This window comes from Salmo salar, chromosome 11 (assembly GCF_965601325.2).
Source record: "Salmo salar chromosome 11, fSalSal1, whole genome shotgun sequence".
Lineage (NCBI taxonomy): Eukaryota > Metazoa > Chordata > Actinopteri > Salmoniformes > Salmonidae > Salmo > Salmo salar.
This window is the reverse complement of record NC_138301.1, coordinates 25,142,831-25,280,130: the sequence shown is the minus strand read 5'-3', so window position 1 is coordinate 25,280,130 and position 137,300 is coordinate 25,142,831. Positions and strand designations below refer to the sequence as shown.

The 137,300-nt window shown below is 42.8% G+C and overlaps 4 protein-coding genes and 1 long non-coding RNA gene across 8 annotated transcripts in view; 3 read left to right on the top strand and 2 right to left on the bottom strand.

The window, feature by feature from the left end:
* LOC106562310 (AP-2 complex subunit alpha-2) overlaps positions 1-2 on the top strand; it is a 17,940-nt gene extending 17,938 nt beyond the window's left edge. For all 4 annotated transcript variants that reach the window (XM_082957825.1, XM_082957824.1, XM_082957823.1 and 1 more), the window contains one exon: positions 1-2. This exon is cut by the window's left edge and continues 1,218 nt beyond it. The gene's annotated coding sequence lies outside the window, so the exon portion shown is untranslated.
* A 15,697-nt stretch (positions 3-15,699) lies between these two features.
* Positions 15,700-47,244, top strand: LOC106562312 (uncharacterized). Its single transcript, XM_045689219.2, has 48 exons — positions 15,700-15,751; positions 16,061-16,123; positions 17,184-17,445; positions 17,727-17,841; positions 18,101-18,191; positions 18,289-18,395; positions 19,642-19,858; positions 19,954-20,079; positions 20,454-20,571; positions 20,671-20,809; positions 21,057-21,167; positions 21,308-21,377; positions 21,611-21,748; positions 21,852-22,016; positions 22,133-22,227; positions 22,456-22,582; positions 22,691-22,946; positions 23,120-23,172; positions 23,452-23,552; positions 24,367-24,518; positions 24,597-24,735; positions 25,067-25,177; positions 25,636-25,815; positions 25,953-26,192; positions 26,273-26,429; positions 26,523-26,651; positions 27,132-27,282; positions 27,399-27,442; positions 27,530-27,772; positions 28,178-41,020; positions 41,149-41,384; positions 41,527-41,698; positions 41,952-42,199; positions 42,424-42,607; positions 42,695-42,884; positions 43,071-43,249; positions 43,343-43,412; positions 43,505-43,635; positions 43,921-43,955; positions 44,247-44,415; positions 44,565-44,663; positions 44,784-44,824; positions 45,091-45,213; positions 45,461-45,559; positions 45,798-45,926; positions 46,232-46,271; positions 46,422-46,545; positions 46,859-47,244. Exons 1-48 carry the CDS (start codon positions 15,715-15,717, stop codon positions 47,064-47,066), a joined length of 19,257 nt encoding a protein of 6,418 aa, XP_045545175.2. The 5' UTR covers positions 15,700-15,714; the 3' UTR covers positions 47,067-47,244.
* A 13,962-nt stretch (positions 47,245-61,206) lies between these two features.
* On the top strand, positions 61,207-84,768 carry LOC106591145 (mucin-5B). Its single transcript, XM_082957624.1, has 50 exons — positions 61,207-61,266; positions 61,359-61,620; positions 61,761-61,875; positions 62,346-62,436; positions 62,529-62,635; positions 62,767-62,980; positions 63,082-63,207; positions 63,532-63,649; positions 63,759-63,897; positions 64,092-64,202; positions 64,465-64,534; positions 64,658-64,795; positions 64,895-65,059; positions 65,166-65,260; positions 65,359-65,485; positions 65,687-65,939; positions 66,106-66,155; positions 66,252-66,290; positions 66,407-66,507; positions 66,704-66,855; positions 66,957-67,095; positions 67,182-67,292; positions 67,433-67,612; positions 67,732-67,971; positions 68,094-68,250; positions 68,432-68,560; positions 68,766-68,913; positions 69,248-69,291; positions 69,386-69,646; positions 70,370-71,593; positions 74,100-74,775; positions 78,548-78,690; positions 78,802-79,007; positions 79,459-79,630; positions 79,750-79,997; positions 80,199-80,382; positions 80,540-80,723; positions 80,964-81,136; positions 81,265-81,334; positions 81,436-81,557; positions 81,761-81,792; positions 82,123-82,291; positions 82,455-82,559; positions 82,711-82,751; positions 82,960-83,082; positions 83,215-83,313; positions 83,407-83,535; positions 83,744-83,783; positions 83,985-84,108; positions 84,311-84,768. The coding sequence occupies exons 1-50, from the start codon at positions 61,239-61,241 to the stop codon at positions 84,522-84,524; spliced, it is 8,388 nt and encodes a 2,795-aa protein (XP_082813750.1). The 5' UTR covers positions 61,207-61,238; the 3' UTR covers positions 84,525-84,768.
* Positions 77,285-78,289, bottom strand: LOC145859073 (uncharacterized). The gene is made up of 3 exons (XR_014379358.1): positions 78,164-78,289; positions 77,620-77,674; positions 77,285-77,364 (listed from the first exon to the last, which is right to left on the bottom strand). It is a non-coding gene; the product is annotated as an uncharacterized LOC145859073 (long non-coding RNA).
* Positions 84,769-86,112: 1,344 nt separating the features above from the next.
* On the bottom strand, positions 86,113-95,045 carry LOC100169858 (toll-interacting protein-like). The gene is made up of 6 exons (XM_014127093.3): positions 94,846-95,045; positions 89,918-90,067; positions 89,607-89,789; positions 89,277-89,429; positions 89,098-89,185; positions 86,113-88,267 (listed from the first exon to the last, which is right to left on the bottom strand). The coding sequence occupies exons 1-6, from the start codon at positions 94,876-94,878 to the stop codon at positions 88,047-88,049; spliced, it is 828 nt and encodes a 275-aa protein (XP_013982568.1). The 5' UTR covers positions 94,879-95,045; the 3' UTR covers positions 86,113-88,046.
* Positions 95,046-137,300: the final 42,255 nt, after the last annotated feature.

The window sequence follows — 137,300 nt, the reverse complement described above, 5'->3', positions numbered from 1 at the left end:
TACTCTTTTGACCTAAAAATGTCCTATTGTTCAAGTGCTAATTTACGAGGAGCCAGTGTTTGGAGGATATATTGGCACAGGTGTTGTTAGGTCCGAGGCGAAGTCGAGGGCTGGCAAACCATGCCAATATATCCTCCAAACACCGGCTTCGAAGGCATTATCACTTTTATACACGGGTTAACAATATTTTCAAGTAATTGACATATTTTGATTAAAAAGGTTATTTTTATGAATTTATTCATACTATTTCATCCTTCCACAAAATATTGTCCCGTCACAAATCTAGGGTTGCTACCCAAGCCGGCTGGTCGTTAGTTCTATCGGTTTAGTTGCTAGACCCAGTTGTTCAGTCTTTTTGTTCTGTATCTATGGACGCGACCTAGTTGTTCGTTCTAAATGTTCCGTTGCAGTACTGGCTGGCAACGCTCTTCTCCTTTGCTTGCTAGCTAGCCAACTACGGCTAACTTACAGTCACGTCAAAAAGTGCTGCCTGAATAACACCAAAGTAGCTGTATTTGCATTTGTTTTCTAGTGACATTTATTTGGATACATCCATAACAGTGCGCTAATCAGGCACGATTTTGCCTGGCAACGATAATATGCTCACTCGTCAGGACACTTGTTCAGAGGAGCTAGCCGCCAACACAATCACTTCAAACTGAAGCTGGAAAGACTGCAAACTAGCTGCACTTTGTTTCGTTTGACCTTTTTTCAATTGACATTTCTTTGTATATATCCATAAAAATTGATGCCCGCTGATTCATGATTTCGACTGGCAGAGAAACGCTGCCTCTGTCTCGTCCCGACATGTTCATTACTATGGGACAGCTGGAGATAGAATTTGAATATTGAAACAATATCGCAAATGTCGGAGAGACAGACAGCAAGTTTTATACAAATCTCCGCTGTTCAAAACGAAATATTAGTCTAAAATAAATGAGATAATGTCTAGATGCTTTTTATTGTGGAGATCAAGTTTATAAAGTGCCTGGCTAGGCTGATGACAGTGGATTGCATAGTCAGATGGAACAGAGTAAATAGGCATTTTAATGTCATAGATTTAGCCGGTGGGAACTTGTGGAATAGACACTGGCTGGAATGTGGTTTTAACCAATCAGCATTCAGGATTAGACCCACCTGTTGTATAATCATAGATATTACACAACCACACCAGCATCTGTCACCACCACAGAACCCTTCTAGAACAAAGGCTGGAACTCTTCTATTTATTATTTATTTAATAGGTTAATAGGCTATTTACACAGTTGGCAAAGGTTTTAGGTTGTTGATAGTGTACCATCAGAACATTCACCAGATTATTATAATTTTTTTCGATTGAAATGGTAGAATGCAATATAAAGTGTATATATAATACATGCAGCCGTTAGGTTTGCATAACCCAGTTATTCCTATATGCCAGAGAGAGCACCTTTATGCTCATTAAATAGGTGGTCGGTGTGTCTGAATGTAATTTAATGTCTTGTTTAAGTTGAACACAAACTCTGGACATGTTGATGATTTCGATGATTATCAGAATTACGAATGTGTTCTTGGTTTCGGTAAGCGCTGTATAGGACCCTTAACTTATCCGTGATGGAAAAACAGACATATTTCCTGCAGCACATAGTGGTTTATTACTCTCTAGAGGCCAAGAGATACTCTTCACACAGCAGTTTAATGATGTTTCAGGAAAGGAGCTGAGTTTCAGGGTTAGCCCTATGCTTGTACACTTGGAAAATGTTGAATGAAACTTGACTAATAGTGGAATATGTGACGGCCACAAATAGTTCCGTGATGTGTAGGGAGGAGCAGGATATATGCATAGATATTTACCCTGAATAATATAATTCCAATTAAATTACGGGGTAACTGGGCAAAATGTCTTCATTGAGTGTAACTATGTTGTTACCCTACTATTACCATGTTATTAGCACATAATGCCATCCTGGAATGTAAAACGCTACTGAAATGTTATTGTTTAGTATGTTTCACCATTATATTTCACATGGGATCTATAGTACTGGTTATACTGTAGCAAATGCAATGTAATATTGAAGGATATTTTTTTTTTTAAGATTAAGGAATTTTCTAGAATCACCAACACATCTGAGAGTTATTCAACAAAGCAGGCTCAATGAGTTGGCCAGCTAACTTTGATAAAACAACTTAAATTACTATTAAATAACTATTGAAAGCTAAGCTTAAATATGTGTTTTTGGTTTTTGAATCAAATAGACCATGCCCATGTCAAGCTTATCTTTCCAAAAAATAAGTAGGTAGTTCAGAATATTTCGGCAAGTTAGCTGGCTAACTCATTGATCCTGCTTTGTAGTATACCCCTCAGGATATCTTGTCAAGAGTCCATTAAGCCCCAGCCGGACCTAGGCTTAAAGCCACACCCATCTGTGGCTTGTGGTTCTCCCTGGTCCCCATTTACTCAATAGCACCACTCCTGTTTGTTAAACAGTGCTCACCCAATAGCACAATGCCAAAAGTTGGATAGCAATCAGCTACCTCTGATAAACTTTGATAAAAACTGATATACTTTATTAATCTGTCTGTTCTATCACAGCTGTAGAATCAAATAGTAGGGGAAGCCCACATGAACATGCACAATTTCAGACACATCCACTACACGTGTTTCTCATTAGCACATGATACGATCCCCAAGCACATGTGTGGAAATTCAGTATAGGCTTACTTGCACATAAAATACTTGGCCACAATTTTATATTTGCTTCCATAAAAACATACATTAAAGGCCCAGTGCAGTCAAAAACGTGATTTCCTGTGTTTTAAATACACTAAGTTTACAAAACATTGCACCCCCTTTTTGCCCTCAGAACAGTCTCAATTTGTCAGGGCATGGACTCTACAAGGTGTCGAAGGCGGTCCACATGGATGCTGGCCCATGTTGACTCAAATACTTCCCACAGGTGTCAATATGCCTGTGAAAAACCCAGCAGCGTTGCAGTTCTTAACACAAACCGGTGTGTTTGGCACCTATAACCATACCCTGTTTAAAAGGACTTACATCTTTTGTCTTGCCAATTCACTCACTGAATGGCACACATTCACAATCCATGTCTCAATTGTCTCAAGGTGTAAAAATCCTTCTACATTGATTTAAAGAGGATTTTAACAAGTGACTCCAATAAGGGATCAAAGTTTTCTCCTGGATTCACTTGGTCAGTCTGTCATGGAAAGAACAGGTGTCTTTAATATATTTCCACACTATGAGGTTGGAATAACACTGAAATTGTAAAAAATTATAATGCCCTTTAGGTTTAAGAGCGGTTTGAAAAGACAACCTGAAATTTCAGCCTGTTTTGGTGGGATGGAGTTTTGGCCTTCGATGGTGACATCATCATGCGGTAAATTACACTGAACAAAAATATAAATGCAGCATGCAACAATTTCAAAGATTTTACTGAGATACAGTTCATATAAAGAAATCAGGCAATTGAAGTAAATTCATTAGACCCTAATCTATGGATTTCACATGACTGGGAATAGAGATATGCATCTGTTTTTGGTCACTGATACCTTTAAAAAAAAAAGTAGGGCGTGGATCAGAAAACCAGTCAGTATCTGGAGTGAACATCATTTGCCTCTTGCAGCGTGACACATCTCTTTCGCATAGAGATGATCAGGCTGTTGGTTGTGGCCTGTGGAATGTTGTCCCACTCCTCTTCAATGGCTGCGGGATATTGGCGGGAACTGGAACACGCTGTCGTACACGTCGATCCAGAGCCTCCCAAACGTGTTCAATGGGCCGTGCATTATCATGCTGCAACATGAGCTGATGGCGGCGGATGAATGGCAGGACAATGGGCCTCAGGATCTCGTCACGGTATATCTATGCATTCAAATTGCCATTGATAACATGCAATTGTGTTTATTTTCTGTACCTTATGTCTGCCCATACCATAACCCCAACGCCACCATGGGGCACTCTGTTCACAACGTTGACATCAACAAACCACTCCCCCACACAATGTCTGCTATCTGCCCGGTACAGTTGAAACTGGGATTCATCTGTGAAGAGCACACTTCTTCAGTGTACCAGTGGCCATCGAAGGTGAGCATTTGCCCACTGACATCGGTTACGACGCTGAACTGCAGTCAGGTCAAGACCCTGGTGAGGATGACGAGCACGCAGATGAGCTTACCTGAGACGGTTTCTGACAGTTTGTGCAGAACTTCTTTGGTTGTGCAAAACCACAGTTTCATCAGCTGTCCGGGTGGCTGGTCTCAGACGATCCCGCAGGTGAAGGTCCTAGGCTTGCGTGGTTACACAGGGTTTGCGGGTGTGAGGCCGGTTGGACGCATTGCCAAATTCTCTAAAACGATGTTGGATGTGGCTTATTGTAGAGAAATTAACATTTAATTCTCTGGCAACAGCTCTGGTGGACATCCCTGCAGTCAGCATGCCAAATGCACACTCCCTCAACTTGAGACAACAGTGGTGTTGTGTGACAAAACTGCACATTTCCATGTGACTTTTTATTGTCCCTAGCACAAGGTATACTTCTTGATATGCCACACCTGTAAGGTGGATGAATTATCTTGGCAAAGGATAAATGCTCACTAATGGATGTAAACAAATGTGTGCCTACATTTTGAGAGAAGTAAGCTTTTTTTGCCTATGGAAAATTTCTGGAATATTTTATTTCAGCTGATGAAACATGGGACCAAGACTTGTTCCGTTTATGTGTTGCGTTTATATTTTTGTTCAGTATAGGTAATCCACCAAAGTTTAGAACGCTTTTAGAACATGGAAGCCAAATGCTGAAACTATGGATACAACTTTTTTTTGCCAGTGGGGGAGGCTGCCATGCAGATTATATTTGTTTTGCCCACCTACAGACGTCTATATTGGTCTGCTAATACAGGACTAGTAAAGGCCCAGTGCACTACTTTGTGAAAAAATGTAAACTAAATGTATTTGTTTATGAGTGGTTACCAGCATTTGGAGGCATGCAGAGGTCATATTGAGCTTACTGCATTGCTGTGGCAACCCAAATGTTGTTACAATGCGGAGGGCTCCGTATAGACATGATTGGTTGATGGTAGGTGGAGGCGGGAGGTCCAGTATAAATACAAACTCACTTCCTTGACAACAGCTCTGACTTCTGTAGAGGCCGTATCCCAGTAAATGCTGTACGGCCACTGCAGATATCGGATTGACCACCTTTTACTCAGAGAAACTTACATATCCGACTATTGAATCCTGCAATCTACTGTTCTTAATTGTACAAATGCCTTTTTACCAAAGCGGAGATGCTGATTTTTAAAATGTTTTTCTATGCTACAGACGTGTATATCACTCAGCTAATACAGGACTAGTATGCTAATATTAGTGTGAGAGATTGAAAGTTTTTTTTGGCTCACCAAGTGTAATTCATGTGTAACTTGGAGGGCACCAATGAGCTACAAATATTTGCAGAAGAAAAGGGCTGACAAAAAATTGAAGTATGGACACCCAGCAGAGACTGTAATTTCATTCGCAAACAGACGTATATGTTAAGTGTTACACCACATAAGGTCTAATGTCCAGAACTGTTGCAACAAATCTGAGTCACTGCTTCCTGACGCTACCTGCGGGCAGCCGCCCCACCTGTGTATCTAGAGGTGGGTAAGGCTTTTGAACCAGTACCTTGTCATTGGTATAGAACCCAAAGTATGAACTTATGCTCGAACATTCCACAATTCATAGAACAATTTGAGGTTTCTAAATTCTTTATAGCTACAAGTACGTACAGGAAAAACTCTAAAAAAAATACATTTGAAGAATATTGTTACTTCTTGGGAGATTAACAAAGCCTTGCATAGTATTACAAATTAATTTTCTACATACTAATTTAGGTAACAGCATTAACATCTAAAGTGGGAATGAAAAGCTCTCACTTGTAAAGTTAAGATATGCAATAAAAAAAATGTTGTGCTTTTTTCAGTTGTCAACATCATAACATCACACCAAATGTAGCATATGTAGCTACCACATTTTGTTTAGTTATGGCAACATATTGTTTTTTCTGCTTGGTTACAATAAAGACATAGACTAACACCCAGGTTTGTCTGGCTCTCAGTGACACGCAATGTACTCTGACAATCTCCTCCCAGAAAGAAATCCCCACTCCACCCATAGAGTTCTAACCACAGACCTTTGGGTTCTAACTGTAAAATGAAAAGCCCTGCGTGCAAAATATCGGAGAGAGGGACACATTGCTGATCATTTCTAAACTGTAAAACAAATATGTATGAAAAATATATGTACCCTCAAATAAAAGGTGACATTCTGTACTATTGCCTCATGTAAAACATTTGATCTCAAATCCAGAATGCTGGAGTATAGAGCCAAATTAAACATTTTAGTTTCACTGTACAAATAAATACGAAGGGGAGTGTATATACACTACCAGTCAAAAGTTTTAGAACACCTACTCATTCAAGGGATTATCTTTTTTGGTTACTAAATGATTCCATATGTGTTATTTCATAGTTTTGATGTCTTCACTATTATTCTACAATGTAGAAAATAATAAAAAGAAAAAACGTTAAATGAGTAGGTGTTCTTAAACATTTGACTGGTAGTGTATATATTTTTCGTTTTACAGCAGGATTGATGAAATAATTCTCCTTTGCACTGCCCTTGAGAAATTGTTGTTCTGATAACTCATGGCTAAAAATAAGGCCTACTGACCTACATATCAGGGAGGTCTCCCATCAAATGATTAGTTTCAAATTATAATTATATCACATAAATGACATTAACTACAGCTTTATTACTTATTAAATGGACATGTATTCATGAGGGCCAGGATCCAGATTCTGTTCTTGGAAACGTAATGCTTACAAATTTTGGCACCGCAACCATTGCTATGACCAGCGTAAATATTTACCCTGGTGATTCTAAGGAGTGTCAGTGAATGAAGTGGAAATGACCATTTAATGGCCATGTTTTCAAGTGATTAATGAACTATGGTATGATTAGATTGCTACATCATTCAATTAAGAGGTTAGGGCGTCAGTGCAGAGTCCAATTTTTCTGGTTAGATGGGCTGACATGTCTTCCTGTTGATGAAATTAAAATGTTGATATAATTTCAAGATGAATTGAAAGCTGCAGTACAGTACATACAGCAAGACATAAAGCAAGAAAGGCTTTATTAAAGGGGAAGTTCAGGATATTACAACATGTTGTTAGATGGTTCCTCATCCTAATAGTAGTCTGTGGGCCAGGAGAAACTGTAATCCATTCTCTAAACAGCCACTGTAAATGTCAGTTAACTTTAGCCATCGCTTGCAAAAAATTGATGGAACTGATGGGGGCATGTGTGCAATTGTCAACATGTCTCAGTCAAATAAACGTCATATTTGGTTTGATGTTACCAAAAGGGGATTTGACTCACATCGAGGTTCAAACCCAGGACCTCTGCCCTGCCGGCCCTCCTGAAGTGCATTTCCGGTCGGTACCATGCGAAAAGCTGTCTATTTGCTAGTGCAAGTGTGGACACTTCTAGCTGAGGAGTAAGTTTCACACAACCCCATGTGCCTTACACATATCCTTCCATTAATTGTTAGCTAGTAGTGGCTGAAGTTAGCTGAAGTTTGTAGTGGCTGTTTAAAGAAAACTGAAGTATGAATTACATTTTCTCCTGGCCCACTGACTACTTTCAGGGTGAGGAACCATCTAACATCAAGTTGTAAAATACCGAATATCCAATGTGAGGTTTAGCCAAGCCTAGGTTGCACAATTGGGACTATTCCATTAGTTCCATTATAACAGGCACGTTAATCTAGTGCATCTCAAATATTTGACAAATGTATTTGACCCAGGTCTGATATTTTTCTTGCTTCAACTTTGACCCAACTAACTTTGATCTATGGTACACCACTGTTCAAAAGTTTGGGGTCACTTAGAAATGTCCTTGTTTTCCATGAAAACATACATGAAATGAGTTGCAAAATGAATAAGAAATATAGTCAAGATGTTGACAAGGTTATAAATAATTATTTAAATTTAAATAATAATTGTGTTCTTCAAACTTTGCTTTTGTCAAAGAATCCTCAATTGCAGCAATTACAGCCTTACAGACCTTTGGCATTCTAGTTGTCAATTTGTTGAGGTAATCTGAAGAGATTTCACCCCATGCTTCATGAAGCACCTCCCACAAGTTGGATTGGCTTGATGGGCAGTTCTTACGTACCATACGGTCAAGCTGCTCCCACAACAGCTCAATAGGGTTGAGATCCAGTGACTGTGCTGACCACTTCATTATAGACAGAATACCAGCTGACTGCTTCTTCCCTAAGTAGTTCTTGCATAGTTTGGAGCTGTCCTTTGGGTCAATGTCCTGTTGTAGAAGGAAATTGGCTCAAATTAAGCGCCGTCCATAAGGTATGGCATGGCGTTGCAAAATGGTGAATTTCCTTCCTTCTTCAAGATCCCTTTTACCCTGTACTAATCTCCCACTTTACCACCACCAAAGCACCCCCAGACCCTCACATTGCCTCCACCATGCTTGACAGATGGCGTCAAGCACTCATCCAGCATCTTTTCATTTTTTCTGCATCGCACGAATGTTCTTCTTGTGATTCGAACACCTAAAACTTAGATTTGTCTGTTCATAACACTTTTTTTCCCAATTTTCCTCTGTCCAGTGTTCTTTTTAATGAAGCTGCCAGTTGAGGAGTTGTGAGCCGTCTGTTTTTCAAACTAGACACTGTAATGTACTTGTGCTCTTGCTCAGTTGTGCACCGGGGCCTCCCACTCCTTTTTCTATTCTGGTTAGAGCCAGTTTGCGCTGTTCTGTGAAGGGAGTAGTACACAGCGTTGTACGAGATCTTCAGATTCTTGGCAATTTCTCGCATGGAATAGCCTTCATTTCTCAGAACAAGAATAGACTGATGAGTTTCAGAAGAAAGGTCTTTGTTTCTGGCCATTTTGAGCCTGTAATCAAACCCACAACTGCTGGTGCACCAGATACTCAACTAGTCTAAAGAAGGCCAGTTTTATTGCTTCTTTAATCAGAACAACAGTTTTCAGCTGTGCTAACGTAATTGAAAAAGCGTTTTCTAATGGTTGCTGATAATGGGCCTCTGTACGCCTATGTAGATATTCCATTAAAAAATCTGCCGTTTCCAGCTACAATAGTCATTTACAACATTAACAATGTCTACACTGTATTTCTGATCAATTTGATGTTATTTTAATGGACAAACAAACAAGAACATTTCTAAGTGACCCCAAACTTTTGAAAGGTAGTGTATATGTTAGGGATGCAATGGTACAGTGGGCCCACGGTTCGGTATGTATCATGGTTTGTGGGCCACGTTATGGTTTTGGTGTCTTTATATTTAAGAAAAGTGTGCACTTGTATGAATCTCATACAGGGGACGAGTTTGCAACACGTAGCTCTTCATCTCCCAATCCAGTACATGGTGAACCGTCACAGTGAGGTAGCTTCCAGTACATATTGAACCATCATAGTGAGGTAGCTTCCAGTACATGGTGAACCGTCACAGTGAGGTAGCTTTGAGTTGCTCTGGAGGTCCAACTATCAATGCTGAGAGCTAGATAGGGTGTCTGTGTCAATTCGTTTTCAATTTCTCTTCGTGATGTTTCATAGAGTTTGGGAATTACTTTGCTGCTGAAATGTGTACGGGAGGGGACATTGTAACACGGTTAATTTTTTTTCATCCGTTGACGAAATCCCGAGTCAGTAACCCACGAATAGGGTTGCAAATCTTTGGCTATGAATACTCCCACTGCTTTTGTTATTTCTTTATGTTTTTCTGAATTTGTCGCAAATTGTTGTTGGAAGGCAGCAGCGAGAAATTGTTGTGTTTTCACTAATGAGTGGACTCTCCTTGCTCCAGCTCCACCCGCAAGGGATATGGCCGGGTTATGGTGACGTAAATGACACATTATGTTAGAAGTGTTTCCACTTGAGTAGAGGACAGTGGCAAAGCAATGCTTGCAGACTGTACTTTGTTTGTTTACGGTCTTCTTACCCTCGTCATCGTATTGAACGCTGAATCCAAAATGTTCACACACAGCGGATTTGAAAGACGGCGGTGCATCTTCAAATGTGCTTCTCTCTGTCTCGCTAGAACTCGCCATTGTCACGTTGGAGCTGAGAGAATATTTGGTTTTAGTTTCCCATATCTTCATGGGGCCCCTTTAGGGAGGTTTCCTACTGAGATGTCATTGCAAATTGCCCATTGGTTGTTTAATGGGGAAGGGGTTGCGGTCACTGCGGTTGCCACATTTTGAGACATTGCTGTGGAGTAAAGTTTGTCAGCCCTCAGGAGACCCCTAACGGCCTGTGGCCCCACGCAGTTGCCTGCCAAGCCTGTTCACAAACTGCGCGTCTGGTTCTGTGGATCTGAATGAACAACGTGTGTGTAGTCTGCAACGCAATAAGCAAGTTTTGGAAATTATAGGAAAATGACAGGCATATCGTAATTCCGTAGTTCACGTGTGCGTATTGAACCGTAGGGGGCGTACCGAACGGTCCGACAACATACTGTGTACCGTTGCATCCATAGTATAAGTACAGTCCTGGATATCTGTACCGATGACCCAAAATAATTATTAAGTTCATTATTGGCCATAGGGATATACAGCACAGCTCTCTGGCTGTTGTGTCCAGGTGTGTATAGCCCTTGCACTGTGCGCTAATGACTAAAACCAATTATTTTGCAACATGTTATGGGGTAATTACGCATTATTCTTCTTGTGGCGTTAAACATGAATACTAGTATAATATACAAACTGATTATTTGGTAACACTTTACTTTAAAGTAGGCCACACATACAGTGTAAACCACTTATTTGCAGTTTATAAGTGTGTATATAAGTAGCTAAAATGCCTTCATTGTGTCTTATTAGTGATATATTAGGCTTTGGTTAAGTGTTTTCTAATTCAAGTATTATAAGTCATGTGTTAGCCATAATAAAGGCAATATTATTTAATAAAGAGAATGTTACACAATAAACATACTTTTTGTAGACCTTCTCCCATTCCTCTCTTCCCTCATCAATTCATCCCACCCCTCTAACTTCAAAATGGCCCGAGTTGCTTTCCTCCTCAAGAAACCAACACTCATCTTACGTCAAAAACTATAGACGTGTATCCCTACTTTCTTTTCTTTCCAAAACACATGAGTGTGCTGTCTTTGATCAACTTTCTCGTTATTTCTCTCTGAACGACCTTCTTGACCCTAACCAGTAAGGCGTCAAGACGGGTCACTCAACCGAGACTGCTCTTCTCTGTTTCACGGAGGCTCTCCGCACTTCCAAAGCTGACTCTCTCTCCTCTGTTCTCATCCTCCTAGATCTATCTGCTGCCTTCGACACCGTGAACCATCAAATCCTTCTCTCCACCCTCTCAGGGCTGTGGGTGTCAGGATCTGCACACTCTTGGATTGCATCCTACCTGGCAGGCCGCTTCTACCAGGTGACATTGAGAGGATCTGTGTCTGCACCACGTACTCTCACTACTGGTGTCCCCCAGGGCTTGGTTCTAGGCCCTCTCCTCTTCTCTCTATACGCCAAGTCACTCGGCTCCGTAATATCCTCACATGGTCTGGTCTCTCCTATCATTGCTATGCTATGACACTCAACTACTTTTCTCCTTCCCCCTTCTGACACCCAGGTGGGGGCACGGATCTCTGCATGCCTGGCAGATATCTCAACGTGGATATCAGCCCACCACCTCAAGCTCAACTCAATAAGACGGAACTGCTCCTTCTCCAGGGGAAGGCCTGCCCGCTCAAACCCCTCTCCATTACGGTTGACAACTCCGAAGTGTCACCCTCTCAGAGTGAAAAGAACCTTGGCATGACCCTGGACAACACCCTGTCATTCTCTGCAAACATTTTACATTTACATTTAAGTCATTTAGCAGACGCTCTTATCCAGAGCGACTTACAAAATGGTGCATTCACCTTATGATATCCAGTGGAACAACCACTTTACAATAGTGCATCTAAATATTTTAAGGGGGGGGGTTAGAAGGATTACTTTATCCTATCCTAGGTATTCCTTAAAGAGGTGGGGTTTCAGGTGTCTCCGGAAGGTGGTGATTGACTCCGCTGTCCTGGCGTCGTGAGGGTGCTTGTTCCACCATTGGGGTGCCAGAGCAGCGAACAGTTTTGACTGGGCTGAGCGGGAACTGTGCTTCCTCAGAGGTAGGGGGGCCAGCAGGCCAGTGGTGGATGAACGCAGTGCCCTTGTTTGGGTGTAGGGCCTGATCAGAGCCTGAAGGTATGGAGGTGCCGTTCCCTTCACAGCTCCGTAGGCAATCACCATGGTCTTGTAGCGGATGCGAGCTTCAACTGGAAGCCAGTGGAGAGAGCGGAGGAGCGGGGTGACGTGAGAGAACTTGGGAAGGTTGAAGTTTGAAACATCAAAGCAGTGACCCACTCCTGCATGCTCTACAACATCTGTAGAGTATGACCCTACTTCACAAAGGAAGCGGCGCAGGTCCTAATCCAGGCACTTGTCCTCGCCCATCTGGACTACTGCAACTCGCTCCTGGCTGGGCTCCCCGCTTGTGCCATCAAACCCCTGCAACTTACCCAGAACACTGCAGCACGCCTGGTTTTCAACCTTCCCAAGTTCTCTCATGTCACCCCGCTCCTCCGCACACTCCACTGGCTTCCAGTCAAAGCTTGCATCCACTACAAAACCATGGTGCTTACCTACGGAACAGCAATAGGAACTGCCCCTCCCTAACTTCTGGCTATGTTCAAACCCTACACTCCAACCCAAGCACTCCGTTCCGCCACATCAGGTCTCTTGGCCCTCCCACCCCTACGGGAGGGCAGCTCCTGCTCAGCCCAGTCCAAGCTCTTCTCCCCACTGATAGCTACGTTATTGAGGAACATTTTACTTTCTATGCCTGGGATTTGTGGTTGTCCCACTGAGCTATCTTAAGATGAATGCAGTAACTGTAAGTTGATCTGGATAAGAGCGTCTGCTAAATGACAAAAATGTAAACAATATGCAAATGTAGAAACTGTCTCAATGTGGAAATAATAATGACATAGTGTGCTTCTTGCAAGAATTATTGTCCAGAAATGACCTCATTGGGCAGATCAAATACATATGGAGAGCATCACTATCCAAATTCACATGGAGATCACTGTACACTAGCAGCAAATGCTAATACATAGAGGTCATTTTAATTTAAAGATACTATCAAATTTGTTTGCTAATTGTTATTAGATTCTTATGTACATGCTTATGAGTACCTAAAAATAAGTTGTTACCATTTACTTTCAAGGATATGTGTCACGCCCTGACCTGAGAGAGCCTTTTTATGTCTCTATTTAGGTTTGGTCAGGGTGTGATTTGGGTGGGCATTCTATGTTCTATTTTCTATGATTTGTATTTCTTTGTTTTGGCCTGGTAATGGCTCTCAATCAGGGACAGCTGTACTTCGTTGTCGCTGATTGGGAGCCATACTTAGGTAGCCCTTTTTCCCACCTGTCCATGTGGGTAGTTAACTTTGTTTGTGGCACTTTGCCCTGTAAAGCTTCACGGTCGTTTTGTATTGTTTATTGGTTTTGCTGGCGACATTCAATAAAAAGGAAAATGTACGCTCACCACGCTGCACCTTGGTCTACTTCATCCGACGGTCGTGACAATATGACTGTATGTTTAAATTACAAGATGGTATCAATATCCTTAATAATCTTGTCAAAGGTCTAGTTGGGGATACAGTTTATGTAGAATCTATCTAACCCTTGTGTGAATAGCTCAGTGACAATTTAATTTTCAAATCATGAATCACGTGATGCTTTGCAACAAGAACACAGCTTTCAACAATACATTCCATTCATTCACAGTTTTAATGGCCGTATTTTTAATCCTAAAGGGGGTTTTCATGCCAAAACATTCTCATTTTGAACCTCAGTTCTGGGTCGTTACATTTGATTTCATTCACTTTTTGTCCGCACCCCTTTTGATTTGAACAAAACTTTCCATAAATATTTGCCCATGGTAGAAGTGGTCAGAAAGTGGAGCTAGAATTGCTCAAAGTTGACCCATTTTGCATACCCCATCTTACCATGAGACATGCATGTCTTCAGCACTGTAAAAGGTAAATGGTTGAGTATGTCATCATTTAAAACCTTGCAAACAGTGTTGTAAAACTATTTCAACTTAAATAGGAATGGCTGTTCTATTATCTATATTTCTATGATTTCAATAGGTTTGTATGGAAGATTGACAAAACAATTTAAAACAACTGATGTTCCCATTCAAGTCAACATTCTCTGATGTGTGGACCTCCAACCATCTTTGTGCTACCATTTGAAAGTAGAAATTTCGATTTTTATCTGTCAAAACATGACACACACCCTGTATTCAAGAGCATGCTGTGTCTAAACCAATGTCAGTCACAACACAAACACCTCAGATGTTCTAAAATTGTGTCTAAGCTACAACAGATGCGAAGATTGGAGTACATGCATTTTTAGATAATTGATGTTAGAGGTAAAAAATGTATTAAAATATTTGTTTTAATTATTATTATAAAATAGTTTGACTACCCTCTTTGCAAGCTTTTATGGATGTCTTAGGGTAGGCTGGGGTATGAAAAATGGGTAAACTTTGAGCACCTCTATCTCCTAAATGTTTTGGCATTCAGGTCCAAAAAGTTATTTTCTGACTACTTCTACGATGGGCAAATATGTATAGAAAGTTTGGTTCAAATTTAAAGGGGTGCAGTCAAAAAGTGATTGAAATCAAATGGAATGGCGCTTCTACAAGAATATTGATATAAGGACATGAGATGGTGGAGCTACTTTCCACAGCACCACATAATCACATTGTGCATTACAACAATACTAATGGCATTTTGAAAACTTTTCGTGTTTATAAAACAATTAATTAGTAATGTAACCAAGGGTTTTCCTTCATATTAAGTCATGAGCAATATTGCCATTGTGTGTAAAAACTCTTTGTGATAAGAGAAACAATAAGAAATTGCAGCCTCAGTGTAAGGACATTTGAGCGAATCAGTAATCTATCTTGTGATAGGAACACACCTGCAGCGTGTTATATTGGTCTGTTGAATGAGTCATCAAAAGATAAACAAAACATATTAACACAAAGACTTTATGACGTGTTTTGGTGTTTATTCAGTCCACATATATATATATATATATATATATATATATATATATATATATATATATATATATATATATATATATATATATATATATATATATATATATATACAATCAATCTAATGGATAACTAATGCAATAATAATGGTTATGGACATTGTCTATGACAGTGTCTCCTGAATGATGGGTCAGGGATATATCCTCCTGGCTTGTGGCTCAACTCAAGACTAGGTTGACACATGTGTTTGGTTTATTTGGTTGGTCACGATAAATATTGGAACTTGGTCACAAGGTAAACAAATCTAGGAACCACTTGTTGATGACAGCTTTTTCTGTGCAATGATAAAATGGGGTTTAAACCTCTTATACTGAATTGAGAGGGCCATGAAATCCTTTGGATGGAGCCAACCCTTCTGCCACACCTTCACGTCTATTAGAACTTAAGACCTTCCTTTCACTCAGGTGGTATAAAACCAAGCTAAGTACCTTTCTCATACCACCTGTTTTCCCTACCCAGAGGATGATCATGGGGACAACACAGACACCCACATGGGTGTTAATATGGATGGCACTGGTGATTGGTTTAACTGCCTCTCAAAGTGGTGGGTAGAATCCATGATTTTGATTTACATGAAACCTTGTACTTTAGTGTTGACAGGGCTAAACTGTATGTTACTGTATGTCATAGCGCTCTCACAATAGCTCCAATGTTTATCTCATTGGACAGCCTAACAATGAGTGAATATGCTCAGTCTTGCCTTTGTGTGCCTTTTAAGCATGGGTTATGATTGATGAATAGGTAAATGTAGGATTGGCAAGAGAACTACATAACAGAACCTGAAATATACAGGATTCCACAATGATTTACAGTAAAAATTCCTGTAACTTATTAACATACACTTTGATTTCAGAGGATACACCAAAGACCACAGTTAACATCATCCCCTCAATGTCAAGGATACCTGAGATTGCAGGTAAGCTTCATAATACCTGTGCTATACAGATGCATGAGCCCTGAGGATGATGACAATGATTAACACTGCAGCCTTACATATCCACAGACAGTGGTGATAGGACAATAACCATGATGGAGACAGTCATAACACTGCAGCCTTACATATCCACAACATATCCACATGTGCAACAGGTTTTGTGTATTAGCTGCGGTTTGAAAAGCAAAAAGTAGGCTTACTTATTAATTTATGTTTCAAGTTCATAAACATAATAGACATTGGATGTACTTTGAAAAGTCTTGGTATTTTAGTTGATTAAATATTGAATTTGGCGTTTACTACTATAGCCCATAGAAACGCATTGAATAACACATTCATAAATGCCAAAAAACTGTCTGGAGATATAAGAAAGCTCAGGAAATATTTGTGTTTTTTTTGTCACATATTTAACCCCTTTTATTTTCTTGGCACAAAACTACCTCCATACTTCCATTAATTTGTATGGGTTAACTTCAGACGAGTCCCATGACACTTGTGGGGGTTGTAGACCAAATGGACGCAAAAGACAGAAGTTGGCACATCGGCGGTACCGACATCAGATGAGTTATGTGACACCTCAGTGGTCATATTAGCTAGTAGGCCAAATCGTTTGGACGCTAAAGACGTTTTCGTCAGAATACCGATTTTCAGGATGTCCCCTGGTGTGACAAACAGCTCCGTAGCTCTGCCACTTTCAACCTCAGATGCGGAAGGTCGACATAGGTGGATGCGGTGGATTGAGATGCAGCCCATGCAAAAAAACCAGATATCCTTAGCTTAAAGTGACAGATTTTGGTGGGGATTTATTTATTATGTTAATTAGATTGACACACGGGTGTGTCAGTAGACTCTTATGATGAGTGAGTAAAGCCAATCTAGCAGTCAACCATTGGACTCCTAGTTAAATGCAAGGTTTTACGAGGGGCAAAAATGGGAAATAATATCTGCTCCCCGTTATCTATTCATTTCTTTCTAAATATCTGAAGATAAAAGCTGCTGAGTTGTATGCTATCATAGCTGAATTGGTTGTCCTTTCCTCCAGGAGTGAGTCCTATACATAATGGCCAAGTCTGCAGTACGTGGGGTAACTACCACTTCAAGACCTTTGACGGAGACATCTTTCAGCTCCCCTCCACCTGCAACTATGTTGTGACCTCACTGTGCCATAGCAGTTATGAGGATTTCAACATCCAGATGAGGCGGCAGGTGGTGGACAACCAGCCCACCATTAGCAAGATAACCATGAAGCTGGATGGCACAGTGGTGGAGCTATCCAAGGGTTCCGTTGTTGTTAATGGGAATAAGTAAGTTCCTCAAGAATTTCTCATGTAGCTGTATTTTTTAATCAGTGCTCAAGTAGTTGGATGTCATATTGTTGTCCCAGTCGCTTTGATTTAACAGATTAGACTCAACCTTATACTTGGTAATTATGCTCAAGCACATATTTACAGTGACAGAGATGAGAATGTTGTTTTTAAAGTACAAATGAAAATGTCATAAAATGAAGTCAATTGAGCTAATGTAAAATTGGTTGGTCTGACTAAGTTCTAGTTGAATCTAGTGCTTTGTCTTCCTCTTCCTCCAGTGCCACCTTACCATTCAGCCAGTCTGGTATTCTCATTGAAGAGACTCCCTCCTACATCAAGATCAAAGCAAAACTGGGATTGGTAGCCATATGGAACCAGGACGATTCCTTCTTGGTAGTACAACAATTATGCATTTATGAATATTTCTAGGTGGAGTTAGATTTTTGCGGTGTGGTCAATGTCTACATTTGAAGGCCTGTGCTGTGGTGGGCACTGTGTTAACAACAGTTAATTAAGGTAGTCCTAATCTATAGTTATTAAGGAATAGGTTGTCACTCCTGTTAAATCTTTGTTTTGTTACAGTTATTTCCCGTTTTTGTCGAGTGTTATGCGGTTATGGAGGTAAAATGTCACCCTAAAATGTCTATTTCAGGTGGAGATGGACATCAAATTCAGAAATAAGACCTGTGGTCTATGTGGAGATTTTAATGGAATTCAGCAATTTGATGAGTTCTATAGCCATGGTACATTTTCATTGACACTATCAACACATCAACCATTGCCTATTATTTGGAATACAGTTGACATTTAACAATAATTTGATTTATTTTTATGCCAAAGGTATGAAATTGTCCCCTGTCGACTTCGGAAACTTCTGGAAATTGGATGGACCCACTGAAAGCTGTACTGAAAACACACTGCCTTCAAATCAGAAATGCCCCAATCTGGTAGGTTACACTTCATCGCTTATGATAAGAATAGGGATATTGGCTAGGCTGCTGTGTACTTAACAACTTGTGGGGTCCGAAATGACTTACTCCCTTGATAAAGATTTGCAAAAATGACTGTAGTGCTACAGTATATTGTGTGCTCCATTTCTTTGAAAATTATATTATTTTATACTAATACAATTGCTCTGAGAAAGACATTTTGTTAAAAAGTCATATTTTCTTTCTCTCCAGTCTGGGGTCAAAATTATTGACACCCCTGTGTTCAATACCTTTCAATACCACACCTTGCAAATAATGGCACTGAGCCTTTTTCTAGAATGTTTTATGAGTTGGAGAACAAATTCTGAGGGATTTTAGACCATTCCTCCATACAGAATCCTTCAAAATCCTTGATATCCTTTGTCTGTGCTTATGGACTGCCCTCTTCAATTCAAACCACAGATTTTCAATGGGTGTAAAGTTCGGAGACTGAGTTGATTTTGAAGACAAATATATATTTATTGGGGGATTTTGATGTGTGCATGGGGTTATTGTATTGCTGGAAGATCCACTGAAGACCAAGTCTCAGCAATCTGGCAGTGGCAACAAGGTTTTGGCAAAAATGTCCAGGTACTGGGTAAAGTTCATGATTGATCTTTACAAGAGCCCCAGGACCAGTGGAAGCAAAATAGCCCCTTTTTGCAATGGCCATCTCAGTCTCTCTTTGAAACCCATTGAAAATCTGTGGTTTGAATTAAAGAGGGCAGTCCATAACAACAGACAAAGGACATCAAAGATCCTAAACAGTGAAGGCTGCTGAGGGAAAGACGGCTCGTAAAAATGGCTGGAACGGAGTAAATGGAATACCGTTCCACGAATTCTGATCCAGCCATTACCACGAGCCCGTCCTCCCCAATTAAGTTGCCACCAATCTCCTGTGGTCCTAATTTGTTCTCCAAATCATAAAACATTTTAGAAAAAGGCTTATTGCAGTTAGCCTCACAAGGTGAAGTACTGAAAGATAGTGAAAACAGGGATGTCAATAATTTTCACCTCTACCTTTCTGAGATGTTTTTTGTATTACTTTTTAAACAAAATCTATTTCTAGAAGCAATCGTATTAATATAAAATAATATATTTTACCAAATTTGTTTTGCATTTATTTTATACAGTAATTTCTGCTCGTCTTTATCAAGGGTGTCAATTATTTCAGACTCCACTGTATATGTCCTAATTATAACATCTGTCTGTTTTTGTTTGATAGAAACCAGTTTGTGAGCAGTTGCTCTCCGGTCCTGCCTTCAGCAGCTGTAAGGACTTATTGGCCATTGACTCATTTGTTGAGGCCTGTGTATCTGACCTGTGCCACTGTGATAACAGCACCAAGTCCTTCTGCCTGTGCAACACTATCTCAGAGTACTCCCGCCAGTGTGTTCATGCAGGGGGGAAGCCCAAGCAATGGAGGAGTGAACAGTTCTGCTGTAAGCATGCCCTTACTCCCCGTATCAACATTCAAATCGCACATTGGTTAGTTGCAACAGTGTACTCATATTTTGACATAACCTTATCTTTGCAGATAAGACATGCCCCTTCAACATGGAGTACAAGGAGTGTGGAAACCCCTGTGTTGACACCTGCTCCAACCCTGAGAGAGGCCAGCTGTGTGAGGAACACTGCTCAGATGGCTGCTTTTGTCCTCCAGGTAGGCAGACATATTTAAACATTCTCTGAACATCCTCTTCTTCAAAGAGATGTAATAAAAATCCATTGGAATGGAGCAGACTGTATACTGATAGAATGCAAAGTAATTGATTCCATATTGTGGACTGGACTATGTTGCGTTACAAAGGCAATTACAAGTTTGGTGTTTTGTAATGGCCAGGTATATTATCTGATTCATGTGGTATTTAGTTCCTGACACAAGAATAAGCCAGTTGAGTTTCAGAAATTGTCTGTCGAGACAGAAAAATACTTTGAATTCAGATTTTGGAGTAAAACAAAAGACATAGTGTTGCCTTTGTAGGGCAGTATGTTGGGATGGAGACATAATAACCACATGTATGCGCTCACCCAAAGGAACCGTTTTTGATGACGTCAACAAGAATGGTTGTATCGCCTTGAGTCAATGCTCCTGCCGCCACAATGGAAAAACCTACGCACCCGGAGAGTCTTATTCAAGCACTTGTAAAGATTGGTAAGAAAACCAGGCTAAGAATTCTGACTTGAGACAAAAAGTTATTCCAGGGGTGACAATTTGTAAGTTCCATTGAATAATTTATATTTTGCCCTTAAGCTCCTGTGCTGGTGGTCAGTGGAAGTGTGTGGACAAGGACTGTCCTGGCACCTGTGCTGTGGAGGGTGGATCCCACATCAACACCTATGATGGAAAAACCTACACCTTCCATGGGGACTGCTCTTATGTTCTGACTAAGGTGATTATACAGTTTCCTCATCAAAGCTCTGTGTGCATGAATCTCATTCACATAAAATACATTTTGAAACGTGCAACCTTCTTTGTAGTTATTATGTCTGTATTACAGCTTTGCCTCCATCTTCTTTACTTTTCTTCTGATATATCCAGTTTTTATGATGAAAATTGTAATATAGAAAAGGGCTCTCCAACCATGTTCCCGGAGTGCTACCGCCCTGTATGTTTTGACTTAATTATGTTTTTTTCAGGACTGTGATGGGATGCAATTCACTGTACTGGGGGATCTGGTGCAGTGTGGGCTTTCTGACAGTGAGACTTGTCTAAAGGCTGTTACCCTGTCCCTCTCAGAAGGAGCCACTGTAAGTATTCTTTGACTGACATGCTATCAGCCTTTGACTGCAGTAAATGTTTTTTCCCTAGTGTTGTTAGGTTTTAGACTTGAATGTATTATTTGAATAACATGAATAAGCATATGGTCAAACAATGCCCCTCTACGCAGGTGATCAACATACAACCCAATGGAAAAGCCTTTGTAAATGGAATCTATTCTCAGCTGCCCTTTTCTGCTGGTAAGTTACAGTTGTACAATAAACATACAGTACAATCAATGTAGTCATGACTAGGCATACATGAAACGTGTGTCCTACAGTTAAAGCACATCATGGTATGGGGAATACATCATGATAAAGGGGAATGTTGTGATGGTGATGCAGCTTTATCATTCAACACTGACACATATTTTACTTAATAACATCATAATGCTGAATCTTACTCCTTCCTCTTCCCACTTTGTTCCTTATAGCTGGAGTAACTATTTTCAGAGCCTCCTCATTTTTCATCATCATCCAGACCACCTTTGGCCTCCAGTTGGAAATCCAACTCTCACCAATAATGCAGGTCTATATTGCTGCAAGCACCGTTTGGCAGCAGAGAACTTGCGGTATGTCTCATCATCCGTTGACCAACCACCACAGTCCACTGAGGTGTTCATGTTCTGGGAATTATTTATTTTCCCTGTATATAAATACATGTTCACCCTACAGGTCTTTGTGGAAACTTCAACAACAACCAAGGAGATGATTTCAAGGTCCTGAGTGGAGTGACTGAGGGCACAGCCATTGGTTTTGCAAACACCTGGAAAACACGAGCCAGCTGCCCAGACATCAAGAGTAGCTTTGAAAGCCCCTGCAGTTTAAGTCTTGACAATGGTATCTGCATGGTTTATCACCTTTCCATGTCTGTTTTAATTGTTATGGAGAATGGTGCAAGTGTTTCTTAAAGTTGGCCTAACTAATTCCTGTGGTTTATTTTTTCACTATTTCAGAGAAGTATGCCCAGCACTGGTGCTCTCAGCTGGCTGATCCTAAAGGGTTGTTTGCTCCATGCCACACAGCAATAAGCCCAGACATGTACAAAGAAGTGAGACCATTTCACCATACTATTCATTTCAGACAGTTTCCTGAGCATAACTAATATACAAATGTATGTAACGTGATGCCAGCTGTTATGGGGAAATTGAGAATTACGTTGCTTGCTGTTAGGTATTGTTTATCTGCACAGAATTTGTGCATATTATGCACACACAATTAATTAAAACTATTGTACAGTATAATATGGATGCTGTTGTGACTGTGGTTTTCTATTCAGAACTGCATGTATGACAGCTGTAACTGTGAGAAGAGTGAGGACTGCATGTGTGCTGCCGTCTCCTCTTATGTCCACGCTTGTGCTGCCGAGGGTATCCAGCTCAGCGGCTGGAGAGACACTATCTGCAGTGAGTGACAATCACACCATAATACCTAAGAAGATGTGTCAATTGTGGGAGAATAAGATACAAATATTGAAAATATTTACATCAAACACTAATTGTTGCCATCCCCAGACAAATACTCCACCTCGTGCCCTAGCACCATGGTCTACAGCTACAGCATAAAAAGCAGTGATCGCTCCTGCCGCTGCTACAGCGACTCTGACTTTACCTGTTCAATCACCTTCGAGTCTGTGGATGGGTGTGTCTGTTCTGAGGGAACCTACCTGGATGATGAGGGAAAGTGTGTTCCACCAGCCAGCTGCCCTTGTTATTACAAGGGCTCAGTGGTGTCCCCTGGAGAGGTCATGAGCAAGGATGGAACCATGTGGTATGGACCGAGTTATTTACTTACCTATACTCAAGCTGTATATCAATGTAATTCACTACACATTTTATTTCAAAGGCATATTTTTGGGACTTTATGAACCAAGAGCCTTGGGCCTTGCTTTCCTGTAGTGAGCATAGGGACATTCAAGTACCATTAACACCATTTTATTTCAGCACCTGCAAGGAGGGAAAACTCCGTTGCATTGGAGATTCACCCGATCAGCCAAGTAAGTTTATGTATATAAATTGTCAAAACAACTCACAATTTTGAGCTATTGTACTGTGCCAGACAACACTGAATTTGAAATAAGTACAAAAATTTAATGGCACTCTTCCAAATCCTATATACAGATATAGTGTGTGGTAATAGTATGCTATTGGCAACAGAACCAGGCTATGTGCATGTTGAAATATTATCTCTCCATCCTAGTACACACTTTACAGAGCATTTTGATTTTGTGAAAGACACAACAGTCATGATACATGAATTCCCTTTATTTTCACAGCATGTGTTGCACCAATGGTTTTCTTCAACTGCTCCAATGCAAGCCCAGGAGTGAGAGGGTTAGAGTGTCAGAAGAGCTGCAACATTCTGGATATGGCCTGTGTAAGTCCCCTATTCACCTCGCCTCCAGTCCATTCCGCACAGCGGATATACGCCTGCGTACAAAACATTAAGAACACCTTCCTAATATTGATATTAATACACAATCCGTCTCAATTGTCTCAAGGCTTGAAAATCCTTCTTTAACCTGTCTCCCCCTCTTCATCTAAACTGATTGAAGTGGATTTAACAAGTGACATCAATAAGGGATCAATGCTTTCACCTGGATTCCCCTGGTCAGTCTATGTCATGGAGAGAGCAGGTGTTCTTAATGTTTTCTACACTCAGTGTATAGTCATATAATGCCCATAGGATAATGAATTAAAATCGAGAGTAAAATATAAACTTTCATTTTTTTTGATATTGGTATAGTTAACCTCATCTCTAAGCTATTGCGCACAGCGCATTTAAGCCTCATGCATCAAAGATTAAATGTTGTCCTTAGTGGGAGTGACCATATAATTCTATGGGAGTTTCCTTATTGAGTAAAGTATTGGTCGTAATTTAATTTGAGCGAATCACACGACTGCGAGGCGTGGCTCCGTGCTTGTGGTGCGCTAGTGTATGGGGGTGAGCTAGGGGGAAGGTGTTGTGGGAGATGACTGGTTGGTAGATTAAGCTGAATAAGCCAATGCCTATGCCCTGGGAGTTTCTCCTAGTCTTTCTGTATTGGCTAATGGCTAATGAAGGCCAAGTTTGACCTTTTGGTCCACCAGACTTCACGCATTTGTGCGGAACTTTCCGTGAACCAGATTAACGTTTAGTAAACACAATTTTTACACAGTATATTTTCAAATCAATCATTTTCAATTTACAGATCAGCACAGAATGCATATCAGGCTGTATGTGTCCCTCTGGACTGGTATCCGATGGAAAAGGAGGCTGCATCAAGCCAGACCTTTGTCCTTGTTCTCACAATGGAGCTACTTACCAACCAGGAGACAGCATCAAGGTCGACTGCAATACCTGGTAAGGTTATCTTGCCTCAATTGGGGTTTTAAACCAATTAAGACTTCAGTCTGATATATCTGTTTTTGCCACTTTCAGCACTTGTAAAGACAGAAAATGGCAGTGCACAACTAACCTGTGCCATGGAACCTGTGCCATTTATGGAGATGGACACTACATTACTTTTGATGGGAAACGATTCACTTTTGATGGAGACTGTGAATACACACTTACAAAGGTATGCTTGCAGGGTTTCTTGATAGTCTAAGTGATCAACACCAGTATTATTTGATTTATTGGTCAAGTATTAATACATGCTGAACAATAAGGGTTTGTGTTAATTGTTTTAAGGTATATACTGTAGGTGTTTCTGGGGAGTCTGAAAAGCAAATTTGAAACTGTTTGGACATGATCTGCTGTTGCTTTGTGGATGCTGCTGTAGCATTCCCAACAAGCTGAACCTTTTCACTATTTCAATGATTGACTTACATGTTTGGTTGGAGATAATGTGCCAACCACCAAAATACTATGTTCGCTGTTGTTAAATTTATGACTGAAACCTTAAACAGGACTACTGTGGTAGCAACAATGCCAATGGCAGCTTCAGAGTCATCACTGAGAACATCCCTTGTGGAACAACAGGCACCACCTGCTCCAAGGCCATTAAGCTCTTCCTGGGGGTAACTAGATTCCTGCTTTCTGCCTGGCACATACCATTACTGAAGCCAAGACTACTAATATAACATGCATACATACATACATACATACATACATACATACATACATACATACATACATACATACATACATACATACATACATACATACATACATACATACATACATACATACATACATACATACATACATACACACACACACACACACACACACACACACACACACACACACACACACACACACACACACACACACACACACACACACACACACACACACACACATACATACATACATGCATACTATAAAGCACACTATATACACATAAATCAAAGCTTCATGAGGCTTGGCAAAAAAATGAACATTATGGCATACATTATAACATAATGAGTAATTAGATACATTAATACCTTAACTGTATACTCAAACTATATAAAAAAAAAAAAATCTCTTTCAGAACAGTGAATTAATTCTGACAGAAGGGAACTACCAAGTCATTGAGAGAAATACAGGGGAGGCGGTTCCTTACCAGATTCGCACAATGGGCATCTACCTTGTGATTGAAGCCAATAATGGTTTGATTCTCATGTGGGACAGGAAAACAAGCATGTTCATCAAACTGAACCCACAGTTCAAGGTACATTTCAACTTTGATTGGATGACAAATTAGATATTAAAATATTGTTATAGTATTCCATCAACTGATAAGTTGATGGAAGTCTGTTATGACTCCTTTTTATCATTCAACTGAATCTTTTGCTATGTCCTCTTCAGGGACATGTCTGTGGTCTGTGTGGAAACTATGATGGCAATGCAAACAATGACTTCACTACCAGGAGCCAGGCAGTTGTTGTCAATTCTCTAGACTTTGGAAACAGCTGGAAAGTCTCTGCAAGCTGCCCCGATGCAAAGAGCAAAAGGAGCCCCTGTACTGCCAACCCTTACAGGCAGTCTTGGTCACAGAAGCAGTGCAGCATCATACAGAGCAAAGTTTTCACAGACTGCCATTCTAAAGTAGGTTTAGACTTTAGTCGTTCACTGAATGTTTTGGAATTTGATATGATCATGTTGACCTAATCATGTTCTCCAATTAGGTGGACCCCTCTCCTTTCTACGATGCTTGTGTGACAGACTCATGTGCTTGTGACAGTGGTGGAGACTGTGAGTGTTTCTGTACTGCTGTGGCAGCTTATGCAGAGGCCTGTAATGAGGCTGGAGCCTGCATAGCCTGGAGAAGCCCACAAATCTGCCGTGAGTTTCTAAATGTTCAATTCATTTAAGTGCTGACAGTTTAAACCGAATTGAAGATAATACTTACAGAGAGCTTTTGTCCACCACATACAGCACTGTTCTGTGATTACTATAACCCCACTGGAGAATGTGAGTGGCACTACAAGGCATGTGGAGCTCAGTGTATGAAGACCTGCAGGAATCCCTCTGGGAGCTGCTCAACTCAGATACCACCCCTTGAAGGTACAGTAAACATTCATTTAGGATATATTTTGGGTAACAGCAATTTTCTATAACAGATACTTAGTATTTCTTTAATGTTAAAGCTAGAGTCCTTAATTGAAACAATAACAAAGTGGCCACCCCGGAAAATTGTAACCACTCTCAAATCCATAGACAGAGCTATGGATGCAAGGGCTGACCATTCATGATATACAAATTATTGGTTTAACCATGTTTTGCAGCTATACAGTGCTGGATTTCATTTTTTTTGTTTACAAACATTGGGGTAAAACAAGTGTATATTTTAGGTTCTTATGGGGTACGACAGTTGAACAATGCTCAGGAGGCATTTATAAATTATATTCTTCAATAAGTAATGGAAATATATTATTCATTTATATGTCAGAAAATTGCTATAGCTACAAAATATTCTAGCTTTAAATTACCTCAATCAATCAATTGCTTTTTGATCATTAATATTTGAATATTCTTCTTCTTTAGGTTGCTATCCAAAATGTCCTCCTGCTCAACCCTTCTTTGATGAAGATATAATGAAGTGTGTGGAGAAGGAGCAGTGTGGCTGCTATGGCAGAGATGGAAAACACTACAATAATGGAGAAAAAGTACCAACCACAGAAAACTGCCAGACATGGTATGCCTTTAGTAATACAGAGAATCTTGGTCTTGGCCAGAATTGTGAACACCGTAACTATGTTTGGATGTCATAAATGAAACTAAGTAGAATTGTAAATGTTTATTTTTCCAAAGCTATTGTAATTCCGTGACAGTGGACTGCAAATACGATGAACAAGGTATGAATGCATCCCTCAACAAAAACAAAAACAGATTAATAATGTTTTCAACATTCCAGTACGCTAAAATATATCTTATCCTTTCAGCTTGCACTTGCACCTACAATGGGAACAAATACCCCTATGGGCATATCATATATGATACAACAGATGGACATAGGAGCTGTATAACAGCAGTTTGTGGGAAGAATGGAACCATTCACAGGGACATGTACCTATGTTCAACTACAACTCCAATTCCTTCTACTCTATCTTCGATTGTCCCTACCTCTACATCATCCTCTACAGTGACAACAAATGTTTTCACTTTCTCAACACCAACACCAACTGGTGGGTACCTGAGACTAAGTCTTGAGTGACTAGTGACTAGTATGACTTGGTTAAATATCAGAGTAGGCTGAGGATGGGAGGATGGCTCATAATAATGAGTCAGAAAGAGTAAATGGAATGGTCTCAAACACAAATCAGTTGTTTGTGTTTGAGACCATTCCATTGATTCCGTTCCAGTTATTACTATGAGCCCATTCACTCTGTTTAAAGTTCCACCAGCCACCATTGTTGCATATGAAGTGTAAAAACTACAGCAAGTATCTCTTGCAATCAAAATGGCTGAAGACATTGCTAATTCGGCACCTTCATTAGATTGTGTTACATTATCACCACTTTAAAATAAGAAAAGGTATTTTTATTTTTGTATTTAACTGACTAACTGTAATGTAATCCATGATTCTATAGCGCCAACCACAACTTCAACAGAGACAACAGTGTCTCCAACAACCTTTACTACTACATGTGGATATCCATGTGTGTGGTCACAATGGTTTGATACCACATTCCCTACACTTGGAACTCCAGGAGGAGACTCTGAAACCTACAACAACATAAGAGCAGAGGGACACGATATATGTGAGAAGCCAAGCAAGATTCAATGCAGAGCCGAGAAGTACCCAAATGTTAGCATAAGCCAAGTGGGCCAAGTGGTGCAGTGTGATGTAGCAGAAGGGTTGACTTGCAGAAATGAAGACCAGTCAGGCAAATTCCCACTGTGCTTTAACTACCAAGTTCGAGTCCTCTGCTGTGATGAAAATCTTTGCACATCTAAGTCTACAACCATTGCACCAACAACTACAATGCCACCTGTTACAACAACAAACAAAAACGCAACCACCTCCACTATATCAACAACCACGTTGAATACAAATCCCCCAAACTGCACAGTTTGTGAGTGGTCACCTTGGTATAATGTGGACTATCCTCAATTTGGTCCTGGGGGTGGCGACAATGAATCAATTAAAAAGATTCTAGAATCTGGAAAACATATTTGTGAAAAACCAGTGGATGTCATGTGCCAAGCAGTGCGATATCCAGGGGTCCCATTGTCTGAATTAGGACAAGATGTAGAATGTAATACGAAGGTTGGACTAATATGCCAGAACAAAGATCAAGGCATTCCTCCAATATGCCTTGACTATGAAATTAAGGTGAAGTGTTGTAAGACTGTGAAATGTCAAACTACAACACCAGAAACTACAACAAGATCTACTGTCACAGCTGCAACATTGTCAACATCCACATTAACTACATTAACAAGTAAACCAACGACAATCACTACTCCTCCAACCTCAACTCAAACTCTAACCACAACTACAACTCCTACCACTACTCCAACACCCAATACCACAATCTTAACATCGACTGCTCCACCTATCACATCAACAACAGCTCCTCCCACCACTACTCCAACACCGACTACAAAGACCTCAACATCGACAGCTCCACCTACAACAAGTACAACTCCAACCACTACTCCTGCATCAACCTCAAAAGGAGAATCAACTGCCCAGTGCAGTGGTGAAGAAAGTTGTGTGTGGTCAGACTGGATCAACCTTGGTCAGCCAACGTCTGGCTCTGAAGGTGGAGATAATGAATCCATTAAGAACATCATTGCTGCTGGTTATCACATTTGCTCAGCTCCAGAGGCAGTTGAATGTAGAGCAAATCAATACCCTGGACTTCAGATCTCTCAGCTTGGCCAAGACGTGACTTGCAATCCATCCGTTGGACTGATTTGTGACAACAATAAGCAAGGTCTTCAGCAAAAGTGCTTTGATTACGAGATCCGAGTGAAATGTTGTCAATGTGGACCCACAACACCCATCCCAACCACAACTACAACAACAACAACAGTTCCTCCCACCACTACTCCTACACCCTCTACTACAATCTTAACATCAACAGCTCCATCTACAACAAAAACAACAACTCTGCCTTCCACCACAACTCCAACCTCTACTCCTGCATCAACCTCAAAAGGAGAATCAACTGCCCAGTGCAGTGGTGAAGAAAGTTGTGTGTGGTCAGACTGGATCAACCTTGGTCAGCCAACGTCTGGCTCTGAAGGTGGAGATAATGAATCCATTAAGAACATCATTGCTGCTGGTTATCACATTTGCTCAGCTCCAGAGGCAGTTGAATGTAGAGCAAATCAATACCCTGGACTTCAGATCTCTCAGCTTGGCCAAGACGTGACTTGCAATCCATCCGTTGGACTGATTTGTGACAACAATAAGCAAGGTCTTCAGCAAAAGTGCTTTGATTACGAGATCCGAGTGAAATGTTGTCAATGTGGACCCACAAAACCCATCCCAACCACAACTACACCAACAACAACAGTTCCTCCCACCACTACTCCTACACCCTCTACTACAATCTTGACATCAACAGCTCCATCTACAACAAAAACAACAATTCTACCTTCCACCACAACTCCAACCTCTACTCCTGCATCAACCTCAAAAGGAGAATCAACTGCCCAGTGCAGTGGTGAAGAAAGTTGTGTGTGGTCAGACTGGATCAACCTTGGTCAGCCAACGTCTGGCTCTGAAGGTGGAGATAATGAATCCATTAAGAACATCATTGCTGCTGGTTATCACATTTGCTCAGCTCCAGAGGCAGTTGAATGTAGAGCAAATCAATACCCTGGACTTCAGATCTCTCAGCTTGGCCAAGACGTGACTTGCAATCCATCCGTTGGACTGATTTGTGACAACAATAAGCAAGGTCTTCAGCAAAAGTGCTTTGATTACGAGATCCGAGTGAAATGTTGTCAATGTGGACCCACAACACCCATCCCAACCACAACTACAACAACAACAACAGTTCCTCCAACCACTACTCCTACACCCTCTACTACAATCTTAACATCAACAGCTCCATCTACAACAAAAACAACAACTCTGCCTTCCACCACAACTCCAACCTCTACTCCTGCATCAACCTCAAAAGGAGAATCAACTGCCCAGTGCAGTGGTGAAGAAAGTTGTGTGTGGTCAGACTGGATCAACCTTGGTCAGCCAACGTCTGGCTCTGAAGGTGGAGATAATGAATCCATTAAGAACATCATTGCTGCTGGTTATCACATTTGCTCAGCTCCAGAGGCAGTTGAATGTAGAGCAAATCAATACCCTGGACTTCAGATCTCTCAGCTTGGCCAAGACGTGACTTGCAATCCATCCGTTGGACTGATTTGTGACAACAATAAGCAAGGTCTTCAGCAAAAGTGCTTTGATTACGAGATCCGAGTGAAATGTTGTCAATGTGGACCCACAACACCCATCCCAACCACAACTACAACAACAACAACAGTTCCTCCCACCACTACTCCTACACCCTCTACTACAATCTTGACATCAACAGCTCCATCTACAACAAAAACAACAACTCTGCCTTCCACCACAACTCCAACCTCTACTCCTGCATCAACCTCAAAAGGAGAATCAACTGCCCAGTGCAGTGGTGAAGAAAGTTGTGTGTGGTCAGACTGGATCAACCTTGGTCAGCCAACGTCTGGCTCTGAAGGTGGAGATAATGAATCCATTAAGAACATCATTGCTGCTGGTTATCACATTTGCTCAGCTCCAGAGGCAGTTGAATGTAGAGCAAATCAATACCCTGGACTTCAGATCTCTCAGCTTGGCCAAGACGTGACTTGCAATCCATCCGTTGGACTGATTTGTGACAACAATAAGCAAGGTCTTCAGCAAAAGTGCTTTGATTACGAGATCCGAGTGAAATGTTGTCAATGTGGACCCACAACACCCATCCCAACCACCACTACAACAACAACAACAGTTCCTCCCACCACTACTCCTACACCCTCTACTACAATCTTGACATCAACAGCTCCATCTACAACAAAAACAACAACTCTGCCTTCCACCACAACTCCAACCTCTACTCCTGCATCAACCTCAAAAGGAGAATCAACTGCCCAGTGCAGTGGTGAAGAAAGTTGTGTGTGGTCAGACTGGATCAACCTTGGTCAGCCAACGTCTGGCTCTGAAGGTGGAGATAATGAATCCATTAAGAACATCATTGCTGCTGGTTATCACATTTGCTCAGCTCCAGAGGCAGTTGAATGTAGAGCAAATCAATACCCTGGACTTCAGATCTCTCAGCTTGGCCAAGACGTGACTTGCAATCCATCCGTTGGACTGATTTGTGACAACAATAAGCAAGGTCTTCAGCAAAAGTGCTTTGATTACGAGATCCGAGTGAAATGTTGTCAATGTGGACCCACAACACCCATCCCAACCACAACTACAACAACAACAACAGTTCCTCCCACCACTACTCCTACACCCTCTACTACAATCTTGACATCAACAGCTCCATCTACAACAAAAACAACAACTCTGCCTTCCACCACAACTCCAACCTCTACTCCTGCATCAACCTCAAAAGGAGAATCAACTGCCCAGTGCAGTGGTGAAGAAAGTTGTGTGTGGTCAGACTGGATCAACCTTGGTCAGCCAACGTCTGGCTCTGAAGGTGGAGATAATGAATCCATTAAGAACATCATTGCTGCTGGTTATCACATTTGCTCAGCTCCAGAGGCAGTTGAATGTAGAGCAAATCAATACCCTGGACTTCAGATCTCTCAGCTTGGCCAAGACGTGACTTGCAATCCATCCGTTGGACTGATTTGTGACAACAATAAGCAAGGTCTTCAGCAAAAGTGCTTTGATTACGAGATCCGAGTGAAATGTTGTCAATGTGGACCCACAACACCCATCCCAACCACAACTACAACAACAACAACAGTTCCTCCCACCACTACTCCTACACCCTCTACTACAATCTTGACATCAACAGCTCCATCTACAACAAAAACAACAACTCTGCCTTCCACCACAACTCCAACCTCTACTCCTGCATCAACCTCAAAAGGAGAATCAACTGCCCAGTGCAGTGGTGAAGAAAGTTGTGTGTGGTCAGACTGGATCAACCTTGGTCAGCCAACGTCTGGCTCTGAAGGTGGAGATAATGAATCCATTAAGAACATCATTGCTGCTGGTTATCACATTTGCTCAGCTCCAGAGGCAGTTGAATGTAGAGCAAATCAATACCCTGGACTTCAGATCTCTCAGCTTGGCCAAGACGTGACTTGCAATCCATCCGTTGGACTGATTTGTGACAACAATAAGCAAGGTCTTCAGCAAAAGTGCTTTGATTACAAGATCCGAGTGAAATGTTGTCAATGTGGACCCACAACACCCATCCCAACCACAACTACAACAACAACAACAGTTCCTCCCACCACTACTCCTACACCCTCTACTACAATCTTGACATCAACAGCTCCATCTACAACAAAAACAACAACTCTGCCTTCCACCACAACTCCAACCTCTACTCCTGCATCAACCTCAAAAGGAGAATCAACTGCCCAGTGCAGTGGTGAAGAAAGTTGTGTGTGGTCAGACTGGATCAACCTTGGTCAGCCAACGTCTGGCTCTGAAGGTGGAGATAATGAATCCATTAAGAACATCATTGCTGCTGGTTATCACATTTGCTCAGCTCCAGAGGCAGTTGAATGTAGAGCAAATCAATACCCTGGACTTCAGATCTCTCAGCTTGGCCAAGACGTGACTTGCAATCCATCCGTTGGACTGATTTGTGACAACAATAAGCAAGGTCTTCAGCAAAAGTGCTTTGATTACGAGATCCGAGTGAAATGTTGTCAATGTGGACCCACAACACCCATCCCAACCACAACTACAACAACAACAACAGTTCCTCCCACCACTACTCCTACACCCTCTACTACAATCTTGACATCAACAGCTCCATCTACAACAAAAACAACAACTCTGCCTTCCACCACAACTCCAACCTCTACTCCTGCATCAACCTCAAAAGGAGAATCAACTGCCCAGTGCAGTGGTGAAGAAAGTTGTGTGTGGTCAGACTGGATCAACCTTGGTCAGCCAACGTCTGGCTCTGAAGGTGGAGATAATGAATCCATTAAGAACATCATTGCTGCTGGTTATCACATTTGCTCAGCTCCAGAGGCAGTTGAATGTAGAGCAAATCAATACCCTGGACTTCAGATCTCTCAGCTTGGCCAAGACGTGACTTGCAATCCATCCGTTGGACTGATTTGTGACAACAATAAGCAAGGTCTTCAGCAAAAGTGCTTTGATTACGAGATCCGAGTGAAATGTTGTCAATGTGGACCCACAACACCCATCCCAACCACAACTACAACAACAACAACAGTTCCTCCCACCACTACTCCTACACCCTCTACTACAATCTTGACATCAACAGCTCCATCTACAACAAAAACAACAACTCTGCCTTCCACCACAACTCCAACCTCTACTCCTGCATCAACCTCAAAAGGAGAATCAACTGCCCAGTGCAGTGGTGAAGAAAGTTGTGTGTGGTCAGACTGGATCAACCTTGGTCAGCCAACGTCTGGCTCTGAAGGTGGAGATAATGAATCCATTAAGAACATCATTGCTGCTGGTTATCACATTTGCTCAGCTCCAGAGGCAGTTGAATGTAGAGCAAATCAATACCCTGGACTTCAGATCTCTCAGCTTGGCCAAGACGTGACTTGCAATCCATCCGTTGGACTGATTTGTGACAACAATAAGCAAGGTCTTCAGCAAAAGTGCTTTGATTACGAGATCCGAGTGAAATGTTGTCAATGTGGACCCACAACACCCATCCCAACCACAACTACAACAACAACAACAGTTCCTCCCACCACTACTCCTACACCCTCTACTACAATCTTGACATCAACAGCTCCATCTACAACAAAAACAACAACTCTGCCTTCCACCACAACTCCAACCTCTACTCCTGCATCAACCTCAAAAGGAGAATCAACTGCCCAGTGCAGTGGTGAAGAAAGTTGTGTGTGGTCAGACTGGATCAACCTTGGTCAGCCAACGTCTGGCTCTGAAGGTGGAGATAATGAATCCATTAAGAACATCATTGCTGCTGGTTATCACATTTGCTCAGCTCCAGAGGCAGTTGAATGTAGAGCAAATCAATACCCTGGACTTCAGATCTCTCAGCTTGGCCAAGACGTGACTTGCAATCCATCCGTTGGACTGATTTGTGACAACAATAAGCAAGGTCTTCAGCAAAAGTGCTTTGATTACGAGATCCGAGTGAAATGTTGTCAATGTGGACCCACAACACCCATCCCAACCACAACTACAACAACAACAACAGTTCCTCCCACCACTACTCCTACACCCTCTACTACAATCTTGACATCAACAGCTCCATCTACAACAAAAACAACAACTCTGCCTTCCACCACAACTCCAACCTCTACTCCTGCATCAACCTCAAAAGGAGAATCAACTGCCCAGTGCAGTGGTGAAGAAAGTTGTGTGTGGTCAGACTGGATCAACCTTGGTCAGCCAACGTCTGGCTCTGAAGGTGGAGATAATGAATCCATTAAGAACATCATTGCTGCTGGTTATCACATTTGCTCAGCTCCAGAGGCAGTTGAATGTAGAGCAAATCAATACCCTGGACTTCAGATCTCTCAGCTTGGCCAAGACGTGACTTGCAATCCATCCGTTGGACTGATTTGTGACAACAATAAGCAAGGTCTTCAGCAAAAGTGCTTTGATTACGAGATCCGAGTGAAATGTTGTCAATGTGGACCCACAACACCCATCCCAACCACAACTACAACAACAACAACAGTTCCTCCCACCACTACTCCTACACCCTCTACTACAATCTTGACATCAACAGCTCCATCTACAACAAAAACAACAACTCTGCCTTCCACCACAACTCCAACCTCTACTCCTGCATCAACCTCAAAAGGAGAATCAACTGCCCAGTGCAGTGGTGAAGAAAGTTGTGTGTGGTCAGACTGGATCAACCTTGGTCAGCCAACGTCTGGCTCTGAAGGTGGAGATAATGAATCCATTAAGAACATCATTGCTGCTGGTTATCACATTTGCTCAGCTCCAGAGGCAGTTGAATGTAGAGCAAATCAATACCCTGGACTTCAGATCTCTCAGCTTGGCCAAGACGTGACTTGCAATCCATCCGTTGGACTGATTTGTGACAACAATAAGCAAGGTCTTCAGCAAAAGTGCTTTGATTACGAGATCCGAGTGAAATGTTGTCAATGTGGACCCACAACACCCATCCCAACCACAACTACAACAACAACAACAGTTCCTCCCACCACTACTCCTACACCCTCTACTACAATCTTGACATCAACAGCTCCATCTACAACAAAAACAACAACTCTGCCTTCCACCACAACTCCAACCTCTACTCCTGCATCAACCTCAAAAGGAGAATCAACTGCCCAGTGCAGTGGTGAAGAAAGTTGTGTGTGGTCAGACTGGATCAACCTTGGTCAGCCAACGTCTGGCTCTGAAGGTGGAGATAATGAATCCATTAAGAACATCATTGCTGCTGGTTATCACATTTGCTCAGCTCCAGAGGCAGTTGAATGTAGAGCAAATCAATACCCTGGACTTCAGATCTCTCAGCTTGGCCAAGACGTGACTTGCAATCCATCCGTTGGACTGATTTGTGACAACAATAAGCAAGGTCTTCAGCAAAAGTGCTTTGATTACGAGATCCGAGTGAAATGTTGTCAATGTGGACCCACAACACCCATCCCAACCACAACTACAACAACAACAACAGTTCCTCCCACCACTACTCCTACACCCTCTACTACAATCTTGACATCAACAGCTCCATCTACAACAAAAACAACAACTCTGCCTTCCACCACAACTCCAACCTCTACTCCTGCATCAACCTCAAAAGGAGAATCAACTGCCCAGTGCAGTGGTGAAGAAAGTTGTGTGTGGTCAGACTGGATCAACCTTGGTCAGCCAACGTCTGGCTCTGAAGGTGGAGATAATGAATCCATTAAGAACATCATTGCTGCTGGTTATCACATTTGCTCAGCTCCAGAGGCAGTTGAATGTAGAGCAAATCAATACCCTGGACTTCAGATCTCTCAGCTTGGCCAAGACGTGACTTGCAATCCATCCGTTGGACTGATTTGTGACAACAATAAGCAAGGTCTTCAGCAAAAGTGCTTTGATTACGAGATCCGAGTGAAATGTTGTCAATGTGGACCCACAACACCCATCCCAACCACAACTACAACAACAACAACAGTTCCTCCCACCACTACTCCTACACCCTCTACTACAATCTTGACATCAACAGCTCCATCTACAACAAAAACAACAACTCTGCCTTCCACCACAACTCCAACCTCTACTCCTGCATCAACCTCAAAAGGAGAATCAACTGCCCAGTGCAGTGGTGAAGAAAGTTGTGTGTGGTCAGACTGGATCAACCTTGGTCAGCCAACGTCTGGCTCTGAAGGTGGAGATAATGAATCCATTAAGAACATCATTGCTGCTGGTTATCACATTTGCTCAGCTCCAGAGGCAGTTGAATGTAGAGCAAATCAATACCCTGGACTTCAGATCTCTCAGCTTGGCCAAGACGTGACTTGCAATCCATCCGTTGGACTGATTTGTGACAACAATAAGCAAGGTCTTCAGCAAAAGTGCTTTGATTACGAGATCCGAGTGAAATGTTGTCAATGTGGACCCACAACACCCATCCCAACCACAACTACAACAACAACAACAGTTCCTCCCACCACTACTCCTACACCCTCTACTACAATCTTGACATCAACAGCTCCATCTACAACAAAAACAACAACTCTACCTTCCACCACAACTCCAACCTCTACTCCTGCATCAACCTCAAAAGGAGAATCAACTGCCCAGTGCAGTGGTGAAGAAAGTTGTGTGTGGTCAGACTGGATCAACCTTGGTCAGCCAACGTCTGGCTCTGAAGGTGGAGATAATGAATCCATTAAGAACATCATTGCTGCTGGTTATCACATTTGCTCAGCTCCAGAGGCAGTTGAATGTAGAGCAAATCAATACCCTGGACTTCAGATCTCTCAGCTTGGCCAAGACGTGACTTGCAATCCATCCGTTGGACTGATTTGTGACAACAATAAGCAAGGTCTTCAGCAAAAGTGCTTTGATTACGAGATCCGAGTGAAATGTTGTCAATGTGGACCCACAACACCCATCCCAACCACAACTACAACAACAACAACAGTTCCTCCCACCACTACTCCTACACCCTCTACTACAATCTTGACATCAACAGCTCCATCTACAACAAAAACAACAACTCTGCCTTCCACCACAACTCCAACCTCTACTCCTGCATCAACCTCAAAAGGAGAATCAACTGCCCAGTGCAGTGGTGAAGAAAGTTGTGTGTGGTCAGACTGGATCAACCTTGGTCAGCCAACGTCTGGCTCTGAAGGTGGAGATAATGAATCCATTAAGAACATCATTGCTGCTGGTTATCACATTTGCTCAGCTCCAGAGGCAGTTGAATGTAGAGCAAATCAATACCCTGGACTTCAGATCTCTCAGCTTGGCCAAGACGTGACTTGCAATCCATCCGTTGGACTGATTTGTGACAACAATAAGCAAGGTCTTCAGCAAAAGTGCTTTGATTACGAGATCCGAGTGAAATGTTGTCAATGTGGACCCACAAAACCCATCCCAACCACAACTACAACAACAACAACAGTTCCTCCCACCACTACTCCTACACCCTCTACTACAATCTTGACATCAACAGCTCCATCTACAACAAAAACAACAACTCTACCTTCCACCACAACTCCAACCTCTACTCCTGCATCAACCTCAAAAGGAGAATCAACTGCCCAGTGCAGTGGTGAAGAAAGTTGTGTGTGGTCAGACTGGATCAACCTTGGTCAGCCAACGTCTGGCTCTGAAGGTGGAGATAATGAATCCATTAAGAACATCATTGCTGCTGGTTATCACATTTGCTCAGCTCCAGAGGCAGTTGAATGTAGAGCAAATCAATACCCTGGACTTCAGATCTCTCAGCTTGGCCAAGACGTGACTTGCAATCCATCCGTTGGACTGATTTGTGACAACAATAAGCAAGGTCTTCAGCAAAAGTGCTTTGATTACGAGATCCGAGTGAAATGTTGTCAATGTGGACCCACAACACCCATCCCAACCACAACTACAACAACAACAACAGTTCCTCCCACCACTACTCCTACACCCTCTACTACAATCTTGACATCAACAGCTCCATCTACAACAAAAACAACAACTCTGCCTTCCACCACAACTCCAACCTCTACTCCTGCATCAACCTCAAAAGGAGAATCAACTGCCCAGTGCAGTGGTGAAGAAAGTTGTGTGTGGTCAGACTGGATCAACCTTGGTCAGCCAACGTCTGGCTCTGAAGGTGGAGATAATGAATCCATTAAGAACATCATTGCTGCTGGTTATCACATTTGCTCAGCTCCAGAGGCAGTTGAATGTAGAGCAAATCAATACCCTGGACTTCAGATCTCTCAGCTTGGCCAAGACGTGACTTGCAATCCATCCGTTGGACTGATTTGTGACAACAATAAGCAAGGTCTTCAGCAAAAGTGCTTTGATTACGAGATCCGAGTGAAATGTTGTCAATGTGGACCCACAACACCCATCCCAACCACAACTACAACAACAACAACAGTTCCTCCCACCACTACTCCTACACCCTCTACTACAATCTTGACATCAACAGCTCCATCTACAACAAAAACAACAACTCTGCCTTCCACCACAACTCCAACCTCTACTCCTGCATCAACCTCAAAAGGAGAATCAACTGCCCAGTGCAGTGGTGAAGAAAGTTGTGTGTGGTCAGACTGGATCAACCTTGGTCAGCCAACGTCTGGCTCTGAAGGTGGAGATAATGAATCCATTAAGAACATCATTGCTGCTGGTTATCACATTTGCTCAGCTCCAGAGGCAGTTGAATGTAGAGCAAATCAATACCCTGGACTTCAGATCTCTCAGCTTGGCCAAGACGTGACTTGCAATCCATCCGTTGGACTGATTTGTGACAACAATAAGCAAGGTCTTCAGCAAAAGTGCTTTGATTACGAGATCCGAGTGAAATGTTGTCAATGTGGACCCACAAAACCCATCCCAACCACAACTACAACAACAACAACAGTTCCTCCCACCACTACTCCTACACCCTCTACTACAATCTTGACATCAACAGCTCCATCTACAACAAAAACAACAACTCTACCTTCCACCACAACTCCAACCTCTACTCCTGCATCAACCTCAAAAGGAGAATCAACTGCCCAGTGCAGTGGTGAAGAAAGTTGTGTGTGGTCAGACTGGATCAACCTTGGTCAGCCAACGTCTGGCTCTGAAGGTGGAGATAATGAAACCATTAAGAACATCATTGCTGCTGGTTATCACATTTGCTCAGCTCCAGAGGCAGTTGAATGTAGAGCAAATCAATACCCTGGACTTCAGATCTCTCAGCTTGGCCAAGACGTGACTTGCAATCCATCCGTTGGACTGATTTGTGACAACAATAAGCAAGGTCTTCAGCAAAAGTGCTTTGATTACGAGATCCGAGTGAAATGTTGTCAATGTGGACCCACAACACCCATCCCAACCACAACTACAACAACAACAACAGTTCCTCCCACCACTACTCCTACACCCTCTACTACAATCTTGACATCAACAGCTCCATCTACAACAAATACAACAACTCTGCCTTCCACCACAACTCCAACCTCTACTCCTGCATCAACCTCAAAAGGAGAATCAACTGCCCAGTGCAGTGGTGAAGAAAGTTGTGTGTGGTCAGACTGGATCAACCTTGGTCAGCCAACGTCTGGCTCTGAAGGTGGAGATAATGAATCCATTAAGAACATCATTGCTGCTGGTTATCACATTTGCTCAGCTCCAGAGGCAGTTGAATGTAGAGCAAATCAATACCCTGGACTTCAGATCTCTCAGCTTGGCCAAGACGTGACTTGCAATCCATCCGTTGGACTGATTTGTGACAACAATAAGCAAGGTCTTCAGCAAAAGTGCTTTGATTACGAGATCCGAGTGAAATGTTGTCAATGTGGACCCACAACACCCATCCCAACCACAACTACAACAACAACAACAGTTCCTCCCACCACTACTCCTACACCCTCTACTACAATCTTGACATCAACAGCTCCATCTACAACAAAAACAACAACTCTGCCACCCACCACTACTATTATTCCTACAACTCCTTCTGCTGTAACAACTGGTGGATCAACAAAACCAAGGATTATACCCACATTACCCCTTAATTGTTCTTCTTGCCATTACAATCATACTGACTTCCCCATTGGTAAGTTTTTATTTTCTACCGTTTCACATTTGAAACATTTTGTATACTGCCATTAGTAATGTTCAATTTGTATTGAATTATACTCGTTAAATTGGTGCAAAATGTACATCTCCTCAATATATTTTCAGGTTCAATTATTTATAATATCTCTGACCATGATGGATGGTGCTTCATTGCTATCTGCAACAAGAATTGCCAAGTAGAAACCCATCCTGATTGTAATCCAAATACCCCAGTTACTACTACTACACCAACCACTACACTGCTCCCAACAACAACAATACCACATACAACAGGAAGAACAACCACCACCCCAAAATATCCATCTGAGAAAAACTGTGACCATGAACTTCCTCCAAGACAGGTATTTGCTCTTCTATAGATAATAACCTTTTTGGAAACATTCCATAGGAATTATTATTTACAAAAGGGTGATTATATATAAAAATAAATTGTATGATTTTATAGATATTTCCTGTAAGACTAATACTTTTCTGTGTTTGTAGAATGGTGACAGCTGGAAACATAACCAGTGCACCAACGGAACATGCGCCAACGGGAAAGTTATTTATGAGCATGTACATTGTGAGACTCCGAAGCCTATTGCATGTGAAAATAACTATCCTCCAATCAAAGTGTATGACGAATCTGGATGCTGTTTCCACTATGAGTGTCAATGTAAGTTTACCCCCCCCCCCCCCAAGAAAAAAATATATGTTTATTCTTTGTGTCATAAAATCCACTTTAGCTATTGATTTTAGTTCAAAATTATTCTTACTCTTTGACTTGTTTAGGTTTATCTAATAGTTACCAGCAGTAATTGTATATGAATGTCTAACATTGGAAACATTTCAGCACCACACTATTCATTTAGCATAAAACATTCCACATCCGTGTCCTTTTAAATGATAATCATTCTCTTCTTACAAAGGTATCTGCTATGGTTGGGGAGACCCTCACTATGTCACCTTTGATGGAACATACTATGGCTTCCAAGGAAATTGTTCTTACGTCTTGGTCAAAGAAATCCTGCCAAAGTACAACTTCAGTGTTGTAATCGACAATTACTATTGTGATGCCCCAGATGGACTTTCCTGTCCTCAGTCTCTGACAATTTATTATCAATCTTATGAGATATTCATGACCAAGAAGGACGTTGATGGAGTTTTCACAAGTCTGGTAATTAAAATATCTTAAATACTGTGTGTTCAAGACATTTTCATTCCTTTTTCATTTAAGAGGGATTTGCTTTTTGATTAGCTTAGATATTGATTAGCTTCCATTTAAGATTGATATAATTCCTTTATGTATTAGATATAGGATACAGTTCTAGAATACTATTGGGTATGCAAATATTGAATTATTGTAACCATTTTGTCCATCTCTTAATATTTCTGTCTTAGATTTATGTAAACCAGCAACGCATCATCCCAGCATATGAGACCAAGAACTTCCGCATCACAGACAACGGAATTGAGACCCTTTTAGTCATACCAGCAATTAATGCCAAGGTGTCTTTCACTGGTCTTATGTTTAGCATATACCTGCCCTGGGACAAGTTCAATGGCAACACTGAGGGACAGTGTGGTGAGTACAGGTGTTTTATGGTCACTCTGTTACGATGATTACCCCATGATGTCTCATTGTCTAACGATGGTTTTCAATCTTATTCAGGTACATGTGACAACAACCGGACAGATGACTGCCGCTTGCCAAATGGGGCTATTGATTCATCTTGTCCTGACATGGCACACCAATGGCATGTTGCTGACCACAATAACAGTCAGTGCACACCACCACCAGAGCCGACACCAACACAACCACCAGGCTGCGATCCACCCATTTGTTATCTCATTCAAAGCAAGTAAGTAGCAATTAGTATTCACAATAAATCTCCTCTGTAGTATCGATAACCTCTCAATCAGAATAATCTCAGTGCGAACAATAACTTGACATACTAAAACACGGCAATCATTTGACAAAGCCTGATGACAAAACAAAGTGAATTAACATATTTAAGTATCTAACTGAAGTGTGGTATATTTTTAAGGGTCTTTGAGAGTTGCCATAAGATAATCCCCTACGAGCCATTCATTGTGGCATGTATCTTTGATGCGTGTTATATGGATGATGTTACCATTGGCTGCACCAGCTTGCAGACCTATGCTGATGCATGTGCACAAGCAGGAGTCTGTATTGAGTGGAGAAATTATACAAATGGACAATGTGGTAAGTAGGTCACTCCTCAAGACCATAAAGCTCAGATAGCCTCTCTATGATGTAGCTTATTGGTTATTAACCTTTTTATCTCACCCGCTACAGACTTCACATGTGAGAAACCCAAGGTTTATAATGCCTGCGGTCCACAAGTTGAACCAACCTGTAATGCCTGGTATGTATAATGCTGTTGTTGTTCAGTGGATGGGTATAATGATGGAGAAATATTCTCTCAGCTATTGAAACTTTTTTTGAATATCTCTGCAGGTACAATTTCAAATTCATCCAGACTCAAAATGAGTTCAGTGTCATGGGAGATATACAATTGGAGGGATGTTATTGTCCCCCTGGTACCACTCTTATGAGTTCCAGCTCAAACTACTGTATCCCCAGCTGTGGTAAGAATGGTCAAATAACAGCATTGTATAATGAGTGTGTGGTGATTTACAGTATGGTGTTGTGATAGCTGGTTTGAAAGCTGGTTTAGCTTTTTGTAAAACAAACAAAAAATATCCACAGCATTTTTCACAGATACTTCAATGGTGTGGATTTTGATTTATATTGATTTTATATAGATTTTATCAAGTGCTTCCGGTACATACAGTACATTATCAAAACGACCTAGTGGATTGTACTTCAATGACTTCGTTTTTTAATGTATATTCTTCTCTTTGGTTCATCAGATATTTGCCTGTTGCCAAATGGAGAATGGAAAGAGGTAAAATAGTTAGAATTTCACTCACAGGTTTTAGCAGGGAAGAGAAACTATTAATTAATGACATACACATCATGTAGGTAGTCACATGTGGATAGTTCACTTTTGCCAATCCTGTATAATAATGTGTGCAATAGTAATAATATATAATAATTATTTATTACATTTCTATAGCGCTTCTCATAGAACCTCAAAATGCTTCTGTAATTTATGATTCCACACACTGAATGATTGAACTTTGTACTGGTAGTGTCCAAACAAACCTTAGTGTGCTTAAATTGTTCCTCATTGCAGGCTAATGAGACCTGGGTGAGCAACTGCCAGGAGTGTGTTTGTGACCCGTACAGTCTGGAAATCCAATGCCAGCCTGTGGCATGCCAACATCAGCCTCCTCTCACCTGTGATCAGGAGGGCCAAGTTAAGGTCGTAGAAACCGTTGACTGTTGTCAAAAGGACAAATGCGGTGAGTGACTTGTTTGGATAATGTGCGCTATATGTGGGCTTTTTAACATCTCGGTAAAAACATTAACATTTTTGGTGATTACCTAATATATCCAACCACTGTGGCGATTTGCATAGATTTTAAAACAATCGTTTTTTCTTTCCAAACAGAGTGTGATGTCACACGATGCTCTACTTCCAAGATAACTTGTCCAGTCGGATTCGAGACAGAGGCAACTATGGGAGTCTGCTGCCTAACTTATCAATGCGGTGAGTATACATCTGCATGTGCTTGAGTGTGTGTGTACATATGCATGTGTGTGCATATCCTAGAAATCCCAACATGTTAGTTGCAGTATTAAGTGATTATCCATGTTCTTTGCCCCACAGTGCCAAAGGATGTCTGTGTGTTTAACAACACTGAATATCAGGTGAGATGTCGATGTGTCTATGTTCATTTTGGCCAGTCCCACCACTTCTAAATTATCAACTTAATAAAAGAGGACAACGTTATTTTACTTGCATACATTCATTACAAACAAGTTAAACTAAGCAAATACCTCCTTTAAACAATTAGAGGCCTCTATCAGGGTGCCAACAATATTTTTTGGTCAATCCATGTATGAGATTAGATAGGACAAAAAAAGTGTCTCAATTCATAGATTTTCCATAGAAATATTGTATTTTCTCATTCCAGCCTGGTGCCAATGTTCCTGAGGACAAGTGTAAGAATTGTGTGTGTGGTGACAGTGTGGATGCCCAAGCGCATCTACATATCATTGAGTGTCAACCTACTGAATGTGACACTCACTGCCAACAGGTAATTGATCTCCATTGACACATCGACACCCTTTGGCCTCATTAAGTAATTCAACAAACTTAGTGTAATGTGAGTTCTTATCCATGTCAAAATATTATAATAACACTGATTCCTCTGTGTCCACTATTGGGCTACTACTGGATAAGTGTAATTACTAGTGAGTTACCAGGATCACACATTGGTATAAGAGAGATCATGTGCACATCATAAAGGTTTTCTCCTCTCCGGTCTGTCTTCTTCCTTTCAGGGCTATGATTATCAAGCCGTTCCTGGTCAGTGTTGTGGGAAGTGTGTACAGACAAGCTGTGTGGTTATGCTGCCAGATAACACCACACACACTATTCAGGTAAAATAGCATCAAGCCGCATTATTGATCTCTCACAGATACAAAAATTGCATTTTTTTTTTTTACAATTCGTAAAACATATCAGTCCTATTTCACTTGATTATTTAAAAACCCCAACATGTAATTTTACTGTAGTAATAAAGTGTTATGCAAAATAACTATCTTAGCAATGATACAATATATCTTATATAATTTGAAGAATATCCTGTTGATATCATTCATATTCTCACCTCTACAGCCTGGTTCTGTCTGGATACCATCTGGAGACAAGTGTCTCAAGTATGAGTGCGTAAATATTATGGACCAACTCATCCCAATCCAGGCTAAGACTGTGTGCCCTGACTTCTACCCAGAAGACTGCATACCCGTGAGTTACAATAAACATCTGGCAAATTATCTGGGTCTGGGAAACTGGCTCATTTGAAAACAACTGGACAATGTGCAAAATCATATTCGTGAAATACAGTTTAAACATGCCCAGTCACTCAGACCAAGGCCTGTTGCTTAATATAGTATGCCTACTGTGTATTTATGTGACGTTATTGACACCTGTTGCTTAAAGTGAACAATGCAAGAACACTACACATAAAAACATGTGGAGACAGTTTGGTAAACGCTATGTCAGTGACTTAAAAATGTTCTTGTTTTTTCTTCCATTTTCTTGTTTTTAAGGGAACTGAATTTGTTGCTCCAGATGGTTGCTGCCATGTCTGTGAGTGTCTTTTTAACACTATCCTTTTTGATAGACATTTGTAAATCATTCTTGCCTTTTATCATGCATTGGAAAAAGTGTTTTAGCTATTGCCATGGTCCTCAGGATGATTAACATTAATTCATTTGAAAATTTCACTTTTGTGTGCAGGTATTCCAATAACTAAGCAATGCAACGTGACAAAGGGCAAAGTGTACCTGGACAGCAATGGCTGCAAGTCTGCAAACAAGGTGGAAGTGACAACATGCGGTGGATCCTGTGTCACCTATGCCATGTGAGTATTTTGATCATTCCTGAAATGTTTCAGGAACACTAACACATTATTCCTCCCAATAAAACAGAATTGGGCTGCCTGGCTAAATGCAATCTACAAATTATATTTTCAGTAATATGTTATGTTACAATGGCTGTGTTTACAAAGGCAGCCTAATTCTGATATTTTTCCCAATTATTGGCAAATGAGCTCATCTGATTGGTCAAAAGATCAGAATTAGGCAGCTTGTGTAAACACAGCCAATGTTATATAATTACAACTGCTACCATCAGTACTTCCACATAATGACATCGCCTCTCCTTTCTGTTTTCAGGTATTCTCTTGAGGCCAACATGATGGAGCGCTCTTGTACTTGCTGTCGGGAAGAATCCACCACCAAGAAGGAAGTGGAGATGATCTGCCCAGACGGGTCAAAGTTCAACCACTCCTACATCCACATCAATAAATGTGGCTGCCAGAGGACAGAGTGCGTGACCCCGGAGGCGACCCAGGTCACAAGGTCACGACGCAGGAGAAGATGAATGACTCTCCACTGCCATCCCGTTACTGCTTAGATTAGTTTTCTACTTATGTTCAACTTGTTCACTTTCCTGCAAAGTAATCTGCTAAACGTAGGAGAAATAGTTTCAGCTTCTTATTCAATTTTTATTTAATTTTAGCCAAAATAAAGTTGGCAATAGGCTATGCATATGTACCACATTCTTGTTTTCATTCCTTTTTGTAATTCTGTTGAGAAATATTTGATTGCAGACACGCAGTTCAACAATGGCCTATCCTCTTCCAGACAAACAACCACAATTCAAAGTCTCAAACACTTATTTCAATTTGAGATGGTGTTAGGTTAGAGAAACGGATCAGTAATCGGAAGGTTGCTGGTTTCAGATCCCTGGCACCACTTCCTAATGTTGTCCTTCAGCAAAGCACTTAGTTAACCTCTCCATATCTCCAGGGGCAGCACTGAGGCTTACACTGTGCTCCTCCCTATACAGTACTAAAGACACATGTTCCACTTTGATGGACTAATAAAGTAATAAAGTATTTGTCCTAACTTATCTCTCATATTAAATAAAGTATACAAAATAGAAACTATATTGTCCGGGCAATAATAGTCCTTTGGTTTCACCGAAAATAAAAAACAGATCATTTCATTTTAACTGTACCAAGTGTACAAAATGTACAGTACAAAATGCAAAGGGAAATACATGGGGCTATGTCTGATTATATAAAACAAAGGGAAATACATGGGGCTATGTGTGATTATATAAAACAAAGGGAAATACATGGGCCATGTGTGATTATATAAAACAAAGGGAAATACATGGGGCTATGTGTGATTATATAAAACAAAGGGAAATACATGGGGCCATGTGTGATTATATAAAACAAAGGGAAATACATGGGCTATGTGTGATTATATAAAACAAAGGGAAATACATGGGGCTATGTGTGATTATATAAAACAAAGGGAAATACATGGGCCATGTGTGATTATATAAAACAAAGGGAAATACATGGGGCTATGTGTGATTATATAAAACAAAGGGAAATACATGGGCCATGTGTGATTATATAAAACAAAGGGAAATACATGGGCCATGTGTGATTATATAAAACAAAGGGAAATACATGGGGCTATGTGTGATTATATAAAACAAAGGGAAATACATTTTTTATTTCACCTTTATTTAACCAGGTAGGCCAGATGAGAACAAGTTCTCATTTACAACTGGGACCTGGCCAAGATAAAGCAAAGCAGTGCGACACAAACAACAACACAGAGTTACACATGGAATAAACAAATGTACAGTCAATAACAAACACAATAGAAAATCTATATACAGTGTGTGCAAATAAAGTGAGATTAGGTAGGTAAGGCAATAAATAGGCCATAGCAGCGAAATAATTACAATTTAGCAATTAACCACGAGTGATAGATGTGCAGAAGATGAATGTGCAAGTAGAGATACTGAGGTGCAAAGGGGAAGAAAAAAAAACTATATGGGGATGAGGTAGTTGGGAAGGCTATATACGGATGGGCTATGTACAGGTCCAATGATCTTTAAGCTGCTCTGACAACTGATTCTTAAAGTTAGTGAAGGAGGTATGAGTCTCCATCTTCAGTGATTTTTGCTATTCGTTCCAGTCATTGGCAGCAGAGAACTGGAAGGAAAGGTGGACAAAGGAGAATTTGGCTTTGGGGGTGACCAGTGAAATATACCTGCTGGAGCACGTGCTATGGGTGGGTGCCACTATGGTGACCAGTGAGCTGAGATAAGGCGGGGCTTTACCTAGCAGAGACTTGTAAATGTCCTGGAGCCAGTGGGTTTGGCGACGAATTTGAAGGGAGGGCCAGCCAACGAGAGCATACAGGTTGCAGTGGTGGGTAGTATATGGGGCTTTGGTGACAAAACAGATGGCACTGTGATAGACTGCATCCAATTTGCTGAGTAGAGTGTTGAAGGCTATTTTGTAAATGACATCGCCGAAGTCAAGGATCGGTAGGATAGTCAGTTTTACGAGGGTATGTTTGGCAGCATGATTGAAGGATGCTTTTTTTGCGAAATAGGAAGCCGATTCTAGATTTAATTTTGGATTGGAGATGCTTAATGTGAGTCTGGAAGGAGAGTTTACAGTCTAACCAGACACCTAGGTATGTGTAATTGTCCACATATTCTAAGTCAGAACCGTCCAGAGTAGTGATGCTAGACGGGCAGGCAGATGCGGTAAGCTATCGGTTGAAAAGCAAGCATTTAGTTTTACTTGCATTTAATAGTTGTTGGAGGCCACGGAAGGAGTGTTGTATGGCATTAAAGCCTTTTTTGAAGTTTGTTAACAGTGTCCAAAGAAGGGCCAGAAGTATACAGAATGGTGTCATCTGCGTAGAGGTGGATCAGAGAATCATCAGCAACAAGAGCGACATCATTGATGTATACAGAGAAAAGAGTCGGCCCGAGAGTTGAACCCAGTGTTATCTCCATAGAGACTGCCAGTGGTCCGGACAACAGGCCCTCCGATTTGACACACTGAACTCTGTCTGAGAAGTAGTTGGTGAACCAGGCAAGGCAGTCATTTGAGAAACCAAGGCCATTGAGTCTGCCGATAAGAATGCGATGATTGACAGAGTCGATAGCCAGGTCAATAAATACGGCTGCAAAGTATTGTATTTTATCGATGACAGTTATGATATCATTTAGGACCTTGAGCGTGGCTGAGGTGCACCCATGATCAGCTCGGAAACCAGATTACATAGTGGAGAAGGTATGGTGGGATTCGAAATGGTCGGTGATCTGTTTGTTAACTTGGCTTTCGAAGACCTTAGAAAGGCAGCGTAGGATAGATATAGGTCTGTAACAGTTTGGGTCTAGAGTGTCTCCCTCTTTGAAGAGGGGGGTGACCGCGGCAGCTTTCCAATCTTTAGGGATCTCAGACGATACGAATGAGAGGTTGAACAGGCTAGTAATAGGGGTTGCAACAATTGAGGCAGACAATTTTAGAAAGAGAGGGTCCAGATTATCTCGCCCAGCTGATTTGTAGGGGTCCAGATTTTGCAGCTCTTTCAGAACATCAGTTATCTGGATTTGGGTGAAGGAGCAGTGGGGGAGGCATGGGCAAGTTGCTGTGGGGGGTGCAGAGTTGTTGGCCGGGGTAGGGATAGCCAGGTGGAAGCATGGTCAGCTGTAGAAAAATGTTTATTGAAATTCTCGATTATCGTAGATTTATCGGTGGTGACAGTGTTTCCTAGCCTCAGTGCAGTGGGCAGCTAGCTGGGAGGAGGTGCTCTTATTCTCCATGGATTTTACAGTGTCCCATAACTTTTTGGAGTTTCTGCTACAGGATGCAAATTTCTGTATGAAAATTCTAGCCTTTGCTTTCCTAACTGCCTATGTATATTGGTTCCTAACTTCCCTGAAAAGTTGCATATCGCGGGGGCTATTCGATGCTAATGCAGTACGGCACAGGATGTTTTCGTGCTGGTCAAGGGCAGTCAGGTCTGGAGTGAACCAAGGGCTATATCTGTTCCTGGTTAAAAAGAAAAATTGAATGGGGCATGCTTATTTAAGATGGTGAGGAAAGCACTTTTAAAGAATAACCAGGCATCCTCTACTGACGGAATGAGGTCAATATCCTTCCAGGATACCCGGGCCAGGTCGATTAGAAAGGCCTGCTCGCTGAAGTGTTTAAGGGAGCGTTTGACAGGGACCACGTACCCATTGTGGATGCAGGCAATGAGGCAGTGATCGCTGAGATCCTGGTTGAAGGCAACAGAGGTGTATTTAGAGGACAGGTTGGTCAGGATGATATCTATGAGGGTGCCCATGTTTACGGATTTGGGGTTATACCTGATAGGTTCCATGATAATTTGTGTGAGAATGAGGGCATCTAGCTTAGATTGTAGGACTGCCGGGGTGTTAAGCATATCCCAGTTTAGGTCACCTAACAGTACAAACTCAAAACAATTAATTCACATATGGTGTCCAGGGCACAGCTGGGGGCTGAGGGGGTCTCTATGTGGTATGTGTGATTATATAAAACAAACACCGTTTTTTTATGCGCTTAAACGATTTCTTTCAAATTATTTTGATAGTGTTTGTCAACTGCGTGAACAGAAATGGGAAGGTTCCCACCTGAGTTGGAGGGAATTATAAAACTCTTTTGCTATTATAACCAGTCCTCTGTTACAGATTACTTACAGTATCTTACTGATGTTGTAGCTTCACAACAATCAGACAAAAAGGGGATCAATAGACTCATTCAAATCATAACTAATATTGCAGAAAAGAGCACTCATGCCTGCTTTATAGCATGATCATGTTATACTGACTCGTCTACAACTGGCACAACAAGTGTTGGTGTCCAAAGGGACATTTTGCTGACAGCTTTTGGTTAGTTGAGGCTTCAATGGCTCTTTAAAATGAGAAATACTCTCTACAGTTTCTTGAAACCCTTTACCTGAAACAGAATGATGGATAATGGAATAATGGGCCCTTCAATAGACCACCACAGTCAAGGCACTTGACAAACATAAAATCGATTTCAATCAAAGTCAGTGTAGTGCCAATTGCTTTGGACAGGACATGACAGATACTTAGAAGATTATGCCTTGAGGTGCCATAGTGTCACAGTGGATTAGATATGCATTTAAATTGGAATTAGATCAATAATTGTATTGACTTTGAATCAACATTGAAAGTCACACCTAAGAAGGTAAACAACCTTCCTGTGAGATAAAAAGTATGCAGTAGAACAGGTAGGATCAACTTAATAGGGACCCCACTGCCCAAAGGCCATAATACTAGGACTGTTATTAGTTTTACCCAGCTCCAGGCACTGTATACTTGCTGCCAAGTCATCAAAAAAGGAACTCTGAGCTCACAGAAAGTGGGTCATATGTGTGACATAATTAGACCAGGGACAGTAAAATACCCATGCAATAATTTAATGGTCAAATAAATAAGCTAATGTATTTTTTAAATTTTTTATTAAACATACAGTAGTGTTGTTGGGGAACTTCTCTTTACTAGCCTATATAGCCAAAAAAACCTGTAAACATATGTAGCTCAACTGTGTGCTCCACACTGGATAGTTCATTATGATTCATTTCTCCCACTCTATTCAACATGTTTTAATATTACACTTACTTTTACATAAAAGTTCCTGTATCAACCTACCTCAATCTAACCTGTAGTTACAATTAACATTAAGCTGTCACCCATAAATCATCACAGTTTGTTTGAGTTATTCAGAGTGCTCATCAACTTGCTCTGTATGATATTACTTCTGTATGCTGAATTGAGTTTACTCTCAACCTCAATCTATTTACCCAGAGCTTGTGTAATAATGGTTCCATACAAAAACCAAGTATAGCTATGACGATAGATGAGCCAAATACACAACCCGGAGCTGCTAAAATCATCAAAAATCGTTGAAGCCTTTGGGTAAGGTGGAGCCGCACACAGCCTCTGGCAAGACCTAGGTGGGGATGCGTGGGGAAGGATGGATAGGCTATTCAGTGAAGGCTTTGTTAGGAAAGAAACCACCTGGGGTGTAGACACAAGGGCATATGCCATAGCCTAGGCAGTGTGAAAGACATTGAAAGGTTGGGCCAATTATCAGTCATAAATCAGTCAATAGCATTTTGGAAGAGCGCCCGGTAGTGAGGTTTGAGCTCTGTCTGAATTCCAGATTGACCACTATGAATATTCCATTGTGAAATGTAAAGATGGGTCAGATACAAAAAGTACTAACCTACAAACCTGCAACAGATTCTTCCCTTTAGCAGATGAATGTAGACAAGATCATATACAGATATGTTCATTTCACACATAGGTCGGCTCTGTCAGCAATGGATCATAAAATTCCTGTTAGGCAAGTTAGATGATTGACTTAATAAGAAAAAGCAATTCTTCAACAAATGTTAATCAACTGACAGTACAATATTTCATGTCGTGTTACATTTATAGAAGGAAAACCAAGCAGGATTTGGCTTGGTTTGAACACAGAACTGCTGAAATGAAGGAAACACCAACATAAAGTGTCTTAATAGGGCATTGGGCCACCGTGAGCTGCCAGAACTGCTTCAATGCACCTTGGCATAGATTTTACAAGTGTCTGGAACTTTATTGGAGGGATGCAACAACATTTCTATGATACCAAATTCCATAATTTGGTGTTTTGTTGATGGTAGTGTAAAGCACTGTCTCAGGCTCCACTCTAGAATCTCCCACAAATGCTCAATTGGGTTGAGATCTGTTGACTGACACACACACACACACACACACACACACACACACACACACACACACACACACACACACACACACACACACACACACACACACACACACACACACACACACACACACACCCACACACACACACACACACACTACACACATGACCTTAAGCATGGTGGAATGTTAATTGCTTAATTAACTCAGGAACCATTCCTTTTTGGAAGCACCTGATTTCAATATACTTTGTGTCCCTCATTTACTCAAGTGTTTCCCTTATTTTGGCAGTTACCTCCACAATGGTGATAAAATAAATTAGTGTCAATGTAAAGTGAAATATAGAAAGGTATTGTCACGCCTACTCCCGCTCTCCCGCTCCGGTGCTCGATATCGCTGGTTTACCACCACCGGTCCTGGCAACCCATCATTACGCACACCTGGACTTCATCACTACCTTGATTACTTCCCCTTTATCTAGCACTCTGTAGCCTCACTCATCATTCAGTATTGGTTTTGTTTTCTTGTCCAGACGCTGGTCTTGTTTTACATCATGCCATGGTCATTATTATTAAACTCACCAACTGCACCTGCTTCCTGACTCCCTGTATCTCCGTTACAGAATACTGCTTTAGCAAATGGAAGCAGCAAGTAATCAAGACCTCTCCCAGATGGTCGGCAAACAGGGACACCTACTTCGCCAACACCATGACCAGATGGCGCCACTGGGGATGGCTATGGATGAGGTCCTCCATGTTCTTCAACGCCTTGACATTACCCAAGGGGCGTCACCTCCAACTAGCGGAGGATTATCTACCACGAGTCGATTCAGCGAGCCACTACGCCAGCCTATCCATCAGTCCGCCCAGGTCAGCGATGGCCGATTGTCCCTCCCGGACAAATATGACGGGACTCCATCTAAATCCTGTGGCTTACTATTCCAGTGCTTCCTCTATATCGGCCATCAGATGGGAGCCCCCACCACCGAGAGGTCCAAGGTTGCCATGGTTATTTCCCTGTTGACCGGACGGGGGTTGGAGTGGGCTACGACCATCTGGGAGAAGATGAGCTGGGTTCCTATGAGAGGTTCATGGCTCTGTTCAGGGATATCTTCGATCATCCACTGGAGGGTAGAGAGGGGGGTGAGCTCCTACTCCAACTACAGCAGGATGGCCAGATCGCTGTGGAGTACACCCTCGCTGTGGAGTACACCCTGGAATGAGCCACCGCTCCACACCCTATTCGGAACAGGACTGCGCGAAGAGGTCCAGACAGAGTTGGCCTGCCAAGACGACACACTCTCCTTGGATGCATTCATCACGATGGCCAGCCGTCTGGATAACCTCCTTTGGGAGCATTGACACCTCCATTGCCTCTCTCCTTCCTCCATTGACCATTCTGAGTCAGAGCCTGAACCAATGGAGGTAGGGGCATATGCCTCCCCGCGGCTGAGTGACACTGTCGGAGACAGCTTTGGGTCTGTCCCTATTACGGTCAGGAGGGGCACCGGCTTCAACGGTGTCCGGTATGTTCCAACCTGGGGTTCACAAGAGCAGAGGGACAGCCCCGTGATCATCTGTCTCCTGGGTTAGGAGTGAGTATTCCATCACTTTCTGCCAAACCCTTTCTAGTACTGATTTCACTGGCTGCCTGTCCCCCGTGTGTTGTTTCTACAGCTCTAGTGGACTCCGGTGCCGCAGGGAATTTTATGGACCAGGCCCTTGCCTCCTCCCTGAACATCACCTCATATCTGCTTTCCTCTCCTTTTCCGGTTCAAGTGCTGGATCGTGGACCACTGGGATCCGGGACTATCACACACATCACAGCACCACTCACCCTCACCGATGACCTGCTTTCCCTTCCCCTGTGGATCCAAGTCGGTCGAGAGTCCTGTGGTTGCCCTTCAGCCCAACATCCCAGAGGTATACCAAGACCTGCGGGAGGTTTTCTCCAAGACCTGTGCCATCTATCTCCCTCCTCATTGCCCCTGGGACTGTGCCGTTGATCTGCATGCAAGCTCTGCGCCTCCGTGCAGCCGCATCTACCCTCTGTCAGTGGCTGAAACCAAGGCTATGGAGGAGTACATCCATGAGGCTCCAACAGGGTTTCATTCGCAGTCCTTCTTTTTCATGGCCAAGAAGGATGGAGGGTTATGCCCATGCATTGATTATAGAGGTCTGAATTCCATCACCACAAAGTACCGCTACCCTCTCCCGTTAGTGCTGGCCACAATTGAACAACTCTTTACCAAATTGGACCTGCGGAGTGCCTACAATCGTATATGCATTCAGGAGGAGGATGAATGGAAAATGTCTTTCAGCACAATGTCTGGTCACTACGAGTACTTTGTGATGCCTTATGGATTAGCCAATGCTCCATCAGTGTTCCAGGCATTCGTCAACGAGGTGTTCTGGGACATGCTCGGACGCCAGGGGGTCGTGTATATTGATGACATCCTGGTCTACTCGGCTAACTTGGAGGATCACATCGCTCAAGTCCAAGTAGTCCTGGAACACCTCCTGGCCAACCACCTGTATGTCAAAGCGAAGTGCCAATTCCATCAGGAGGGTTTCTCCTTTTTGGGTTGCCAGATCGGCATGCAAGGAGTGGTGGATGGTAAGAAGGTCACCGCTGTCAGGTCATGGCCAGTCCTAACCACCATAAAGGGGTTACAATGGATTTTGGGGTATGCCAACTTCTACCGCCGTTTCATTAAGAACTTTAGCTCTATCACCTCTCCTTAAGGGTGGTCCCTGTAAGTTGGGGTGGAGTAATGCAGCCAATGAAACCTTCCACCTCCAGAAGGTAAGTTTCACCTCGGCCCCGTTCCTCAAAAACCCAGAACGTACGCTGCCCTTCGTGGTGGAGGTGGACGCTTCAGAAGTGGATGTGGGGGCTGTCCTGTCCCAACGACAAGGTAATCCACAGAAATTGTATCCATGTGCATATTACTCAAAGAAACTGTCTCTTGCAAAGAGGAACTATGATGTCGGAGATCGGGACCACCTGGCGGTGAAGTTGGCATTAGAGGAGTGGAGACACTGGCTGGAGGCCGCCAAGGATTTCTCATCCTCACTGACCATCGGACCCTGGAGTGCATACGGACAGCGAGGTGGCTGAACCCGCGACAAGCAAGGTGGGTGCTTTTCTTCACTAGAGTCGACTTCACATATTGCCCAGCTTCACAGAACACCATAGCCAATGCCCTGTCCCTTCTCTACGATTCGGGAGAGGTTCCTGTCCTGAGTGCACCCATAATTCCGCCCTCTTGAGTCGTAGGCCCCATGCTCTGGGACATAGATGTAGACATTCGCCAGGCCTTGGAAATGGAACCCGCACCTGCTACCTATCCTCCTGTGTTCCCACAGGGATAATTGATCGGCTGTGGACCTGGGCGCACACAGCTGTCGTCGTGGACATCCAGGTATCACCCGCACTATTCAATCTCTGGAAAGTACTGGTGGCACACCTTGGTGCAGAACATCACTCGCTATGTCAACTCCTGTTCCATATGTGCCCAAACTAAATCTCCCAGTCACGCCCTGATCGGTTTCACCTGTCCTTGTGATTGTCTCCACCCCCTCTAGGTGTCGCTTATTTTCCCCAGTGTATTTAACCTTGTGTTTCCGCTCACTGTGTAAGTGTGTCTTGTATGTTTCCAAGTCAACCAGCGTTTTCCCCGTTCTCCTGCTTTTTGCATTCTCCTTTTTCTAGTCTCCCAGTTTTGACCCTTGCCTGTTTCTGGACTTTGTACCCACCTACCTGACCATTCTGCCTACCTTGACCACAAGCCTGTCTGCCACTCTGTACCTCCTGGACTCTGATCTGGTTTTGACCTTTTGACTGTCCACGACCATTCTCTTGCCTACCCCTTTGGATTAATAAACATTGTAAGACTCCAACCATCTGCCTCCTGTGACTGCATTTGGGTCTCGCCTTGTGCCTTGATACTCCCTGGCACGCTCCAGCGGGGAAACTCCTTCCTGTGCCTCAGCGTACCTGGTCTCATCTATTGATTTGTCACTGATCTCCCCTCTGCTGGTTTCACCACCATTTTGGTGGTTGTGGACAGATTCTCTAAATCCTGCAGTTTTATCCTTCTTTCTGGTCTCCCTGCCGCTCTCTGGTTTGCTGCGGGACTGTTCCAGCAGGTCTTCCAGCAATGACATTCTGGAGGACATCGTCTCCGACCATGGCCCCCAATTCATGTCACAGGTATGGAAAGCCTTCAGGGAGAAGCTGGGGGTCATGGTCAGCCTCACTTCTGGGTACCGGCCTCTGTCTAATGGGCAGGTGGAGAGGATGAACCAGGAGCTGGGGAGGTTCCTGAGGAGTCACTGCCAGGACGGGCAGGGGGAGTGGGCCCAATTCCTTTCCTGGGCGGAGTACGATTCATTGCGTCACTCCTCCAACGGGCTGACTGCCTTCCAGTGTGTTCTGGGATACCAGCCAGCCCTGGCTCCATGGACCCTGGGCCAGATCAAAGCTCCTGCGGTGAATGAGTGAGTGGTTCAGGCGCACTGAGGAGGTTTTGAACGATGCCCAGGTGAGGCTCCAGCACGCCCTCCGCAGCCATGTTCGCGTCTGGCTCTCCACCAGGAACCTCCCACACTTCCTGCCCTGTATGAAGCTGAGACCCCAGTTTGTGGGGCTGTTCAAGGTTCTCCGGAGGGTCAACAAGGTAACATATAGATTACAGCTCCCCACTAACTACTGGCTCTCACCCTTTTCATGTTTCCTCCCTCAGGCTGGTGGTTCCTGGTCCCCTGGCTGATGCCGTCCTCCACCTCCCCTAGACATCGAGGGGAGCCCCGCCTATGCCATCAGATCCCTCCTGGACTCCCAACGTCATGGGTGTCAACTCCAGTACCTGGTGGACTGGGAGGAGTACGGTCCAGTGGAGCGGTGTTGGGTCCCGGTGGACGATTTCCCCCTTCGCCCACTGGCCTGCCCCTCGCCCTCGGACGTCCTGACCGGCATCCCCCTGGGGCTGGAGCCGCCCGTCAGGGGATTCTGTCATGCCTACTCCCACACCTGGATTTTATCACTACCTTGATTACTACTCCTTTATTTAGCACTCTGTAGCCTCACTCATCAGGCATTATTGGTTCTGTTTTGTTGTCCAGACACTTCTTTTGTTTTGTATATCTCCATGTTCGTTATTAAACTCACCAACTGCACCTGCTTCCAGACTCCCTGCATCTCCTTAACAGGCAAACAGGTAGAGCAAACATCTTTTAATGGGTTTTTAGTAAAATGTCTACTTTTTGGTCATTTAGTAAAAGAAAATGGAGCATATTTCCAGTATGTTGAGACTTTTATTTTTTTTATCTATGCTTAAAGTGAGGGTTTGAAGGTGTCTAAACTTAACAATAACCATAAGCCTTAAAATGACACCCACCAATTGAACAGGGATGGTTTGACAAAAAAATGTATGTTATATTTTAAAACATAAATTTGGAAAATGTAGACAGTTTCCTATGCTGCTGCAAAACGAACTTATGCTGTTAAAGCGATGTGCTACATACCAACTAGTCATTCCTGTTGAATTTAAACCAAAAAGAATAGGTTGATAGACTTAGTGGTCATATATGAAAGCTGAAATGATTAACATAATTGAAGAAATGCACATCAGTGTGTCAAAATTATTTTGAAAAAAATGGCTCATCTTTTTTAATCAGGATGCAGTTCCTGGATCAGCTTGGTGAGTCACACTAGCCTATGAATACTAACTATGAACACAATTAGTATGATCACTCCTTTGAGTAACAGCAGAGAGACAAATGTTTGCATTTGGACAATGTGTGCTCAAGCTACTGAGCCAATAAAGTGTATTAATGTATTATTAATCTGTTATACATTGCCAGAGTTTGGGATGGCCATGGAGATACACCTTTTTGTTCTATCAAACCTCACTACTTATTATGAATGTATCTGTAATTATACATTAATCTACATTACATAAAGAAAAAGCATGTATTGTATTGTGGACCCCAGGAGGAGTATCTGCTGCTTTCGGAATAAGGGGGATCCTAATACAATACCAAATGCTTAAACCACTGGAGTGGAGATGCTGCCTGAGATAGATAGTGAATGAGGAAGGAAAGGAAATCACATAAGACTAAGTAAATTATCTTGAGCAATATAATAAAGGACGTTATGAACCACCTGAGTTTATAATAACAAGAGGTACACAAATAATCCCAATAATAGAATACTTAATGAAAATGTCTAAATCTGTATGTAAATGCTCATGCTTAATGTACTGTTAATGTACTGAAAAACCTCATAAAACAGAACATTGAAGTCTTTAAGTCATTGAGTCATGTTTAACCTGTGGCCCCACCTTTGTGCTAACCTTTAAGGTCCCTCCTCAAATACAGGTGGTTATAAAGACCAGATCCATCCTAAGCACCTCTCTCATATCACCTGTGTAGGACCTGTTCACGACCCACAGGATCACCATGGGGACAACCAAGGATACACTGATATGGAGGCTGATATACCTGGCACTACTGATCAGATCAACACAAACAGGTTGGTAGAATATTCATTCATTTGCCTAAATCAGAAACTTTTATGATTATTATTATAATACAATTATTCTACATTTTTAAAAGTCTGACAAATCTGTAAAATCGACATATTATGTCATAAATCACACTGAATATGAATAACAAATAGTAAGTATTCAGGACCACACCACATTATTATGATTATTGATACTTGGAATGTATGTATGAAAGAATGTCATCGACATAATCTATGTTAATTCAGCAGGTCTATAGGTTTAAAATCTGTAACCACAAGTTTAGTTTACAAATATACCCTATCAATATATGATTAGGTGACTTTCAGATTTGATAATATATCTATATATTTTATGCAAAATCTCATTATCAAAAAAATGTATGTGTTAGCTATTCAGAAATGTACTAACACACAGAACATTGATTACATGTATTATACATGTATTATACATAGCATTTTGAAGAATTCGACAGTAGGTATACAGTAGCAGTTTTTACGCAATCAGTAATAACGGTTTTCCTGTTTTCTGCTTTAGGGCAGCATACACATTTACTACGATCATATGATTACATTATTCATCCAATTTCTGTTCCTTATACACATTTGCTTATGAGATTGTTTCCATCTAAATTTGAAAATGTTACACGTGGTGAAAAATGTGTAAACTTATAGAAATCATTATCATTTGTGATTGTTATCATGAGTGGTTGTAGCATAGTTTAAAGTGTTATAAATACATAAATCACTCCCCACACTGGGTGTGAGTTAATACTTTTGAAAAGAAAACGTTTGATCGGGAACGAAAACAAGAACAGAATACAAACTCAAATGTATATCTTTAAAATAACAGTTATGGTAACTAAGTCTGATGTCTGATATTACTCAAATAACAGGACAGGAAACTGACAGGATACTAACAGGAAACATCTGATGCCTAAATATGTAAAATAGGGACCTGAACAGTCATCGGAGTTCAATATGTTTAGTTTACAAAGCAGATGACATTTGATTATGGAATTTTTAGGTCTGTTTTATTTGTCGGATGACCTGCAGGGCTGAGCTTTCCAAAAGCTTTGACCACACCTATGCGATTCAAAAAACATCAAAGTACTGTAGTTCAGGCACAGAATACTCCCCGAACGCAGGAACATTCCCTTTGAAATTAAATTGCATGATAGCGCTGAACTTCGGCGATACGAATTGATTGGAGCCTTAGGTTCGCTGCAAATATTGAATGGGTCACATCATGCCTCAAATGTCTCTTTGTCTGGACATACTGCTGTGCAAATCAAATACACTTCTAAAAGCTCAGTGCAACAATCTATATCTGCAATTATTGAATTCCATCTGGAATATTCATATAATATTGTAAAATACTCATGAATTGCTTTTATTTCAGTGAGCCCCACCACAAGTGTAACAATCATCCCGACTATGATCACAACGATATCCACACTTTCAGGTAAATCTCTGACAGAATGCACACCAAATAAATGACTGGGTATCCATCAATAATCTAAGAAGGAACTGACATTTGTATTCCTTGTCCCTCAGGAGTGAATGCCTCACACAATGACCAGGTCTGCAGCACATGGGGTAACTACCACTTCAAGACCTTCGACGGGGACTTTTTCCAGCTCCCCTCCACCTGCAACCATGTTGTGACCTCACTGTGTAAGAGCAGCTATGAGGCTTTCAACATCCAGATGAGGCGGCAGGTGGTGGACAACCAGCCCACCATTAGCAAGATCACCATGAAGCTGGATGGTGTAGTGGTGGAGCTATCCAAGGGTGTTGTTGTGGTCAATGGGCAGACGTGAGTTTCCCTGTCATTTGACTTATACGCCATTCTGCAAGCACCTCTCTTGAGGATTTTATGTGCTACATTCTGGAGTTTAATAAACATTACAATCATAATGTATAGGATGACCTTTAAGTATATTTTTCCTCCTGAAGGGTGACCCTGCCATTCAGCTTGTCTGGAGTCAGCATCGTGAAGACTACATCCAATGTGAAGGTCGTAGCCAAACTGGGGCTGGTTGCTGTTTGGAACAAGGATGACTCCCTAATGGTAAAATACCTGCTTTTCTAACTTTCCTCTTCAATGGTTGATTAGTTAATAATGCTACATTTTTCTTTAGATTAAAAGCATAAAATCTTTGTCATCGTTGGCAATGATCAGCAGTTGATCGTGAGTGAGAGACACCTATTTTTGGCTGCACCTTCTCTCACTGTCTACTCCCCTCCTAAAATGTTAACATTGAAAGGCAGAATTACCTGAAGAATGAGGATGAATTTAACAGGATCTGTGAAGATGTATAGGCTATACACACACAGGCTAATGTTCCAATGTTTATTTGAAGAAGTGTTTGCAAATACTTGTAGATTTGAATTAGATTTTCTGTCACTCCCTAATATAAAGACTAACAAAAAGAAAGGTTTTAAACGTGGAGGACAGCCAGGACTTAGAACACGTGAATGGTGCTGAACAGGATGAGATTTTATGTTTTACTAAACACCTTGCATCTGGTCATTCTACAGATTGAAATGAACGATAAGTACAGAAACCAGACCTGCGGACTGTGTGGTGACTTCAATGAAGTCCAAACATACAACGAGTTCATCATCAATGGTAAAATAAAAAATCAGACCAAACTATTGAAATTTAACTACATTACATACCGTAGGTGGAAAGGCTAATTGTCAATGTCTGTGTTGTTGCAGGTGGGAAACTCTCTAGCTCTGACTATGGAAACCTCTGGAAACTGGATGGTCCTCTGGAAGTCTGTGAGGAGCCTACGCTAACTTCTGAGGAGAGTTGTGGAGATGAGGTATTCCAATTCAAACCACAGAAGAAGAATACAAAAACAATATTAATAGAAGTTAGAAATGGTAATTATTCCATGTGATCCATCAAATGTTTTCTATATGGTAACCTTTTGTGGTTTGTCTCTATTTGTAGGAATTTTGTAAGCAGCTGTTCTCCAGTGCAGCTTTCAGTAGCTGCACTAATTATTTGGACAAGGACGCCTTCGTCGAGACCTGCCTGGCTGACCTGTGCCACTGTGATAACAGCACCAACTCCTTCTGCCTGTGCAACACCATCTCAGAGTACTCCCGTCAGTGTGTTCATGCAGGGGGGAAGCCCCAGCAATGGAGGACTAAACAGTTCTGCTGTAAGCATGCAGATACTCTTCAATATGCCCACCAAACACTTAATGATCATGTTCACAATCTATTTTAAGGAAACTGTTCATCACAATGTTTATTTTGTCAGATAAGACATGCCCCTACAACATGGAGTACCAGGAGTGTGGAAGCCCCTGTGTTGACACCTGCTCCAACCCAGAGGCCAGACAGTTGTGTGAAGACCACTGTACAGGCGGCTGCTTCTGTCCTCTAGGTACCACATAGTTTCAACTCTGGTGTACAAGTTAACCTTAAGCACATCATGAAAAAACTTACATTTTACCCATTATGCCTTTTATGTCAATGTGTGCAAAGTATCTGAATAAGGTGACAAAGGAAGGAGTAAATAATGAATGTTTTTCTCAGTTACTTCTTGGAGGCAGTGCAGTTTTCTGTGTAAAGTAAACATTAGAATAACACTCCTTACTGAATGCAGTTACAGCAATCTCTTAAACAGTGAAAAGGAATAATTTTCTGTCTGGAACTAAAATCTTTCTGAATATTGTCTTAAAATTCTGCCTGATCTCTCACCAAATAGGTACTGTTTTCGATGATGTCAACAACAGTGGCTGTATTCCAGTGAGCGAATGCCTCTGTGTCCACAATGGACAATTATACAAATCTGGAGAATCTTACACCAGCAACTGTAAAGAATGGTATGCCAAGTACATCATCTGATTTAAACATGACATATCCCATGCCTCATTTTCATGAATCATACCAAATCATTCCAAACAGATGAGCCTGTATAAATGTTCCCTTTAGCACCTGTGCTGGTGGTCAGTGGGCCTGTACAGACAAGGACTGTCCTGGGACCTGCTCTGTGGAAGGAGGATCCCACATCAACACCTATGATGGGAAAGCCTACACCTTCCATGGGGGCTGCTCTTACATTCTGACCAAGGTCAGCGCAAATGGTGCCGTATAGCAAAGCAATATAAACTAGTAGAAAATATTCATAACTTTTCAGTGCAAAGGTGAGGTAAAATAGCTTTTCCTGCCATATGTTGAAGTAGACATGTCCAAAGGGGTCATTCTTTAAGTGAGTCACTCTCATTTCATGTTTTTGTCTTCAAACTCATACTTGTTTTTTTTCAGCAATGCAATGGAACTGAATTCACCGTGCTGGGAGACATTATGAAGTGTGGGTTGACTGACACTGAGACGTGCATGAGGGCTGTTACCCTTTCCCTCTCCAGCAGATCCACCGTAAGGCAACTCTCCAAATATGTTTCAGAGCAAATGATACAAGGACCTGTCAACTCATTTCCAAACAAAAACACTTATTTAAGATAATCATACTGGTTTGCAAATAAATGTTCCTCAAACATTTTGTCTTAACAAACAATAACCTTATTTAAAATTGCCCTGATTTGGCAAATATTGCTGGGCTGTTTGCAACCTTATAAAATGCTCATGTATGGAAACAAATGAGAATTTAATACAATATATTATCTTATCTAATTCACAGGTGATCCGAGTCCAGTCATGTGGAAGTGTTTTTGTAAATCAGATTCTTTCTCAGCTCCCACTCTATACAGGTGAGATAATCCATTGTAATGCCAAATTAAACTGTAGTGTGGATCAGCGTATAAACTCCATATTATTTATATTCACTAGATGAAACATTAATGGTTTCCCTCTATTTATTTAATGTATTGCAGCTGAAGTGACAGTCTTCAAGCCCTCCTCATTCTACATTGTTATCCAGACAACTCTTGGAGTTCAACTTCAGATCCAGCTTTCACCAATTATGCAGATCTACATAACTACCATCTCATCCTACAAAGGAACAACCTGTGGTATGCTTCAGATTCATCCACCAGTTTCATACCTTTTTCTTCAGTATCTCTATTCATAAAAATATAATACATCATATGGCTTCAATTATTTTTCCACAGGCCTTTGCGGAAACTACAATGATGTTCAGGCAGATGAGTTCAGAGTCATCAGTGGATTGGTGGAGGGCACAGCTGTAGCTTTTGCCAACACATGGAAGACCATGTCTAGCTGCCCTGATGTCAAGACTAGCTTTGAAAACCCCTGCAGTTTGAGCATTGAAAATGGTACATATTTATTAAGCCTACAGATTAATCACTTGTTGAATGATTATAACAAATGCATATAAGATAGTATATGCGTATGTGGAAATGATGATTGTCTTTTTCACAGAAAAATATGCCCAGCACTGGTGTTCCATGTTATCAGATCCTAAAGGAGTGTTCTCCCCTTGCCATTCTGAAATAAGACCTGACACCTACAAAACCGTAAGTTAATTAAGAAGGATACAATCACAAAGTAAAACCATTAAACTCTTATGTGATGAGGTTATAGTCCTGACACACTTTGACTCTTTTTCCAACAGAACTGCATGTATGACAGCTGTAACTGCGAGAAGAGTGAGGACTGCATGTGTGCTGCCGTCTCCTCTTATGTCCACGCTTGTGCTGCCGAGGGTATCCAGCTCAGCGGCTGGAGAGACACTATCTGCAGTGAGTAGACAACACGGCATCAATGTGTCATTTTAATGAGTGCTGAAAATTTATTAGAATAGAATGATTTACTGAAACAACAACTGTAGGGTTGAGTTACTAAATACAAACAACCTGAAGAAATAACTGCACAAATACAAAGATATAAGGAAACCAAAAATGGTCTTGCTAATACTACTCATATCTAATGACTTTTCTCAGATAAATTCGCCACTTGTCCAAGTCAAACAGTTTATACCTACAACATGACCAGCTGTGGACGCACCTGCCGCTCCCTGAGCATGACAGACCAATCTTGCCAGGTGGAGTTTGTTCCGGTGGACGGCTGTGGCTGTGCAGAGGGCACCTACATGGACGAGGCTGGCCAGTGTGTTGCCCCCACCAACTGTCCCTGCTATGACAAGGGCTCAGTGGTCCCTGCAGGAGAGACTATCAGCAGAGACGGTGCCACCTGGTAAGCACCTCCCTCATACGTATAAAGCTAGGAGACCAAAATAAATACAAGTACTAGTGAAACTTGATGGATATATTTAAAAATGTGTATTAAATTATGTCATAATGATATTTGCTGTTCATTTGATTATCTAACTATAACTATTAATACTGTAACTATTTTACAGCACTTGCAGACAAGGGACACTGAGTTGCACTGGGGGAGCAAGACTATTTAGTAAGTTTTATGTTCTTTGCTTGCAATTTAATAGTTATTTATAAAATATATGGCTCGATATGATTTAACCCTTTACATGCATCCTTCACAAAACAGGTACATTTGAAACGACCCAAGAGGATTCAAGGAATTCATGTAAGACAATGTGATTAATGAATGTGGATATTTCTGTACTTATTACAATTATATTCTGCTTGTTTGAGAATTGAAAATCGTTTTTATAACTTGTATTCTTATATCATTATCCCCAGTATGCACACTGCCTATGGTTTTCTTCAACTGCTCAACTGCACCTCCGGGAGCTTCAGGTTCAGAGTGTCAGAAGAGCTGCAAAACTCTGGACATGACCTGTGTGAGTCCCTCATTCACTCTAAATGGGATTGTCAAACACTGTCACTATTATACAGATTCGTGTTAAATGAACATAACCCTTGGAAAATCGAAGTTATGTCAAATAGACCCCCCACCTCTGCGCACAAAAACATAGTCCACATCTCTTTCATTTGCCATGACTTATTTATGTACTTTTTTTTGTTAAATCCCTTTAGATTAGCACAGAGTGCACATCAGGTTGTATGTGCCCCAACGGACTGGTCTCTGATGGAAACGGAGACTGCATCAAGGAGGAACTTTGTCCTTGTTCTCACAATGGAAATACTTACCAATCTGGAAAGACCCTTAAGGTTGACTGCAATACATGGTATGCCTGTTTTGTGTCTTACATCTCATGGGGGAGAAAACATAATGAACACAGACTTACAAATAATGAAAAAACTGACATTATGTGTGTGTTGTTCACAGTACTTGCAACGACAGACAATGGCAGTGTACCACACATCTTTGTGATGGAGTTTGTGCAATCTATGGAGAGGGTCACTATATCACTTTTGATGAGAAAAGGTTCAACTTTAATGGAAACTGTGAATACACTCTCATTCAGGTTTGTGTCTCTTTATTTGGTAGAATTGTATCAGCATTGAAAAGTGTGAAATTTAACCATATTAATAATATTTTCCATTCGCACAGGACTACTGTGGCAATACTAACGGCAGTGGCAGCTTCAGGGTTCTCACAGAGAACGTTCCTTGTGGAACTAAAGGCACCACCTGCTCCAAGACCATCAAGCTCTTCCTGGGGGTAATGAGCAACTTGACTTCACACAATACTGTACATTCCATCCCTCATGTAAAGAACAATCAATAAATCATCAACCAAACATCAGGTTGAGATCCGATTTCAGACCAAGTTATGTACGAAACCATATTTCTCTTCTTCAGACCAGTGAACTCATACTGGCAGATGGAAACGCTCAAGTTGTCAGGAGTACTCCAGAAGAGCAGTTTCCTAAACAGATCAGCCTTCTGGGGAATTATCTGGTCATTGAAGTCAAAAGTGGTCTAATCCTCATGTGGGACAAGAAGACCAGTCTCTTTATCAAACTTAGCCCACAATACCAGGTACATTAAGATACTCTGATAAAGAACTGCATTCAGTATTCAGTCAAAACTGATATTACCAAGACTTTTGTAGAACCCTGCCAAATCAATCATTTTAAATCATGATCTCTTTTCTTCAGGGGCTGGTGTGTGGTCTGTGTGGAAACTATGATGGCAACGCTAACAATGACTTCACCACTAGAGCCCAAGCGACTGTTGTTGATCCGGTGGAATTTGGAAACAGCTGGAAAGTTTCATCAAGCTGCCCAAGTGTATCCGCTGTAGTGCACCCATGTGCCTCCAACCCGTACAGAGCGTCTTGGGCCCAGAAACAGTGCAGCATCATTAACAGTGATGTCTTCGCAGCTTGCCAGAACCAGGTATGGATATATTCAACTAGGATATATTACTAGTAAGATATGTGGTCTTGTCTTTTGTGGACAAAGCAATGTACTTCACCATGCAACTTCTGTATATCTTACTGCATTGCTGTGCTTTTAAGGTGGACCCCTCTCCTTACTACGATGCTTGTGTGAGAGACTCATGTGCTTGTGACAGTGGTGGAGACTGTGAGTGCTTCTGTACAGCAGTGGCAGCTTATGCAAAGGCCTGCAATGAAGCTGGAGCATGCGTAGCCTGGAGAACCCCTCGAATTTGCCGTAAGTTTCTTCACAATCAACAGTGAATGTGATTTTCAACTAAATTAAGGCGCGTGTCAATTCAATACTGGACTAGGTTGACACATTATCATATAGGACAGTTGATCATGGAAAGGCATCATTATTCTAGTTCAAACAATGACAACTTTTTTGTCCACCATATTTTGTCCACCACAAACAGCACTGTTCTGTGATTACTACAACCCTACTGGAGAATGTGAGTGGCACTACAAGGCATGTGGAGCTCAGTGTATGAAGACCTGCAGGAATCCCTCTGGAGACTGTTCTAGTTTAATTCCAGCATTGGAAGGTAAGGATATGACCGTCGAACTCATATTTTGTCTCATTTTGGATATTATTTCTGAATAACAATTGTAACTGAAACTGACCCCAACAATTGTTATACATCTACATGCTGTGTGTCTGAGCAGCCTCAGGCTACATTTACACTGACTACTGTTATCCTTAACAAGACTTGACCTTTTGTAACCTCTTGGCTATTGTGCTTATTACAGGCTGCTATCCTAACTGTCCTGCGGCACAACCTTACTTCAATGAGGAGACAATGAAGTGTGTGGAGAGGGAACAATGTGGTTGCTATGACAATGAAGGAAACCAGTACACCAATGGACAGAATCTTCCGGCACAAAATTGTGAAACATGGTATGTTTGAATAATTCAGTTCACAGTACCTGTACTCTTTCAGAGCATATTCTGAATGTTCCATCTGTGAAAGTACCAGGTACTCTGTGCTATCTTAATTCTAGGGAAGAGGGTAGGAGTTCGGCAAAGATTGGAAGGGTCATGCTAGTTTTTCCATAGTGATGCTAATTATGGTTGTATGACAATATGAAAACGTGCCCTGCTCGCAACTTACTTTATTACCAAGTCCTGACTAGTCTTACCTCTTTACTGGTATTTTGAACAAAACATTTATATCTATATAATTTGAACCTGTGAATAATTTCAATGTTTAAATATTTTTTCTTCTTTAAAGCACCTGCACAATGACTGGAGTGAGTTGTAGTTATGATCTAAATGGTAAGGATGACATCCCCAAATAAAAGTAACATATTTAGCAATGACCAAAGCAACATTGATTAAATTTAATTGTAAAATCCTTTCCCCCCTGTAGATTGTACATGCTTGCATAATGGTAAACAGCACCCATATGGAGAAACCCTCTACAATACAACAGATGGGATTGGTAACTGCATAGTTGCTGTTTGTGCCGCGAACGGAACCATTACCAGGAACATTTCCCCTTGTAAAGTGACCACAACTCCAGTACCAACCACAACATCCCCTCTGACCACAACAACTGTCCATGCAACTACAACACAGGCCTTTACAACAACACTAAAGCCCACAACTGTCTTCCACTTCTCAACACCTGGTAAGCAGAGAAACTCTTGAATGATTAAAGTGCAGACAGATTTTCTCTAAATATCAATCTGGATGGCAATTAATAGAAATTGGTATGTAACGTGTTAGTAAATGCCTTTTCGGGTCCAAAAAGTTGGACCCACACCCGAACGGACCCGAGGACAATCAAACTCGGACAAGAACGGACCCAAAAACAATTATACCCAAACCCGACGATAACTAGATCTAGACCCGACCCATACCCTATCGGGTCTGGGTCTAGACCAAACCCGATTGGACCCAAGTGTAAAAAAAATTACGTTTATCAGCCAAGTTTCTCCACTGGTTAACAAAAAGGACTTTGTATTTTGCCTTCTATAAGTATGTAATTTAACCTTATTAGCGTAATTTAAATATGCTATAAGCTATGCAGAGCTTTGATTGGGTAATTTCGGGCCAACTCAGGTTTATCAGCTGTACTTACAATTGACTCGAGACCTGATGAAAATCAAACAGAAATCGACCCGAACCCGGGAAAAACGTTGCATTTTGGACCCGGAACCGCTCGGGTCCCAGGTGGGGTCTTGAGTATTCGGGTTTGGGTGGACCCGTGAAGACCTCTAGGTGGTAATGATAAGTTAAATTCATATTAACGATATGTTAAAATATTGAATTGTAAAAACGAGCTATTTGGTCAACTAAAATGTCATTTTTCTGGCCGAGTTAACTAAAGATATATATTTTTCAAAAACAGAACCAACATCAACATCAACATGGTCTTCAACAACAATGGAGATGACAACAACTACAGAACCCTCAACAAGTGGAGAAGCTACATCGACCACAGCTGAAATTTCAACAAAGGAAGAAACCACAACTGAGATCATCGCATCCACAAAGCCACCTAAAGGGGTCACCAGCGGCCCGACAACCACTTCCACCACTGTAATTGTTGAAACCTTTACTTCAACATCACAGCCCACAGCAACAGGTGAAGAAACATCAGGACCAATAGTCATAACATCCAATCCCACTACTTTAACAACAACTACAATTGCACCTACAACAACGACACCTACCACAGGTGGAACTACAACAGTTGAAGAAACCACAACTGAGACAATTCCATCTACATCCACAAAGCCACCTAAAGAAGTCACCTCCGGCCCAACAACCACTTCCACCACTGTAATTGTTGAAAGCTCTACATCAACATCACAGCCCACAGCAACAGGTGAAGAAACATCAGGGCCAATAGTCATAACATCCAATCCCACTACTTTAACAACAACTACAATTGCACCAACAACAACGACACCTACCACAGGTGGAACTACAACAGTTGAAGAAACCACAACTGAGACAATTCCATCTACATCCACAAAGCCACCTAAAGAAGTCACCTCCGGCCCAACAACCACTTCCACCACTGTAATTGTTGAAACGTCTACATCAACATCACAGCCCACAGCAACAGGTGAAGAAACCACAGGGCCAGTTGTCATAACTTCCAATCCAGCAACATCAACCACAATTACAAATGCACCCATTACAACTACAGAGGTAACTACACCTACCACAAGTGGAACTACAACAGTTGAAGAAACCACAATTGAGACAATTCCATCTACATCCACAAAGCCACCTAAAGAAGTCACCACCGGCCCAACAACCACTTCCACCACTGTAATTGTTGAAACCTCTACATCAACATCACAGCCCACAGCAACAGGTGAAGAAACAACAGGGCCAGTATTCATAACATCCAATCCCACTACTTTTACAACAACTAATGAGGTAACTACACCCACCACAGGTGGAACTACAACAGCTGAAGAAACCACAACTGAGACAAGTCCATCTACATCCACAAAGCCACCTAAAGAAGTCACCACCGGCCCAACAACCACTTCCACCACTGTAATTGTTGAAACCTCACACACTCACAGCCCACAGCAACAGGTGAAGAAACAACAGGGCCAGTTGTCATAACTTCCAATCCCACAACATTAACCACAATTACAAAGGCACCCATTACAACTACAGAGGTAACGACACCTACCACAGGTGGAACTACAACAGTTGAAGAAACCACAACTGAGACAATTCCATCTACATCCACAAAGCTACCTAAAGAAGTCCCCACCGGCCCAACAACCACTTCCACCACTGTAATTGTTGAAACCTCAACATCAACATCACAGCCCACAGCAACAGGTGAAGAAACATCAGGGCCAATAGTCATAACATCCAATCCCACTACTTTAACAACAACTACAATTGAACCAACAACAACGACACCTACCACAGGTGGAACTACAACAGTTGAAGAAACCACAACTGAGACAATTCCATCTACATCCACAAAGCCACCTAAAGAAGTCACCAGCGGCCCAACAACCACTTCCACCACTGTAATTGTTGAAACCTCAACATCACAGCCCACAGCAACAGGTGAAGAAACATCAGGGCCAATAGTCATAACATCCAATCCCACTACTTTAACAACAACTACAATTACACCTACAACAACGACACCTACCACAGGTGGAACTACAACAGTTGAAGAAACCACAACTGAGACAATTCCATCTACATCCACAAAGCCACCTAAAGAAGTCACGTCCGGCCCAACAACCACTTCCACCACTGTAATTGTTGAAACCTCAACATCACAGCCCACAGCAACAGGTGAAGAAACAACAGGGCCAGTTGTCATAACTTCCAATCCCACAACATTAACCACAATTACAAAGGCACCCATTACAACTACAGAGGTAACTACACCTACCACAGGTGGAACTACAACAGTTGAAGAAACCACAACTGAGACAATTCCATCTACATCCACAAAGCCACCTAAAGAAGTCACCACCGGCCCAACAACCACTTCCACCACTGTAAATGTTGAAACCTCAACATCAACATCACAGCCCACAGCAACAGGTGAAGAAACATCAGGGCCAATAGTCATAACATCCAATCCCACTACTTTAACAACAACTACAATTGCACCTACAACAACGACACCTACCACAGGTGGAACTACAACAGTTGAAGAAACCACAACTGAGACAATTCCATCTACATCCACAAAGCCACCTAAAGAAGTCACCACCGGCCCAACAACCACTTCCACCACTGTAATTGTTGAAACCTCAACATCAACATCACAGCCCACAGCAACAGGTGAAGAAACATCAGGGCCAATAGTCATAACATCCAATCCCACTACTTTAACAACAACTACAATTGCACCAACAACAACGACACCTACCACAGGTGGAACTACAACAGTTGAAGAAACCACAACTGAGACAATTCCATCTACATCCACAAAGCCACCTAAAGAAGTCACCACCGGCCCAACAACCACTTCCACCACTGTAATTGTTGAAACCTCAACATCAACATCACAGCCCACAGCAACAGGTGAAGAAACATCAGGACCAATAGTCATAACATCCAATCCCACTACTTTAACAACAACTACAATTGCACCTACAACAACGACACCTACCACAGGTGGAACTACAACAGTTGAAGAAACCACAACTGAGACAATTCCATCTACATCCACAAAGCCACCTAAAGAAGTCCCCACCGGCCCAACAACCACTTCCACCACTGTAATTGTTGAAACCTCAACATCAACATCACAGCCCACAGCAACAGGTGAAGAAACATCAGGGCCAATAGTCATAACATCCAATCCCACTACTTTAACAACAACTACAATTGCACCAACAACAACGACACCTACCACAGGTGGAACTACAACAGTTGAAGAAACCACAACTGAGACAATTCCATCTACATCCACAAAGCCACCTAAAGAAGTCACCACCGGCCCAACAACCACTTCCACCACTGTAATTGTTGAAACCTCAACATCAACATCACAGCCCACAGCAACAGGTGAAGAAACATCAGGGCCAATAGTCATAACATCCAATCCCACTACTTTAACAACAACTACAATTGCACCTACAACAACGACACCTACCACAGGTGGAACTACAACAGTTGAAGAAACCACAACTGAGACAATTCCATCTACATCCACAAAGCCACCTAAAGAAGTCACCACCGGCCCAACAACCACTTCCACCACTGTAATTGTTGAAACCTCAACATCAACATCACAGCCCACAGCAACAGGTGAAGAAACATCAGGGCCAATAGTCATAACATCCAATCCCACTACTTTAACAACAACTACAATTGCACCAACAACAACGACACCTACCACAGGTGGAACTACAACAGTTGAAGAAACCACAACTGAGACAATTCCATCTACATCCACAAAGCCACCTAAAGAAGTCACCTCCGGCCCAACAACCACTTCCACCACTGTAAATGTTGAAACCTCTACATCAACATCACAGCCCACAGCAACAGGTGAAGAAACATCAGGGCCAATAGTCATAACATCCAATCCCACTACTTTAACAACAACTACAATTGCACCATACAACCAGAGGCGACACCTACCACAGGTGGAACTACAACAGTTGAAGAAACCACAACTGAGACAATTCCATCTACATCCACAAAGCCACCTAAAGAAGTCACCTCCGGCCCAACAACCACTTCCACCACTGTAATTGTTGAAACCTCAACATCAACATCACAGCCCACAGCAACAGGTGAAGAAACATCAGGGCCAATAGTCATAACATCCAATCCCACTACTTTAACAACAACTACAATTGCACCTACAACAACGACACCTACCACAGGTGGAACTACAACAGTTGAAGAAACCACAACTGAGACAATTCCATCTACATCCACAAAGCCACCTAAAGAAGTCACCACCGGCCCAACAACCACTTCCACCACTGTAATTGTTGAAACCTCAACATCAACATCACAGCCCACAGCAACAGGTGAAGAAACAACAGGGCCAGTTGTCATAACTTCCAATCCCACAACATTAACCACAACTACAAAGGCACCCATTACAACTACAGAGGTAACGACACCTACCACAGGTGGAACTACAACAGTTGAAGAAACCACAACTGAGACAATTCCATCTACATCCACAAAGCCACCTAAAGAAGTCACCTCCGGCCCAACAACCACTTCCACCACTGTAATTGTTGAAACCTCAACATCAACATCACAGCCCACAGCAACAGGTGAAGAAACATCAGGACCAATAGTCATAACATCCAATCCCACTACTTTAACAACAACTACAATTGCACCTACAACAACGACACCTACCACAGGTGGAACTACAACAGTTGAAGAAACCACAACTGAGACAATTCCATCTACATCCACAAAGCCACCTAAAGAAGTCACCACCGGCCCAACAACCACTTCCACCACTGTAATTGTTGAAACCTCAACATCAACATCACAGCCCACAGCAACAGGTGAAGAAACATCAGGGCCAATAGTCATAACATCCAATCCCACTACTTTAACAACAACTACAATTGAACCAACAACAACGACACCTACCACAGGTGGAACTACAACAGTTGAAGAAACCACAACTGAGACAATTCCATCTACATCCACAAAGCCACCTAAAGAAGTCACCACCGGCCCAACAACCACTTCCACCACTGTAAATGTTGAAACCTCACATCAACATCACAGCCCACAGCAACAGGTGAAGAAACATCAGGACCAATAGTCATAACATCCAATCCCACTACTTTAACAACAACTACAATTGCACCTACAACAACGACACCTACCACTGGTGGAACTACAACAGTTGAAGAAACCACAACTGAGACAATTCCATCTACATCCACAAAGCCACCTAAAGAAGTCCCCACCGGCCCAACAACCACTTCCACCACTGTAATTGTTGAAACCTCAACATCAACATCACAGCCCACAGCAACAGGTGAAGAAACATCAGGGCCAATAGTCATAACATCCAATCCCACTACTTTAACAACAACTACAATTGAACCAACAACAACGACACCTACCACAGGTGGAACTACAACAGTTGAAGAAACCACAACTGAGACAATTCCATCTACATCCACAAAGCCACCTAAAGAAGTCACCACCGGCCCAACAACCACTTCCACCACTGTAAATGTTGAAACCTCAACATCACAGCCCACAGCAACTGGTGAAGAAACATCAGGGCCAATAGTCATAACATCCAATCCCACTACTTTAACAACAACTACAATTGCACCTACAACAACGACACCTACCACAGGTGGAACTACAACAGTTGAAGAAACCACAACTGAGACAATTCCATCTACATCCACAAAGCCACCTAAAGAAGTCACCTCCGGCCCAACAACCACTTCCACCACTGTAATTGTTGAAACCTCAACATCACAGCCCACAGCAACAGGTGAAGAAACAACAGGGCCAGTTGTCATAACTTCCAATCCCACAACATTAACCACAATTACAAAGGCACCCATTACAACTCCAGAGGTAACTACACCTACCACAGGTGGAACTACAACAGTTGAAGAAACCACAACTGAGACAATTCCATCTACATCCACAAAGCCACCTAAAGAAGTCCCCACCGGCCCAACAACCACTTCCACCACTGTAATTGTTGAAACCTCTACATCAACATCACAGCCCACAGCAACAGGTGAAGAAACATCAGGACCAATAGTCATAACATCCAATCCCACTACTTTAACAACAACTACAATTGCACCTACAACAACGACACCTACCACAGGTGGAACTACAACAGTTGAAGAAACCACAACTGAGACAATTCCATCTACATCCACAAAGCCACCTAAAGAAGTCCCCACCGGCCCAACAACCACTTCCACCACTGTAATTGTTGAAACCTCAACATCAACATCACAGCCCACAGCAACAGGTGAAGAAACATCAGGGCCAATAGTCATAACATCCAATCCCACTACTTTAACAACAACTACAATTGAACCAACAACAACGACACCTACCACAGGTGGAACTACAACAGTTGAAGAAACCACAACTGAGACAATTCCATCTACATCCACAAAGCCACCTAAAGAAGTCCCCACCGGCCCAACAACCACTTCCACCACTGTAATTGTTGAAACCTCAACATCAACATCACAGCCCACAGCAACAGGTGAAGAAACATCAGGGCCAATAGTCATAACATCCAATCCCAGCTACTTCTAACAACAACTACAATTGCACCCATTACAACTCCAGAGGTAACGACACCTACCACAGGTGGAACTACAACAGTTGAAGAAACCACAACTGAGACAATTCCATCTACATCCACAAAGCCACCTAAAGAAGTCCCCACCGGCCCAACAACCACTTCCACCACTGTAATTGTTGAAACCTCAACATCAACATCACAGCCCACAGCAACAGGTGAAGAAACATCAGGGCCAATAGTCATAACATCCAATCCCACTACTTTAACAACAACTACAATTGCACCAACAACAACGACACCTACCACAGGTGGAACTACAACAGTTGAAGAAACCACAACTGAGACAATTCCATCTACATCCACAAAGCCACCTAAAGAAGTCCCCACCGGCCCAACAACCACTTCCACCACTGTAATTGTTGAAACCTCAACATCAACATCACAGCCCACAGCAACAGGTGAAGAAACATCAGGACCAATAGTCATAACATCCAATCCCACTACTTTAACAACAACTACAATTGCACCTACAACAACGACACCTACCACAGGTGGAACTACAACAGTTGAAGAAACCACAACTGAGACAATTCCATCTACATCCACAAAGCCACCTAAAGAAGTCCCCACCGGCCCAACAACCACTTCCACCACTGTAATTGTTGAAACCTCAACATCAACATCACAGCCCACAGCAACAGCTGAAGAAACCACAGGGCCAGTTGTCATAACTTCCAATCCAGCAACATCAACCACAATTACAAAGGCACCCATTACAACTACAGAGGTAACTACACCTACCACAAGTGGAACTACAACAGTTGAAGAAACCACAATTGAGACAATTCCATCTACGTCCACAAAGCCACCTAAAGAAGTCACCTCCGGCCCAACAACCACTTCCACCACTGTAAATGTTGAAACCTCAACATCAACAGCACAGCCCACAGCAACAGGTGAAGAAACAACAGGGCCAGTATTCATAACATCCAATCCCACTACTTTTACAACAACTACAGAGGTAACTACACCCACCACAGGTGGAACTACAAGAACTGAAGAAACCACAACTGAGACAAGTTCATCTACATCCACAAAGCCACCTAAAGAAGTCACCTCCGGCCCAACAACCACTTCCACCACTGTAATTGTTGAAACCTCAACATCACAGCCCACAGCAACAGGTGAAGAAACAACAGGGCCAGTTGTCATAACTTCCAATCCCACAACATTAACCACAATTACAAAGGCACCCATTACAACTCCAGAGGTAACTACACCTACCACAGGTGGAACTACAACAGTTGAAGAAACCACAACTGAGACAATTCCATCTACATCCACAAAGCCACCTAAAGAAGTCCCCACCGGCCCAACAACCACTTCCACCACTGTAATTGTTGAAACCTCTACATCAACATCACAGCCCACAGCAACAGGTGAAGAAACATCAGGACCAATAGTCATAACATCCAATCCCACTACTTTAACAACAACTACAATTGCACCTACAACAACGACACCTACCACAGGTGGAACTACAACAGTTGAAGAAACCACAACTGAGACAATTCCATCTACATCCACAAAGCCACCTAAAGAAGTCCCCACCGGCCCAACAACCACTTCCACCACTGTAATTGTTGAAACCTCAACATCACAGCCCACAGCAACTGGTGAAGAAACATCAGGGCCAATAGTCATAACATCCAATCCCACTACTTTAACAACAACTACAATTGCACCCACAACAACTACACCTACCACAGGTGAAACTACAACAGTTGAAGAAACAACAACTGAGCCAGTTGTCATCACAGGCCCATTAGAAACAACAAGAACTCCTTCAACATCGCATCAAGTGATTATTACACCTACATCACAAGTAGTCACCACCATCCAGTGTATTTGCAATGTTAATGGGACACAATATCTACCAGGTAACATGTTATAAATATCATTCAGACAATCAAAATAAATTACATTTCCCTAATCTTTTAAAGAACTTTGCAAAATGAAATGTTATAACACTTGCCTTTCTCAACAATCAGGGAACCTAGTGTATAATGTGACTGATGGTTCAGGGTGGTGCTTCACCGCTTACTGTAAAACAACGTGTCAAGTTGAAGTGGAATCAAATCCATGTCCTTCCTCTACACCACCCACTGTTTCACCCACAACGTCAGAAGAGACCACGACCACACCACCAACAACTCAATCCTCCTCAGACTGCACTAGTGTTCAGCCACCAAGAAAGGTCATTTTTTCCCTACAAATCTTTTTTTTGGGGGGGGGGTAATAATAAAATGGGTGAATATTTATATATCTCTTTGTGGTGTACTGCTTGAGACATGGATTGTGTATCTGTGCAATTCAGAGGTTGAATGGGCAAGACAAAAGATTGAAGTGCCTTTGAATGGAGTATGGTAGTAGGTGCCAAGCTCACTTGTTTGTGTCAAGAACTGCAACAAGGCTGGGTTTTTCCACGCTAAACAGTTTCCTTTATGTATCAAGAATGGTCCACCACCCAAAGGACATCCAGGCAACTTGACACAACTTTGGGAAGCACTGGAGACAACATTGGCCAGCGTCCCTGTGGAAAGCTTTCGACACCTTGTAGAGTCCATGCCTTGACGTACACTTAGAGTATGTTTAACCCTCCTTGTGAATGATTGAGTAATTGCTTTCCCTTATCAAATCAATGGCAGAATGGAGAATCTTGGCAGCTGAATAGCTGTACCACAGCAATTTGCCAGGATGGCATTGTTGTCCAGCTACCAGTAAAATGCAAGCCAGTGGAGCCACTACAGTGTGAGAATGGCCGTCCACCTGTCAAGGTCTACGATTCAACTGGATGCTGCTTTACATATGAATGTGAATGTAAGTGACAACATACAACCCAACAATCTGAATGAAAATAAGACATTATTGCTCATTCCTTTTTAATGTCCTCTGTCAATAGCTTGATTATTATCAACTCATATTTTAACATGTTGCAGGTGTATGCAGTGGATGGGGTGGATCTCACTACATGACATTTGATGGAGTATATTACAATTTCCAGGAGAACTGCTCATACATCTTAGTGAAAGAAATCAACTTCAAATACAACCTTACCATTATTGTTGATAATCACTACTGTGGAAACGCTGACAATGGATTCTGTCCTCAGTCCCTTATCATTCACTACAATTCCTATGAAGTGATTCTTACCCAGCAGAGATCTGGTGAAACAACAGAAAACATGGTAACTATTTCAAAAATATCATTCTCATTGCTTGTATTTTTTTATGCTCCTGCATTTTATGCTGCTGCGTTATCATGCATTATTAAAATCCCATAACTTTAAATTAAAACCAATAATGGGGTTAACATTGTCATGTTACTACTTTCAAGATAACACATGACTCAACCATCTAAATGTGTATTCATTTTTGCACAAATGCAGGTATATGTCAACAGTAAACGAATCTACCCAGCTTACAGAATGGGTGACATTGCTCTAACAAGTACTGGTGTGGAGGTCGTGCTGGAGATCCCTGATCTTAAGGTTCAGGTGTCTTACAAGGGGTCATCATTTAGCATCAACCTTCCTTACTCCCTCTTCCAAAGCAGCACAGAGGGCCAGTGTGGTGAGTATTATTAAAGAGGGTCAATATACATTTCACAGTTTCAAACTTTCAGTAGATGCTCCTATCTAGACCACCCTATAAAATTGAATACAACTAAAAACTATGACCTGGCCTTGCTAACTAGGTTTTACACTATGCAATATCCCTATTTTTCAAGGTACCTGTGATAATTCCCAGAAGAATGACTGCCAGTCACCTAATGGTCAGATTCAGAGCTGCTCAGTCGCAGCTAGCCAGTGGCTAATTCCAAACCAGGACTGTCCAACTCCTCCAACAGCACCACCCACAAGCACATCCCCTACCCCCTGCAAGACAGCCATTTGTGAAATCATGAACAGCAAGTAAGGAACATATCAAACTAAGTTTGAAAAAGGGAACAAGCACACAATAGGAATGCCTAAATAATCATTCACTTCCTAATGTGTTTTATCAATTGTAATGTACGTTTTCTGTCATGTTAATTTGCTTGTATTTGAAACCAGTTTTTTTTACCATAATACAGGTACCATTCCATTGGCATTTCTGGTTAAAGTTTGCACTCCATGCATCTCTCTAAATCACTATGTTCTTTTCTGTCAAAGGGTCTTTGAGGAATGCCATAAAGCAGTTTCTCCTGATGCCTTCGTTCAGGCCTGTAGATCAGATGTCTGCTACAATGCTAATTCTAGCTGCTCTAGTCTGGAGGCGTATGCATCTGAATGTGCAAATAAAGGGATCTGCATTGAATGGAGGAAGTCCACCGATGGAGAATGTGGTGAGCTATGAATCCAAGCATAGTAGTCATGCCACAAATTCATAGGCAGCGACTTTTGTCATAGGCAACTACTTTAAAAAAATGTTTGCTGGTGTTTAGCATAACTGTGACCTATTTTTGTCCTGCAGAGCATACATGCCCAGCCACTAAGGTGTACATGCCATGTGGTCCAGCAGTTGAACCAACATGTAATACCAGGTAAGCTTAAGTCTGATTGGATGTCATATGAATTTCCTTCATATGAGCCTTCTTTTAAATAAAGGATCTACTGCATAATCCCAAACCTCTTTTGCACTCAGATATAATGAGAAGTATTTGAACAACCAAACCCAAATGATCAATAAGACGAAGGAGGGTTGCTTCTGTCCATCTAAAACCGTCTTGTTCAGCACCTACTCTGATACTTGTGTGGTCTCCTGTGGTAAGAATGGGTTATGGGTCATTTTGCAGGTAGCTATCAATATAAGAATTAGACCTTTCTGTACTTTTAAACCTTTAATCCAGCACGAATCATGGTTTACTGGCTTTATTTGTAATGGAACAGTTAAAATGAGGAGGTGTAAAGAACTTGACCCCAACTATGTGAGACAAACATTTTAAACACACCCTGTATTTATTTTTCAGGCTGCACCGGACCTGATGGCAACCCCCAAATGGTAAGAATTTCCTCCATCTAAATATTCTCCAGATATTCATTCTCACATAGACATATCATGAGATGCATTTCACGTGAGTCACGGAAACTCACATACTTAGGATGGATACTTTTCATTGACATAGCATAGGTCTTGTCCTCTGTATTCCTTCCAAAGACCAGACCAGAAAAAGTTTCATCTCTGAATAACCACTTCCAACCCATTTCTTCTCACCTAATGATGGTTCATATTAACTGCCATGGTTAAATCCAGTTCATTGCAGAACAACAACATTTGAGTTACTCTTTTCTTTTTATGTATTGACCTGACATTACCCTGTTTTTTCTTAAGCCTGGTGATACATGGGAGAGTAGTTGCCAGCAGTGCACCTGTGACATGGACTCCATGATTGTCCAGTGCCAGCCTATCACTTGCCCCACACCAGCCATACCCATCTGCAATGAGACCGGTTACAGACTGGTGAACAAGACAGAAGGCTGCTGCCAGAAATATACATGTGGTGAGTGATGGAACAGACCCTTCAGTAAATCATTAGAATGCCAACTCTTATTCATACAGTACTAGACCAAGATTATCTGAAGTGTTCTGTAGGGTTATATGGGTTATTTGACCCTCTATAGGCTTGTCTTTTAATCACTTCTCATTGGTTACCTCTGTAACAGAGTGCGATGCACTGCTTTGCCCCAAAGTCATGATGGACTGCCAGCCAGGGTGGGAGGCAATTATAAGCACGTCCAACTCAAGCTGCTGTCCAGAGTATACCTGTGGTAGGTCCCTTTGATTTACTTCATCAGTGGTTTAGTTAGTTCATTGACTTTGTAATTCCCAGGTATCACTGGTTTGAATTACGTTTGTGTTAACTATGACATGAATCACTGGTATCACTGACTGATTCCTTCTCAATGTGTGTCTGTTCAGTTCCTAAGGGTGTATGTGTCTACAATAACATTGAGTACCAGGTAAGAATAAATCATTTCAAATAAATTAAATTCAACAAGCTTCTGAAAGATACCCACACACATAGCTTGAGATAAGCTGTATTGTGAATGCTGCCCTCATAATTGGCCACATTCTACTATAGAGCTGCTCCCTTTGCACTCTGACCCTCCTCTATTCAAACAGTCTGTTATAGTGGATTATAACTTGTGTTTCTCTCTTTCTCTCCAGGCTGGTGCTGAAGTTCCCAAAGGAACATGTGAGAATTGTATCTGCAGCTCGACCATGGATCCTAGCACCAAGCTCAACAACATTGTGTGCACAAATATCTCCTGCGACACTACATGTTCACAGGTAGTCATGTCTCTCTTAACAAACATGATAAATGGATTTACATATTTATAAAAAACTTGCAGTAGCCAACTCTGGAGGCTTATGAAGTAGGTTACCAATGATTTACTAATGTACTCTCCATCCTCGTCTTAGGGCTTCCAGTATCAGGCCATACCTGGTCAGTGTTGTGGGAAGTGTGTACAGACAAGCTGTGTGGTTAATATGCCAGATAAGACCAAACACACTATTCAGGTGAGTACCACAAGAGTGTATGAGGATGCAAAATCTGTCTGCATGATCTGAAACTCCATCATAATTCTTCATCAACTTCTCCTTGTGCGACAGGTGAACGAAACATGGTCACCACCTGGTGACAAATGTGTGATGTACACGTGTGACAAAACATATGACCAATATATACCAGTGGAGGTGAAGACTGTGTGCCCTGCATTCAGCCCAGAGAACTGTGTTCCAGTGAGTTTCTATCCTATCTCACCTCCTTCGTGGGGACAATCAACACTGAAGTTACACTGTTTCCCATTCTCACTCAGAATGTTACTATAATTTCTAGTGCTCTTGGGTCATAGCGATAGATGTTTCAGTAACATTTAGAATGGAAGGGAGCTCGCATAATGTATACAATCTGCCGCTTATAAATCATCTCTCCTATTTTTCACCCCAGGGAACAGAAAAGACAGATGCAAATGGATGTTGCAAGACCTGTAAGTAACACATCCAGCCAACAGTCCTAATAACCACGCAACTACTGGTTAATAATAGCATGCTATGTCACCTAAATAAGAACAACAGGAAACATTGTGTGCCTACATACTGGCCAATAATGTACATGTTGGCTGTTTCTGCTTCATCTACTGTGTCATACTGTTTCAAACAATAACTGTTGATGCATCTTTCCTGACCAGGCACAGAACGCAGGAATGTCTGTGAGATGAAGTACACCACCAATAGCATTGTCATCAGTGGCTGTGCGACCGCTGAGCCTGTGGAGATCAATTCCTGCTCAGGAAACTGTGGAACCTCTTCCATGTAAGTACTACAGATGCTGAATGCAGCACTAGTCAATGTCATGCAAGCCCCAGTCAGTGATCACCTATTCGCTGTCTAGTGTGCCCTTTATGAACTAGGAGCCTATTTGACTTACTTATTGTTCCTGTGCTCATCTTGGCAAGACAACCTAGGGAATTCAAGCCCTCTTTTCAACTTGTCTTGTGTTTCTGTGAATGTGCAGGTACTCAGCAGAGGCGAACACCATGATGCACTACTGCTCCTGCTGCCAAGAGGCGACCACTAGCCAGAAAGAGGTGGAGCTGATGTGCCCTGATGGGTCAAAGGTCAAGCACTCCTACATCCACGTTGAGTCGTGCGGATGTCATGTCACAGACTGTGATGCAGGAGCGACTGCGGCCCCGGGGACAACCAGACAGCGCAGGAGGAGGCGCTAAACGTCTAGGGAGACAACATGCACACTGATATAGGAATTATCCTCATGACATTGAATGTCTTAGTTCAAATTTGTTTTCTTGTTACGTTTTATTTAAATCTATCATGTCAGTGTATTTCCACAATCGGCAGCACTTAGTATTATGTTCTTATACCTTCATTGTAGAATGAATGTATTTTCAATGATAAATGTAGAGGGTAATCTTTTTTCTCATTTGTAATGATTAATAAATAACAGCAACATCATCTGCTTCTGCATGTTCCTTTGCTCTTTCAGCAATTCTCACAATCCTTCAAGCTATTCACAGTGACATTATGCTACTTAGAAGTATGTACAGGTAACTGGCAAAATAACAGTAACAATATAAAGTGTCCTAATAGGGCGTTGGGCCAACAGGAGTCATCAGAAGAGCTTCAATGCACCTTGTTATAGATTCTCAAAGTGTCTGAAACTCTACTGGAGAGATGCGACACCATTTTTCCAAGAGAAATTCCATAATGTGGTATTTTGTTGATGGTGGTGGAAAATGCTGTCTCAGGCGCTGCTTCAGAATCTCCCATACATGTTCAATTGGGTTGAGATCTAGTGACTGAGACGGCCATGGCATATGGTTTAAATCGTTTTTATTCCTATCAAACCATTCAGGGACCACTCGTGCCCTGTGGATGGGGGCATTGTCATCCACTCCCATCAGGATAGAAATGATTCACCATAAATTGAAGCTGATCGCTAATCACATGGTTGTGTATGTACAGTACTGGTGTTAATCTTGCCCTCTAGGGCAGTGATATTCAAAGTCAGGGTTGCGACGGAACTGTAGTGGGGTCGCCAAAATGTCAAAAAATAAATAAAAAATAGGGTACCAATTGTTGTATGGGACAATATACAAACGTTTTTCAGAAAGATTATTTGAAAGATAACATTTTTGAGTAAATGTATTTATTGGTTTCTCATTTTGATAAGAGATGAAAATGCAATGAATTGAAGGTTATTTGTTGATGTAAAAATCTGGCTGAAAAAATTGGGGGTTTGCGCTGAAATAATGTGAATACCACTGCTCTATGGGTTGAGTGGTCATAAACCATGTCAGGAAAATGCACCACACACCATAACAGAGCCACCAGAACCCTCATTTACTCAAGTTTTTCTATTATTTTGGCAGTTACTTGTAGCTAGATACTAGTGACTTTTGAAAATATATTGATGCAACAAAACTTGCCAAGCAGTAAGCCACAAGACAGTAGGGGTATAATAAAATATGTAGCTAGAATAGGGTAGTGATGTTCTTGTGACATTGACAACATAGTGGGGTTTAAAGGGGAAATCTGCAGTTCAGACAGTCTCTGTCTCTATTGATGTACCATCCATGAGTTCAAAATTATAGTTTAAGGGCCAGATTCAATCCAATCACGTTTGTCCACTATATGCACATTTTAAAGGCAATGTTCCAGCGATCACAGAGACCACATTAACGGTAAACGCAGCACAAGTGATATTCTTCAAAAGTCTATGGTATATTTCAATCATCAAGTCCAAAAATGGCATAGCAAACAAACCACGATGAGATCTACACTACAAGACCAAACACATGCAGATAAAACATTTATTTCCATAATGTGTCATGAGTAAAAGAAACAAGAGCAAATGTCAAATTGCAAACATAATTTGATGCCAAAAAAGTGTTGTACATTCAAACCAGATAAACTGCTGTAGCACATAGCCTTGCCATTCCATTGCAACAGAATCAGAACAACCTTCCTAACTTCCGCTTGAGTGCCTTTGAACATCCTTGTGCACATTGATCTAAAAGGACTGTAAAAGTGAAAGAAATGTTATGGTCTCTTTAGCTTAGGAAGATACATTTACTTATGGACTACCACCAACAAACAAGTAGAATGGATAAACGTTGGAAGTGTTAGGGGTTATACAGATGTCTGGCTAAACATGACACAATCATGTTCAAAATATGTCTATGAGAATGGGACATGTGGGAAAACAGAGAAGAAAACCCAACATTTAAAATGAAAGTGCTTGTTGTGTCTTCACGAAAGTGAAAGGTAGAGAAATTTGTTAAATCAAGAGGGGATAGAGCGCTAAATCAAACATAAGTGCCCAGAATTGGGTCTTTTAAATTTAAACAAGAAGTATTTTTACATACTGTATGACACTCATGGAGATGGCCTAAGCATAAAGGAAATGTACTATATATTTTCTTTAATGAATCACACCAAAACAGAGGATCTTTCCTTGGAAAAATATATGCACATCTTTGAAGATTAAGCTTATACAAATATCAAATGAAAACCCCATGTTAAAATCAGACCCTTGGGGGCCGGCAACATTCAATACCTCATGTCAATGGATCTTTACAAGTCTCCTCTTTATGTGTGGGCCTATATATGGTAGTGGTAGGACATTACATTTTATCTGTAAGATAGTCATACCAACATTTACAAATGTTCTGAATATCATGGTATTGGGTTGTGCACACAATTTTGTTTATTAATCCAGCAGGGATTTTCACAGCCTATAACGGTTTGCAATAAAGCCTGTGAATTCAGATAGGGTGAAGGAAAAGGATGATATCAGTAATAAGTTTATTTCTTCACTGCATTCAATAATTTGATATTACCATGTCATTATTTGATATTGGATTACCATGATATATTCTTCCACCATAGTTACCCACTGTTACTAAACCACTGACCAGTGATATTGAAACATTCGGGGAGAGGCATTTTTGGTTGGAGAAGTACAAAATCATATGGCGTTATCTAGAGTAGAGTGGAATGGTGGCAAATTAACCTCAACATTTGAGAGGTTGATAGGCATTGGCTGTGTGGGAATTTTCACATGTCCTAAGTCATCGCGGTTTGTTATATTGTGATAAGTTCTCTTTCTGCTCTGAACCGCTGCATACCTAAATCTCTTGTCTTCATAATTTATAATATATAACTATATTTAGACAGATTGATATATATATATCAATCAATCTCAATCAAATACAGATAGGCTCAGGACAGTACTGGTCAATACACATATACAGAGAAGACAGGTTAGGGAGCTCTCAACAATGTCTCACAACAACTGCTTTCACAAAGATCTAAAGCTTCTGCAGGATCAATTCCTTTCATTACCCCATATACAGTAGCACTGCATCAACATCAATTGTACATAACCCATTCTGAATAAAGCGGAATGTAAAATTGAGAAGCCAACCAGCCATCACAGCACTTATCAATAGGTAAACCAATTTGTCCCAATCCCAGATGTGGACTGGGAACAAAGCTATACGTTGTTTCATAATACAGATGGTAATGTATACAGATGTAAAAATGTGTGACACCTCAGATATGGACATCTGCTTATGGTTTAAAAAAAACAAACTGCTATATTTTATTTAGTGTGAGTGACAGTTGAGAGCTCGCAGGCCTGAGTGCATATTTACAAACTGTGCAGGGTGCTGTTGCTGTGAATGGGCAATGTTCTGGCCGCCACAGTGGATTTATTTGTGGCTCCACTGTTACAGCTCTTCTGTCATCTGCAGCAGAGAGTTGATGGCGGCATCCTTGTTACCTTGCTGGGCCTCAATTACAGTGCGGATCACTTCCCTGTCCAGATTGGGGAACATGTCCTGCAGTGCCTTAAGATCCTCCTCGCTACAGGGAGCCTCTTGTGCGGCGACTGTGGGTGCTGCAGGCATACCCATGGGCACCATTCCCTGGTTGTATACAGTGGGCACTCCTGAGAAGAGCAAACCAGAGAGAAATGGGTAAGCAACAATCTCCTATTAATGTATAATTTAAACAGGTCAACACACACTAATAAACATCAGCCGTGCACAGTAAGTAGATCACCTGCTGGGTGCCGATGAGCAGTGGCAATTCAACATGTAGAATAGTCAGGAAAATGAACAGAAAATGACAATGTTCTGTGGTCAGTCAGAGGCGTGGTCTATTTCGTCCTTTAGTTTCACTTACATAAAGGCAAGCTATGCCCACTTCCATTTGGAACGTAGACTAGCAATCAAAATAGAATCGGGCCTTAGATGGCTGCAGTGTCTCTGTCCAAGATTGCCAACTGTTGAAGACTGACTTGAGCCCATTTTAATCTGTTTATAATTGTATAATTAGCCTAGCAGTAGTAATTATTATGTTATGGGTTAGATGGAAAGATCTATGTGCATTGTATTTGGGAAGAGGGAAAGGGGGCCTGTCTCTGAGGGCAAGAATGATTCCATAAGGGTGGAATAGGGCTGATGGAGTTAGAGCTGATAGATCATAATTACTGTTCTATAACACTGTCTTGTATCTTTACTGTTTTATATACTCTGAATATACAGTTTTTATATATTCTTAGAGATCAAAAGTAGTGTTAGATTTAGGCTCTTTGTGTATGAGGAGTGTAATTATCTAGTGGATTGCAGTAGCCTGTAGTCGTGTTATGACCTGTATGTGTGCTTTTGCTGCAACACCCAGTGTGGTGAATTAATCTAGCTCGAGTTTTCTTGGAATCCATTTGGATTATTATTATTCATTCAACCTAACACTACGTCACAGTATGGTTCTACTCACCTGCAATGGGTACGTATCCTACCCCCTGCTGATAGACTGTGGGCATGAGGACAACGGGTGGGGACATATGCATACCTGCTGGCATGTTCTGAAAGCATGAGAGCCAAGAGGAACATCAATCAATAACTTTCAAACTGTCCTACAATGACAATGTGAGCATGTGTGTTTTATGAACTCACAGCATAAGACATGACCAGGTTGATCATGCCCTCCTTGTCGTCGCCTTGTCTGCCACTGAGGCTGTACCACTCATCAACCACACTGCCCTCTCTCAGGCCTTCCGGGATGGTGACGTGTGTCCATGCAATTCTGTCATCCATGGAGAATGCCCTCTGGAAAAGTGACCAGCACAAACACCTAAAATCAATAACTTGTCCCTAAAATCAAGGATGATCTTCAAGAAGAAACACAAAGTAGATTGCTATCAATAACTCCAGACAGGCCTAGTTGCGAGCCGATAAGTTACGAACTTCTCCTCACCCACCGCCCCCTAATTCCTTCTTCCTCACCTCATCAAAGATCTCCAGGTAGAAGGAGTCTACTCCAGGTGGGACAGTGCACTGGATAACTTTGTTCCATCGTGGATTCTTGGCACCATTATGGGCTGTGGGGGTTTCATAAACAGCATACCCTAGTCGGACCCTGCAGTAAGGGTCCATGCGTGTCATACCATAGTTTTTAGCTAGCTTGGCCTGGAGAGAAGAGGGACATAACAGTGATTCACAGGAAAACATTCCCACTGCATTCATAACCTTGTGTCTCACAATAAGTCTTGACTCTAGGGAAAGACCAAGCAGATGCACAGTTAAAAACACCTTACCTGCACAACAGTGATGCTAAGCCGTCCTACAGTGCCCAGGGATCCCCCATACTGCAACTGCTGCGCTGCTTGGGCATCCAACTGAACTTGTTGCTGCTGCTGGGTGGGAGTAATACGCAGGAAGTCTTGAGGCAACTCCCCAATGTATACCTAAAAAAGACGAGCAGAGGAATTGTGAGAGTGAGGACAGGTAAACCACACTAGAGGAAGAAAAAGGTCATAATATGCAGCGATTTCACGGACACACCATTGATAGGGTGTTAACTGACGCGACAAACAATGGACACTATGTGAGAATTCTACAAAGAACAGGAGTAAACAAATCTACTTCCACTAAATGTCAATAACGTGGTCGTCAAAGTACATTAATCATTTGAAAACATTAATGTGGCAGTTGTTAACAATGCCTAAAAATCCCAATACGGTATGTTATGATATTTACGCGACATGAGCCCAAATCTAAAGCAAGTGCAATGCTAAGAATTCTGTGGGACAGCCCTTTTTGTGAAACCCGCAAAATCAACGTGTTCATATTTGCTCTTGGCGTAAGTATTCCTCAACCTACCATAGTAAGATCGGTGTGACATTGTATTGCTAAGAAGTATTGGAAAGTCCTGAGGGTGTTTCATGAGTATTGGACATCCTTGGACTGAAATATAAGGTAAAACTATATTCTTTCGGGTCTATGTTTACATGTTTTCCTCAGATACACGAAAAAAAACATAACAGGTTACAAAGTAGAGCGTCATAGCCAGTGTTGCCAACTATTTTTCAGTGAGACCAACTATTGGCTCCTTGATTTGTTGCTAGTTGACATTTTGCCTTGCGGCACAGCTGCGGTCCCTGACGAAGCATTTTCGCCCCCTCTCCCGGTGCAAACCCCCTCCCCTTGTGCCTCTGATATGACTTCTGTTGCAGACAACTTCTCCCACTCTTATTTTCGGCAGAATTGATTAGGAAAAGTCGCTAATTGCTATCAAAACTATAGAAACCCGGGTGGCAGGTAGCATAGTGGTTAGAGTGTTGGACTTGCAACCGAAGTCGAATCCCCGAGCTGACAAGGTATGCTGTGGATGCTGTGTGTGTGGGATATGCAGAGTGTGTATGCAGGTGGCACAGGGTTGGGCCTAATATTTGGCACTCCAGGCCTCTTCAGTTGGACAACTAAATCCAACATAACTGTGATATAAACTGCCTAACAGTTGCTAATTGGTAAATACTAAATAGTAAGCCAGCTTTCTGTTCATGATAATGTAATTAATCCCAATTATATGTACTCTTGACACCCCTGGTGTGTGTGTGTGTGTGTGTGTGTACACACGCATGGGCTCCACCTTACACGAAACCCAAACCGGCTGCGCGCGTGCGCCATCGTGCACAATCATGAACACATTTATTTTGTCCCCCCACACCAAACGCGATCACGACGCACAGGTTAAAATATCAAAACAAACTCTGAACCAATTACATTAATTTGAGGACAGGTCGAAAAGCATTAAACATTTATGGCAATTTAGCTAGCACTTGCTAGCTAATTTGTCCTGGGATATAAACATTGAGTTGTTATTATACCTGAAATGCACAAGGTCCTCTACTCCGACAATTAATCCACACATAAAACGGTCAACCGAATCATTTCTAGTCATCTCTCCTCCTTCCAGGCCTTTTTTTCTCTGAACTTTATATTGCGATTGGCAACTTTCATAAATTAGGTGCATTACCGCCACCGACCGCGTTTGTCTTTCAGTCACCCACGTGGGTATAACCAATGAGGAGATGGGAGAGGCAGGACTTGCAGCGCGAACTGCGTCACAAATAGAAAAGACTTCTATTTTAGCCCTTGGCAACGCAGACGCTCGTTGACGCACATGAGCAGTGTGGGTGCAATAATTTAATAATATGGATTTCTACATCTATTTTGCAGCGCACGTGACGCGAGTGGTGTAGTCAGGGTATTACTCCTCAGTGTAAACTCCCAGTTCTGCATAAAACATCAATATATGTTAACAATGACCACCTTAGTTTAAATGAATGGTCTTAACTTGTTGTATTTTGTGTACACAGTCAATTAGCATATTAAGTATCACATTTTTATAAATCATAAAAAAAGTTGTTCTAATTTCATAAATTGTTACAAACTCTCAGTTTTGCATAAAACATTAAGATTTGTTAATAATATGACAATCCCTACTTTAAATTGGGATTTATTTACTGTAATTGTGTTTTCCTACTGACTAATTTGCATATTAAGTGCCACATTTGCATAATATGGCATTTTAATTTCATTAATTACATTTTATTTGAAAATGTCATAAAAATATCACTACCCCATCTTTAGTTATTGGACAAAAAGTGTTGGGTGATTTGGTGAGGGTTTAATCAGTCTGGGAAACCAGTTCAACATCATCAGATCTTGCTTGCCTCTCCATCACTGCCCTATAGAGGTGGTTCAGTAAAATGTTGCTTAATACCTCCTGCCTAGGCTTCAGCTCAAATAGCTAACAGACGACACTGGTTTAGCTGTGTCCTGAGAAACTCAAGCAAGTTTAAATCTTGGCGAGTAACGTTAGCTAAACTGGCCATATAGACGCTAGCTACAGCCATTTGCCTCACATGCTGACCCCTCCGCTCGCGTCGCGTGCGTTGCAAAATAAAATGTCCAAATACATGTTATTCAATCATTGGCACACACACACACGCTTAACGCGCTGCAAGTCCCGCCTCTCCCATCTCCTCATTGGGTTTTAGGAGCATATACCACGTGCCATCTCTTAATTGGATTTTAGGAGCATATACCCACGTGGGTGATTCAAAGATGAACTGAGGTCTACACTTAAGTCGGTAGTGGCAATGCACCTTAAAGTTGGTTGCCAACCGCCAATAAAGTCAGAAGAAGAAGCAGCAGCCTGAAGGAGGTGAGATTACTAATAAAACTTGTACCCTTTTATCTGTGGATTAGAGGACCTTGTGCATTTCAGGTAAAATAACCCAATGTTTACATCCCAGGTCAAATTAACTGTTAAATGTAGACCTCAGCCTTAAATGTTTAATGCTTTTCGACCTGTTCCCAAATTAATATAGTTGGTTCAGAGTTTGTTTTGATATTTCAATCTGCGTGTCCTGATCGTGTCTGGGGAGCGGAAAAAAAATATATAAAAAAAATAAATCAACTTCTGTGAATACAGTAGTTAGCTAGACAGAAGATGGCGGAAGGTAAGTTTTTGTTTGAAACTTAGTGAGTCGAGTGAAGCTAATAGTACAGAAAGTGAGAATGAGTGGGTTACAGTGGCGAAGAAAAAGGGAAACAAGAGAAGTAACGCTATGTTGGAAAATAGGAAACCACTAGACTCATTTTTGGTCTGAATCAGGGTTTTGGATCAGTTTTGGATCATTGCCACTTGGGAAATCCATTTAACATCTCCAGGAAAATCTGGAATGTGTTGGAAGAAAGTATGGAGTCGGTGAGTCACAAGAAGTGGTCTTATTTCGATTTCTTTGTGTCTGCGGAGCAGAAGAAGCATGTGTTAGAAGCGTGTGTTAAGAGTCAAAATGATATTGGAGTGGAATGTTTCCTGCATGGATTTCCATAGCAGGACGCCTATCAAGGGGGTTATTTCTGGGGTGGCGCAAGAAATAAGGGCAGAGGATATAACTGAAGACTTTGATGGAGTGGTTGGTGCACGTCGATTGACCTGTATGGCGGACGGAGAAAAGAAGTTCACTTCATCAATGCTACTCTTCTTTGATAAAGAGTCTCTCCCTTGATACCCTGTAAGAACTTTTGTGCTCAAGCCCCTTCAGTGTCATAAATGTAAAAGATTTGGTCTTGTGTCAAGTGTGTGCAGACGGGAAGAATATCGTATGCCAGATGAAGGGAAATGCTGCAACTGTGGAGGTGAACATGCGCCTGAATTCTTGGAGTGCCCTGTTAGGGTGAAGGAGAATGAGGTGGAAAGGGTAAAGAGTGTCCAGTGTGTCTCCTATCTGGAGGTGGTGAGAAAATTGGGAGGAACAAGTGGCGGGGAAGAAGCAATGGTAGAGCCACCATGACCAGTGAAGGTTTCTCATCAACCGAGGGATAGTGAAACACTACATGTTAAAAAGGTGGACTTTGTATTATTTATTGCAATGGTCATAAACTGTACAGCACAAGCTGAGAAGACGTCTAAGTAAAATGGAATCATTGTGAATGCTGCTGAACGTTTGTGTCTTTGTGATTTCACAGCCGTGCAAGACATCCTGTCAGTGAATGTAGCCCCATCACAGGGATGTATTTTTGAGTGGACTGTGATTGGAGAAGTATGATGTTTTATTTATTTTGTTAGTTGACGTGTTTTATTTTGTATGTCGTTTTCCCACCTTTCCCGGAATGTTTTCTTGTTAGTTTCTTATTCAATACCCCGTCCAGCTGGAGGCGGTAATGGACCACTGACATTGGAAACCAATCGCCGTTAAACCCCATCGAAGAAGTAGTTAGCTATATAACTGTCTAGTTGACTTTAGATTTAACCAGTAAGTAGTTCATTTTCATAGCTAGTTAGCCGAATGCTAACTACGCCTTTGTGGTTATTGCTCCTGGCAAGCTCTACCTAAGGAGCGCAAGCTAGCTATATGGCTATATCAAGAGAGACTTGCCAAACTTTAGGCTTCTAAATTAGCTAGCTGTCGTAAAAACGACCCAGCAAGCTAGCTGGAAGTTAGTAAAATCTGTAGCTAGCTAATGTTTGTTAAATTAACTCACGTTACCGTTTTGTTTGCATTAAAACGTTGCAGCTAGCTACAGCTAATCTGGCCAATTTGGGTTAAAATGAAAACGAGTGATTATTGAAGCTAACGTTAGCTAAAATGGTGTTTATCCGTGTTCGTTAGCTAATTTAACATTAGCTAGCTACTATAGCTTGTTATCTAACGTTAGTCGTTATATTTACCTGTCCTCGTTGGGTGCTAATGGTAGTACTCATTCCGTTTTGAAGTGTGTCAGTTTCACAAATAACGAAAACCTACTGCAACCGTATACAGTTAGAAAGAAGAGGGGAAATATCACTCGCAAAAAAAGTAAACAACTCAAGCTCGCCAGTTATCCAATCGTGTCACGCCAAGAATCCAATCGGGGCTGGTTTGATAATCAGCTGACTTAACGTCGTTCCGCTTCTGGTGGGTGCGTTGCAGGACACCGGTAAGCGTGAAGTCGCAATTTCTGTCTGATTTGGGCGAGAGAAACATATAGTGCCTCTCAATCATCCATAATAGTAAATAGCTTTTCTCCTTAATTTTCACAAAAAACAGGACAGCCAGAATTTGCTTTAACCTGTCTTACTTCTTTACCAACATGTGCATAGAGGAAAAGCAGATGAGGACAGGAAGGCATAGGCTATGCACTCATGGTCCCGAGTTCATCCATCAAATCCATTATGTTCCTCCTATTAGATTGAATCGTTGTGAGTTTAAACTCGTTCACACTGCAGGGCTTAATGCTCAAATCAGTTTAGATTTTCAATTCCATTTAGGAATACTGACTGTCCAAACAGCAAGTTACAAGTGACCAAATCGGATTTCAGACAGCAGTCATTAGTTGACATGGCCAAGCTAGTTGTCATAGTAACGATTGGTGTGCGTACTGGCAGTGGTGTAGGCTGATTGGTGGTGGTGCTCTTACTTCTTCCTATCACTCAGAAGTTATGTAGCAAGCTAAGGTGACAACAATGCCTGCCATGTACGTTTCCCAGTTGCTTTGAATGGTCAAAATCATAGTGTAAGAATACTTTTAAAGCCTCAAAGGATAAGATGATCCAACATTAAAAACAAGCCATTTTTGGCCACAGTAGTCAACTAGCTAGCTAGCCCTTTAGCTTTCTAGCACATTCACTAATTTGTTTGTAAACAATTAACAAGCTAGTTAGCTACCACATGTTCTTGGCAAACTGTCAACAAAGCAGCTATCAAGCAACAAGATATGCCAAATAACAGTCTAAAAACCAGCTGAGGGAAAATCAATAAGATTTGACCATTCAGACACAAGGTACATGGACAGATTTGTATCTGACTTCAAACCACCTTCATGTGGTTTGATATCTGGTTCCATGTGCTTTTTGGCTGTTCAGATTCAGTAGCGGTGCATGGGTAAAATCACTGGGGAAGCCATATTACTACCTATGTGTTGGGATAACTGTGAAGTTCTATAACCTGTTAGTTCATATGCCTTGCAACCGTGATATATAGGCCTACAGCCGAAACATTAAGAAGACACGGGTGTGTTCGTAAATTGAACCTGGAGTGTCAGAGTGAGCTGTTTGTAAATTCACAGTGATGTCAGATTGTCCTTTCCTAAATTCAGACCATTTTCTGACTTCACAATAGCAGCCAAGCTAACTGGCTAATGTTGTCTAGCTTGCTAGCTACTTCCAGACACAAATGAGAGTACACATCACTCTGACCATTTTACTCCCCCCTAGTAGAGCTGGTTAGGCTGTTTTCATGTTATCTAGAGCATTGGTGACTGCAACTGTGCTGCTGGCAACAATTTAATTATGCTTTTTTGTCAACGTTTACTGACACTTGCCATATTCAACTGGTGTTGAGCGTTGGTAAATTCATCAGTTATTCTGCGCTCAGAGAGAGTGCTCTGAAATCAGAGTAGATAGCCAGAGCGAATTTATGAACTCACACAATTCAACCACACTTTTGTTTCATCACAAAACCGGAGAGCAACTGTCAGATGGAGTCCACAAAGCATATTGGATGTAACAAACCGTTACATTGCCTTTTATTTTTATTTATTTTATTTAACCTTTATTTAACTAGACAAGTCAGCATTGTCAATCAAGTTAATGTTTTCCACATTTTCAGACTACTAAACAACTATTGATTTAGAACACTGGAGAGTAACTGCAAGTCGCAAAGAAAACATGAGCTGCCTCCGCTATTCCAGCACCATTTCAACTTCAACATTTCAATATCATGAAATCACCTATATTATGCTTAGTCTAACACAGTGACAACTAAAAGATTCCAAAACCAAATTAGTCCAATCAACATAAGCTAAATATAATGTGGCTGTGTGTGTGTGTGTGTGTGTGTGTGTGCGTAAGTAGAAAAATCATGCTGACTCACCCTACTTGTAGAGAAATACCAATGTGATCTTCCTCTGTTTCATGTTGCCGAAATAGTCTATGACTTTGTCATACATTACATGCTTTAAGTTTTTATTGTCCTAGGCTACCTGGCTAAAATGCTGGCTCGCTAGCCTAACTTCCTTTCATGGGCAACGATTAGCCAGCTAGTTAACATTAACCTACTACATCTAGCTACACTGAACAAAAATATAAACGCAACATGTAAAGTGTTGGTCCCTTGTTTCATGAGCTGAAAGATCTCTGATATTTTTCATATGCACAAAAAGCTTATTTCTCTCAAATTTTGGGCACAAATGTGTTTACATCCCTGTTAGTGAGCATATATCCTTTGCCAAGATTATTCATTCACCTGACAGGTGTGGCATAGCAATAATCTGATTAAACAGCATGATCATTACACAGGTGCACCTTGTGCTAGGGACAATAAAAGGCCACTCTAAAATGTGTAGTTTTGTCACACAACACAATGCCATAGGTGTCTCAAGTTTTTAGGGAGCATGTAATTGGCATGCTGACTGCAGGAATGTCCACCAGAGCTGTTGCCAGATAATTGTAAATATTAATTTCTCTACCATACGCCATAATGTTGTTTTAGAGAATTTTGCAGTACGTCCAATCAGTCTCATAACTGCAGAACACGTGTAATCATGCCGTCTCAGGGAAACTCATGTGCGTGCTCGTCGTCCTCACCAGGGTCTTGACCTGACTGCAGTTCGTAGTCGTAACCGACTTCAGTGGGCAAATGCTCACCTTCGATGGCCACTGACACGCTGGAGAAGTGTGCTCTTCACAGATGAATCCCGGTTTCAACTGTACCGGCAGAAGGCGTTGTGTGGGCGAGCAGTTTGCTGATGTCAACATTGTGAACAGAGTTCCCAAGATGGAGGTGGGGTTATGGTATGGGCAGGCATAAGCTACGGACATCGAACACAATTGCATTTTATCAATGGCAATTTGAATGCACAGAGAAACCGTGACGAGATCCTGAGGCCCATTGTCATGCCATTCATCCCTGCCATCACTTCATGTTTCAGCATGGTAATGCATGTCGCAAGGATCTCTACACAATTCCAGGAAGCTGAAAATGTCCCTGTTCTTCCACGGCCTGCATACCCACCAGACATGTCACCCATTGAGCCTGTTTGGGATGCTCTGGATCAAAATGTACAACAGCATGTTCCAGTTCCCGACAATATCCAGCAACTTTGCACAGCCATCAAAGATGAGTGGGACAACATTCTACAGGCCACAATTAACAAACAGCTTGATCAACTCTAAGCGAAGGAGATGTGTTGCGCTGCATGACAAAATGGTGGTCACACTAGATACTGACTGGTTTTCTGATCCACGCCCCTACCTTTTTTTTAAGGTATCTGCGACTAACAGATGCATATCTGTACTCCCAGTCATGTGAAATCCATATATTAAGGCCTAATTTATTTATTTCAATGTCCTTATGAACTGTAAAATCTTTTAAATTGTTGCATGTTGCATTTATATTTTTGTTCAGTGTACATATTGAACTTTCAACCTCTCAGGCCAGAGGCACATTATATTAATTTATGTTTGGATCAGAATCCATTACGGATAATGAAGTAAAACCACAAGTCCAAATCCCATTCCTTCACTAATTTAGCAAAAGGGCAATTTTAGCTAGCTAGCTAGCCACCGGAGGACAACAACAGCAAGATGAAACAATTCCAGATTTTTTTCTGTCAAATGATGTTTGGCTTGATGTGAAGTGATTGGTGTGAAGCCAAATCCAAACTGGCTTCCTTTGCATTCACTGCTATGGCGGCAACAATACCATACTCTTTTTGACCAGACAGCATCAGAAAGATGGGTTACACATACAGAGACAGAGGGGCGCTGTTCCCCCGCTCGGATGCTTTCTCAGGTGAGATACAGTCAGCCTCTTGCGAATTGAAGGAAAAGTATGAAACACAGAGAGACGAAAGATAAATTATTTTAGACAGGTTTTTTTTCTTGGTAATTTTTGGGGCAAAGCCTGGCTTCCCTTGGCATCTATGAATACATGCAGGCCACTGTTCAGACTGCAGGAAAAATAACAGATTTAAACCAGATATGCAAAAACAAATAGATTTGAGTCAGTTCAAACTGCCAAGGCCTAATTGTATTCAAAGTCTGACACATTTGGATAGCAGTGTAAAGTTGTGATCTTATTTATAACAGATTTGTGCAATATTCAAGGAAAAACTTCCAAAGTTAAAGAGGGTGTAAAGCTTTTGTTTCCCACCTTTCTGACCTTTATTTCTCTTTCAAATCTTGAATGTCAAAAATAAAAATACACGAAACGTGCACTGAGCCTATAGTGACATAAAATGGTCAGGGGTCGTTGCTTTTACTCAGTTTGAGCAAAACATGGATTCAGGCAAGTATTGGAGCCATACTCATGTCATGCAGAAAACCACTTCTGACAAGCTACTACACGCCCCCCCTCTTTTCTCCCCGACCCCTTACTGAAGCAAGCCTCTCTTTCACCTGCCCCTTAACACAGGCTTAGGAGATCTTTGTTCTATTAGATAATATCAGTCTGTTAACATGATCTTAATGAATTATAAAGCCTTTACCCACTCTGTACAGACGTCAATTCAAAGTCTAGTTTTGATTTACATTTGGTTGAGTTGTCAACGGGTTGGAAACGGTTCAGGGAACAGAAACAAAAACCTGAAAATAATAACATTTTCTAAGGAACAGAAATGGTACCTGGAACAAAAGTGATCCATAGTGTTCCAGAACAGAACCATTATTTTAAAAGCATGGGAACTGGTTAATAACTTTCTTTTACATTCCAGGCATTTTTTTTCTAGTCCCACAACAAAATGCAACAATGCAAAGCCTCACTCTGTCACTCAGAAACTTATTCTAGTGTCTGCCTGCAAAATGAAAATCTTTGCTTGTGGATGATTAGGCAACCTGTCCCTTTCCCTTTTCAAAGCATAGGCTACTGTACTGAAGTTACAAGCTTGATTCAGAAGATAGGGAGAGAGATTTTTACTTACAGTGGTTCCTCCTTTAAAAGTTGCGAGCTTACACAGCGTGACTTAGAGGTACCCAGCATCACGGCTTCATTGCTCCAGACCACCACAAGGGGGAGTTAGAGCACTCATTTTGCATTTGGGTCCCAAGGTTTTTATATGACCAATCATATCGAGTGGTTCCAATGACGAATTTGACACGAGCCACCCATCCCTGGTGGCTTTCTTCAACAAAGATGGCTGACAAAACATTACGGGGGAAGCAGATGTAAGTAGTTATAACGTCCTAACGAGTCAAGATAAAAAAGTACAATTGAGAGGAATATGTTAGTTAATGTAGAAACAAACGATAGTGCATATTTTTTTGTCATAAAGTTAATTCACCAAAAGCACAACTATGAAATAACACATATAAAATCAGTTAAGAACTCATTCTTATTTACAAGGACAGCCTACTCCGTCCTCCCTGTTGGGGGATTGAACCCCGGTCTCCCGTCTGCAGGACACAGGGATTCTTTAGCTAAATAGCCCAGTACTGTACTGCCGACCGTCACGTTGTACAGCGCTATATTTTCCGTTCCATCCTAACAGAAACCCAGAGGGTTTTTCATTTTTCATGGAATAAAAACACCATAATATCAATCAAATTAATTAAGCAAGTACCATTCAAAAGTTTGGACACACCTACTCATTCCAGGATGTTTCTATATTTTTACTATTTTCTATATTGTGTGTGTGTGTGTTTGTGATGTCGGTAGCCTGTAGTTAATTAATTTATCTTTCCAACAGGGCTCAGCAAAGAGTTTCCCTGGATCTTTTCCCTTTAGTAACAGATAGAGAAGGAACAATCCACCTCTTTGTTTTGAGTAATTTGATAGTCCCGGAACTGATTTGGGAATGATCATCATCATTCACCTATATAAGTTGATACATTGACTGAGCTTGTAAAATGGAGTTGAATATTTTTCCCTTAGTAAGCCCCAAATCATAATGTTATGGTACCCAGTGGAGCCTGAGCCCCCTGCTCTTCTCAGTGTGTGATTGGGTGTGGGCCTGAGGAGTGTGACTCTCTGAGTGCTCTTTAACAGCTTCCCCATGGCCCTTGTAAGCTTTTCAATTAGGGGCGGTGTTGGGTTTAGCGGGCCACGACTCTGGTTCTAGCCTGCCCAAGAGCACTCATGTCACATGGGGAGATACGAAGCCCCCCCACCCCTACTCTCTCTACCATTTACTCAATTAGGATAGATTGCATGGCAGCTTTCACTAACATCTCCAGACATTTCAGAGAGGGCTGAAGATTCTGAGAAATCCTTATTGTTCCACCAATGGGAATTACCATGCAGTGATATTATATATAGAGCATCACAGAGAAATGCAGAGACAAAGAAAGCGTAAGAAGAAAGATAATCCTTTCCATAACACAGCAGGAGGACATGTCTAAGGCGGAGTGGGTGAAGAAATGATTTTCATTGTTATTCAAAGATGTGTGGAGAAAGAGAAACAGAGACTGCTGTCATAACTAAAGAGTACATTGGACCTGTATCTAACACAGCACAATGAGCCATAGAAACAACTATGCTTTGAATCTATGTTGTGCTTATACTGTATAATAGGAACATATAATTCAGTATTTTGTGTATGTTGCACTATTTCACCAGAAGAGGGCACATATTTTATCTACTCATTGGCATCATCAAGTGTGTGTGTGTGTGTGTGTGTGTGTGTGTGTGTGTGTGTGTGTGTGTGTGTGTGTGTGTGTGTGTGTGTGTGTGTGTGTGTGTGTGTGTGTGTGTGTGTGTGTGTGTGTGTGTGTGTGTGTGTGTGTGTGTCTGGGAGAGGAGAGGAGAGGAAGTAACATAGACCCAGACACAGCAGGTGGTGTGGGTCCCAGAGGATTCTGGGCTAGGGAAAGGCTGCATGACCTCTGACCCTGCAGAGGACTTGACCTATAAGAACCCTAAGCCCACGATCACTCCTACACAAAGTGAGCGGGAAAGGAGGAAGAGGGGGAAAGAGCAAAAAGTCAAACAAAGAAGGGCGAGTATGAGTCCCAGCAGAGCCAACACATACTCAAGAAAGTCAGGAAGAAAGAGAGAAGGAACTCTGTCAACCCTGTCAAACATTTAATCTCTCACACTCAGTTTACAGTGCATCTATTACACTCAGCCTACAATGTATTGCTTGACCCTGAACATGACCTTTTCCAAAAATAAATGCTTTCATAAGATATTTTCAGGTCTTGAAGAAAGTACATTTTTGTAATTCTCCATGTTGGCTCTTGGAAATGGTCCGTGAGATGTACTGGGTGGTTAAAAATCCTGCTCTCTTTACAATAAATAAATAAATAATAATAATGTTTTGTTATCTTAGTCACGATGTTGCCCAATGGGAAGATTTTGTGTTTGTCTTGCAGCCATGGTTAAAGACGCAGTTTGGCATTTATTGGGATGACTCATGTACTGGAGGCAGCCACAGCTCTGCAGGGTAGTCACTAGCTGGCACAGCCACAAAGTTATAAAATCTGATTTGAAACCTAACCCTTACTGTAACCCTAACCTTAACAGCACTGCTAACGTGCAAGATGGCACCGACAGAGATGGTCGCCTCGCTTCAGGTCCTTAGAAAACGATGCAGTTATTTGTTTTTTATGTATTATTTCTTACGTTGTTAGCACAGAAAATCTCAAGTGTTATTACATACAGCCGGGAAGAACTATTGGATATAAAAGCGATGTCAACTTGCCATCATTACAACCAGAAATACGTCTTTCCCGAAGCGGATCCTTTGTTCGGACCTCCACCCTGGATATGTGATCTTATCCCAGAAGCCGACCCAAAACAACGTGGTTGCTGCAGGAGTGGCAGACGGAGTGGCCTACTGGTCAGACTCAGAAGGCGAGCACACCATCCACCGTTTCCGAGCATATTACTGTCCAATCTCTAGTTAACAAGGTGGACGAAATTATGGCACGAGTTGCCTTCCAGAGAGACATCAGAGATTGTAACATTCTCTGTTTCACGGAAACATGGCAAATTCTGAATATGTTGTGAGAGTCGGTACAGCCACCCGGTTTCTTCATGCATCACGCCGACAGAAACAAACATCTCTCTGGTAAGAAGAAGAAGGGCGGGGGTGTATGCCTTTATTATTAACGACTCATGGTGTAATCACAACAACATACAGGAACTCAAGTCCTTTTGTTCACCCGACCTAGAATTCCTTACAATCAAATGCTGACCGCATTATCTTCCAGGAGAATTCTCTTCGATTATAGTCACAGCTGTGTATACCCCCCTCCCCTCAAGCAGATCCCTCATCGGCCCTGAAAGAACTTCACTGGACTCTATGTAAACTGGAAACCATACATCCTGAGGCTACATTTATTGTAGCTGGGAATTTTAACAAAGCTAACCTAAGAACCATACTTCCTAAATTCTATCAGCATATCGTATGCGTGACAAGAGCTGGTAGCTTTCTGGATCATTGCTATTCGAACTTCCGCGATGCGTACAAAGCCCTCCCCCGCCCTGCCTTTGGCAAATCTGACCATGACTCCATTTTGTTGCTCCCAGCCTATAGACAGAAACTAAAACAGGAAACGCCAGGGGGTCAGGTCAATACAACGCTGGTCTGACCAATCAGATTGCACGCTTCAAGATTGCTTCGATCATGTGGACTGGGATATGTTCCGGATAGCCTCAGACAATAACATTGATGTATACGCTGACTCTGTGAGCGAGTTTATTAGCAAGTGCATCGGAGATGTCGTACCCTCTGTGACCATTAAAACCTTCCCTAACCAGAAACCATGGATTGATGGCAGCATTTGCGCGAAACTGAAAGCGCGAACCACCGCTTTTAATTATGGCAAGGCGACCGAAAACATGGCCGAATACAAACAGTGCAGCTATTCCCTCTGCAAGGCAATCAAACAAGCAAAGCGTCAGTATAGAGACAAAGTAGAGTCGTAATTCAACGGCTCAAACATGAGACGTATGTGGCAGGGTCTACGTTCAATCACGGATTACCAAAAGAAAACCAGCCCCGTCGCGGACACCGACGTCTTGCTCCCAGACAAATTAAACAACTTCTTTGCTCGCTTTGAGGACAATACAGTGCCACTGACACGGCCCGCTACCAAAGCCTGTGGGATCTCCTTCTCCATGGCCAATGTGAGTAAAACATTTAAACGTGTTAACCCTCGCAAGACTGCCGGCCCAGACAGCATCCCTAGCCGCGTCCTCAGAGCATGCGCGGACCAGCTGGCTGGTGTGTTTACGGACATATTCAACCAATCCCTATCCCAGTTTGTTGTCCCCACATGCTTCAAGATGGCCACCATTACATCCTGTTCCCAAGAAAGCTAAGGTAACTGAACTAAATAACTATCGCCCCATTGCACTCAATTCTGTCATCATGAAGTGCTTTGAGAGACTAGTCAAGGACCATATCACCTCCACCCTACCTGATACCCTAGACCCACTCCAATTTGCTTACCGCCCCAATAGGTCCACTGCTGATGCAATCGCCATCACACTGCACACTGCCCTATCCATGTTGTTCCACCTCCTACATATGCGATGACATCACCTGGTTTAAACGTCTCTAGAAACTATATCGCTCTCATCATTACTCAATGCCTAGGTTTACCTCCAATGTACTCACATCCTACCTTACCTTTGTCTGTACACTATGCCTTGAATCTATGCTATCGTGCCCAGAATCCTGCTCCTTTTACTCTCTGTTCCGAACGTGCTAGACGGCCAGTTCGTATAGCCTTTAGCCGTACCCTTATCCTACTTCTCCTCTTATCCTCTGGTGATGTGGAGGTTAATCCAGGTCCTGCAGTTCCTAGCTCCACTCCCACTCCCCAGGTGCTCTCATGCATGTTAACATTAGAAGCCTCCTCCCTAAGTTTGTTTTACTCACTGCTTTAGCACACTCTTCCAACCCGGATGTCTTAGCCGTGTCTGAATCCTGGCTTAGGAAAACCACCAAAAACCCTGAAATCTCCATCGCTAACTATAACATTTTCCGCCAAGATAGAGCTGCCAAAGGGGGCAGTGTTGCAATCTACTGCAAAGATAGCCTTCAGAGTTCTGTATTACTATCCAAGTCTGTACCCAAACAATTCGAGCTTCTACTTCTAAAAATTCACCTTTCCAGAAACAAGTCTCTCACTGTTGCCGCTTGCTATAGACCTCCCTCTGTCCCCAGCAGTGCCCTCGATACCATATGTGAATTGATTGCCCCCCATCTATCTTCTGAGCTCGTGCTACTAGGTGTCCTAAACTGGGACATGCTTAACACCCCGGCCATCCTACAATCTAAGCTTGATGCCCTCAATCTCACACAAATGATCAATGAACCTACCAGGTACAACCCCACATCCGTAAACACGGGCACCCTCATAGATGTCATCCTAACTAACTCTCCCTCCAAATACACCTCTGCTGTTTTCAATCAAGATCTCAGCGATCACTGCCTCATTGCCTGCATCCGTAATGGGTCTGCGACCAAACGACCACCCCTCATCACTGTCAAACGCTCCCTAAAACTTCTGCTAGCAGGCCTTTCTAATCAACCTGGCCGGGGTATCCTGGAATGACATTGACCTCATCCCGTCAGTAGATGATGCCTGGCTATTCTTTAAAAGTGCCTTCCTCACCATCTTAAATATGCATGCCCCACTCAAAAAATGTAGAACTAGGAATAGATATAGTCCTTGGTTCACTCCAGTCCTGTCTGCCCTTGACCAGCACAAAAACATCCTGTGGCGTTCTATATTAGCATCGATTAGCCCCCGTGATATGCAACTTTTCAGGGAAGTTAGGAACAAATATACACAGGCAGTTAGAAAAGCTAAGGCTAGCTTTTTCAAACAGAAATTTGCATCCTGTAGTACTAACTCAAAAAAGTTCTGGGACACTGTAAAGTCCATGGAGAATAAAAGCACCTCCTCCCAGCTGCCCACTGCTCTGAGGCTAGGAAACACTGTTGCCACCGATAAATCCACCATAATTGAGAATTTCAATAAGCATTTCTCTACGGCTGGCCATGCTTTCCACCTGGCTACCCCTACCCCGGTCAACTGCCTGGCACCCTCCACAGCAACCCGCCAAAGCCCCCACCATTTCTCATTCACCCAAATCCAGATAGCTGATGATCTGAAAGAGCTGCAAAATCTGGACCCCTTCAAATCAGCAGGGCTAGACCCTCTCTTTCTAATATTATCTGCCGAAATTGTTGCAACCCCTATTACTAGCCTGTTCAACCTCTTTTTTTGTATCATCTTAGATTCCCAAAGATTGGAAAGCTGCCGCGGTCATCCCCCTCTTCAAAGGGGGTGACACTCTAGATCCAAAGTGCTACAGACCTATATCTATCCTACCCTGTCTTTCTAAGGTCTTCAAAAGCCAAGTTAACAAACAGATTACCGACCATTTCGAATCCCACCAAACCTTCTCCGCTATGCAATCTGGTTTCAGAGCTGGTCATGCGTGCACCTCAGCCATGCTCAAGGTCCGAAATGACATCATAACCGCCATCGATAAGAGACATTACTGTGCAGCCGTATTCATTGACCTGGCCAAGGCTTTCGACCACATTCTTATTGGCAGACTCGACAGACTTGGTTTCTCAAATGATTGCCTCGCCTGGTTTACCAACTACTTCTCTGATATAGTTCAGTGTGTCAAATCGGAGGGCCTCTTGTCCGGACCTAGGGCAGTCTCTATGGGGGTGCCACAGGGTTCAATTCTTGGGCCAACTCTCTTCTCTGTATACATCAATGATGTTGCTCTTGCTGCTGGTGATTCTCTGATCCACCTCTACGCAGACGACACCATTCTGTATACTTCTGGCCCCTCTTTGGACACTGTGTTAACTAACCTCCAGACGAGCTTCAATGCCATACAACTCTCCTTCCGTGGCCTCCAACTGCTCTTAAACTCAAGTAAAACTAAATGCATGCTATTCAATCGATCACTGCCCTCACCTGCTCGCCCGTCCAGCATCACTACTCTGGACGGCTCTGACTTAGAATACGTGGACAACTACAAATACCTGCGTGTCTGGTTAGACTGTCAACTCTACTTCCAGACTCACATTGAGCATCTCCAATCCAAAATTAAATCTAGAATCGGCTTCCTATATCGCAACAAAGCATTCTTCACTCATGCTGCCAAACATATCCTCGTAAAACTGACCATCCTACCGATCCTCGACTTCGGTGATGTCATCTATAATATAGCCTCCAACACTCTACTTAACAAACTGGATGCAGTCACCAAAGCCCCATAGACTACCCACCATTGCGACCTGTACGCTCTCGTTGGTTGGCCCACGCTTCACACTCATCGCCAAACCCACTGGCTACAGGTTATCTACAAGTCTCTGCTAGGTAAAGCCCCGCCTTATCTCAGCTCACTGGTCACCATAGTAGCACCCACTCGTAGCACACGCTCCAGCAGGTATATCTCACTGGTCACCCCCAAAGCCAATTCCTCCTTTGGTCGTCTTTCCTTCCAGTTCTCTGCTGCCAATGACGGGAACGAACTGCAAAAAACTCTGAAGCCGGAGACTCATATCTCCCTCACTAGCTTTAAGCACCAGCTGTCAGAGCAGCTCACAGATCATTGCACCTGTACATAGCCCATCTGTAAACAACCCATCTATCTACCTACCTCATCCCCATACTGTATTTATTTATTTATTTTTTATTTAATTTATCTTGCTCCTTTGCACCCCAGTATCTCTACTTGCACATTCATCTTCTGCACATCTTCCATTCCTGTGTTTAATTCCTATATTGTAATTACTTCGCCACCATGGCCTATTTATTGCCTTAACTTACCTCATTTGCACTCACTGTTTATAGACTTTTTGTTTTCTTTTGTTCTACTGTATTATTGACTGTATGTTTTGTTTATTCCATGTGTAACTCTGTGTTGTTGTATGTGTCGAATTGCTATGCTTTATCTTGGCCAGGTCGCAGTTGCAAATGAGAACTTGTTCTCAACTAGCCTACCTGGTTAAATAAAGGTGAAATAAAAAATAAAAAAATAAATCCCATCTGGAGAAGAGTAATACCTACAGTATGTAAGAATGATGTTCATTGACTACAGCTCAGCATTTAACACCATAGTACACTCCAAACTCGTCATTAAGTTTGAGACCTTCGGTCTCGACCCCACCCTATGCAACTGGGTCCTGGACTTTCTGATGGGCCACCCCCAGGTGGTGAGGGTAGAAAACAACATCTCCACCCCGCTGATCCTCAACACTGGGGCCCCACAAGGGTGCGTTCTCAGCCCTCTCCTGTACTCCCTGTTCACCCATGACTGCGTGACCATGCACGCTTCCAACTCAATCATCAAGTTTGCAGACGACAGTGGTAGGCCTGATAACAGTGGTAGGCCTGATAACCAACAACGATGAGACAGCCTACAGGGAGGAGGTGAGGGCCCTCGGAGTTTGGTGTCAGGAAAATAACCTCTCAATGTCAACAAAACAAAGGAGATGATCGTGGACTTCAGATAACAGCAGAGGGAGAAACCCCTCCCCATCCACATCGACGGGACAGTAGTGGAGAAGGTGGAAGGTTTTAAGTTCCTCGGCGTACACATCACGGATGAACACGCCTCTTCAACCTCAGGAGGCTGAAGAAATTTGGCTTGTCATCTAAAACACTCACAAACTTTTATAGATGCACAATCGAGAGCATCCTGTCGGGTTGTATCACCGCCTGGTACGGCAATTCCACCCCCCTCAACCGCAGGGCTCTCCAGAGGGTAGTGCGGTCTGCACAACGCATCCCCGGGGGCAAACTACCTGCCCTCCAGGACATCTACAGCACCCAATGTCACAGGAAGGCTAAAAAGATCATCAAGGACTACAACCACCCAAGCCACTGCCTGTTCACCCCTCTATCATCCAGAAGGCGAGGTCAGTACAGATGCATCAAAGCTGGGGCCGAGAGACTGAAACACAGCTTCTATGTCAAGGCCATCAGACTGTTAAACAGCCATCACTAACATAGAGAGGCTGCTGCCAACATACAGACTCAAATCTCTGGCCACTTAAATAAACTGACCTAATAAAGGTTTCACTAGTCACTTTAAATAATGCCACTTTAATAATGTTTACATAGAGGTATCACTAGTCACTTTAAATAACACCACTTTAAAAATGTTTACGTATCCTACATAACTCATCTCATTTGTATATACTGTATTCTACACCATCTACTGCATCTTGCCTATGCCGCACGCCATCGCTCATCCATATATTTATATATTCTTATTCATCCCTTTACATTTGTGTGTATTTGTGTGTATATGGTAGTTGTTGTGAATTTGTTAGATTACTTGTTCGATTTTACTGCATGGTCAGAACTAGAAGCACAAGCATTTCATTACACTCGCATTAACATCTGCTAACCATGTGTATGTGACCAATACAATTTGATTTGATTTGAACCTTAGGCCTAACCCTAACCTTAAATGAATACCAAAAAGCATATTTTATGACTTTTGCAGTTGTCCCATCCAGTGGAAATCATTTGGCTTAGCCTCCAGGACAAGATTCATCCCAATAAATGTTAACCTGCGTTAAAGGTTCTGTTTTGTGTATATAATTGATTTGTTAGCTCATTCTTATGCAAGTCTTGTTCTATGCTGTATGACCCCCCTGGGAATGGCTCTGCAAGGAACGAAAACTCTGGGAATCCACAGAGTATGTATAATCTTGAATCTTTATTCTATATCTCACACACGTGTTTGGTAATTTCCACAATATTGCTTATACCTATACACTCCTATCAGGTGACTATAGACCTGTCTAGTGGGTCAGGGCTAGGGACGCTGAGCTAGAGGTTCGGGACTAGGGGGTCATGGCTAGATGGTCAGGGGTAGGGGGTCTTGGCTAGAGGGTCTGGGATAGATGGTCAGGGCTAGGAGGTTTTGACTAGGGACTCTAGGCTAGAGGGTCAGGGCTAGGGATTCTGGGATAGAGGGTCAGGGATAGGGGCTAGGGTTGAATTTGGGATATATTCATCTCACACACGTGTAAGGTTTGTTTCTCAGTGTGTTCTTTCTCGCAGGTAGGTTGTTCAGGCCTAATCTGGCAGACTTAATGAGATATGATGTGCCTCTGAAGGTCCATTATCTCTTAATAAGGCCTAGTTAAAGTAATTATGGTACAGCGGTCCTGAGCAGTCGACAGGCCTCATCATTACACTGATGAAGGTGGGCAGTCCAAGGACGGGTTGAGGAAAAAAGACACGTGAACATGTGTGAGTGAATAAACTTTTGGTAGGAACTTTATCTGATGCATTCCGATGTACTCTGTTGAGGGAATTAAATGTAGGAGCACTGAGGTTTCAGATACTGTCTGATGATGGTGTTCTGTTGCCTGCGTATTTGTCTCCCCCTGCTGGTGGTTTTCTATAAGAAGTTTCTTCCTATTGTGACCGTGATCTCAGTAAACAGGACGTTTGTTTCTCTAATAGAAGAGGCAAAGATGGTGGATAAATATAGTTCACTCAGGCCGTTTACCATTCAACCAAACATCATAATTTCTGGGGGGTGGCTCTCCCATAGACACCAATGCAATAGCAGCTGAGTCTACCTAGATAATTGACTTCCATTGAAACAGAAAAAAATGAGGCAGTGGGATGTTCTCGCTTCCTCTTCTGTCTCTGGAATAGGGTGGTTGATTCTGCACACAGAATATTTTTAATCGTCATCAAGTGGTGCAGCGTTCTAAGACACTGCATCTCAGTGTAAGAGGTGTCACTACAGTCCCTGGTTCAAATCCAGGCTGTATCACATCCGGCCGTGATTGGGAGTCCCATAGGGTGGCGCACAATTGGCCCAGCGTCGTCCGGGTTTGGCCGGGGTAGGCCGTCATTGTAAATAAGATTTTGTTCTTAACTGACTTGCCTAGTTAAATAAAGGTTAAATAAATACAAATCGGCAATGTGTGTTATGCCTTTGGTAGCATTGTTGGTATGAAACATATTCTTTAAATGTGTATTATGCAGAATTCGCTCCGCGATTTGCTGGTTGCTAAAATTCAAATAGTTGTAGAATAATGTAGAAAATCATTGTACCATCTAAACCGCTGTGAAATGTCTTATATTGTATTTTCAGCTGTTTGAAGCTGGTGGACAAAACTGAAACTAAAAGACGCAAAAACTAAACTTAATAATGGGAAGCATAGAAATAGTGCACATTGAAGAGATCTACTGCTTCTTAGACTTGCTTTCAATGAGAATGACAGATCTATAACTCACATTTATATGTGAATTTGGTTGGGTTTCCCCAAAAGTGACAAGTACCTGATATAGTGGACAGTTATTTTGGTGAACTTTGATATTATATATAATGTGATAACTTTGTAAAAATGTGATGACATGGTGAACCATGCTAGCTATGGATCAAATCAAATCAAATTTATTTATATAGCCCTTCTTACATCAGCTGATATCTCAAAGTGCTGTACAGAAACCCAGCCTAAAACCCCAAACAGCAAGCAATGCAGGTGTAGAAGCACGGTGGCTAGGAAAAACTCCTTAGAAAGGCCAAAACCTAGGAAGAAACCTAGAGAGGAACCAGGCTATGAGGGGTGGCCAGTCCTCTTCTGGCTGTGCCGGGTGGAGATTATAACAGTACATGGCCTAGATGTTCAAATGTTCATAAATGACCAGCATTGACAAATAATAATAATCATAGTAGTTGTCGAGGGTGCAACAAGTCAGTAACACAAGAGTAAGTGTCAGTTGGCTTTTTCATAGCCGATCTTTGAGAGTATCTCTACCGCTCCTGCTGTCTCTAGAGAGTTGAAAACAGCAGGTCTGGGACAGGTAGCACATCCGGTGAATAGGTCGGGGTTCCAGCAGGTCTGGGACAACAGGTCTGGGACAGGTAGCACGTCCGGTGAACAGGTCAGGGTTCCATAGCTGCAGGCAGAACAGTTGGAACTGGAGCAGCAGCACGGCCAGGTGAACTGGAGACAGCAAGGAGTCATCAAGCCAAGTAGTCCTGAGGCATGGTCCTAGGGCTCAGGTCCTCCGAGAGAGAGAAAGAAAGAAAGAGAAAGAGAGAATTAGAGAGAGCATATTTAAATTCACACAGGACACTGGAAAAGACAAGAGAAATACTCCAGATGTGACAGACTGACCCTAGCCCCCCGACACATAAACTACTGCAGCATAAATACTGGAGGCTGAGACAGGAGGGGTCAGGAGACACTGTGGCCCCATCCGATGAAACCCCCGGACAGGGCCAAACAGGTAGGATATAACCCCACCCACTTTGCCAAAGCACAGCCTCCACACCACTGGAGGGATATCTCCAACCACCAACATACCATCCCGGGACAAGGCCGAGTATAGCCCACAAAGATCTCCGCCACGGCACAGCCCAAGGGGGGGCACCAACCCAGACAGGAAGACCACGTCAGTGACTCAACCCACTCAAGTGACGCACCCCTCCCAGGGACGGCATGGAAGAACACCAGTAAGCCAGTGACTCAGCCCCCGTAATAGGGGTAGAGGCAGAGAATCCCAGTGGAAAGAGGGGAAACCGGCCAGGCAGAGACAGCAAGGGCGGTTCGTTGCTCCAGCCTTTCCGTTCACCTTCACACCCCTGGGCCAGACTACACTTAATCATAGGACCTACTGAAGAGATGTGTCTTCAGTAAAGACTTAAAGGTTGAGACTGAGTCTGCGTCTCTCACATGGGTAGGCAGACTATTCCATAAAAATTGAGCTCTATAGGAGAAAGCCCTGCCTCCAGCTGTTTGCTTAGAAATTCTAGGAACAATTAGGAGGCCCGCGTCTTGTGAACGTAGCGTACGTGTAGGTATGTACGGCAGAACCAAATCAGAAAGATAGGTAGGAGCAAGCCCATGTAATGCTTTGTAGGTTAGCAGTAAAACCTTGAAATCAGCCCTTGCCTTAACAGGAAGTCAGTGTAGGGAGGCTAGCACTGGAGTAATATGATCACATTTTTTGGTTCTAGTCAGGATTCTAGCAGCCGTATTTAGCACTAACTGAAGTTTATTTAGTGCTTTATCCGGGTAGCCGGAAAGTAGAGCATTGCAGTAGTCCAACCTAGAAGTAACAAAGGCATGGATACATTTTTCTGCGTCATTTTTGGACTGAAAGTTTCTGATTTTTGCAATGTTACGTAGATGGAAAAAAGCTGTCCTTGAAACAGTCTTGATATGTTCTTCAAAAGAGAGATCAGGGTCCAGAGTAACGCCGAGGTCCATCACAGTTTTATTTGAGACGACTGTACAACCATCCAGATTAATTGTCAGATTCAACAGAAGATCTCTTTGTTTCTTGGGACCTAGAACAAGCATCTCTGTATTGTCCGAGTTTAAGAGTAGAAAGTTTGCAGCCATCCACTTCCTTATGTCTGAGACACAGGCTTCTAGCGAGGGCAATTTTGGGGCTTCACCATGTTTCATTGAAATGAACAGCTGTGTGTCATCCGCATAGCAGTGAAATTTAACATTATGTTTTCGAATGACATCCCCAAGAGGTAAAATATATAGTGAAAACAATAGTGGTCCTAAAACGGAACCTTGAGGAACACCGAAATTTACAGTTGATTTGTCAGAGGACAAACCATTCACAGGGACAAACTGATATCTCTCCGACAGATTAGACCTAAACCAGGCCAGAACTTGGTGTACATGCTAATTCTGTATACTTCCTGTTCTTTTCTCATGCAAGACTATGCTAGCTTTGTATAATCATTCATCTGAGCTAACGAGAATTAAAAACACATATCGATTTGCATTTTTGCGTTGTGGGATAATAAGGAGCACAGCAGCACTTTCCATGCTTGGTTTTCCTATCTTTTTTTAGTCTGGGTCCACGGAGGTGCTCATGTGTTGACCTAGGATCGTTACTAGGAGATGGGAGAACAGGCCTTCTCAACATTATATTAAGGTTAAAGGAGAACAGCCCTTATCATTATATTAAGATTAAAGGAGAACAGCCCTTATCATCATTATATTAACGCTAAAGGAGAACAGAACAGACAGTGATTATGAAAGGCGTGATGATGAGGAGGAGGAGGAGTTCAACCCCTAGAGATACAAAGATACAGGCAGACTCTTATTCACTGCACTGTTTTCTGACAGTCAGCCTCTTCACTCTAGTCCCCCCTCTGAAACTCCAGGAATACTCAACACTTCCATAGTTAGGGGAAGCTGGGGAATCACAGTGTTTGTGTAATGGAGCGCAGCATCAGTCTCTGTAGTATTACACAACGTAGACAGAGTCGGGAGGTCTCACTTAAATGAGATAAATGATGAACCATTAGTCCTTTACATAATCTGACGGCTGTGGTTTCCATTTTTAAATACAGTTTGATTCAACTCATCTCCCTCTTATTTGGGTTTAAGTGGACAGAGGGCCGCTCTTCTTTTTTCTTCTACCACTTTTTACCCCTTAGTTAACTTACCGTGAAATGAGAGCCACCCTCATCTCAGTATAATTGAGTAGACTATCCCCACACTATCAGTGGTTGAAGATGCTATCATGTAAATTTAATCAATTGCAGATAAAGAAACACCACTTATTAATCAACTGGTAGGAGAATATCACCATGCCAGCGCATTATCCATGTATGGTAACGGATGGTCACTTAAGAGTCTGTTTGAGTACCGAAGGTGTACGCACAGCTCCTCCAACTGTCAACATATTCAAATGAATAGTGGATGTGTACCAAAATACTCATTGGTTGGGAATTGTGGTAAGGTGCGTGTTCGGGATGTGCGTCCCACTTGGATGGTGGTCTATCTACAATGCATCCAGAAAGTATTCACACCCCTCCACATGTTCTGTTACAGCCTGAATTTAAAATGTATTACATTGAGATTTTGTGTCACTGGCCTGCACACAATACCCCATAATGTCAAAGTGGATTTTCTTTTTACAAATAAATAAGAAATGTCTTGAGTCAATAAGTATTCAACCCCTTTGTTATGGCAAGCCTAAATAAGTTCTGGTGTAAAAATGTGCTTATCAAGTCACATGATTAATTGCATGGCCTCACTTGGTGTGCAATAATAGTGTTTAACATGACTTTTAAATGACTACCTTATCTCTGTACTCCACATATACATATAATTGTAAGGTCCCTCAGTTGAGCAGTGAATTTCAAACACAGATTCAACCACAAAGAACAGAGCGGTTTTCCATTGCCTCGCAAAGGAGGGCACCTATTGGTAGATGGGTAAAACTGAAACAAAGCAGACATTGAATATCCCTTTGAGTATGGTGAAATTATGAATTACACTTTGGATGGTGTATCAATACACCCAGTCACTACAAAGATACTGGCGTCCTTCCTAACTCCTTTGCCAGAGAGGAAGGAACCGGTCAGGGATTTCACCATGAGGCCAATGGTGACTTTAAAACAGTTACAGTTTAATGGCTGTGATAGGAGACAACTGAGGATGGATCAACAACATTGTAGTTACTCCACAATACTAATTTAAATGACAGTGTGAAAAGAAGGAAGCCTGTACAGAATAAAAATATTCCAAAACATGCATCTTGTTTGCAATAAGACACTAAAGTAAAACTGCTACAAATGTGGCAAAGCAATTAACTTTTTGTCCTGAATACAAAGCCTTACGTTTGGGGCAAACCTAATGCAACACATCACTGAGTACCACTCTTCATATTTTCAAGCATGGTGGTGGCTGCATCATGTTATGGGTATGCTTGTTATCGGCAAGGCCTAAGGAGTGTTTTAGGATGAAAAGAAACAGAATAGAGCTAAACACAGGCAAAATCCTAGAGGAAAACCTGATTTCCAACAGACAGTGGAAGACAAATTCACCTTTCAGCAGGACAATAACCTAAAACACAAGTCCAAATATGCACTTGAGTTGCTTACCAAGAAGACATTGACTGTTCCTGAGTGCCCTAGATACAGTTTTGAATTAAATCTGCTTGAAAATCTATGGCAAGACTTGAAAATGGCTGCCTCGCAATGATCAACAACCAACTTGACAGAAATTAAGAATTTCGGAGGAGACCTGGGACGCCGCCCATGTGCACCTGCAACGGGCCGTGAGGCGGCAGAAGGCGAGCGCCGACTGCCACCGCAGTGAGGCCCCGTTGTTCACATCGGGGGACCGCGTTTGACTCTTGACCCGAAACCTGCCCCTCCACCTGCCCTGCCGGAAGCTGGGTCCGCGGTTTGTAGGGCAATTTAAAGTCCTGAGGAGACTGAACGAGGTAAGCTACAGGTTACAGCTTCCCCCAGATTATCGCATTAATCCCTCGTTCCATGTGTCTCTCCTCAGGCCGGTGGTGGCTGGTCCACTCCAGGAAGCTGAGGTGAGGGAGGTTCCTCCGCCCCCTCTGGACATCAAGGGGGCCCCGGCGTAAGCTGTTCGAGCCATCCTGGACTCGAGGCGTCAGGCGAGGGGCCTTCAGTACCTCGTGGAGTGGGAGGGGTACGGTCCGGAGGAGAGATGCTGGGTGCCGGTGGAGAACGTCCTGGACCCTTCGTTGCTACGGGATTTCCACCGTCTCCGTCTGGATTGCCCTGCGCCTCGTCCTCCGGGTCCCCCCCGAGGTCGGTGTCGTCGCGCGCTGGAGCAGCACGTCAAGGGGGGGTACTGTCACGACTTCCGCCGAAGTCGGTCCCTCTCCTTGTTCGGGCAACGTTCGGCGGTCGACTTCACCGGCCTTCTAGCCATTGCCGATCCACTTTTCATTTTCCATTTGTTTTGTCTTTGTCTTACATACCTGGTTTCAATCCCCCAATTACCTGTTCATTATTTAACCCTCTGTTCCCCCATGTTTGTTTGTGAGTGATTGTTTCTATGGAGGAAGGTCTGTTGTTGTGGGCTCTGTTTTGTATTGTATTTATTATTATGTTGAGTAAAATACGTTTATTTACTCATATCTGCTGTCCTGCGCCTGACTCCTATACACTAGCTACACATAGACCTCCTGACACCATCAAGCCAATCCAAGTTGTGGGAAGTGCTTCAGGATGCATAGTGTGAAATCTCTTCAGATTACCTCAGCAAATTGACAACTGGAATGTCAACGGTCTGCAAGGCTGTCATTGCTGCAAATGGAGTACTCTATTGACTAAAGCAAAGTTTGAAGGACAGTTTTTATTTCAATTAAAAAGCATTATTTATAACCTTGTCATCGTCTTGACTATATTTCCTATTCATTTTGCAGCTCATTTCATGTGTTTTCATGGAAAAAAATGACATTTCGAAGTGACCCCAAACTTTTGAACTGTAGTATATATATATATGTGTGTCTCAGTCAAAAGTCTCAGTAAAAAATCTCAAATATAAAATATTTGTTTAAGGCTCCACCCTTTGCCTTGATGACAGCTTTGCACACTCTTGCCATTCTCTCAACCAGCTTCATGAGTAGTCACCTGGAATGAATTTCAATTACCAGGTGTGCCCTGTTAAAAGTTCATTTGTGGAATTTCTTTCCTTCTTAAAACCTCTTGGGGCTAGGTGGGACGCTAGCGTGCCACCCGTGGTGCACTCCATCAACAGCAGGTGCATTTCAAGAGCGGCAAATTTGAATCCAAATAAATGTCAAAATTCAAATTTTTCAAAAATACAACTATGTTACACCATTTGAAAGATAAACATCTCCTTAATCTAACCACGTTTTACGATTTCAAAAAGGTTTTACGGCGAAAGCATAAATTTAGAGTATGTTAGGACAGTACATTTACAAGAGTTGTGTGTAATGTTTTGTCAAGTCAAAGACAGGGTCACCAAAACCATAAAACCAGCTAAAATGATACACTAACCTTTTACAATCTCCATCAGATGACACTCCTAGGACATTATGTTAGACAATGCATGCATTTTTAGTTCTATCAAGTTGATATTTATATCCAAAAACAGCGTTTTACTATGGCATTGATGTTGAGGAAATCGTTTCCCTCCAATAACCGGCAGTCAAGTCAGCGTCACAAATTAAATAATTAAAATTAGAAAACATTGGTAAAATATTATATTGTCATTTAAAGAATTATAGATTTACATCTTTTGAACGCAATCAACTTGCCAGATTTAAAAATAACCTTACTGGGAAATCACACTTTGCAATAATCTGAGCACTGTGCCCAGAAAAATACGCGTTGCGATACAGACTAGACGTCATGTTGGGGAGATCTAAAATCGAAAATACTATGTAAATAATCCATTACCTTTGATTCTCTTCATCAGATGTCACTTCCAGGTATCACAGGTCCATAACGAATGTAGTTTTGTTCAAAAAAGCTCATCATTTATGTCCAAAAATCTCCGTCTCGTTAGCACATGATGTAAGCCAGCCGGACTTCTCGTCATGAACGAGGGGAAAAAATATATTTCCGTTCGTTCAAACATGTCAAACGTTGTATAGCATAAATCATTAGGGCCTTTTTTAACCAGAACATGAATAATATTCAAGGTGGACGAATGCATACTCTTTTATAACGTATTGGAACGAGGGTACCCAACATGAAGTAGCGCGCCAGGTGTCTAATGGGACATCACCGTTCCATGGCTCTTGTTCGGTCAGATCTCCCTCCAGAAGACTCAAAACACTTTGTAAAGGCTGGTGACATCTAGTGGAAGCAATAGGAAGTGCCAAAATATTCCTAAACCCCTGTGTTTTTCAATGGGATAGGTTTAAAGTCAATACAACACATCAGGTATCCACTTCCTGTCAGAAAATGTCTCAGGGTTTTGCCTGCCAAATGAGTTCTGTTATACTCACAGACACCATTCAAACAGTTTTGGAAACTTTAGAGTGTTTTCTATCCATATATAATAAGTATATGCATATTCTAGTTACTGGGTAGGATTAGTAACCAGATTAAATCGGGTACATTTTTTTTATCCAGACGTGCAAATGCTGCCCCCTAGACCCAACAGGTTAATGCGTTTGAGCCAATAATTTGTGTTGTGACAAAGTAAAGGTGGTATACAGAAGATAGCCCTATTTGGTAAAAGACCAAGTCCATATTATGGCATGAACAGCTGAAATAAGCAAAGAAAAACAACAGTCCATCTTTACTTTAAGACATGAAGGTCAGTCAATCCGGAAGATGTCAAGAACTTTGAAAGTTTCTTCATCATAGCACTTGCAAAAACCATCAAGCGCTATGATGAAACTGGTTCTCATGAGGATCGCCACAGGAAAAGAAGACCCAGAGTTACCTCTGCTGCAGAGGATAAGTTCATTAGAATTATCAGCCTCAGAAATTGCAGCCCAAATAATTGCTTCACAGAGTTCAAGTAACAGATACATCTCAACATCAACTGTTCAGAGGAGATTGTGTGAATCAGGCCTTCATGGTCAAATTGCTGCAAAGAAACCATTACTAAAGGACACCCATAAGAAGAAAAGACTTGCTTGAGCCAAGAAACACGAGCAATGGACATTATACCAGTGGAAATCTGTCCTTTGATCTGATGATGAGTCCAAATTTGAGATTTTTGGTTCCAACTACCGTGTCTTTGTTAGACGCAGAGTAGGTGAACGGATGATCGCTGCATGTGTGGTTCCCACCGTGAAGCATGGAGGAGGAGGTGTGATGGTGCTTTGCTTGTGACACTATCCGTGATTTATTTCTAATTCAAGGCACACTTAACCAGCATGGCTACCGCAGCATTCTGCAGCGATACACCATCCCTTCTGGACTATCAATTGTTTTTCAACAGGACCATGACCCAAAAACAACTCCAGGCTGTGTAAGGGCTATGTTACCAAGAAGGAGAGTGATGGAGTGCTGCATCAGATGACCTGGCCTCCACAATCACCCAACCTCAACTCAGTTGAGAGGGTTTGGGATGAGTTTGCCTCAGAGTGTTGGAAAAGTGTTCAAGGTGAAGCTGGTTGAGAGAATGCCAAGAGTGTGCAATGCTGTCATCAAGGCAAAGGGTGGCTACTTTGAAGAATCAAACATTTGTTTGATTTGTTTAACACTTTTTGGGGTTACTACATGATTATATATGTGTTATTTCATAGTTTGATGTCTTCACTATTATTCTACAATGTAGAAAATAGTAAAAATAAAGAAAAATCCTTGAATGAGTAGGTGTGTTCAAACTTTTCACTGGTACTGTATGTGTTTAATACACTATCCAGATAAGAAATTATCTGATCACGGAACATTCATATAACTCTAGAAAATACCACTGTTCACTAAAACAGCTGTAACTCATCCACAGTAAAAGGTATTACTATTCTGATTTCAGATGTCCAGTCCTCACACAACCAGGAAGACGCAATATCCTCTATGTTTTTCTCTAATGGCAGTTGTTGGGAATCAAGTGTTGATTTTCATATAACATACACATTTTGACGGGTGTTTTTTCTTGACTGATTACCATTTGATTGATGTGGTGCTACTGTATGTCATAGTAAGGGGTGCGTAACCGGTGGCAGGGAAGTCAGACGCAGGAGAGCAGAACTAAGTCATAGCCGAAGCAGTTTAATTAGGGCTAGGGGGCAGTATTTTCACGGCCGGATGAAAAACGTACCCAATTTAAACAGGTTACTACTCTGTCCCAGAAACGAGAATATGCATATTATTAGTAGATATGGATAGAAAACACTCTGAAGTTTCTAAAACTGTTTGAATGGTGTCTGTGAGTTTAACAGAACTCATATGGCAGGCAAAAACCTGAGAAAAAGTCAAGCAGGAAGTGGGAAGTCTGGTGCTTGTAGTCCTTTCAAGTGATTGCCTTGACTGTATACAGTGACTTAGGGTTGATGTTGCACTTCCTAAAGCTTCCACTAGATGTCAGCAGTCTTTAGAACGGTGTTTGAAGATTCTATGGTGAATTTGAAGGGAATACCAGCTGTGGTAAACTGGTGTCCCATTATAAGGCATGGGCTCAAGTCACGCGCAATGACTTGGGAGCGAGCTGAGTTCATATTCACTCCTAAAGAGATCAGATAGGTCCGGTTGGAATTTTATTCAAGGTATATGATAAAATATGATCGTTTGACATGTTTCTACAAAATGTAGTATACATTTTTTGACTTTACATCTGGACTAAGTAAGCACGCGCGTAGTGGATTTGGATAGTGAACCTAACGCGCGAACAAAATGAATTATTTGGAAATAAATATGAACTTTATCGAACATTTATTGTGGAGCTGGGATTCCTGGGAGGGCCTTCTGATGAAGATAATCAAATGTAAGTGAATATTTTTAATGTAATTTCTTAGTTTTATTGACTCCAAGATGGCGGGTTTCTGTTTGCTAGTTGTTAGTGTCATCTGGGCTGTACTCAGATTATTGCAAATTGTGCTTTCGCCGTGAACCTTTTTTGAAATCTGACAAAGCGATTACATTTAGGAGAAGTGTATCTATAATTCTGTGCGTTACACTTCTATATTGATCAATGTTTACGATGAGAATTTATGTACTATGTGTGCTCATTGCTGATTCACCGGGGGTTTGGAGAGAAAACATTTCTAATCATTACGCGCCAATGTAAAATGCTGTTTTTGGATATAAATATGAACATTATCGAGCAAAACATACATGTATTGTGTAACATAATGTACTAGGAGTGTCATCTGATGAAGATCGTCAAAGGTTAGTGCATCATTTAGCTGTGTTTTGGGTTTTTGTGCTGCATCTAGTTGCTTGGAAAATGGCTGTGTGGTGTTTCTTGTGAAGTTTATGTCCTAACAATCTAATTTTATGCTTTCGCCATAAAGCCTTTTTGAAATTGGGACAATGTGGTTAGATTAACGAGAAGTTTATCTTTAAAATGGTGTAAAATAGTTGATTGTTTGAGAAAATGGAATTGTGAGATTTTAGCTGTTTTAAATTTGGCGCTCTGATTTTCCACTGGCTGTTGTCAAAATCAATCCCGTTAACGGGATGAGAACGGGAAGGGGTCCCATAGAGGTTAACCTGTTAGGGCTAGGGGGCAGCATTTGCACGTCTGGATAAAAAAATGGACCCGATTTAATCTGGTTACTAATCCTACCCAGTAACTAGAATATGCATATACTTATTATATATGGATAGAAAACACTCTAAAGTTTCTAAAACTGTTTGAATGGTGTCTGTGAGTATAACAGAACTCATTTGGCAGGCAAAACCCTGAGACATTTTCTGACAGGAAGTGGATACCTGATGTGTTGTATTACCTTTAAACCTATCCCATTGAAAAACACAGGGGCTGAGGAATATTTTGGCACTTCCTATTGCTTCCACTAGATGTCACCAGCCTTTACAAAGTGTTTTGAGTCTTCTGGAGGGAGATCTGACCGAACAAGAGCCATGGAACGATGATGTCCCATTAGACACCTGGCGCGCGAGTTCATGTTGGGTACCCTCGTTCCAATACGTTATAAAAGAGTATGCATTCGTCCACCTTGAATATTATTCATGTTCTGGTTAAAAAAGGCCCTAATGATTTATGCTATACAACGTTTGACATGTTTGAACGAACGTAAATATATTTTTTCCCCTCGTTCATGACGAGAAGTCCGGCTGGCTTAGATCATGTGCTAACAAGACGGAGATTTTTGGACATAAATGATGAGCTTTTTTGAACAAAACTACATTCGTTATGGACCTGTGATACCTGGAAGTGACATCTGATGAAGAGAATCAAAGGTAATGGATTATTTACATAGTATTTTCGATTTTAGATCTCCCCAACATGACGTCTAGTCTGTATCGCAACGCGTATTTTTCTGGGCGCAGTGCTCAGATTATTGCAAAGTGTGATTTCCCAGTAAGGTTATTTTTAAATCTGGCAAGTTGATTGCGTTCAAGAGATGTAAATCTATAATTCTTTAAATGACAATATAATATTTTACCAATGTTTTCTAATTTTAATTATTTAATTTGTGACGCTGACTTGACTGCCGGTTATTGGAGGGAAACGATTTCCTCAACATCAATGCCATAGTAAAACGCTGTTTTTGGATATAAATATGAACTTGATAGAACTAAAAATGCATGCATTGTCTAACATAATGTCCTAGGAGTGTCATCTGATGGAGATTGTAAAAGGTTAGTGCATCATTTTAGCTGGTTTTATGGTTTTGGTGACCCTGTCTTTGACTTGACAAAACATTACACACAACTCTTGTAAATGTACTGTCCTAACATACTCTAAATTTATGCTTTCGAAGTAAAACCTTTTTGAAATCGTAAAACGTGGTTAGATTAAGGAGATGTTTATCTTTCAAAGGGTGTAAAATAGTTGTATGTTTGAAAAATTTGAATTTTGACATTTATTTGGATTCAAATTTGCCGCTCTTGAAATGCACCTGCTGTTGATGGAGTGCACCACGGGTGGCACGCTAGCGTCCCACCTAGCCCATAGAGGTTAATAGCAAAACCAACAGCATAAAAAGTAACAGGACATGGGTACAAAACCCGTCGCGCACCAGTCAACATGTGCACAAGCACTTTCAATAAACAATCTCACACAAAGACATGGGGGGAACAAAGAGTTAAATATACAACAAGTAATTGAGGGAATTGAAACCAGGTGTGAGGAAAAACAAGACAAAACACATGGAAAATGAAAAGTGGATCGATGATGGCTAGAAGACCGGCGACGCCGAGCGCCACCCGAAGAAGGAGAGGACCCGACTTCAGCGGAAGTCGTGACAGTACCCCCCCTTGACGCGCGGCTCTAGCAGCGCGCCGATGCCAGCCTCGATGACGACCCGGAGGGCGAGGCGCAGGACAATCCGGACGGAGACGGTGGAACTCCCGCAGCATTGAAGGGTCCAACACGTCCTCCACCGGAACCCAGCACCTCTTCTCCGGACCGTACCCATCCCACTCTACGAGGTACTGAAGGCCCCTCACCCGACGCCTCGAATCCAGTATAGAGCAAACGGAGTACGCCGGGGCACCCTCAATGCCCAGAGGGGGCAGAGGAACCTCCCGCACCTCAGACTCCTGGAGCGGGCCAACCACCACAGGCCTGAGGAGAGAAACATGGAACGAGGGGTTAATACGGTAATCAGGGGAAAGCTGTAACCTATAACAAACCTTGTTCACTCTCCTCAGGACTTTAAATGGCCCCACAAACTGCGGACCCAGCATCCGGCAGGGCAGGCGGAGGGGCAGGTTCCGGGTTGGGAGCCAGACCCGGTCCCCCAGTGCGAACACCGGGGCCTTACTGCGGCGACGGTCTGCGCTGGTTTTCTGGCGCAGCACGGTCTGCTGGAGGTAAACCTGGGCAGCGTCCCATGTCTCCTCCACGTGCCTGAACCAGTCGTCCACCGCAGGAGCCTTAGTCTGACTCTGATGTCAAGGCGTCAGAACCGGCTGGTACCCCAGTATGCACTGGAAGGGGGAGAGGTTAGTGGAGGAGTGGCGGAGCGAGTTCTGAGCCATCTCTGCCCAGGGCACGAACGCTGCCCACTCCCCCAGCCGATCCTGGCAATACGACCGAAAAACCCTGCCCACATCCTGGTTTACTCTCTCCACCTGCCCATTACTCTCGGGATGAAACCCAGAGGTAAGGCTGATCGAGACCCCCAGACGTTCCATGAATGCCTTCCAGGCCCTCAATCAGACACTATATCCTCAGGCACCCCGTAGTGCCGGAAGATGTGCGTAAACAAGGCCTCCGCAGTCTGTAGGGCCATAGGAAGACCGGGCAGAGGGAGGAGTCGGCAGGACATAGAGAACCGATCCACAACGGCCAGGATTGTGGTGTTTTCCTGTGAGGGGGGAGGTCGGTAAGAAAATCCACCGACCGGTGCGACCAAGGCCGCTGTGGAACGGGTAAGGGGCATAGCTTCCCTCTGGGCAGGTGCCTAGGAGCCTTACACTGGGCGCACACCGAGCAGGAGGAAACATAAACCCTCACGTCCTTGGCCAAGTTAGGCCACCAGTACTTCCCAATCAAACAGCTCACTGTCCGACCAATCCCAGGATGACCAGAGGAGGGTGACGTGTGGGCCCAATAGATCAACCGGTCACGGACAGCAGATGGAACGTACAGATGCCCAGCGGGACACTGGAGGGGAGCGGGCTCTGCACGTAACATCTGCTCAATGTCCGCGTCCAGCTCCCACACTACCGGCGCCACCAGGCAGGAGGCAGGGAGTATGGGAGTGGGATCCATGGGCCGCTCCTCTGTGTCATACAGTCGGGACAGTGCTTCTGCCTTCACGTTTTGGGAACCTGGTCTGTAGGAAAGGGAAAAAATTAAACGGGTGAAAAACATGGCCCACCTTGCCTGGCGAGGGTTCAGTCTCCTCGCTGCCCAGATGTACTCCAGATTGCGGTGGTCAATACAGATGAGAAAAGGATGTTTAGCCCCCTCAAGCCAATGTCTCCACGCCTTCAGTGCCTTGACGACAGCCAACAGCTCCCGGTCCCCCACATCATAGTTTCGCTCCGCTGGGCTGAGCTTCTTCGAGAAGAAGGCACAGGGGTGGAGCTCCGGTGGTGTAACCGAGCGCTGAGAGAGCACGGCTCCTATTCCAGCCTCGGACGCGTCCACCTCCACTGTGAACGCCAAAGAGGGATCCGGATGGGCCAGCACGGGAGCCGAGGTAAACAGAGCCCTCAGGTGACCAAAAGCCCTGTCCGCCTCAGCCGACCACTGCAAATGTACCAGGCCCCTCTTCAGCAGTGAAGTAATGGGAGCCGCTACCTGACCAAAACCCTGGATAAACCTCCGGTAGTAGTTGGCAAACCCTAGCAACCGCTGCACTTCCTTTACCGTGGTGGGAGTCGGCCAATTACGCACGGCTGAAATGCGGTCGCTCTCCATCTCCACCGCTGAAGTGGAAATGCGGTACCCTAGGAAGGAGATGGACTATTGAAAGAACAGACATTTCTTAGCCTTGATGTACAGGTCATGCTCCAACAGTCGACCAAGCACCCTGCACACCAGGGATACATGTTCGGCGCGCGTAGCAGAGTATATCAGAATGTCATCAATATACACCACTACACCCTGCCCGTGCAGGTCCCTGAAAATCTCGTCTACAAAGGCTTGGAAGACTGATGGAGCATTCATCAACCCGTACGGCATGACGAGGTACTCATAATGCCCTGAGGTCGTACTGAACATTGTCTTCCACTCGTCTCCCTCCCGGATACGCACCAGGTTGTAAGCACTCCTGAGATCTAGCTTGGTGAAGAAGCGCGCCCCATGCATTGACTCAATCGCCGTGGCGATAAGAGGTAGCGGGTAACTGTACCTCACTGTGATCTGATTTAGGCCTCGGTAGTCAATACACGGGCGCAGACCTCCCTCTTTCTTCTTTACAAAAAAGAGACTCGAGGAGGCGGGTGAAGTGGAGGACCGAATGTACCCCTGATGCAGGGATTCGGAGACATATGTTTCCATAGCCGCCATCTCCGCCTGTGAGAGGGGATACACGTGACTCCTGGGAAGTGCAGCGTCTACCAGGAGATTTATCGCACAATCGCCCCGTCGATGGGGTGGTAATTGAGTCGCCTTCTTTTTGGAGTAGGCGAGAGCCAAATCGGCATATTCAGGGGGAATGTGCACGGTGGAGACCTGGTCTGGACTTTCCACCCTAGTAGCACCAACAGAAACCCCTAAACACCTCCCCGAGCACTCTCGCGACCACCCCGTGAGAGCCCTCCGTTGCCAAGAAACAGTGGGGTCATGACAAGCTAACCAGGGTAGGCCTAGCACCACGGGAAACACGGGAGAGTCAATGAGGAAGAGACTGATTCTTTCCTTGTGACCCCCCTGCGTCACCGTACCCAGAGGAGCGGTGGCCTCCCTAATCAACCCTGACCCTAATGGTCGACTGTCTAGGGCGTGAACGGGGAAGGGCACAGCCACGGGAACAATGGGGATCCCTAAACTAAGGGCGAACGATCTGTCTATAATATTCCCAGCCGTGCCTGAATCGACGAGCGCCTTATGCTGGGAATGCGGGGAAAACTCAGGGAAAGAAACATACGAAAACATGTGTGCAACAGAGGGCTCTGGGTGAGAAGGGTGCCGGCTCACCTGGGATGACGCCAGAGTGCCCTGCCTGCTGCCTCGATCCCCAGAGGAACCAACCAGGCACCGACTGGCAGTGTGACCTCTGCGGCCACAGATGGTGCACGAGCCAGAACCACCTCCAGTCTCCCTACGCACAGCCCCTCCCAGCTCCATGGGCACCGGAGCGGCGGTGCTGGGGGATGGAACCGACAGAACCCAATCTGGACGTCCGCGGGTGGCCAGCAGGTTGTCCAGCCGAATGGACAGGTCCACCAGCTGGTGTCCCTGCAGGCCAACTCTCGACGGACGTTCTCGCGCAAACTGCAGCAATAGTGGTCGATCAGGGCCCTATCGTTCAATCCCGTGCTGGCGGCCAGGGTCCGAAAATCCATGGCGAACTCCTGGGCGCTCCTTGTCCCCTGCCTCAGATGGAAGAGACGTTCACCTCTCCGGGAAATCCTCGAAATGATCCAGAGCCGCATCTCCTCCCCACACGGCGTTGGCCCACTCCAAGGCTTTCCCGGAGAGGCACGAGACGAGGGCGGACACCTTCTCACGACCTGAAGGAGTAGGGTGGACGGTTGCCAGGTAGAGGTCGAGCTGCAACAGGAAGCCCTGGCAGCGTGCAGCTGTCCCGTCATACTCTCGGGGAAGGGCGAGACGAATCCCACTCAGACCGGGTGAAGGGGGGGCGAGTAGTGGAGACCCTGGTTGTGCTGGTGGAGCCGCTGGAGGAACTCCCTGTCTCTCCCAGCGGTCCATAGTTTGGACAACGCGGTCCATGGCGGTGCCGAGATGGTGGAGCATCGCTGCATGTTCCCAGACACGCTCCTCCACCCCTATTCCAGGGGCACCTGCTCCTGCTGACTCCATATGTTAGGTATGAGATTCTGTAAGCGATGCGTAACCGGTAGCAGGGAAGTCAGACGCAGGAGAGCAGAACTAAGTAATAGCCGAAGCAGTTTAATAGCAAAACCAACGGCATAAAAGGTAACAGGACATGGGTACAAAACCCGTCGCGCACGGGTGTCACACAAAGACATGGGGGGAACAGAGAGTTAAATACACAAGTAATTGAGGGAATTGAAACCAGGTGTGAAGAAAAACAAGACAAAACACATGGAAAATGACAAGTGGATCGATGATGGCTAGCCCGAGCGCCGCCCGAACAAAGCGAGGATCCAACTTCAGGGGAAGTCGTGACAGTCATATCATTTGAAAGAGCTGTTTCTCAGCTTTAAAAATATGTATAATGTTTTCATATATGGTTTGACACCAACAAATTATGCTAATTAATGCACGCAGAGGTCATGTTCTCAGTCAATTCAGGTATTCCAAAACTCTCCTGCCAGTGATGTAACAATGCCAATAGGGCGAACAGTGTCAGAACTCAGCGATCTCAATGCTGCAATCCGAACTGAGAGCCAAACAGTGATCAAATGGCTTTTCTACTGATCTATGATCTCTCTGAGGCCAATGCATATGTATGCAACCCCATTGAGTACAACTTTTTGTATCTTCAAAACAATGCTGCACACTATTCAGTGTTTTGTGTAGGCTTTGGTTGCACTATCCACTGCACATCACTCAGAGTGAATTCAACAACATAGCATTGTCTGTTATAGTGTTAAAGTGGTCTAAACTTAACAGGTACAGAAATAGTAACAGTAATGCTCCCTAAAAACAGTTAAGGGGAATTTAGATCTTGCCAACTCGGAAGAATTAACTCTGAGGAATTACGTAGCATTCTTACAAGTGAATTAAAATTCGGAGCATGTTGGGAGTGGGTTGGAGGCCGTTGGTTGAAATTCTTCAGGAGAATTCGACCTCCTTTGACACTAGCAAATCATGAGCCAATCACCACAGAAAGCAGGGTGTTCCCAAAGCATAAATGTTGGTGCCCACATGGACAGAAAGGGCACTGTTGAATTTGATGAAATGCAGGCAATATCCTCATTTGATTTCTCCTCCCCATAAAATGTTGTGGGTAGCAATGCAATGCATCAGATTAGGGGAGAGGCTATTGGAACCAACTCTGATGATTGTCAGTTGTATTTAAATTGAGCTTTCGCGTCACCTCGTAGTCATTGCACAGCACATATTACTCTGTGTGTATATTCTCCAGCTACGTTATAGTCTCTCTGTGGATACATTATCACTTTCTATTAACAGTTAAGAGCAACCTGGAGATCATCTAGACTAGCCCTGTTATCACTCATATGGAGAGAAAGAGAGAGAGAGTATGAATGAGAAAGTGGTGCACTGTGCCATAAGACCGCCTCCCCCACTTAATATTCTTTATTCCGTTAATGGACCCTGCCTCAGTAATTGATGGCCAGTTTGTGGTGGAGGTTGACTTTGTCGTAACCCGGCACAGGGGAGGGAAGGATATAGAAACATACAGAGCTTCTTACCCTGGTGTAATCACTTCACTTAATCATATTTAACCATAGTAAAAGCTCCAATATGCATGAAAATGAGATTTCTCGCTGTGGGTACACATGTATTCAGCAAAAGGTGTACTCTGAGCTACATGTGGAACTACACTTCCACTTTATAACCAGTAAGTGGAGCTATGAGTCTCTAGAAATCCAGAGGTTTGCATTGTTTTTATCTGTTCAAGTGATAAGTGACTTTTCCACTGGGAGTTGAGTAGAACAGTGTAGCAAAAGTGTGTTTCTTTGTGTGTACTCTGCTTTAAACCAAGTGTGTGCATGCAGTGCAGCAGGAATTCTCTTCAAGTGTGTGTTCAGTACAGAACAGGTAAACAAATCAATCCTGGGCAGGAAGCTGTGTGATTGTCCCCTACCTCCTCCAATCTCTCTGTAGTCTCTGTAATCTGCACAGTTCCACAGTAAGGTCCCTCCATCAGTGTTATGCACATATTTAGGCTTATACAGCTCTCTGATTAACTCACTGAAATGATAGTATATCTGTTATATTGAAATGACACAAGGCCATGTGACGCAAGGACATCTGCAGAGCCACCCCTCACGTTTTACACACACACACACACACACACACACTCACACACACACACACACACACACACGCTGTCCTAACGTTCACCCAGGGGGTAATTGACTGTCTGTGCTCAGCTGAAGAGGTCTGATGGCGCCTCCAAGGTGTCTCTCATCAGTCTGGGTAAATACAGGGGGGAGGAAATGGAGAGAGGGAAGAGAGAGAGCAACGGGGGTAAAAGGCAAGGGATGGATGGACGGATGGAAAGATGGAGTGAGTGTAATCAAACCATAGGGAGAAGGTCAATGGGGGAAAGCCCACTCACTGCATCCCAATCTCTCACTCACCTTCTCTCTATCTACCCATTCAGGAGTCATTGAAAACAGAATTACTAGACCTAGAAATCATTCCTTTGCTCACAAGCCATTGTCCTTATGTCTACCAGGGTAAACAATAAGAGAGTACATTTCTTCAGCACTTGGAGAAGGGAGGAAAAGGGTCACAGAAGATGAAACAGAAGAAGAGGAACACAGAGAAGAGAGGGACACACACACACACACACACACACACACACACACACACACACACACACACACACACACACACACACACACACACACACACACAGTCAAGTGTTGTCCTGGCTTCATGACTCTTACTCCAGTTCATCTAGAATCAGACTGGGGGAAATCATAGCGAGAGAAAGAATAAGATAGCCTTTTTTACTGTATTTCAAAGGTCAGAAAAGAGGATATTACCTTCTGAATCAAATCTTTAGAAATTAGGGCTGGAGATTTTGAGTGTATTCTAAAGGCAGAGTGGAGTGAAGAGAGAGATGAGGGATTTAGACCAGCAAGACCATAAATGAGTGAAATATGGCAGAAAAATGTGTGACTCTAGATGGAAGCCACAAATTCTAATCGAATGAAACAGGTAAATGGTCGTGAAAACGCAGGGACGGTTGTGATTCACTGCTGTTTTAATGAGGATGTCGTTAGAGACCACTCAGAAAGATAGAGGAGAGAAGGTAATCTTTCTAGAGCCCCATCTTAAATGTACTCTTTTCCTCCCTTGTACTTCTTAACATCCCTTCCCAAGACATCCTTTCTCATTCAGTTTATTCTCTCTCCCCCTCTCTCTCTCCCCCAATCTTTTTGAACCCAGGCCCAGGCTTCACCAGGCTGCCACCTAGCATTATGTGGGTATCTGTCTTGCACAGTTATTTTAGGATGAGCTCCTGTATCTGTCGTACATTGAGCAGTAACAGCTTGCATTGAGGTTTAAAGAGAGAAGATAACTCAGCCTCATCCCACATTGCAAGATGGAGAGACATTTATCCTCTACATGGGTACTTGGGAGTGAACATGTCCTATTTCTCTGCTAGCCTCTCAAAATAGTTTTAGATAGATTTCAAATAAGAGAGAGGTCTGTCGGCACATTTGCCTGAATTGAATGGCTGTGAGTGTGTGTGTGTGTGTGTTTTGAAGTGAAAACAAGATAGTCTATCCATCAATATCTATCCATTCATCTCATCTGCCCTACTGTAGCCTCATCTGTTTCTTTCACAAGATGAATATGGTGTGTCAGGGAAGGGTTATGTGTTGTTTCATTTAACTTAAACTTTCAAGGTCTCTGGTTCTATGTGTTTAAAAGCTATAGGGTAGATAGTGTGACTCCCGGAGTCTGAGCTTGTCTTTGGCATCTGTTCCATAGTGTTGTACCGAACAAATTTGCATCCTGATAAGAACAAGGAAAAGTACATCAGTTGTTGTTTGTCAGCAGAGCAGTGAGGATACAATCAGACTATTTCTGAGAACTCACACCTGGAACACTGAGAAAGGAGGACATGATGGAATGACAACAATGAAATGATCACGTTTGAAGGTAAGACCCAGGTGCAGACAGTGTCGAAGTAACAAAAGTGTATTAATTTGAACACGGAAAGGCAAAGGACGGCAGGCAGACTCAGGGTCAGGGCAGGCAGAAAGGACAAAACTAGAAATAGACAAGGCAGGAGCAAGGGGAAAACCGCTGGTAGGTTTGAGGAACAAAACAAACTCGCACAGACAGACAGAAAACACATATATAAGTACCCAGAGGATAATGGGAAAGATGGGTGACACCTGGAGGGGGGTGGAGACAAGCACAAGGACAGGTGAAACAGATCAGGGTGTGACAGTAGCCCCCCCCCCTCTCTAGGGACACCACCTGGCGTCCTATCTGGGCGCATACCTGGTTGAGCGGGGTGCCGGCGCTGGAACTCAGAGATGAGGCCTGGGTCCAGCATGTCCCTAGTGGAGACCCAGCACCTCTCCTCCGAGCCACAACCCTCCCAGTCAACCAGGTACTGGAATCCCTTGCCCCGCAGTCAAACCTTCAGGAGACGTCTCACCATGTATGCCGGTTGGCCATCGATGAGACTGGGGGAGAGCGGTGGGCCTGAAAACAGGAGACAAGGGGCAGTCAGACATGGTTTAACTCTAGACACAGAAAAGGTATGAAAAATACAGAAGGTACGGGGCAACAGAGGACAAACAGCAGAGGGGCTAATGATCTTAGAGCAGGGGGGAAGCCTCGGCACCATAGCGGCGTGCCAGCGCCTCAGGCTTGACCTTCTTGGATACCGGGCGGTGCTGCGGAAGCGAAGTGGCCCTGGCCTTCCTGAACCCCTCTCGGAGGTCCTGGTACTCCATGGGACTGGCGGAGAGGTACTGGGCAATTTCCAAGCCCCCAGGAAGACGTTCCGGGGCAGGCAGAACTGACTTCAGGCAATGTGGCAGGACGGGCTCCAGCCCACAATGGCACCAGTAGCCCAATCAATGGAGGGATTGTGTTGCTGGAGCCAAGAGAATCCCAATATCACTGGAACCTGTGGAGACTCAACCAGCAGGAATTGGATCGTCTCGCTGTGGTTCCCCGACACTCGTAGGTTGATGGGGGTGGTCTGGTGGGTGACCCGCTCTATAAAGCGCCCGTCCAGCACTCTAACACCCATGGGAATGGAGAGGAGTTGAGTGGGGATGCCCAGCTCGGACGCCAGGGCAACGTCCATGAGACTCACATCGGCCCCCAAGTTGTTGAGTGTCTGGAGAGACTTGGACTGGTCGCCCCACCGCAGGATGGCACGGAGAGGGGGGCGAGCCAGGGGAGATGAACAATTATCTTTAATGCCCACCAGAGTACTCACTCCAACAAATGAGCTAGGTCTGTTGAAGGGACAGGTAGACACATAATGACCGGCAGTACCGCTATACAGGCAACTCTGGGTCTCAAGTCTGCGTATGCGTTTGGCTGGAGACAGCCCAGCCCTGCCGAGCTGCATTGTCTCGGGAAGAGCCGAATTGGCAGTCTCCAGAGGCTCTTGAAGGGACTCGGGTAAGCTTGGATCCTCTCGGGGACGTAGATGCCGGGGACTTCTGGAGTTCATGAAATGCAAGGTGGGATTCCTGAGTGAGCGATTGGGACCACAATCGAACCTCTTCTCCCTCCGACGTTCCCGTAGAAAGCGATGAGTGAGTTGAGATCCGCCTTTAGTTCTCGGGCTGCCAGCTCATCCTTTACCTCTTCCAATAATCCGTGCAGGAACGTGTTGAATAGCACTTCCGGGTTCCAGGTACCCTCCGCCGCTAGTGTGCGGAACTCCACCGCATAGTCTGCCACACTGAGGGTGTCCTGCCAACGCTGGAGTATCTTCCGGGCAGCCTCTCTCCCAGACACCAGAGCCTTGAAAAATGTTCACCTCTGCCACGAATACATCCAGACTGAGGCAGACGGTGGATTGTTGCTCCCAAACCGCTGTGGCCCAGGCGAGTGCCCTCCCAGACATCAGCGTAATAATGTATACCATCTTCGAGCGGTCCGAGGGGAATGAAGAAGGCTGCAGCTTGAAAACGAGGGAGCATTGGGAGAGAAAGGCCCAGCAGGTTCGGGAATCTCCATCGTAGAGCTCCGTGGGAGGTAAGCGGGGTTCCCGGGAAACCGGGTGACGGTCTGCTGGGTCAGTTATGGTGAGTTCATACTATCAAGTTTGAAGGTAAGACCCAGGTGCAGACAGTGTCAAAATAACAAAAGTTTATTAATTTTAAAACGGGAAGGCAAAGGTACAGGACGGCAGGCAGGCTCAGGGTCAGGCAGAGGTCGGTAATCCAAAGTAGAGGGCAAAGGTACAGGACGGCAGGCAGGGTCAGGGCAGGCGTAAAGGAAAAAAACGGGGAAACTAGACAAGGCAGCCGCAAGCAGAAAACCGCTGATAGGTTTGAGGAACAAAACGAACTTGCACAGACAGACAGAAAATACAGGTATAAGTTCCCAGGGGATAATGGGCGACATCTGGAGGGGGTTGGAGACAAGCACAAGGACAGGGGAAACAGATCAGGGCATGACAGAAATTCAGTGAAAAACTTCATAAAGTAGTTCTTCAATACTATACTGAACAAAAATATAAATGCAACATGCAACAATTTATAATATTTTACTGAGTTACAGTTCATATACAGTGCATTCGGAAAGTATTCACACTCCTTGTGTTTTTCCACATTTTGTTACATTTCAGCCTTATTCTAAAATGGAAATGGATTAAATAAATGTGTTTCCTCATCAGTCTACATTTTTGCAAATGTATTCAAAATTAAAAACAGAAATACCTTATTTACAAGTATTCAAATCAGGTGCATCCTGTTTCCATTGATCATCCTTGAGATGTTTTTACAACTTGATTAAAGTCCACCTTTGGTAAATTCAATTGGTTGGACATGATTTAGAAAGGCACACACCTGTCTATATAAGGTCCCACAGTTGACAATGCATATCAAAACAAAAACCAAGCCATGAGGTCGAAGGAATTGTCCGTAGAGCTCCGAGACAGGATTGTGCTGAGGCACATATCTGGGGCATTGAAGGTCCCCAAGAACACAGTGGCCTCCGTCATTCTTAAATGGAAGAAGTTTGGAACCACCAAGACTCTTCCTAGAGCTGGCCGCCCGGCCAAACTGAGCAATCTGGGGAGAAGGGCGCTGACCAAGAACCCGATAGACACCCTGACAGAGCTCCAGATTTCCTCTGTGGAGATGGGAGAACCTTCTAGAAGGACAACAATCTCTGCAGCACCCAACCAATCAGGCCTTTATGGTAGAGTGGCCAGACGGAAGCCCATCCTCAGTAAAAAGGACATGACAGCCCGCTTGGAGTTTGCCAAAAGACACCTAAAGGACTCTGAGACCATGAGAAACAATATTCTGTTGTCTGATGAAACCAAGATTGAACTCTTTGGCCTGAATGCCAAGCGTCACAATGGCAGGAAGCCTGGCACGATCCCTACTGTGAAGCATGGTGGTGGCAGCATCATATGAGACTCGTCGGAATCGAGGGGAAGATGAACGGAGCAAAGTACAGAGAGCTCCTTGATGAAAACCTGCTCCAGAGCGTTCAGGACCTCAGACTGGGGAGAAGGTTCACCTTCCTATAGGACAACGATCCTGAGCACACAGCCAAGACAGCAGAGGAGTGTCTTTGGGACAAGTGTCTGAATGTCATTGAGTGTCCCAGCCAGAGCCCGGACTTGAACCCGATTGAACATCTCTGGAGATAACTGAAAATAGCTGTGCAGCAACGCTCCCCATCCAACCTGACAGAGCTTGACAGGAACTTCAGAGAAGAGTGGGAGAAACTCCCCAAGGCAGGTGTACCGACCTTGTTGCGTCATGCCCAAGAAGACTCGAGGCTGTAATCGCTATCAAAGGTGCTTCAACAAAGTACTCAGTAAAGGGTCTGAATACTAACAATACCAGTCAAAAGTTTGGACACACTTACTCATTCAAGGGCTTTTCTTTATTTTTACAATTTTCTACATTGTAGAATAATAGTGAAGACATCAAAACTATGAAATACACATATAGAATCATATAGTAACCAAAACAAGTGTTAAACAAATCAAAATATATCTTATATTTGAGATTCTTCAAAGTTGCCAACCTTTGCCTTGATGACAGCTTTGCACACTCTTGGCATTCTCTGAACCAGCTTCACCTGGAATGCTTTTCCAACAGTCTGGTTAAGTGTGACTTGAATTCTAAATAAATGACCGACAGTGTCACTAGCAAAGCACCCCCACACTATCTCACCTCCTCCTCCATGCTTCACGGTGGGAACCACACATGCCGAGATCATCCGTTCACCTACTCTGCATCTCCCAAAGGCACGGCAGTTGGAACCAAACATCTCAAATTTGGACCCAGCAGACCAAAGGACATATTTCCACTTGTCTAATGTCCATTGCTCGTGTTTCTTGGCCCAAGCAAGTCTTTTCTTATTATTGGTGTCCTTAGTAGTGGTTCCTTTGCAGCAACTTTACCATGAAGGCCTGTTTCACGCAGTCTCTTCTGAAAAATTGATGTTGAGATGTCTGTTACTTGACCTCTGTGAAGCATTTATTTGGCATACAACTTGGCTTTTGCAAACTGCACGAAGATATTTTCAAAGTTCTTGAAATGTTCTGTATTGACTGACCTTCATGTCTTAAAGTAATGATGGACTGTTGTTTCTCTTTGCTTATTTTAGCTGTTCTTGTCATAATATGGACTTGGTCTTCTACAAAATAGGGCTATCTTCTGTATACCACCCCTACCTTGTCACAACACAAATGATTGGCTCAAACGCATTAAGAAGGAAATAAATTCCACAAATTAACTTTTAATACGGGATCGTTGTCCCTATACCTTGATGATTATTAAGCTAACGTGCGCTAATGTTATTAGCATGACGTTGTAAGTAACAGCAAACTTTCTGCCCATATAGACATGTTTAAGAAAGCTTAAATTCTTGTTAATCTAACTGCACTGTCCAATTTACAGTAGCTATTACAGTGAAAAAAGACCGTGCTATTGTTTGAGGAGAGTGCACAACAACAACAAAAACTTATCACGGCAACTGGTTTGATACATTCACTGGAAGGTAAATAATGTACTTACATTCAATAATCTTTCTCTGATTTGTCATCCTGAGGGTCCCAGAGATAAAATGTAGCATAGTTTTGTTTGATAAAATCCATTTTTATATTCAAATGTTGGAACTGGGTGGACAGTTTGAACCCCTGCTGTCTCTGGCTCCACACCCACCTAGATATGTGAAAGTTAGTGTATAAGCCAATGATCCATCATGTATGACAATCCTGGGAGTGTGTACACCTAAATGTTGTATTACCATATCATTTTTGTAAGTTCTCCATAGTTATGTAATTGAAAATGTATCAATTGACCAACTCGGCATATTTGGGCAGATTTATTTACAAAATATTTACCAGTA

Coding starts and splice junctions, on each gene's coding strand:
- LOC106591145 (XM_082957624.1), top strand. CDS start 61,239: ATGATCACAACGATATCCACACTTTCAG. Junction 78,691..78,801: donor TGGGACACAATATCTACCAG/GTAACATGTTAT, acceptor CTCAACAATCAG/GGAACCTAGTGTATAATGTG. Junction 80,724..80,963: donor TGTGAAATCATGAACAGCAA/GTAAGGAACATA, acceptor TTTCTGTCAAAG/GGTCTTTGAGGAATGCCATA.
- LOC106562312 (XM_045689219.2), top strand. CDS start 15,715: ATGGCACTGGTGATTGGTTTAACTGCCTCTCAAAGTG. Junction 20,080..20,453: donor TGGCTGCTTTTGTCCTCCAG/GTAGGCAGACAT, acceptor GCTCACCCAAAG/GAACCGTTTTTGATGACGTC. Junction 22,017..22,132: donor CAGTTTAAGTCTTGACAATG/GTATCTGCATGG, acceptor TCACTATTTCAG/AGAAGTATGCCCAGCACTGG.
- LOC100169858 (XM_014127093.3), bottom strand. CDS start 94,878: ATGAGTACTACCATTAGCACCCAACGAGGACAG. Junction 90,068..94,845: donor TTAGCACCCAACGAGGACAG/GTAAATATAACG, acceptor CGTCTTTTTTAG/GTATACATTGGGGAGTTGCC. Junction 89,186..89,276: donor ACCTGGTCATGTCTTATGCT/GTGAGTTCATAA, acceptor TCATGCTTTCAG/AACATGCCAGCAGGTATGCA.